At 37.2% G+C, this 144179-nt stretch overlaps 4 protein-coding genes, 4 long non-coding RNA genes and 1 pseudogene across 15 annotated transcripts; 5 read left to right on the forward strand and 4 right to left on the reverse strand.

The window, feature by feature from the left end:
* The first annotated feature begins 6090 nt into the window (after positions 1–6090).
* On the forward strand, positions 6091–23558 carry LOC110778408 (uncharacterized; annotated as a pseudogene).
* A 380-nt stretch (positions 23559–23938) lies between these two features.
* LOC110778407 (uncharacterized) lies at positions 23939–27774 on the forward strand. Of its 4 annotated transcripts, none has more exons than XR_002530801.2 (6): positions 23947–24278; positions 24370–24510; positions 25398–25496; positions 26550–26691; positions 26773–26934; positions 27368–27757. It is a non-coding gene; the product is annotated as an uncharacterized lncRNA (long non-coding RNA). The 4 variants fall into 4 exon arrangements; XR_002530800.2 differs by having other exon boundaries at positions 23948–24278; positions 24370–24507; positions 27368–27756; XR_008926274.1 differs by having other exon boundaries at positions 23939–24278; positions 25398–26691; positions 27368–27774.
* A 7888-nt stretch (positions 27775–35662) lies between these two features.
* On the forward strand, positions 35663–37202 carry LOC130465704 (uncharacterized). The gene is made up of 3 exons (XR_008925722.1): positions 35663–35810; positions 36379–36578; positions 36754–37202. It is a non-coding gene; the product is annotated as an uncharacterized lncRNA (long non-coding RNA).
* A 28836-nt stretch (positions 37203–66038) lies between these two features.
* On the reverse strand, positions 66039–70572 carry LOC130466245 (uncharacterized). 2 transcript variants are annotated; one of them, XR_008926277.1, is made up of 6 exons: positions 70107–70572; positions 69976–70035; positions 69283–69489; positions 67481–67626; positions 66447–66627; positions 66039–66305 (listed from the first exon to the last, which is right to left on the reverse strand). It is a non-coding gene; the product is annotated as an uncharacterized lncRNA (long non-coding RNA). The 2 variants fall into 2 exon arrangements; XR_008926275.1 differs by having other exon boundaries at positions 69976–70571.
* Positions 70573–74513: 3941 nt separating this feature from the next.
* Positions 74514–81161, reverse strand: LOC130466246 (uncharacterized). 2 transcript variants are annotated; one of them, XR_008926279.1, is made up of 5 exons: positions 80405–81161; positions 79648–80319; positions 75569–77802; positions 75379–75483; positions 74514–74738 (listed from the first exon to the last, which is right to left on the reverse strand). It is a non-coding gene; the product is annotated as an uncharacterized lncRNA (long non-coding RNA). The 2 variants fall into 2 exon arrangements; XR_008926278.1 differs by having other exon boundaries at positions 79648–81160.
* Positions 81162–83109: 1948 nt separating this feature from the next.
* On the forward strand, positions 83110–88169 carry LOC130466247 (uncharacterized). Of its 3 annotated transcripts, XM_056834973.1 has the most exons (7): positions 83115–83296; positions 83383–83450; positions 85917–85981; positions 86079–86173; positions 86398–86849; positions 86929–87045; positions 87492–88169. In XM_056834973.1, exons 5-7 carry the CDS (start codon positions 86682–86684, stop codon positions 87912–87914), a joined length of 708 nt encoding a protein of 235 aa, XP_056690951.1. In that variant the 5' UTR covers positions 83115–83296; positions 83383–83450; positions 85917–85981; positions 86079–86173; positions 86398–86681; the 3' UTR covers positions 87915–88169. The 3 variants fall into 3 exon arrangements, with proteins under 3 accessions (XP_056690953.1, XP_056690951.1, XP_056690952.1); XM_056834974.1 differs by lacking the exon at positions 83383–83450; XM_056834975.1 differs by lacking the exons at positions 83383–83450; positions 85917–85981; positions 86079–86173; positions 86398–86849 and having other exon boundaries at positions 83110–83296.
* Positions 88170–90677: 2508 nt separating this feature from the next.
* On the forward strand, positions 90678–100135 carry LOC110777602 (anthranilate synthase beta subunit 2, chloroplastic). The gene is made up of 7 exons (XM_021982200.2): positions 90678–91082; positions 93260–93330; positions 93488–93525; positions 94752–94862; positions 98040–98139; positions 99057–99189; positions 99798–100135. The coding sequence occupies exons 1-7, from the start codon at positions 90843–90845 to the stop codon at positions 99876–99878; spliced, it is 774 nt and encodes a 257-aa protein (XP_021837892.1). The 5' UTR covers positions 90678–90842; the 3' UTR covers positions 99879–100135.
* A 6657-nt stretch (positions 100136–106792) lies between these two features.
* Positions 106793–107722, reverse strand: LOC110777601 (protein RALF-like 24). Its single transcript, XM_021982199.2, has 2 exons — positions 107349–107722; positions 106793–106901 (listed from the first exon to the last, which is right to left on the reverse strand). Exons 1-2 carry the CDS (start codon positions 107720–107722, stop codon positions 106793–106795), a joined length of 483 nt encoding a protein of 160 aa, XP_021837891.2.
* A 1640-nt stretch (positions 107723–109362) lies between these two features.
* LOC110777600 (heat stress transcription factor A-5) lies at positions 109363–112351 on the reverse strand. The gene is made up of 2 exons (XM_021982198.2): positions 111993–112351; positions 109363–110735 (listed from the first exon to the last, which is right to left on the reverse strand). The coding sequence occupies exons 1-2, from the start codon at positions 112212–112214 to the stop codon at positions 109494–109496; spliced, it is 1464 nt and encodes a 487-aa protein (XP_021837890.2). The 5' UTR covers positions 112215–112351; the 3' UTR covers positions 109363–109493.
* Between the last annotated feature and the right edge of the window lie 31828 nt (positions 112352–144179).

Here is a 144179-nt window from a genome sequence, read left to right on the forward strand (position 1 = left end):
ACTTAATGGCTATTTTGTTCCATAATCAGCATACCTAAATTTGTGTTTTCAAACACAGAAAGACTCACATTCAAGAAAGACAAAAACAATGTTTGTTTGTTATTTGAATGAAATGGTCATTTACGAGTTGAGTCAATATGCTTGATTAAAAACAAACAACTCTTTAACAAAATGAACTTTACTAGGTTCAAATCAATCTCTTGATTTGAGTTCCACTAATCTTTGGCATTGTTACTTAGACCATGTCAACAAGTTAACATTCAAAATCTCTATTTTGATGGACTTTTGAAAGTTGATTGATTTCTAGATCATTCAAGACAAGCTAGTCTTACATGTTGAAAGTAACAAAAGATATGAACTATTGTTAGAACGCCTAGACAATAGAGTTCAAAGCTAAAGAAATATTTTATGACTTTATTATATCACCTGGATTTGAGTGAATATTGGTTTATTTACTCAATGTGATATAAGTTTGAATCTGTTTGGCTAGTTCAAAGATTCAGAAGTATAAAATCCCCTTGGAAAGAAATCATAAAGATCTAGGTTAGATCATGTCGATGTTTTCTTTAAGACCAAAAATGATCATCGATGGTTGTGTGTTGTAAATTCACGATCTAGCTCCATAAGATATGGCATATCTAAGTTGCAATGATCGAAGTCAATTAGTACTTGATTCAATCAATGATGAATCATAAAGACTTTTCCTATAATTTCTAAAACAAAAATGCTCAACTACCACTAAACTAAACCAAATTCGTCAAAGCTATTGAAAAGTAATTTCAGAATATCTTTTCAATAATATATATCTAAAGAGTTGCTAAACTCAGTGGGAGCTTAGTGTTTGTCATTCGACAAACTAAGGCCCAAGTATAGATATATGTTTCATTGTGATTTATTCAAATGAGAGACAAGGGTATTGTTTCTACCACGAATTTTTGAGAACATAATGTTTGTTTGCTCGAAATAATGTCCTGTTGGAGATTCGTTTCCAAAATGACAAGTGGGAGAAAATAGACCTCGAAAGTATTCGAGGCGAACAACAAACATAAACGGACATTCTAGAGGCTTTTCGAAGTTCTTTTGAAAATCCGAATACGTATTTTTTAAGGACTTTAGAAGTGGATTTAAAGAATAGACATCTCTTAGAAGACTTTACAAGTGCTTCAAGGAGAACAGAATATTCAAAGGACTCTCAAGGTGCCTGTTGATATTCTATTGTTTGATGTTCTATACCCAAGTAGGCATAGAGTTCAAGTCACTGAAACTATGAGATTCTTCTATTAGATAGTGAAGAAACATAGAGTTCAGGTCCATGAAACTATGAGATTCTTCTATTAGATAGTGAAGAAACCTACAACTTGCAATCAAACTATTATCACGTGGATTAATGAGTTTGTGACTTGTAAGAAAGCTATGACAAAATATAGATTCCCTAAAATGGTTATAGGCCATATAATAGACTCAAATGTTTTAGATGGTTAAAGGCCATAAAACAGAATCAATATTTTGATGACAAAATTGACATTTTGTTGATTTCACACCTATTGGTTGCAAGTTGGTTTTAAGGATAAAAACCATCAAACATGGAATTGTGTTCACACACAAAGCTAGATTAGTTGCTAAAAGGTTACAAGCAAATTCATGGCGTGGATTGTGTTGAAACCTCATGCATAATCGTAATGCTCAAGTCTATAAATCAAGCAATGATTGCATATTGGTACATATGGCAATTGGATGACAAACCGTATTCCTCAATCAAATGTTGGAAGAAACTATGTACATGGCATGTCATAGGATTTGTGGATCCAAATAAAATGCTTCAAAAGGAAAGCTAGCTTATAAAATCTAAGTACAGATTTAAGCAAGCAATTGGGAATTGGAACTGTATTTTAGTGAAGCTAATAAGTATTTTAGTTTCATAAAATGTACACGATTCTTATAGATATATAAGAAGTTTAGTGGGAGTACGTAAAACTTAATTGGTCCTATGTGTATCACACACACATATCTCTCTATTGTGAAATAACATTCAAATGCTAATGACTTAGATTTGAAATTATTCATCAATGATGGACCAAGGAGAAACTTAGTACTTATTGGGTATTATGATCTAATTACAAAGATCTTATAATATTGTTTTAGATTAAGTAATGACATTTACTAAATCAAACACGAAAGACTCCATTGGAGATATTCGGCTCATGTGAATAAATCTAAGTAATGAATGTTTGAACTATGTATAAGCATTTACTAAGTTAAACATCAAAGAGTCTAGATGAGATTCTTAACCTATATTATATGTTAAAGAATTTAGTTGGATTCAGTATCTACTAAAACTGAATGAGCTAAAGTTACATGAATAGAATTCAACTGGGAATTATTCTGCAAAAGAATTTATCATGTATGATATAATATGAGGATCGCCAAAAACGTATCGTATGACTTTAGGCATGACGAACATATACCAATCTCTATTGATCTAAGTAATGATCAACTAGATTGAGATCAAGAAAAACTTATGGTACTTGAAAAGGTACATAAGAATAGTTCTTGATTCAAGGAAATAAAGATATGCTAAAAATTGATGCTACACGCATAAACACTGGCAAAGGATCAAGCAAGATTCCTTTGGAGTTAACCATTGGCAAGAACGAGCTATACGCATCGTGTTTTGAAATGGAAACATGGATTGGAGACCATGAGTTGTTGCGTGGGAAATTAAATATTAATTTCTATATTCTGACATACAGATGGAAAGTCTTCCACATATCTATGAACTGCTTGGATAGGTAAATCCAAACAAAGCACCACTAGAAACCTTACAGTTGAAGTAAAAATACTTATTGCCTAAGAAGAAATGAAACAGGGTTGTTTACGTAAAGAGTTCTTCACTGAACTTGGGTAGATCACATGTCTGTTGACTTAATGGTTCTTCATTTCAAAATGCGTGGAACCACTATTTAAGTAAGAAAGACTAGTTCACATAATAAACAAACTCAAAAGATCTTATCATCCTATCTCGAAAGACATTCGATGAAAGGGATATTAAGATTAGCAAAGCATGATAACTAAACCTATGCAACAAGTGAGAAGCAACACTCACATTGTAGCACTGGTAGTCAAGCATAGCTTTGAAATCCATGAACTGTTTTAAAGATGGGTTTGAGGCCCATGGTTGTAAAACATTAGGGTTGAACATTTATCATATATGAAATATATTTTCATATTCCATTTAATCTTGATTTAGTATTAAATGATGAGTCCCTTCAATTTGACGATATATTCAATATAGACTGTCAGGACTAGTCCTGTGACTAAGAAATGTCTATCAAGTGAACTAGAATGCAAGAAAACGTTAGTCGACTAGAATGCAAGATGACTAGTAGTTCCGTTTCTTGAACTATGTGGACACGGCAATGTCGCAATCATTTGCATAGATACTTACTTTGGGAAGACTAGTATCGGACAGACCTATGAAACTTTACTGTAAGAGATGAAAATCTGTCATAAGTAAATTTCATTAAAATTATTAGACACTAATCCTCAATACCTGAGTGATTTGAGATTACTTGTTTGAGAACTGCTTACTTTGACGTTGTCAACCGTCGCACCGTAAAAGGAGGTTATAAAGGCAACGCTCGGGTAATCACCTATCAAACGAAGTCTAATCTCAAGATCGCAAGATTGGGATTGTCCTCCCATGAATCGGGATGAGATGCTGAAAGTTGTACAAGGCCACTCGGAGAGCTAGAAACTGTAAAATGCATGGCCGTGCTCAGATGAATCATAGGCTATGATTATCTGTTTATTTGTTCAGTTGAACTCTGAAACCGAGAAACACCTCTGGACATAATAAGGATGACAACTCTTACCTTATGTTCAAGAGCAAGCATCGAGTGACAAAGGAATTAGGAAATGCACACTTGTCCCTAACGACAAGTGGGAGACTGAAGGAAATAATGCCCTTGGTCCAAGTATGCATTTAATGGTAAGTCTAATAAATGCGGTTCAGTATTAATTATACAAGTTAATAATTCAGTGAGATCAAGTGAACTGTATGCCTAGCTAGAGGCCGCTTCAGTTCAAGTGGATTAGTGATATTAATCCACAGCTTACTCTTGACTGAACCCGTAGTGTCACACAAATAGTACGTGAGCGGATCAAGTATTTAATGGAATTAAATACTCCATCTGTGGATATTCGGAATCGACGGATCTTGGTTTCAGTGGGAGCTGAGATCGTCAAAGGCAAATAAATGAATACTCCGGAAACGATAATATTGCCGGAAACGGAAATATGGATCGTATCGGAAATATAAATATTATCCAAGTCGTAGATGTTGCCGGAAACGGAAACATGGTACGTATCGGAAAATATTATCGGAAATGGAAATATTGCCGGAATCTGAAATATTGCCGGAAACGGAAATATTGTCGGAATCGGAAATATTATCGGAATCGGAAAATAATTCCGGAAACGGAAATATTAAATATTCGTTTGAAACGGAAATTAATTCCGGAATCGGAAATATTAAATATTGTTCGTATCGGAAATGAATTCCGGAATCGGGAAATTAATCGGAAGCGCGTCGTACGAATTACCATCGGACGAGCTTGCTAGATGAAGGCCCAGCGCGAAGCCAAGCCCACGTCCAGTAAGCATAGCGCACCGCACAAACAGCCCAAGGCCACGCCAGGCCCAGCGCGCGCCTAGGCTGCGGCAGCTTCTTGGGCTTTTGCGCGGGCATGGCCTGCGCGGATGCGGGTCATGCTCGTGTGTGTTTGTGCTTACGTACGAAACCTAAACCGTGTAGGATTCGTTTAAGATTAAATTCCTATGTCTACTAGATAAATTAATTAATAGAGTTTTAATTAAATTCAAATTCATTCGTTTCCTAGTAGGATTCCAATACCTTTTCCATACCCTATAAAAAGGTGATTAATGCTCACAATTTATGACGAGTTTTCTAAGTATTCAAGAGAGTTTTAGGCATAAAATTCAGTCATCTATTTGCCTCATAATAGCCGAAAATCATAGTGCCTTTGGGGCGATTCTAGTTAATTTACCTAAGGCAGATCCGGACGTGCTGTAGACTTTCAATGGAGGGACGACACTTGGAGTCCTAAAGACTTGTTCTTGTTCGGTTCGGGCGCAGCAAGGGAGGGCAAGCTACAAAGATTATGCATCCTAAATTATGCTAATTGTTATGTGGCAATTAATTTGGCATCCTGGCTTTTATGGTTTTTTCGCATGATTTATATTCATTTATATGTATCATAACCTAACATGCATGACAACCATCGTTTGCTTACGATGAAGATATATTAGACGACATAATAAAGGCTTGTATCATCTTACACAACATGATAGTTGAGGATGAACGAGATACATATGTCCGAGCTGATGTGTTACGAATTTACTATGAAGAAGACCTTTCGAGATTAACCGCAACAGTGAATAATGGTGAACCTTTTGAGTTCCAGACAGGACAACCCTTTAGAATTAACTCGTATTTGGGGAGAAGAACAACTTTATATAGCAGTCAAACTCATCACTCTTTGAAAGATGATTTAATTGAGCATAACTGGCAAAAATATGAAGGCAATAATCATTAAACTCATGCCTTGAAGAAGAGTTGTCATTTTAGTGGTTGCGTTTGATTTATCGTATTTAAATTTTTATTCTTCATGAGTTTAACATACTTTACTTTGGCTTTATGATGCTTTAGTCCATAACATAGTGTGCTTAGTTGTTGTAATGTTCTGTTTATCCGAAACTTGTCTTGTTTTAGTCCATCTATTATGTATTTTATTCTATTATGTCATTTTATGTTATTTACATTTATAAAATATTTTCAATTAAGTTTATAGTATTAAAAATGAATAAATATCGAAATCTTACAACCTTTAAAAGCAAGGAGTTTGTTTTCACTATTCATCCAATAGTGTACAACCTAAAAAGCCCTTAAATTTCTCACATTTATCATTTTTGCCCTGCGCTGCCTTACCCATGATGGTAAATGATGCCACGTTCTCTTTCACCCATCTATTTCCTTTTTGTTTCTCTTTTATCTTTCCTCTTTTATCGACTATGGGATCTTCTTCCCCCTTCCATTTTCAACAAACCCTAGCTCTCATCTCTGCAATCTCCTCTGCCCCCTTCGCTCTCTCCTTCCAGCATCCTAGGGGTTTTGATGTTTTGGTGTTTCAGATTCGGCAGTGGAGCTTGATAGCAAACACAAGGAGAATGCTATTGTTCTTCCCCTTTTGTCGATCTTTCTAATATATTGGGTGTTTCTGTGTATCTTGGTGTTATTTGAATTTTCATAACTAGAAATGGCGAGAAATGGAAACCGAGGTGGTTAAGGTATATAAATTTCATCTTTGTCTTCCCCCCCCCCCCCTAAATTTGCCCGATTTAAACTCTTTCTATGGGTTTTAGGTTTTGTTGAATTTTTTCGATTAAAGCTAGGGTTTAATTGATGATTTCTTCTTAATTTATTTATGGTTTGTAATTTCTTATTTTAATTGATATTTTGTTGATGTTTTCGACTGAATCTAGAGATTCACATGCTCTTTTCTCGGGTTAGATATTTTTAGATGATGTTGTTTGAATATTGCTTTTTTTTTATGTGGGTTTTTCCCATTTAAGGTTTTATCCTCCATGCCACTTCTTTTCCCAGTTCGAAGTTGCTATGATTTGCAAAAGATGTTTTTTTGTTCGTTCTTAATTGGTTGTGCAATCGGTTGTTTTTTGTAGCGTTTCTGCCGCGTCCAATCATCGACAGGCCCGACCATTAGGAGGTTTGGTCGGACCTACAGCACCGGGCCCAAAATTTTGGGGGGGCCAAGTTTTTTTTACTGTTATTAAAGCTTAAAAAAATGATATTACACACCTTTTTCGCAACTTCCCTTCCCCGTGAATATGTGAGTTCCTCAAAGTCTCAAACCATCAATAACTCTTCAAATTCTTTCTCCTTCCCATTCTTTGATTTCTAAAAATCAGTCAATTAGAGAATTAATTCCCTTAATTATCTCTCCTAAACACCAAATTCTTCTCCTGCAATTATGAAAAAATTACCGTTCAGCTTTGTTTTCATATCTATCAATCCATTCAATTCAATTTCTGAGAATACCCACCTAAATTCGTGGTGTTCAACCGATAAATTTCATATGAATATATATGAATCAAGATTCAAGATTTATTAAGCATCTAAAATTTCGCATTTTTTTCAATTCAAAAGAGGGGAATTGGGGAAATTCGTGTTATTTGGAAGGCAGGAAGGCGGAAGCAAATCACTAATCAACAATCAATTTCTTATTTCTTCTCTTTCTTCGAATCCGTTCTTCGTTTGGCAAGGAATTCAGGTTGTATCTTTCTTTAATTCTTTAATTCTTTAATTCTTTCGTTCTTCGTTCTACTGTTCTTAATGATTTTAATCTTTTATATTTTTATAATTTTATTGCTATAATTTTTATGTATTTTTTAATTGTTGTTTGATTTTTCAATGATGAAATATTTAATATTGTATTTGTAATTGTAGTTATTCTATTTAAGTTTTCAATTATTGAATTATCAATTATGCCTCCTAAAATCAGGAAACATAAATCTGGTTCTGAAAAACGTAAATGGAAAAAAAGAATGGAAGAGTTAGATTTGTCTCTAGGGGATCTCTGGATAAGTTTGTTGTAAGGGAACCACCTGTATAGAATGAAAATAATACTGGTGGACCTGGTGGTATAGAGCAGCAGAATGTAGAAACTTTAAATGAAAATGATAATTGTGCTAATGGAAATGATGGTGATGATGTGCTTTTAAACGAAAACAATAGTGTTGGTGGAGATGAAATTCATGAAAATAATGAATCTGATCATAATCATCCTATTGACAATGAAATGGACCTTGAAAATGAAAATAATGATGGTGGGAATAATGTGGATGATAATGTGAGGCAAGAAAACACTACAAACCAATCTGAAATTTTTTACACAGTAGATATATTTGATCCGAGAAATCGGGATGGTCTTGATTCTAAAATGATTGATATTTCAGAAGTCAAAGGTCCTAAAAGAGATTTGTCTTTTGATAAAGGTCCCAGAGATAGATTATCTAAGCGGTTTTCTGCAACTTTATACCATAGAGTCTTATCTAATGGAGAGAAGTGTGATAGAGAGTGGCTTGTTTATTCGAAAGAGCTTGATAAAGTTTTTTGTTTTTGTTGAATTTTTTCAAAAAAAGGTTATGGAAGAAGTCAATTAACTAATGAAGGTTTTGGGGATTGGACACATGTTAGTATAAAACTAAAAGAGCATGAAACAAGTCCTGAGAATTTTAAGAACATGGGAATTTGGTATGATTTGTGTCTAAGGTTGCAAAAGAATGAGACTATTGATAAAGTCTCTCAAAAACAACTTAATAAAGAAACAGAACATTGGAAAAAAGTTATACAAAGAATCATTGCAATTACAAAATTTCTGGCAAAATATAATTTAGCATTTCGTGGTACAAATGAGCGACTATATCAAAGTAATAATGGAATTTTCATGGGCTTTGTTGAAACGTTGGCAGAATTTGATCCTGTTATCCAAGAGCATGTCCGGCGTATTACTAACGATGAAATCCATATTCATTATCTTGGCCATAACATCCAAAATGAGTTAATACGTTTGCTTGGTTCTTTAATCAAATCTGAAATTATCAAGAAAGTTAAACAAGCAAAGTATTTCTCTGTTATTCTTGATTGTACTCCTGATATTAGCCACCAAGAGAAAATGTCTTTAATAATAAGATATGTTGATGTTTCTTCAAAACCCATGATTATTGAAGAGTCTTTTTTAGGATTCCTAATTGTGAATGACAGAAGTAGTCAAGGGCTTTTTGATGTTTTACAAAAAGAGTTGAAAGATCTTGGTCTTGACATAAATAATGTGCGAGGACAAGTTTATGGTAATGGAGCAAATATGAAGGGAAAACATCAAGGAGTACAAAAGAGACTTTTAGATATAAATCCTAGATCTTTTTATACTCCTTGCGGTTGCCATAGTCTAAACCAGTTGCTATGTGATATGGCTAATACTTGTGGTAAAGCTAGGGATTTTTTTGGGATCATTTAACGAATTTATACGTTATTTGCAAATTCTACAAAAAGGTGGAAATTTTTGAAAGATAATGTTAAAGGATTGACTCCTAAGTCTTTATCATCCACTCGTTGAGAAAGTCGTGTTGACAGTGTTAAAGCCATTAGATTTCAAATGATTGATATATGTGAAGCTTTACTCCAAGTAGCAGAAGAAACCATTGATTATGATAACAAAGGATTGAGTGAAGCTAAATCTTTAGCAGAAAATGAGCTTTGTGATTTTGAGTTTTTGGTAGCAATAGTTATTTGGTATGAAATACTATATGCTGTTAACTTGGTTAGTAAAAATTTACAATCGGATGATATGCTACTTGATGTTGCTATTGAAAAAATAAAGTGCTTGGCTTCTTTTTTTGAGAAATATAGAGAAACAGGTTTTAAAGATGCCCTTTAACACTGCCAAGGAGATTTCTCTAGAGATGAATGTTCATCCTGTTTTTCCTCAAAAACGTGAAATTTGAAGAAAACTTTTTTTTGATGAGAATCCAGATGATGCACCATCTGTTTCACAATCTGCAAAGGAGTCATTTAGAGCAAATTATTTTTTATTCATTATTGATCAAGCCATTGTTTCTCTTAAGAGGATATTTGAGCAATTTCAAGAATATGAAAGTCTATTTGGCTTTCTATTTACTTCTTATAAGTTGCAGTCACTTGATGATGAAAGTTTGAAGTCATGTTGTGCTAACTTTGTAATTGCACTTGAGGATAAAGTGGGCAGTCTGATATTAATGGGGACAAACTTGAAGGAAATAATGCCCTTGGTCCAAGTATGCATTCTATGTTAAGTCTAATAAATGCGGTTCAGTATTAATTAACAAGTTAATAATTCAGTGAGATCAAGTGAGCTGAATGCCTAGCTAGAGGCCGCTTCAGTTCAAGTGGAATTAATGATATTAATCCACAGCTTACTCTTGACTGAACCCGTAGGGTCACACAAATAGTACGTAAACGGATCAAGTATTTAATGGCATTAAATACTCCATCTATGAATATTCGGAACCGACGGATCTTGGTTTCAGTGGGAGCTAAGATCGTCACAGGCAAGAAATGAATACTCCGGAAACGATGATATTGCCGGAAACGGAAATATGGATCGTATCGGAAATATGAATATTATCCGAGTCGTAGATGTTGCCGGAAACGGAAACATGGTACGTATCGGAAAATATTGTTGGAAATGGAAATATTACCAGAATCGGAAATATTGCCGGAAACGGAAATATTGTCAGAATCGGAAATATTACCGGAATCGGAAAATAATTCCGGAAACGGAAATATTAAATATTTGTTCGAAACGGAAATTAATTCCGGAATCGGAAATATTAAATATTGTTCGTATCGGAAATAGATTCCGGAAATGGAAATTTAATCGGAAGCGTATCGTACGAATTAGCATCGGACGAGGCCTGCCGGACGAAGGCCCAGCACGAAGCCAGGCCATCGCCCAGCAAGCACGCACGCCACAGCCCAGCGCGCACAAGGCCGCGCATGCGTGGGCCGCGCTGCGTGGGCTGCTGCTCGCATGCGTGGGCAGCCCTTGTGGCTGCCGTGTGTGTGTGAGTTTGAGCTCATGCGAGATTCCTGAATCTGCAAGAGTCAGTGTATGATTAAATGTCTATTCCTATTGGATAAATTGATTAAGTAGAATTCATGTAGAATTCTAATTCCAATTAATTCGCATCCTACTAGGATTACGATTCCTTTTCCATAACTCTATAAATAAAGGCCTAGGGGTCATAATTTATATACAAGTTTCAAAGTATTCAAAAGTGAGTTTTTGAGAGAAAATTCAAACACCCATCTTGCCCCAAAAGTGCCGAATTTTCTGAGTACCTTAAGGGCGATTCTAGTTGGTCAATCTTAAGGCGGATCCGGACGTGCTGTGGACTTTCTACGGAGGGACGACACTTGGAGTCCTAAAAGACTTGTTCTTGTTCGGTTCGGGCGCAGCTAGGGAAGGCACGCAACAAAGAGTATGCATCTAAACTATGCTAAATGATTATGTGTAAATAATATGTTTCCTGGGTTAATGGTTGTTTCCGCATGATTTATGTAAATGTCATATGTATCATAACCTAACAGTGGTATCACGAGCCCCTTATTATTTTCATAATCTAAATTGCATGAACATGGTTAAATATTACAAATTTTCAAGAATTAAAAGGGGTGATTAATTTTCGTAATTGTTAATTAATTGCAAATTGCGTTTATTTAATTATATGTACGCAGTTTTTCGGCAGTTTCTTCATTACTCATCCGAATTGAGTGATTTTTGTGTCAATTCCGCATGTAAAAGGCATTCTAAAATTTTGACAAAAATAGTATTTTTCTGCCGAACCCAGAATTCTCAAATTCGAAGCCTAACTATGACTTTTCGAAGGTTTTAGTTTTTCGAATGCAAAATTTCGTAAATTTAAGATGTTAAATTAAATATTTGCGATTCTTGTTGATAAATCTTGATTTTTTGATTGACCTACAGCATATGTTTAACAAGTTTGAATGCCTAGTCTTGTTAATTATGCAATCTAATTTGTAATTATGATTAATTTGTTGAAAATTAGAATAATTTAGAATTAATTTGATTTTCATAATTAATTGTAATTTAATTAGAAACCTATGATTAAAAACCACCATAAAAATTGTAAATTTACGATAAATTTTAAATTTTTATGACCTAGACTTGAATCCATATCAATCGGAAATCAATTGGATAATAAATTTTCGATTTTTCGCCCTAAAATTATGAAATTAATATTATTTATTAATTTGTCATTAATTTTAAATATAAATTTTAAATTTTATGCGATTCGTTCAAATAACTTGCACGCGCGAAGCAATGGACGCTTCGTGTTACCCTTAAGGGGTGTTGTATAATGCGGGCATGCGACGACGAGCAAGGGAGCTCGTCGCCCGTGCGGCACGAATGCAATGAGCAAGGCCGTAGTGCACGAGCACAAGGCAGCAGCCCTGCCTTGTGTCGTGTGCCACGAGCAATGAACGTATGGGCATGGGCGAGGGGCGAGCCAAGGCAGTCGCGTGTGGGCAGCAGGCGAGCTGCGCCACAGCGCGCGCTGCCTCGCACAACAGCGCGCAGCCTCGTGCGCAGCGAGCGCAAGCTCGCGTGCCACGAGCGCTGCGCCCAGCATCACTCGCGCGCACCAGCGAGCGATCTCGCGCGCCAGCGCGCGATCTCGCGCGCCAGCGAGCGATGCAGCGCGCCCAGCGAGCGATCTCGCGCGCCAGCGAGCGATGGCTCGCGCGCACCAGCGAACGATCTCGCGCGCCAGCGAGCGATCTCGCGCGCCAGCGAGCGAGCCAGCGCGCCCAGCGAGCGATCTCGCGCGCGCACTGCGAGCGATAGCTCGCGTGCGATGGGGCGCTGTGCGGAGGCTTGCGTATGGGACAGCAGCAGCTATGCAACGAGCGCATGGGCTGCGCGCACATGGCCAGCAATGGCTGTGTGCGTACAGCCCATGGGCGTGCAACGCGTAGGGTGTTTGCGTTACGATTAGATCGTTTTTGAATGTTTAATTTGAAAATTTCAGTTCACGTAATTTTAATTGATTTTAAAATTAATAATTTGAATTAATTTCTTGGATTTTAATTTTGAATATTATAATTATAATAAATGGCATTTATTCTAATTATTTTACTAAAATTAAAATCATAAATTAATTTAAATGTGACTGAAATTAAAATTAAATTTTTGGATTCAATTATAAATTTATATGAGCTTTAAATTTTAATTAAATTTGTATGTTTCCGGTTAGACTAGAAATACAATTTTATGTTTAAAATTAGTAAAGCATATGAATTTATTGGTTTGAGTGGGAGTGCTTTTAGTCATAAACTCTTGATTAGGTCTACAAATCCTTAAGGTTAAAACAACTCGATTAGAATTAATAAGGACTGAATAATTGGTAGATTATTGGTGACCTTGATTAATTGCTGCAAATGTTTACGTGATGCATAATGTGTTTTAACTAACCAGCTATGTGGGCCATTCATGATAATGAATGGGTGAATGGTATATATTGTACATGTACTGTTTTGCAGGTTATGAAGTGACTAGTATGACCCAAATAGGATAGAAAATATGGTCTGCGTACCATTAATTTGAATGTAATTGGTCTAAAGCACCAAAGTTATTTTTCAATTCAAATATGGTCTGCGTACCATCAAATAGTTGTAATTAGTTATAACTTATCCTATTTGAAGAAAATGGTGCCTCCCACGGAGATTTTCAAGACGGACTTTGAAGTCAAAGCTTCAAGATGAAGTCGGGCCATACTAGATCACAAATATCTTATGCATGTTTTAAGTTATTTATTGCTTTAAATATGTCTTAAAATGCATGAGATCAAAAGCTTGATTATGTTGCATGATTAAGGATTTTAGTTCACTTAAAATCTAACCAACATAGTAAGAGCCTTAAGTTCCAAACTTAAAAATTGAGTTAAAAGGTGCCATGCCAAAATATACACTTGCTTGGATATCCTTTACATCAATCTAGTAATAGTTTTCGCTCAGCGAGGTGTTACTTATTGGTCCTAAAGGGGCAAGGTACACAAATAATTGTGAGTACATGTTAGTTTTGGTGAAACTCAACGATATAAGTAAGGAGTCCTTTTATGTCGTGGCAAAATCGATAGGTTTACCTAATAAGTTCTTAGACGTGCCTATCAACCAAGAGTAGTTTCTAGACTATTAGCAAAAGGCTTTTGCTTACCTAAAATGTTTTAGAATTGAGTCGACAAACTGTGCTTAATTCTTCAATGGTTTTAGGATCTTGGAATCATTTTATTCACACCTGCCGGAACAATAAAATTGAATAAAATGCTAATAACTTGTTTGAATTGCATGGTTGCTTTAATTTCAAGTTATTATTCATGATAAATGTTTAGACTTTGCATGCTTCAATGTATGTTTTAATTATTGTTTATAATTAAATATCTTGCACTGCAATAAATCCTTTTAGAAAGGTAACAGTAAATTTCCTCGATTGGTAGTGAATCCAAGAACGATTCACGGAAAAGAGAGAAAGTGAGCAATTTAAAATGTACGTTTCTTATATCGACTTTTATGGTTGTTTTCGAATATCAAATTCAAATGGCAAACCAATTGGTGCTTGTGAATTCAAAATACACTGTAGTTTTGAGATCATAAAGCATTGAGCTTAAACGCTCAGCTTTACCAATGGTTAACAACCTAATATCTTTGTCCATTTAATTCTCGAATGAGTCTAGTCCCTAGACATTCGAATAGATCGATGCTTAGAGAACTTTAGAAGCTTCTGGTAAGATCATCTAGTTGAAACTTAATATTCAACATAAATTAAATGTTAAGAACCTTGTTGGGGTGACATTGGACATGTCTAACAAGTATAAAAGTCAACACTAAAGAATTCAATTCTTAAGACTATAAGAAAGGGTACAAGAAATAGGAAACAAGGAACAAATGAAAGGAATTTACGATTCCGTTTCTACCTATAAATTTATGTTTAAAGAGAAGTGACCTAGCAATCAAACTTCCTTGGTATCATATACCGCTTGAGGTTCTTACTTCGGTAAAAAACTCAAACAATGGAAGCTAGGATACACTAATGACCTACAAGTGAGAAATGAAGCATGGCAATGCTACATTAGTTGTAGGGTCATCTAGTTTGTTTTAAGTCCTTTCAAAGGCTGGAACTAAATGGCTATTTTGTTCCATAATCAACATACCTAAATTTCTGTTTTCAAACACAGAAAGACTCACATTCAAAAAAAAACAAAGACAATGTTTGTTTGTTTATTTGAATGAAATGGTCAATTACAGGTTGAGTCAATATGCTTGATTAAAACAAACAACTCTTTAAAGAACTTTACTAGGTTCAAATCAAACCCTTGATTTGAGTTCCATTAAATCTTTGGCATTGTTGCTTAGACCATATCAACAAGTTAACATTCATAAGCTCTATTTTGATGGACTTTTGAAAGTTGGTTGATTTCTAGATCAACTTAAGACAAGCTAGTCTTACTTGTTGAAAGTAACAAAGAATATGAACTATTGTTAGAACGCCTAGACGATAGAGTTCAAAGCTAAAGAAAGGTTTTATGACTTTATTATTTCACATGGATTTGAGTGAATATAGGTTTATTTACTCAAATGTGATATAAGTTGAATCTGTTTGGCTAGTTCAAAGATTCAAAAGTATAAAATCCACTTGGCAAGAAATCATAAAGATCTAGGTTAGATCATGTTGATGATTACTTGAGACCAAATATGATCATCAATGATTGTGTGTTGTAATTTCACAATCTAGGTCCATAAGATATGGCATATCTTAGTTGGAATAATCGAAGTCAATTAGTACTTGATTCGATCAATGACGGATCATAAAGACTTTTCCTATAATTTCTAAAACAAAATGCTCAACTACCACCAAACTAAACCAATTTCGTCAAAGCTATTGAAAAGTAATTTCAGAATATCTTTTCATAATATATCTAAAGAGTTCCTAAACTCAGTGGGAGCTTAGTGTTTGTTATTCAACAAACTAAGGCCCAAGTATAGATATATGTTTCATTGTGATGAGACACAAGGGTATTGTTTCTACCACAAATTTTTGAGAACATAATGTTTGTTTGCTCGAAATAATGTCCTTTTGGAGATTCGTTTCCAAAATGACAAGTGGGAGAAAATAGACCTCGAAAGTTTTCGAGGCGAACAACAAACATAAACGGACATTCCGGAGGCTTTTCGAAGTGCTTCAGAAAATCCGAACTTATTCTTTAAGGACTTTAGAAGTGGCTTTAAAGAATAGATATCTCTTAGAAGACTTTACAAGTGCTTCAAGGAGAACAGAATATTCAAAGGACTTTCAAGTGGCTATTGATATTCTATTGTTTGATGTTCTATACCCAAGAAGGCATAGAATTCAAGTCACTGAAACTATGAGATTCTTCTATTAGATAGTGAAGAAACATAGAGATCAGGTCAATGAAACTATGAGATTCTTCTATTAAATAGTGAAGAAACCTACAACTTGCAGTCAAACTATTATCATATAGATTAATGAGTTTGTGACTTGTAAGAAAGCTATGACGAAACCCAGATTCCCTAAAATGGTTAGAGGCCATATATAGACTCAAATGTTTTAAATGGTTAGAGGCCATAAAACATACTCAATGTTTTGATGACAAAATTGAAATTTTGTTGATTTGCAAGAATAGTTTCACACCTATTGGTTGCAAGTTTGTTTTAAGGATAAAAACCATCAAACATGAATTGTGTTCACACACAAAGCTAGATTAGTTGCTAAAAGTTACAAGCAAATTCACGATGTGGATTGTGTTGAAACCTCATGCAAAATCGTAATGCTTCAAGTCTATAATTCAAGCAATGATTGCATATTGGTAAATATGGCAATTGGATGACAAAAGTATTCCTCAATCAAATGTTGGAATAAACTATGTACATGGTATGTCATAGGATTTGTGGATCCAAATAAATGCTTGAAAAAGAAAGCTAGCTTATGAAATCTAAGTCCAGATTTAAGCAAGCAATTGGGAATTAGAACTGTATTTTAATGAAGCTAATAAGTATTTTAGTTTCATAAAATATACATGATTCTTATAGATATATAAGAAGTTTAGTGGGAGTACTTAAAACTTAATTGGTCCTATGTGTATTACACACATATCTCTCTATTGTGAAATAACATTCAAATGCTAATGACTTAGATTTGAAATTATTCATCAATGATGGACCATGGCGAAACTTAGTACATACTGGGTATTAAGATCTATTTACAAAGATCTTATGATATTGTTTTGGATTAAGTAATGGCATTTACTAAATCAAACACGAAAGTCTCCATTGGAGATATTCGACCCATGTGAATAAATCTAAGTAAAGGATGTTTGAACTATGTATAAGCATTTACTAAGTTAAACATCAAAGGATCTAAATAAGATTCTTAACCTATATTATATGTCAAAGAATTTAGCTGAATTTAGTATCTACTGAAACTAGATAAGCTAAAGTTACATGAATAGAATTCAATTGGGAATTATTCTGCAAAAGAATTTATCATGTATGATATAATATGAGGATCGCCAAAAACGTATCGTATGACTTTAGGCATGACGAACATATACCAGTCTCTATTGATCTAAGTGAAGATCAACTAGATTGAGATCAAGAATACTTATGGTACTTGAAAAGGTACATAGGAATAGTTCTTGATTCAAGGAAATAAAGATATGCTAAATATTGATGCTACACGCATAAACACTGGCAAAGGATCAAGCAAGACCCTTTGGAGTTAACCATTGATAAGGACGAGCTATAGAGCATCGTGTTTTGAAATGGCAACATGGGTTGGAGACCATGAGTTGTTGCGTGGGAAATTAAAATATTAATTTCTATGTTCTAAGATACAGCTGGAAAGTCTTCCACATGTCTGTGAACTGCTTGGATAAGTAAATCCAAACAAAGCATCACTAGCAACCTAAATAGTTGAAGTAAAAGTAATTATTGCCTAAGAAGCAATAAAACAGGGTTGTTTAAAGTTCTTCACTGAACTTGGGTAGATCACCTGTCTGCTGGCTCGATGGTTCTTCATTGAAAAATGCGTAGAACCACTCTTGAAGCAAGAAAAACGTCTGCTAACTTGATGGTTCTTCATTGCAAAATGAGTAATACCACCATCGAAGTAAGAAAGACTAGATCACATAATAAACAAACTCGAAAAGATCTTATCATCATATCTCGAAGAACATTCGATGAAAAGGATATTAAGATTGGCAAAGCATGATAACTAAACCTATGCAACAAGTGAGAAGCAACACTCACGTTGTAGCACTGGAAATCAAGCATAGCTTTGAATTCCATGAATTGTTTTAGAAGATGGGTTTGAGGCCCATGGTTATAAAACATTGGGGTTGAACATTTATCATATATGAAATGTATTTTCATATTCCATTTAATCTTGGTTTAGTATTAAATGATGAGTCCCTTCAAATTTGACGAAATATTCAAGATAGACTGTCAGGACCAGTCCTGTGACTAAGAAATGTCTATCAAGTGAACTTGAATGTCAAAGGTTGAAAATGGTCCCTAGTCGGAGTTTTCTATAAAATTGGACGCATAGAAAACGTTAGACGATTAGAATGCAAGATGACTAGTAGTTCTGTTTCTTGAACTATGTGGACATGGCAATGTCATAATCATTTGCATAGATACTTACTTTGGGAAGACTAGTATCGGACAAGACCTATGAAACTTTACTGTAAGAGATGAAAGTCTGTCATAAGTAAATTTCATTAAATTATTAGACACTAAATCCTCAATACCTGAGTGATTTGAGATTACTTGTTTGAGAACTGGTTGCTTTGACGTTGACCAACCGTCGCACCGTAAAAGGAGGCTATAAAGGCAACGCTCAGGTAATCACCTATCAAACGAAGTCTAATCTCAAGATCGCAAGATTGGGATTGTCCTCCCATAAATCGGGATGAGATGCTTAAAAGTTGTACAAGGCCACTCGGAGAGCTAGAAACTGTGAAATGCATGGCCGTGCTCGGATGAATCATAGGCTATGATTATCTGTTTATTTGATCAGTTGAACTCTGAAACCGAGGAACACCTCTGGACATAATAAGGATGACAACTCTTACCTTATGTTCAAGAGCAAGCATCGAGCGACAAAGGAATTAGGAAATGCACACTTGTCCCTAAGGACAAGTGGGAGACTGAAGGAAATAATGCCCTTGGTCCAAGTATGCATTCTATGTTAAGTCTAATAAATGCGGTTCAGTATTAATTAACAAGTTAATAATTCAGTGAGATCAAGTGAGCTGAATGCCTAGCTAGAGGCCGCTTCAGTTCAAGTGGAATTAATGATATTAATCCACAGCTTACTCTTGACTGAACCCGTAGGGTCACACAAATAGTACGTAAACGGATCAAGTATTTAATGGCATTAAATACTCCATCTATGAATATTCGGAACCGACGGATCTTGGTTTCAGTGGGAGCTAAGATCGTCACAGGCAAGAAATGAATACTCCGGAAACGATGATATTGCCGGAAACGGAAATATGGATCGTATCGGAAATATGAATATTATCCGAGTCGTAGATGTTGCCGGAAACGGAAACATGGTACGTATCGGAAAATATTGTTGGAAATGGAAATATTACCAGAATCGGAAATATTGCCGGAAACGGAAATATTGTCAGAATCGGAAATATTACCGGAATCGGAAAATAATTCCGGAAACGGAAATATTAAATATTTGTTCGAAACGGAAATTAATTCCGGAATCGGAAATATTAAATATTGTTCGTATCGGAAATAGATTCCGGAAATGGAAATTTAATCGGAAGCGTATCGTACGAATTAGCATCGGACGAGGCCTGCCGGACGAAGGCCCAGCACGAAGCCAGGCCATCGCCCAGCAAGCACGCACGCCACAGCCCAGCGCGCACAAGGCCGCGCATGCGTGGGCCGCGCTGCGTGGGCTGCTGCTCGCATGCGTGGGCAGCCCTTGTGGCTGCCGTGTGTGTGAGTTTGAGCTCATGCGAGATTCCTGAATCTGCAAGAGTCAGTGTATGATTAAATGTCTATTCCTATTGGATAAATTGATTAAGTAGAATTCATGTAGAATTCTAATTCCAATTAATTCGCATCCTACTAGGATTACGATTCCTTTTCCATAACTCTATAAATAAAGGCCTAGGGGTCATAATTTATATACAAGTTTCAAAGTATTCAAAAGTGAGTTTTTGAGAGAAAATTCAAACACCCATCTTGCCCCAAAAGTGCCGAATTTTCTGAGTACCTTAAGGGCGATTCTAGTTGGTCAATCTTAAGGCGGATCCGGACGTGCTGTGGACTTTCTACGGAGGGACGACACTTGGAGTCCTAAAAGACTTGTTCTTGTTCGGTTCGGGCGCAGCTAGGGAAGGCACGCAACAAAGAGTATGCATCTAAACTATGCTAAATGATTATGTGTAAATAATATGTTTCCTGGGTTAATGGTTGTTTCCGCATGATTTATGTAAATGTCATATGTATCATAACCTAACAAAACTGTATGTCGAGTTAAGGTTACTTAGAGAATTTTTGCCTCGACGAAACATGGGGCCATTAGATATCTTAATGTTCTTGAAAGGTCATGATTTTTTTCCTAACACATTTGTTACATACAAAATTTTGTTGACTGTACCTGTCACCGTTGCATCGGCTGAGAGAAGTTTTTCTAAATTGAAGTTGTTGAAGTCATATATGAGATCTACGATGACACAAGAAAGACTCAATGGATTGGCGATGATGGCAATTGAGAACGATATTTTGGAAACAATTGATTATAAAGATATAATTGATGATTTTGCTTCAAAGAATGTTAGGAGGATGTGTCTTTTTAAGTAATAAAAGATCAATGTCTTTGGTTTTGTTGAGATATTATCATTAATAATAACTTAGTTAATTAGCTTGTCTTTGGTTTTGTTGTCTTAGATTCTGGTTTAGTGGTTTGGTCTTGGTTTCTGGCATATGGCATGATTCTGGTTTTGTTTCCTTAGATTCTGGTTTGCTCAGGCCAATCTGTTGTTGTTGTGTAGGCCAGTTGTTGTGCAGGCCTCTTGTTCAGATGTGTTCCTGCTGTGCAGGCTGCCAGGCTTACTGCAGGTCTGCAGTTGTGCCTGACTGGTGTACATGATGCCTGATTGGTGCAGCTCTTGCACTGTGTCTGCTCATCTGCTACATTGTATCTTTGTTGTTGTTGTGCTCTACTGCTGCAGTGCTGCTTGCTCGTTGTGTTCTTGCTCTACTGACTGCTTGCTCGCTGCCTTTTTGCTCTGCTGACTGCTTTCTCTAATGCTCTGCTGACTGTTTGCTATGCTGATTGCTTGGTCTGCAGTGCTGCTTGCTCTAATGGCTACTACTGACTACTTGCTCTGCTTACTGATGCGTGCTCTACTGCTGTGTTCTGCTGCGTGCTCTACTGCTGTGCTCTGCTGCGTTTTCTCCTGTGTCAACTGTATTTTTTTTGAAGTAGCTGTGTCCACTGCAGTTTAGTATTTTGTGTTGATTGGATAGTGTTTTGCATTTGCTTGTGTAATAAAAAAACGGAGTATGCCTTATTTACAAAATAAATAAATAAATAATGTTTATAGTTAATAATTGCGCTAAAAAAAATTAGGGGCCTCATATGAGCTTCATTGATAAGCTTAGCACCGGGCCACCAAATTGCCGGAGTCGGCCCTGATCATCGACAACCTTTCAACCCCATCAACTTCTGGGTAATCATCTAATTTAAATTTTGGTCATTTTATTTTTCTGGATTATCATTTTATTGGTTAATATTTGATTTTTGTGGTTTCTTTATTTATTACTTTTGATATTTGGGATATGGGTGCTATCTGTTCTTGAAATGGGGTTTCTGGAAAAAAGAATCATTCTCCATAATACGGAGCATTATATTATTGATCATTTTATTTTTTATGTTGGTTGATGATAATGCTTGATTTAGGTCTGAATTATTGTTAAGAGATTTTGTCCTGTTTTGTATATTAATTTTTTTTAGTACTTTTTCTAGGGCTGATATGAAAGTGAAAACTAATTTTCATTTTTATTTTTGGGCAATAGTGGGGGTGTTGTTGCTATCATTTTAGTAAGGAATAATATAAACTACAGTGTTATTTACAAAAGGGAAGCAAGTTTGACAGAAATAATTAACTTCAAATTAATAATAAATAGAAAGTAGCTATCAATTATCAAGGTATAATGTATTTTTGTTAATTACTGGAATTTGATGCTACTACCTAATCAACTACCTTAATTTTCTATTATTTTCTTGATTTGGTTTGTACTATTTATGAATCAATGATCAATTACTTTATCTGGGCCGAGGAAATAAATTTTGTTGTAGTGCTCATTGTATTTTATCATTATTTGAGTGTTATGCCTTTGTCTAACTCTTACTCTTCCAAACATGTTGTATAAGTAGTATGATGGTGTTGATTTGAAGAACATTGTTCTGACTTTGTTGATTTTCTGCTAATTATGCAGGCATAGAGAATTTAGGTCAATTGAAAGATGGAATCTTTGATCAAGCCAAAGCACCGAGCTCTGCATTTGATGTGTCTAAGGTACCTTTGATGTTGTCCGGGAATCGAACAAAGAGACCTGATATACTTCGAAAGTTTTGGATTTATCAAGATGGATGAGACATTTCAAATAAGCGTTACTGGCGGTAAGGGACTTTTACTTATTTAATTTTCTGGTTTTGATTCAATTTAAGGGTTTCTCAGTGTTGGTCAGCTCAGATATGGTCATATTTTAATTTATTTTTGGTTGTTTGTGTGTTAGTTTGTCTTTAATTTGATCTTTTCTGAAATGTTTTTTAAGGAATGTATTTGTTATGATCTTAGATACTCTTATCACTCCTGAAGTGATGACGTCCAAGAGTGGTTTAACATCAGTATCCTAAAAATCGATGAAAAGATGAAATTTTGAATGTTGAGGCTCTGGATATCTACGTTTGCTAGAGCCCAACGCCAAATGCATATACTTTAGCCATCAACGGTAAAATACCATTTATTGTTGTCCATACAAGTCTCTTTATTGAGCTTTTGTCTTAAAAAGAGTTGCACTTATCAGTACCATATTATTCTTGCTTCTCTTACCTCGTTTCCCCTCAGTTAGTTCTTGTAGGGTAAAGGGTAGTTCTTAATCATAATAAAAGTTGAATGTTGGTTTCTTTTTAGGTTTATGATTTGATTTTTAAGTCAATTTCTGGGTAGGAATTAGTTTAATGGAAGATTATCGAAGTTGTGTTTGATGGCCCTTTGAGTTGGTTGTTTGATTGAAGTAGAAATCTCCCTCAATCATCTATGGAAATTTCTTAGTTCGTCATTGTTCTCTTCAAATTAGGTTTAGGTTGAAAGATATGATTCCGTATTTATGCAGATTTTTTGAAATTTGTCTTTGGGGTCTAACAGAAGTTCGAAAGGGACTGAGTTAGGAGAAGTAGAGCCAAAAGTCCAATGTGAATTCTTGATTCATCTTCGTGTAAGATATTTTTTTCCTGTTTCCATTTGTGGATGGAGTCAGTAGGTTCACACTTATTTTGATCAGATCACTTACCCGTTAAAACTAATTCTCTTATATATAGGAATACAATTAAAACTGATAATAAATAAAGGGATAAAATATGATCAATATGATTCATACTTTATTGAAAAAGAATTGTGTGCTATTTGCTTGCTCTTTATTTGGTAGGAAGAGTAATAACTTCTGGAATTAAAATGCAGGTAATGTCCTGACCGTCCCAAGTACATGGGCCCCTTCTCAGAGCAGACCACGTCATACCTTACTGGTGAAATCCCCATCATGGGATACTGCTGGACTATCAGTAGACCCTTGAAACCTTCGCCAGGAACCGTGAGGTGTGAGCTCAAGGTCATAAACTCTTGGTGGGATATGCTTGGTGCCCTGCGCTGTGTATTCTCCGAACTCTTATTAAAGAGCGGTGTCAGATTGGGTGAAGGCGCATGGTTTAAGGACGGATCCTATTTAGGGAACCCAATACTTGATACCAGATTTTCGCTTGTCTGCCGAAGTTTAAAAAACAACACCATTGGTTATCTGCATCAGCCATCCAATTAAACATGTTGAAGAATTAGTAAGTCTTAATTAGTAAGTCTTACTACCTCTCTACTTCTCTTGTGTTTTTTTTACAATTACACTACTAGAATAGGCTCATTTAACAAACATATATTAACGAGGAAGTCAAGATTCAATCGTTAATGCTTTAGCGCGCTGAGGTACTACGACAAAACATTAAGTTCCTCGTAATCGGTGAGCAGAAAAAGAAAAAAAATAAAAAACAAAATAATGTGTTCGTCGTTATTTCCCATTTCAGCTCGCAGATTAGAAAAGCCGCCTCAAATTTCAACCTAAAACCCAAATTTGTGATTCTCAAATCCTTTTTACTTTCTAGCCCGCTCTCTCTCTTTCCTACTTTCATTGATTTTTTTCCTTCAAAATGGTATACGAGGGCCGATTTAGTTTTTTGGTTCAATTGTTTGAGGAAGTTGAGTTCAGATGTGGCTGTCAATTCTCAATTTGAAATAATCAAACTATGGTAAATTCCCTATTTTTCATGATATATTAGTTAATTCCAAATCTATTTTATTGGGCAATGAACTAATAGTTTGATTCCTGTTGATTACCAGAAACGGTACTTCCATGTCGTCGTCTTCATCCGAAAATGAGGAACGAATCAGCAAATTACCATAATCAATCATTGTAGAAATACTGAATCTACTTCCGATAACAGATGATGTTTGAAGCAGTCTCCTATGAAAGAAATGGTTGTATGTATATTCCATATCTATTTTCAATATTGTATCTCATTTTAAATACTCCAGATCTTTTCCGTGAAATTTGTTAATCAAATTATCTTCTTCCACAATATGCCCAAAAATCGATTGCATGTACAATTGTTTACGGCTTGAACTAATAATTTGATTCCTTATAGTTATTTCTACTATTGGCCTGATATAGTTTTGTCCTTCTAATTGCAGTTTAATCTCCAAATTCATGTCTCAAAACCCTCAAATTTCTTATTTCCTCATTATATTTCATATGAGTTTGTGGTATTTCACTCATGTGAATGGTCTTAATCGAGTGGTTGGGTATCTAAATTTCACCAAAACCTCAATAAAATGGTAATTTTCTAAGATGGGTATTAAGGGAATTCAATTTAGGTTCTTTCTTTTACGGAAATTGTTTAATTGACTTGATTTTTTATTTTCTTTCTTTAGAGAATAACTCTTTGATGTTCAACAACTCTTATTTTGTGAAGTAATGTGAATATGTGATTTTTTTACCTACTAGTAGCCAGACAGGTATTCCTCTATTTTCAGTTCCTCCCCCCCTGTATTATTGAAAGTAAAGGAGTGATCCACTTGTAGGTATATCTTGTTTGCTGCATTATTTTGTTGTAAATAGTGAAATTTGTTACATTTTTGTTGTCGCTAATGTTCTAAGAGATTTTAAATTCTCCAGAAACTAGGTTTCATCAATTCAAAACCCCTAAAATGTTTTGGTTTTTTCTTTTTCTCAAATGCAAGTTATGGCAATGGTTAACGACTTAACGTAGTCAATATTCGAAAAATCCTTATACTCTCAATTAGCACGTGGTTTTAGAGTAGTCATGAAATTAACAAGATAAGCTACTTCGTATGTTGTTCTCTTGTAGGAAATTGACGACTCTGCAAGGAATGGCAAACGACTAAGCGATAGCAACACCGACACTACGGAGGCACGGACCATTAGCATTGTCTATCAGAGAACCAAGGTTTGAATTATCATATACATCGTATTGTTGAATCACGCTTCTTTGACATTGCAATTTTGAGATTTCTCATCTATATTTCATCTAATTTCTTTTTGTATGTAAGTTTGATGTATAATTCCCTAATTGGTATTACAATTCATTTACTCTTAACATGAATTGATAATTTCCTTTTCAATAATCTGTGATTATCCTTTATACATCCTTTCATATTCATGTTAATTTGGCAATTCTTAATAATTCTTTTTATGATTATGCTCAAGAATTCATAAGAAATTGGTTGAAGAAAGAATTCGCGAGGATAATAAAATGAACTTGTTTTGTAATTTTCGCAAAAGTTTTTTCTAGAATCTAAATTAAGAATGGATAAAGGATTTTTTATGTTAAAAATTGAACTTCGTATAGCAAGTTTTGGCAGGGGTAGAGGATCTATGACAATGTTTGATGAAGAGCCTAATAATCTTCTTAGTGTCTACTTATCAAGCTAATATATATCACTACTAAAATTTATGCATTTAACGACCAATCCACAACGAGAAAACAATAATTTTGTCGTTGATTGGCGATATAAACCAGTGTATTACGACAAACTTAAGTGGGGGTCGTAATTAGTTCAGGAAAAGATCTAAACGATTCAATTTTTTCAAGTTCATGTTCATATTAAGATAAATGGATTGGAATATCTTGAACTAACCCAACCCATTCAATTTAACAGGCCGAAACACTTGGAACTTATTCAACCTGTTTGATCAATCATTTTCGTCACCTGACCTGCATATCTCAACACTAAAATATACTTTATTGTGATTGGCTTTGTTGTGCCATTGTGTTTTTTCAGTTTTGGCCAACCCCTTATTTTTAAGTATTTTGATATTTAAGATGATGTTTCAAAATTGTAAAAAAATCTATAGGTTTTAAACAGGTACTCTTTATTTCTTTTTATTTTATTTGAAACTTAACTGTGGCCCAACCTATTTATTTAAAACGGTTATTTTGTTAGCTCTTTTGAAGTAACAAGTTAAAAATATCAGCATCAACCCGCTTAGTTTGTCTCAGGTTCATTTTAAGCTGTGATGTGAGATTAACTCTTGACTTCTCTAATATCACCATGAGTCCATGAGTGTACACAACCACACTCATGCCGTCTGAATGCTCCCTCGTTGTTGAAGAGCTGAAGAGAACATCATTGTGTTTTCAAGTAAGTCTCAAAACCATGGAGATCTCTAGGTTCTGTACTGCTGATTTTGCCGGAGTCTATTTTGACAGTTTCTTTATGTAGTGTGCTCATGGAAGGGCAACAACTGTGTCTATGGTGAATCTGAAGGCATTACAAAAGGGGGTCCTGTAGCTTGGATCCTGGCATGAATGCTCTAAGAATACCTGCAATGGACTCTGCAGGAAGGAGATAACTCTTGATCGTGCCAAACGTAGACTAAATATGGTAAGAGGCTGTGAATGAAAAACTAAGCTTGATATGGTGGTAAATGTATATAAGCTTCATTTTCTTTACACAATTTTGTTTTCTCTTGTAGTTCTTCGGCATTTTCATTTTGCTTTTCTTTTGTATATCGTAAAAAATAAATTGGATCTTCATTCTCTGGTTATCTTGTACTATCTAAGTGTACAAGCAATAGTAGATGTGTATATCCTTCATCCGTTCTTTCGAACCTGATAGATTTATAATATTGCTACACAAACTGACATATTTGGTGAGTGGGGAGGACGGAGGTTATGACTTATGAGCGACAGATTTATATTACTCCTACACAAACTGACATATTTCATCCACAACCTGATCCTACACAAACTAATGTTGCACTTTACTCTCTATTTTTTCTTTGTCCTACTAAATGCCATGGTTATATGTGTTACAGGAGGAAATTCAGAAAACAATGGCAGAAGAACCAATTGTATGATACGGTACAAGAAGAAAACAAAGCACTTAAGAGTCACATGAGTTCAGTTGAAAGGTTATATCACTTAAAGAAGTGTTACTACAACGGCTTAAGGCTCCAAGAGAGGAGACTTCAACTATTTAGATTTTATTTTGTTCTATTAGATTGAACATGAGTTATTTATTTATTAGTGTTTTAGAATTTAAAGACAACGAGATGTGATAGTTGAGTTCACATAACTTGAAGTTCTATTTTCAATTTTTTTTATTAATGAAATTTTCATTTGTTTTGATTGATTAATTTATAGTTTTGTATATTGTTTCATAGAGAAAATGTAGGTGTTTTGAAGAATGTAAATAATGTTGTTATGATTGCAATATTAACTACAGAATAGATCATCGTTATTGCCAAAAATTTAATTTTTTTTACCGTTGGAATGACATTTTACGATGGTTTTTTTGGTCGTTATTTCTTAATTTTTCATCGTGAATAAGTACTTAACGATGAAGTATCATGTTGTCGTTATTTTTTAACGATGAAATAATAATTAGTCGTTAACTTTTAACGATGAAACAATAGTTCGTCGTTAACTTTTAACGATGAAATCCTAAATTCGTCGTTAACAATTAACAACGAAACCATAATTCGTCGTTAATTGTTAACGACGAAACGGTATTCCGTCGTTAATGGTTAACGACGACATGATATTTCATCGTTAATTTCGTTAAATATTAACGACGAACATCGTCGTTAAAGCCAATAACGACGGAACCTGTTACAACGAACATCATGACCGTCGTTAAAGGTTTTAACGACGAAAATTGAGGCTTTTAACGACGAAATTGTTCGTCGTTAAATGTCATTTTTCTAGTAGAATGTGTTTATTGTGATGCATTAAATTATCACCTTTAATTTGTTCTCTAGGTTTGTCGTCCCTGTGTGCAAAACAGATTGTAGTGTAGCTCAATTGTTGTTATTGTTATCACTTACATCTCTTTGGAAACCTTTGTATATTGTTCGTTATAATTGTTAGATTTTGTGTATACGATCATTCAATTCAACTCAGTTTCTGGTCAACTATTTTTTGATTCAAGTTCCTATTTTGTACTGGTACTTAATTATAATCAACCTGTAAATTCTTGCACCTCCGAAAAACATTCCTCATAGCATATGTATCACGGGTTTAGATATGGCTTCCACAAGACCGAATCATTTGCATCTCTGTTGATCTAACTTTTGTTCACGCATTTAGGATATCAAGTTTGACTCTTAATTGAGACTCTTTTCTTATCTTGGGTGGGAAGGTGGTTATATTGGGAAGAGCCTCAAATGGTTAAGAAGAAAAGGACCTTGAAGGCCTTCCAACTTTGGTAATGCCAAAATCACTTGAAAGTCATCTCAGGACACAATAGAAACTGAAATTCATTGTGTATTTTCCAGAAAGTTAAACGAGCTTATTGTATTACCTATTCAGTAGGACCAATCTTACTTTCTCCAAGACTTATTACTAGGTTTCATGAATGCAGAAACTAGAAGTGCATGTAAGAAAATGAACGAGGCTCGCTTGGAAGATAAGAGAAAAAAATCAAAAGTCGAACAACTTCCATCATGAAAAATATGTGGGGGGTAATTAACTGGTCTTTCTGTCTCACTTTTGGCGTATATGTCATAGTGCATAGTAAACTTTTGACCATGCACCCAAATAGTGGTGGATTTTTCAATGTACCTTGGTGATTTATATATTTGTTTTGTGATTGAATTTTCAAATGAAGTATATTCTTCTTGTGCTCCTGAAGTTCATGGAGTACACTGCAGGAAACGTCCTTAAAACTTGTATAATCATTTATGTTCATATTCTCTTTTATTTTCTTTGTTCTTTACAAATTAGGGTGCTTAATTATTAACCTTCAATGTTTTCTTTTATGGACATGATATATGTGTCCAAGAATTCACCTTAAGAAAAGTGACTTGATGTTTGTAGATGGTAATAAACTAATAATAGTGATCTTTACAAGTTTACAGTTTGCTAGAAATTTCAAAATTATACTCGACTGTACGTAGTTGGGTATACATGGTTGGAACAATATACTTGCGTTTGTTGGACAACTATGCGGATCCAGATTGTGTCATTATTTGAGGTTATAGAGTCACTTGATATAAAATCCATCCCCACCCTATTAGGTTATGCGGATCCAGTTTATTAAAGGGATGATCACTTTATAGTTTCTAAAAAGACAAGACTATGTATCTTACTGCGTTTCCTCGTGTAGGGTCCAACTCAGTAGACTTTCATTGGCAACTTCATGGTTCAAGAACTCGATCGAACCGTGAACGAATAGGGTTGGTTCAACCAAAAGGTATCTACTGGACCTTTTTTTCATCTTACCTTCTTATGTTTAGCTGTATTATGGAGTGCAAGTAGCCAAGCGGGGCCATGTTATCTTATATATATATATATATATATATATATATATATATATATATATATATATATATATATATATATATCACTGAAATGGTTACTGGTTGTTTTCTAGCATAAGATTCTCATCTAGGTTGAAAGTTTCACAGTTTTTGGCATAGGGTGTTAAGAATTATAGGGAAAATTAAGTTGACTATACTTTATAATTATTGGGGAATAGCAAAGTGTTTATGCATTTTGGATCAAGGCTTTAAAGGAATCAACATTACAGTTGACTCATCCTAGGTAGTATCTTTAGGGCATTAGGATACCGTTGATGTTTACATTGAGACTGGTCAGAGGGAATGTCATGATTATCTTCTACATGTTTCTATATTTTAATTTTAAATTTCACGGTTTACAGGAAAATCAAGGAAGAAAAAGAAGTAGTGGAGCTTGAAGTTGACCCAGAGAGCAGTTTTTGCATACCAGGTGCTTGTCCTTCGGCTGATTCTTCAATTACTTATGCAATTGAGAGGGATGTTTACGAATTTTTCTCGAAAGATGGCAAGGTAAATGACAATTATTTTTGGTTCCCGATTCTATATTTGATGCTATGTTATATGGAGTATATGCATAACTATCTTAGTTATGCATTTTTAACATGTGCATATTATATTTATTGGGTTCTTGACTTCTTGCTACATTTTTTTAGAGCATTGGATATCAGCTGTTTTTATATTATGCTTTCACACTCAACTCAAATGTATCTAAATTGGATTAGGGGTGTTTATTTTGTTTTTCTTCATTAGTTCTTCTATTGTTGATAATTTTCATTACGTAGTTGATATTATGGAAATCAAATAATAAAATATGATATTCAAAGTAATAATTAAGTCGGGGCATTTCCCGAGTCACACTGATATTCTGTCTTTTTTTACTTGTACTATATTATGTCTTTTCCTGCAATTGCAATAACACTGATATCAGCTTTTAGAAAATTATAGAAGCATAAAGATGAAACAATATTAAGCTTCAAACTCTAGCATCGCTTCTTTCAATTTTCTAAGGCCAAATTCATGTATACTCAGTCTTCGTAGTTTTTGTGGTTTTGATTTTTCAAAGACCGATTCTACTTTAGTGAAAAACTGGAGGATGATACTGGCAGCGATGCAGAAATTTCCACGGTATGACTATTTTAGATAGGAGGTTTTTTAGGTGTCTTTGGGGGGTTGGGGGGTGCTTTTTTTTGCTTCTTCTTAGAATTTCACTCTTACATAAAGACTATTCAGATACCCACGCGCATAGCTGAAGTTGCTGCAGCGAAGGCTCGAATGTTCATTAGTACTCAGTACTTTTATAAAAGAAGGGTTTTTAGAATCCCTTAAGCAACGATTGTTTTAATTTATTTGTGTATTTCTTTAACTCTACAATTGTATTGTATTTGATTTGGAAATGTGATTGAATGTGTACAAGAACAAAATAAGGAACACTATCCTTTGGATTTGAACACGTTGAAAGGTCACGGTGCTTCAGTTGGCTGTCTGTGTTTTTATCATCAGATAGAAAGAATTTGGTCACAGGTATACTCCGTACTTGATTTAGTATTTTTTTTTCAATTTTGGCTTTATGGTTTTGATTATGATTTCCAAAAGATGAAGTGTTAGGTGTAGGGGAATACAGTTAAACATAATAACATGTGCGGAAACAATCCCCAAAGCCAGGAATCATGTATAAAGCACAAATTAAGCATACTTACGTTTGAAGCGTGTTTTCCACAAATTGTCGACGAACACGAACTTAGAACTCCACTTGTCGTTCCTCTACTTGGTTCACCGACACGATCAGATCCGTCTTGATTATCGTAGCTTAGACAATCGAACAAGAGTTTTTGCCTTTTGGGATGAAAACACTTTGGAGGCACAGAGAGAATTAGGGTTCTCTGTGACTCTAGGATTTTGTGTGTCTGAATTGTGTTGTGTTGGAAAAGGGGTTAGAAGGTTATTAACATAACCTTACTAACCGACCAAGCCATAAGGCAAGGCCGGCCAGAAAGCCCCGCGCAAGACGAGCACAGCGAGCTGGGCCATGGGCCTCGCTGTTGTGGTTGTGTCGCTGCTTCAGCCCGCGAGCACACGCGCAGCTCGCTCGGCCATGGGCCAGCGCTGTCGTGTTGCCGTGGCCTTGCTTGCTTGCCCAGCGCGCCCATGGGCCTTGAGTGCTTTGTGCACTCGGCTCGTGGGTCGCTCTTCATATTCGCGATTAATATATTTCCGATATATTATTTATCATTTCGTATACGACGAATCACCGTCGTACGATACGATTTATTCGTTTCGCCTAGCTTACGAATATTCGCGATACGATATACGATTCCGATGCAAGGTCGTATCGTATAATACGTTTTCCAACTAATTCTCGAAAAGCTATTAAATGAATTTCCGATTCATTTAATTCGGTGATCTGTTACGTGTCATTGGTGTGACCTTGTAGGTTCAGTCAAGAGTAAGCTGTGAGCTTAATATTCATTAGAACTCACTGATCGGAAGCATTGCTCCAGCTAGCTGTTCCGATCACTTGATCTCACTGAATTAATTGTTCGCAATTAATCTGAACCTTGGTATTAGACTTAATGCACCTTGGGTGAAGGACATATTTCCTTCATTAGGGGGCATGCTACTAATTAAAATATGATTAATAAGGATAACTTCAGTTAAACAAGAATCGACTTTTAGAAAATGGATGATGTTCTAAAATGTGTTTAATCTCAATGGGAAACAATTAAAATGAGGGAAGGAGGGAGAAGGAGAAAGGGACGAGGGATAGAAGGAGGTAGAGAGTGAAGAGTAGGGGGGAGGAGATTGCAAGATATACACCTTTTGGGAAAATAAAAATGTTTTCCATTGATCCAAGTACGTCTATATATATGCAGGAAAAAATATTCCTGGTGTACTTTGAGTGCTTAGTCACTATCTGGAATGGACTAAGGACATGCATGCTATGTTTGTGTATGAGCACGTGATCCATGATGAAACAACAACTCTAGATCTGTTACATGATTGAATATTAGGAATGGAATGGCTGAGACAATAAGGTAAATTTTGTGCCAAGTGTTGCAGTTTTAGATACAATTTATTAAGATGTATACTAAAATTGTGGAGAAAGGCTTTCATGCATTACTAAATATATAGCCCACTTAGTAATTGGTTCTGAAAATTGTACAAAAGTAGATGATTGTATATCCTGTATTGAGTTTCCTATAATGCGTTTCTTGTATATCCCGTATTGAGTTTCCTTTATTGCGTTTCTCTTTCTGTATATCCTGTATTTGAGTTTCTTGTATTGTGTTTCTTGTACCTATTTACAATTAGTGTTCCATTAATGGAACACTCTATGTGTGTGGTTGTCTTTGTGCCATATTTATCCTATCTAATTAGGAAAAATATCATATTACAAGTACAAGCAGCGAAATGCTTAGCTTTTGCTAATGAATTAACAGTAGTAGTGTAGACTTGTAGGTAGTTCATAGCTCATGTTACTAACTAATGAGTTAATGACTTTAAAAAAAATTGTGAATTAGATTTGTTTTTTGCAATCACAATGTTACATATTCCTAGAAAATACCCCTGACAAATTTTGTGCCTATTGCAATGTGCATCTCAGTTTTTTCTACTTACAATGTGTTGTCATCTACCATATATTTATCTACATGCATTATAAGAAGATGCACTAAATATTCAATATATTTTCTTTCTAAACTATTATGAAAATAGGCGAGCATTTGCTTTTGCTAATTAGTTTAATTTTTATAGGGTTCTCGAGAAAAAATGGTAAGGAGAAGAAGAAGAAGAAGATGAGTCCTCCTCCAGCTACTACAACTAGAAATAACGGTTCTGAAGATAAGCACATGATGGACCATATGCATACCGTCAAGCCTGAAGTTCCCACATAAAGCTAAAGAACATAATACTACTCGTAAGTAAGACGCGAAGGGTGAGGAAGAGGAAGAGAAAAAGGAAGAGGAAGAGAAAGTAGTAGTTTTTAGTTTTGCTCATCATCCTTCTATTTTAAGGATTAATTAAGTACTTTTTATTGAGTTCTAGACCTTCAACAAAAGGTCTTTGCTTCTATCCGTGAAAATATAATATGAAACATAAGTAGTGTGTTTCCCAAGATTAGCTAACTAATATGGCAGCTTATTGCGGCAAAGTTAATGACTATATATTTCTTAGAACCGATTTGTTATTTATATACCTCTTATGTTCGAATAATATTACTTTAACTTTATCATTTCGAATCCTCGTGAGTTAGAAAGTGTTGAACAAGATAGCATATGCAATCCCTTTCGACTTATTTACAAAGACAAATGTTATGTTACAAGTGTTAGTAGTCCTTAAGCTATATGTTTTTTTTTTCTACAAACAAACATTTATTAACCATAATTGAGATACTTTATCTTAATTAATTGTTAGAATTCATTTAACTTATTAATATAATTGAATAAATACAAAATGGATGGAGTATGTGGGAGATAGAAAGTGTGGTGAGGTTTAGTGAATAGTAAAAGTAAAAGTGGTGAGGAATTTTGTTTAGTTCGTTGGTGGGATGAATTTGTTTTAGAAAAATTTGTTTGTGAGGAAAATGATGTGGAAGAGTAAGAAAATGGTAGAGAGATAATGGTGAGATTTTTTTCTCATTGGTGAGAGTTAATATTTTGGGTTGAATAGGAAGGAGGAGAGAGGAGAGAGAAGTAGATGTTTTTTGTTTAAAAATTAAAAATATATGTTTAGTTTTCAATAAAAGTACATCAATTTTAAGAGACAATCATGTCATGTATTAATTTTCTTAATTCCCGTATTTTTATTCAAATGGGCATTATATGTTGGGACGGAGGGAGTAATATACATAGGGAAAATTTGAAATCCTATGATGTTTATTTCTGGAAAAGTTAGGTAAATGACATGTTTGACATAAACGTGGAAAATGAGAAATGGAAAGGAAATAAATAAGAAGGTGAAATGATGATGTTAGCTATTACAAATATTATTTGTTTGGTAGACCTTGAGAAATGAATCACTTATAACAAATTGGGGATTGAGGAGAGTAACAATGTTATTACCATAGGGTTGGGAGATGTGACAAATGGTGGTAATGGTCACCCATGGCCCATAGGAAATGGATTATGTTAACATTCCTCTCATACCAACCATTTGGTAATGACAATAGTTAATTGATTCCATTTCCATCACTTAAAAACACTACCAAATATGTTCTAAGAAGTATTTTTTTTAACTCGTAGTACACTACTCCTTGTGAAGTACTCTTTAATATTAACCTATAATTTACACCATGTTCTTAAGTTGACATGTGATGTAGATCTTTCTTATAAGCTCATAAAGAACATAAAAGATAAAAATCTTTTCAAAGGAACATTTTCCTAGACATTTGTTTTTGTACAAAAATGTCGTTCATCGATATATTGCCTTGACAATATCCAATTATCCACCTATGATACTCATAAATCATTCACAACCTACTAAGTACTCCGTATTACTGAGATAAGGAAATAAAAGGGGTCTAAGTTATCAAAATTTTCACCTTTTAGGGTCTAAGTTTTTTTTTTCACCCTTTGGGGTCTAGCTTCAATTTGCTAGCAAATTAACTCATATGCTTAACTAAACCTTAACCATACATGAATTTGAAAATATATATATATATATACTTAAATTAACTAATAATAATAATAAGTAATTTTTCCTATATTTTTTAATTACTTTCTTGAGATTATTAAATTAATTAAATACCTAGAGTCAAACTAATCAACCAAAAGGCCCAAAATAGTTAAACTGTATACGAAAGAAAAATAAAAAAAATCAAAACAAGCAAAAATCCTAATTGCTATTCACCGTAACAAATTACCACCTCCCAAACTTCTGCTTCTTCTTCTTCTTCTTCTTCTTTGAGGTGCTCTCTTCTTCCCCTCTCTGAATTTATAGCAAAATTTTACTCCAAATTCAAAAGGTATGTCTTTAAACTCTTTAATTCTTTAGTTTTTTCTTATAATTGAGTTGGTTTGTTGTTGTAGTCGTTATTCTGCTGCTATTTGGTGAGGTTTAGGGTTCTTAATTTTTTTTTAAAAAAAACACAATTGACAATAATTTAAGAACAGCTTATGGCTAGAATCATTAATAAAATTATCGGCTTGCCCTATAGAGTTAAAATTGACTACAAATGACAGAATTTGTGTGCAAAATTTCCAATGAATCCAAGCTTTGGGTAAAACAGAGGTACTTTGTAATTAACTACAAATTATGATAAAATAATGTTGTATGATTGATTTAGGCTGATTGTGAAGTTTATGTAAATTAACAAGAATTGTAATGGGTTCTAGGTACAAGCATTGTAATTGGTACTAGGTACCTTAGTGCCTATTACATTTACTTGATTCTAATTTTGTAGAGAAACGTTTTTCTCTTTTCTTGTAAGTTAAATGTTGTTTCTGCTTCATGTACGATTACGGGAACTGACTAATATTTAGTTTTTAATGTTTGTCAATTTTTCTTATAATATAAATTGTTATTTATTGCAGATGGATGATATTCCTTTGACAATTATACTCCATTATGCTGGTCAGTGGGAGTGCAAACCACACATGAAATATGTTGGTGGTACTGTTAGGATTTTCGATAACATACCTGCTGATGTTAATGGAAACTACATGAGAAGGGTTATTGAGAGCTTAGATTATGAGGACATTGTCAAGATACACTATTATGATTTATGAGACTGGTAATACTTTGATTTATCAAAATATATCTTCCTTGTTTGATAATACTTTGCATATAGTGTTTTGAAAACACTTTCTAATCCTTAGATTATTTATCTTCTCCACTTTCATCCCTAAAAAATCCCAACATTGTAACGTGCATCATTTTGATATTATTTACGTATGTGATTGATGCAGGCTTGAAGATATTATTATTTGAAGGAATGGGTGTTTTACTCTTTAAATGATATTTTGGATGAAAGATGATTTTTCCATAATTTTTTGTGAAGCCTTGTCAATTTTGTTAAGGGTTTTATGCTTTTGTATGGACTGTAATAGGGTACGTACTATGCTCAAGCCACTATTTTTTTTATTTTTTTATTTCCAGTTATGTAAGGCGTAAGATATATACATCATGCACCATTGTTATAGTTTCATCTATCAGAACTACTGTAGCTGTTGGTTCTGCCACTACTACTCTCTTGCTTCTACTTCTGGTCAGACTTATGTTATGCCATTTATTACTGGAGGCTGGCTATGTTCCACTATCTAATGTTAATATGCAGATTGCAGAGCTCATCTTATATTTCTCTATATGATGTTAATATGCAAATCTCATCTTCTGGTTTCTCTAAATTTAATGTTATTAAAATGTTACGTTTATATTATGTTAATGTATGCCACATTCTTTAATATACTACTGTTGTTCAGAGAGGTTAGTGTTTAAAGTACTTTAACTAAATGACAACGTCCTTTAATTAAATGTTATGGTTATTAGTGTTTGCTGCTATTCAGTGCTGCTATTCGTTAACTTTTATTAATTTAGATAGAGTTAGTTAATTAAATTATATATATATATATATGTTTGGGCTCCCAATTGAATGCCAATTGGGCCATTAAAGTCCAAAGCCCAAAGGCTCACCACAACAACATCAAACCCACTACAGTCCAAAAGGCTATTCAGCCACCAATCAAGGCCCAAAGCCCACTTGCAATAAATAACCTAAGGGCATTTATTGTACAAACACTATAAATAAGCCGTCATGGCTCACTTACCAAGGTACGTCCATTTCACGCCTTAAGACTACTCTTCTAGGGAATTTCTCTCTCTAGAATCCGAGCATCGTTCTTACTTAGGCATCAGAGGGGCTTTCCTCGGAAACACCCCCGAGGCTAGTAATTTGTTTACTGTGCAGGTTGATTTGGACACAACACATTTGAGCTAGCAAGATCTTCAACACACACAAAAAGGCCTTCATTCGAAGCCCATTGTTTCATCCACTTCAACACCGGAACAATATATATATTTAAATTCATGTATGGTTAAGGGTTAGTTAAGTATATGGGTTAATTTGCTAGCAAATTGAAGCTAGACCTTAAAGGGTGAAAAAAAAAACTTAGACCCTAAAAGGTGAAAATTTTGATAACTTAGACCCCTTTTGTTTCCTTATCTCCCGTATTACTATCTTTATTTGTTACTTTCTAAGCCAGGTCATAAATCATTAAGAAATGAATAATCTATACCTAGTAGTATTTAAAAAGGAAGACCATAAATTATTAGAAGCCGACCATAAATGAATAATATTTCCAGTTATGTAAGGCGTAAGATATATACATCATGCACCATTAGGGATGGCAATGGGTCCAGGACCCGACCCAGATCCGATTGGACTCGACCCATTTTTAAGGGTCTGGATCTAAAAAAAATAGACCCATTGGATCTGGGTCGGATCTGGGTTTATGAGATATGGGTGGGGTCTGGATCTGGGTCCAAAAGTTCCAGACCCAGATCCGACCCAAGACCCAAATATATTTATATACAAAAAAAAAAAAAAACAGTGGAAAACCCTAACCTAAAAACCTAAAGGACATAAGCTTAGAATCGCCATTCGCCGCTACCAATGGAAATGTGAAAAACCCGTGTTTCCTACAGAGTAACAGAGTCCTACTCCTCCTCCTCCAGAACTCGTCGTCTGTAGCTAACCAGAACCCGTCGTCGTCCAAGTAATTAAGGTATCTATTTTCTCTACTTCTCTAGTAACTAGTAAGGTATCATATTTTAACCTTAATTTTTCTGCAAATTAGGGATTACTAATTTGATATTTCAATTTCTAGGGCAATTCAACTGACAATTATGAACGTTTTTTGTGGAGAATTCAACTAACAGGGAGCCGAATTTGTCACTACTTTGAGTTTCTTCTCCGGTAAATCGTAATGCTTTAAATTGTGATAGTTTGACTTAAATATTTGTTGCTCTTCGTTCATGGTTTGTTGCGATAGTTTTGACTTAAGTGTTTGATTTTTTTTAGATATTGTTGCTTGAATATGTGTTTCTATCTGATTCATATATGATTAGTTGGCTTTTTCCATGTGATTAGTTGATTATTGATTAGTTATATGATTAGTTGGCTATTTTCGATGTGATTGTTTATCTGATTCGTATTATATGATTAGTTAGCTATATATTTGACATGTAATTAACAGTTACTTTACATATACTTGTATATAGTGACTTAGTTACAAATAAAGCTAAATAAATGGCCAATATTTGTATGCTTCGTTATTAGTTCCATTGATGATAGACCTGACTAAGGCAGTAGTAACTAGTAAGCCTACAAATTTAATCTCAGTAGTAAGCATTTCCTTAGTTGTCAGTTCCTACAATAAGCCAATAACTGTTTATAAACTATTTAAATCTGAATCTTTTATAACTGTTTGTATGCAATGGATGAGGAACAATCCCAAAATCAGCCTAGTGAGTGTATTGACTTAGATCAAGATGAAGAATTTGTGGACTTGGTAGATGATGATGATCTTACGCAAACACCTAGCATTCCAAGTACTGTACAGAAAACAAGCAAGAAGCCAACATCAGAGGCATGGGAATTCTTTGAGAAGGTATTAGTGAGAGGTGTATTAAAAGCAAGGTGTAGGTATTGCAAAGCTGAACTTACAGCTAGTAGTTGTGAGGGGGTCAAAAAAGCACGAGGCTAATGCGTGACCTTGTCCCTCGTGGGTGTGACGCTTCTTTTTGTCAAATCAAGTGTAATTGGATTTCCTGTGAGTTTACACCCAATTGACTAGTAATATAGGAGTCGCCATTCAGTTTTTAACGACAATGAGAAAAACTGACAAAACCCGGTTATCGTGACATAAAGGGAGTGCAATTATGTTTGACCACGACGGCCGTAGGTTCCCTTGTGATCCCTGGTGGTGGGGATCGCTCAACGTACACCCGCAGGGTAGAGATTGAGGGTTCGGGGGACTGTAACTACCGAGAGGAGTACTCGCTCTTCGATAACTCCTGATGATGGATATCCTTACTAACTCAGCATAAATAATTGAAGGGACATGCGTTAACTATTAAACTAATCTGAGTTGATTTTAATAATATGCAACATATAGTACTAGATCTAGCGCGATTATCTGATTTAGATTGTTTTAAGGGACCTAGCATGATAATCCAATTTCCCAAAAATATCATATTTATTAAGCGTGATCGAACAATCAGATTTAGTTAGTTTAACAGTTCATAAAAGGGCGAGGAACGCATTTAAACCATGGAAAAGGGAGACATTACGACGCACCCTTGAGAGGTGCGTCACGGTTCTCAGAAAACTAACCACTTTGACTTTGCTATTTCTCCTTTTATTTAACGAATCACAAATTATGGGACGGGATACGTTCTGTTCGATTTATGGATCGATTGCGACAGAACGCGTGATCAGTTTTGCAGCGTGAGGCTTAGGCTTAGGGGTTTAGAGTCAATACTCAGAATATAATTGTGTGTTGTGTGTTCTTTTCACGTCGAACTTAAGGGTCTATTTATGGGAAAGCGTTTCGTGGAAAGATAGAATTGCAGAACTCTAATCCACGAGGAATTAGGAAAAAACACGTACCAGGAATTTTCAGCGCCCAGGCTTGGGCACCGAAGATTTCGGCGCCCAGAGTCAGGCGTTGAAAATAGGGTCTGGGCTGTTTTTCTTAGTCAGATTCGGATTCCTAGAATCTGGAGTATTTGAGATTTAATTGAGTCCTTTAGTGCGTATTAACCTTGTGACGGGATGCGTCTGGGCCCGTTACGAACTCTAGGCTCGTTAGGATTTTAATTAATACGTGACTCTTACTTTCGAATCATATTAGGTATAGGATTCTCTCGCAATTTCTATCTCATTTAGGATTTATGTTGGAGTGCAACACCTAATTCTGACAGGATTCTATCTTTTATGACTTGCCACTTTTAACAACTACCTATTACGGCAGTTACTATTTTTAGCAGGTTTTCATAAATAGCAGGTTTCTATAAATAGCAGGTTTCGGGTGAAATGAAAAGGGGATTTGAGATTCATTATTTTATAGGAGATGCGTTGTCAAGTGAAGATTTATGTTTTCATCATCGAACCTTTCCCTTTCGGGAATGGGGAAAAAAGTAGGTGTCTGCAGTTAACCCCCACTTTGACTGAGTCTCGGGATGAGACGATGGTCAAAGTACTGGACGGAATGCGCCACACAAGCCATGGTGTATGTGACCTGTTTTGCGAGGGTCTCACGAGCCCCCGAGTGATAACATTTGACTTAAGGGTCATCACTTGAAATATCGACATATCCCTCACGTGTCATTGGGATTTGTCAACGGATAGTATAGAATACTCCCTCACTTTGTCATTGGAAGTATCTAAAGAGGCGTAGAAACTCTCTCACTTTGTCATTGGGAGTAGCTACAGATGTTTTCGAAATCAAAGCTATAAAGTGTAATTGGGCCTAGCCAAGCCCAACCACGAGGTAAAAATGTTTTTAAAGATTCTCATTTTCAAGGCTAGTTAAACGAGAAAACCCCCTTGTTTTTATGGGACGTAAAACGAAGGAAAATCCGGCACATCGCTCTTTTTTGGAAAAAACGGAAAACCAATCACATATTTGGAAAAACGGAAAACCAATCCTTTAATTTTTGGAAAAAGGGAAAACCGATACTTTAATTTTTGGAAAAAGGGAAAACCGATCCTTTAATTTTTGGAAAAAGGGAAAACCGATCTTTTAATTTTTGGAAAAGGGAAAACCGATCCTTTAATTTTTGGATAAAGGGAAAACCGATCCTTTAATTTTTGGAAAAAGGGAAAACCGATCCTTTAATTTTTGGAAAAAGGGAAAACCGAAAAAGTTATCGCTGCAGCGACTAAGGACCTACGCGGCTTGTGACGTAGACCCCGCCGGCTAAAGATGGCGAGCCTGTTCGCTAAGGGTGGACGTGAAGGAAATAATGCCCTTGGTCCAAGTATGCATTCTATGTTAAGTCTAATAAATGCGGTTTAGTATTAATTAACAAGTTAATAATTCAATGAGATCAAGTGAGCTGAATGCCTAGCTAGAGGCCGCTTCAGTTCAAGTGGAATTAATGATATTAATCCACAGCTTAATCTTGACTGAACCCGTGGGGTCACACAAATAGTACGTAAACGGATCAAGTATTTAATGACATTAAATACTCCATCTATGGATATTCGGAATCGACGGATCTTGGTTTCAGTGGGAGCTGAGATCGTCACAGGCAAGAAATGAATACTCCGGAAACGATGATATTGCCGGAAACGGAAATATGGATCGTATCGGAAATATATATATTATCCAAGTCGTAGATGTTGCCGGAAACGGAAACATGGTACGTATCGGGAAATATTATCGGAAATGGAAATATTGCCGGAATCGAAAATATTGCCGGAAACGGAAATATTGTCAGAATCGGAAATATTATCGGAATCGGAAAATAATTCCGGAAACGGAAATATTAAATATTTGTTCGAAACGGAAATTAATTCCGGAATCGAAAATATTAAATATTGTTCGTATCGGAAATATATTCCGGAATCGGGAATTTAATCGGAAGCGTATCGTACGAATAAGCATCGGACGAGGCCTGCCAGACGATGGCCCAGCACGAAGCCAGGACATTTCCCAGCAAGCCAAGCGCGCCACACGAACAGCCAAGGCCACGCCAGGCCCAGCAGGCCGTGGCAGCGCGCACAACGCGCGCAGCGCGCGCAGCTGCGAGCATTGCTGCAGCTCGCGTGGGCTTGTAGCTCGCGTGGGCCGTGCGGCCGTGTGGGCTGTGCGCGGGCATGGCCTGCACGCTTGCGGGTCATGCTCGCGTAAGTGTTTGTGTTCGCATTCGAAACCTAAAACGTGCAGAATTCGTTTAATGATTAAATTCCTAATTCTATTTGATAAATTAATTAAATAAGAGTTTTATTATAATTCTAATTTAATTAATTCGTATCCTAATAGGATTCCAATTCTCTTTCCATACCCCTATAAATATGTGGCCTGGGTTCACAATTTATAACGAGTTATTCAAGTATTCAAAGTGAGTTTTTGAGAGAAAAATTCTGTCACACATCTTGCTCAAAAGTGCCGAAAATTTATAGTACCTTAGGGCGATTCTAGTTGGTCAATCTTAAGGCGGATCCGGACGTGCTGTGGACTATCTACGGAGGGACGACACTTGGAGTCCTAAAGACTTGTTCTTGTTCGGTTCGGGCGCAACTAGGGAAGGCACGTAACAAAGAGTATGCATCTAAACTATGCTAAATGATTATGTGTAAATAATATGTATTCCTGGCTTAATGGTTGTTTCCGCATGATTTATGAATTGTCATATGTATCATAACCTAACAGTGGTATCACGAGCCTCTTATTATTTTCATAATCTAAATTGCATGAACATGGTTAAATATTACAAATTTGCAAGAATTAAAAGGGGTGATTAATTTTCGTAATTGTTAATTAATTGCAAATTGCGTTTATTTAATTATACGTACGCAGTTTTTCGGCAGTTTCTTCGTTACTCATCCAAATCGAGTGATTTTTGTGTCAATTTCGCATGTAAAAGGCATTCTAAAATTTTGACAAAAATCGTATTTTTAAGCCGAACCCAGAATTCTCAAATTCGAAGCCTAACTATGACTTTTCGAAGGTTTTAGTTTTTCGAATGCAAAATTTCGTAAATTTAAGATGTTAAATTAAATATTTGCGATTCTTGTTGATAAATCTTGAATTTTTGATTGACCTACTGTATATGTTTAACAAGTTTGAATGCCTAGCCTTGTTAATTATGCAATCTAATTTGTAATTATGATTAATTAGTTGAAAATTAGAATAATTTAGAATTAATTTGATTTTCATAATTAATTATAATTTAATTAGAAACCTATGATTAAAAACCACCATAAAAATTTTAAATTTATGATAAATTTTAAATTTTTACATAGGCTTGAATCCATGATAATCGGAAATCAATTGAATAATAAATTTTCGATTTTTCGCCCTAAAATTATGAAATTAATATTAATTTATTAATTTGTCATTAATTTTAAATATAAATTTTAAATTTTTATGCGATTCGTTCATATAACTTGCACGCACAAAGCAATGGACGCTACGTGTTACCCTTAAGGGGTGTTGTATAGTGCGGGCATGCGACGACGAGCAAGGGAGCTCGTCGCCCGTGCGGCACGAATGCAATGAGAAGGGGCATGGTGCACGAGCACAAGGCAGCAGCCCTGCCTTGTGTCGTGGGCCACGAGCTATGGACGAATGGGCATGGGCGAAGGCAAGGCACGGCAGTCGCGTGTGGGCAGCAAGCGAGCTGCGCCACAACGCGCACTGCCTCGCGCAAGCGCGCGCAGCCTCGCGCGCAGCGAGCGCAAGCTCGCGTGCCACGAGCGCTGCGCCCAGCGTCGATCGCGCACAACGAGCGATGGCTCGCGTGCATCGAGCGCTGGAGCGCGCGCAGCAAGCGCTGGCGAGCGCGCGCAGCGAGCGATGGCTCGCGTGCATCGAGCGCTGGCGCGCGCGCAGCGAGCACCAACTTGTGCGATGGCTTGCGATGGGTAGATGCAGCAGCTATGCGACGAGCGCATGGGCTGCGCGCACATGGCCAGCGATGGCTGTGTGCGTGTGGCCCATAGGCGTGCGATGCGTAGGGTGTTTGCATTATGATTAGATCGTTTTGAATGTTTAATTTGAAATTTTCAGTTTACGTAATTTTAATTAATTTTAAAATTAATAATTTAAATTATTTTCTTGGATTTTAATTTTGAATATTGTAATTATAATAAATTTTATTTATTCTAATTATTTTACTAAAATTAAAATCATGAATTAATTTAAATACGACTGAAATCAAATTAAAATTTTTGGATTCAATTATAAATTTATATGAGCTTTAAATTTTAATTAAATTTGTATGTTTCCGGTTAGACTAGAAATACATTTTTATGTTTAAAATTAGTAAAGCATATGAATTTATTGGTTTAAGTGGGAGCGCTTTTTAGTCATAAACTCTTGATTAGGTCTACGAATCCTTAAGGTTAAAACAACTTGATTAGAATTAATAAGGACTGAATAATTGGTAGATTATTGGTGCCCTTGATTAATTGCTGCAAATGTTTACGTGATGCATAATGTGTTTTACTAACCAGCTATGTGGGCCATTCATGATAATGAATGGGTGAATGGTATATATTGTATATGTACTGTTTTGCAGGTTATGAAGTGACTAGTATGGCCCAAATAGGATAGAAAATATGGTCTGCATACCATTAATTTGAATGTAATTGGTCTAAAGTACCAAAGTTGTTTTTCAATTCAAATATGGTCTGCGTACCATCAAATAGTTGTAATTAGTTTTAATTATAGCTAATCCTATTTGAAGAAAATGGTGCCTCCCACGGAGATTTTCAAGACGGACTTTGAAGTTAAAGCTTCAAGATGAAGTCGGGCCATACTAGATCACATTTATCTTATGCATGTTTTAAGTTATTTATTGCTTTTAAATATGTCTTAAAATGCATGAGATCAAAAGCTTGATTATGTTGCATGATTAAGGATTTTAGTTCACTTAAAATCTAACCAACATAGTAAGAGCCTTAAGTTCCAAACTTAAAAATTGAGTTAAAAGGTGCCATGCCAAAATATACACTTGCTTGGATATCCTTTACATCAATCTAGTAATAGTTTTCGCTCAGCGAGGTGTTACTTATTGGTCCTAAAGGGGCAAGGTACACAAATAATTGTGAGTACATGTTAGTTTTGGTGAAACTCAACGATATAAGTAAGGAGTCCTTTTATGTCGTGGCAAAATCGATAGGTTTACCTAATAAGTTCTTAGACGTACCTATCAACCAAGAATAGTTTCTAGACTATTAGCAAAAGGCTTTTGCTTACCTAAGATGTTTTAGGATTAAGTCGACAAACTGTGTTTAGTTCTTCAATGATTTTAGGATCTTGGAATCATTTTATTCACACCTGCCGGAACAATAAATTCGAATAAAATGCTAATAACTTGTTTAAATTGCATGATTGCTTTCATTTTCAAGTTATTATTCATGATAAATGTTTAGACTTTGCATGCTTCAATGTATGTTTTAATTATTGTTTATAATTAAATATCTTGCACTGCAATAAATCCTTTTAGAAAGGTAACAGTAAATTTCCTCGATTGGTAGTGAATCCAAGAACGATTCACGGAAATGAGAGAAAGTGAGCAATTTAAAATGTACGTTTCTTTTCGCGACTTTTATGGTTGTTTTCGAATATCAAAATCGAATGGCAAACCAATTGGTGCTTGTGAATTCAAAATACACTGTAGTTTTGAGATCATAAAGCATTGAGCTTAAACGCTCAGCTTTACCAATGGTTAACAATCTAATATCTTTGTCCATTTAATTCTCGAATGAGTCTAGTCCCTAGACATTCGAATAGATCGATGCTTAGAGAACTTTAGAAGCTTCTGGTAAGATCATCTAGTTGAAACAAAATATTCAACATAAATTAAAATGGTAAAGAACCTTGTTGGTGACATTGGACATGTCTAACAAAGTATAAAAGTCAACACTAAAGAATTCAATTCTTAAGACTATAAGAAAGGGTACAAGAAATAGGAAAACAAAGGAACAAATGAAAGGAATTTACAATTTCGTTTCTACCTAAAAGTTAATGTTTAAAGAAAAGTGACCTAGCAATCAAACTTCCGTTTCTACCGCTTGAGGTTCTTACTTCGGTAATAACTCAAACAATGGAAGCTAGGCTACACTAATGACCTACAAGTGGGAAATGAAGCATGGCAATGCTACATTAGTTGTAGGGACATCTAGTTTGTTTTAAGTCCTTTCAAAGGCTGGAACTTAATGGCTATTTTGTTCCATAATCAGCATACCTAAATTTCTGCTTCAAACACAGAAAGACTCACATTCAGAAGAACAAAAACAATGTTTGTTTGTTTGTTTATTTGAATAAAATGGTCATTTACGGGATGAGTCAATATGCTTGATTAAAACAAACAACTCTTTAAACAATAAAAACTTTACTAGGTTCAAATCAAACCCTTGATTTGAGTTCCATTAATCTTTGGCATTGTTGCTTAGACCATATCAACAAGTCAACATTCAAAAGCTCTATTTTGATGGACTTTTGAAAGTTGATTGATTTCTAGATCATTTTAAGACAAGCTAGTCTTACTTGTTGAAAGTAACAAAGAATATGAACTATTGTTAGAACGCCTAGACGATAGAGTTCAAAGCTAAAGAAAGGTTTTATGACTTTATTATTTCACATGGATTTGAGTGAATATAGGTTTATTTACTCAAATGCGATATAAGTTGAATCTGTTTGGCTAGTTCAAAGATTCAGAAGTATAAAATCCACTTGGCAAGAAATCATAAAGATCTAGGTTAGATCATGTTGATGATTACTTGGGACCAAATATGATCATCAATGATTGTGTGTTGTAATTTCACAATCTAGCTCCATAAGATATGACATATCTACGTTGGAATAATCGAAGTCAATTAGTACTTGATTCGATCAATGATGAATCATAAGACTTTTCCTATAATTTCTAAAACAAAATGCTCAACTACCACCAAACTAAACCAAATTCATCAAAGCTATTGAAAAGTAATTTCAGAATAACTTTTCATAAAATATATCTAAAGAGTTCCTAAACTCAGTGGGAGCTTAGTGTTTGTTGTTCAACAAACTAAGGCCCCAAGTATAGATATATGTTTCATTGTGATTTATTCAAATGAGACACAAGGGTATTGTTTCTACCACGAATTTTTGAGAACATAATGTTTGTCTGCTCGAAATGATGTCCTTTTGGAGATTCGTTTCCAAAATGACAAGTGGGAGAAAATAGACCTCGAAAGTCTTCGAGGCGAACAACAAACATAAACGGACATTCCGGAGGCTTTTCGAAGTGCTTCAGAAAACACGAACTTATTCTTTAAGGACTTTAGAAGTGGCTTTAAAGAATAGACATCTCTTAGAAGACTTTACAAGTGCTTCAAGGAGAACAGAATATTCAAAGGACTTTCAAGTGGCTATTGATATTCTATTTGTTTGATGTTCTATACCCAAAGTAGGCATAGAGTTCAAGTCACTGGAACTATGATATTCTTCTATTGGATAGTGAAGAAACATGGAGTTCAGGTCACTAAAGTTATGCGATTCTTCTATTAGATAGTGAAGAAACCTACAACTTGCAGTCAAACTATTATCATATAGATTAATAAGTTTGTGACCTGTAAGAAAGCTATAACGAAACCCAGATTCCCTAAAATGGTTAGAGGCCATATATAGACTCAAATGTTTTAGATGGTTAAAGGCCATAAAACATAACCAATGTTTTGATGACAAAATTGAAATTTTGTTGATTTGCAAGAATAGTTTCACACCTATTGGTTGCAAGTTTGTTTTAAAGATAAAAACCATCAAACATGGAATTGTGTTCACACACAAAGCTAGATTAGTTGCTAAAGGTTACAAGCAAATTCATGGCATGGATTGTGTTGAAACCTCATGCATAATCGTAATGCTCAAGTCTATAACTCAAGCAATGATTGCATATTGGTACATATGACAATTGGATGACAAAACTTATTCCTCAATCAAATGTTGGAAGAAAACTATGTACATGGCATGTCATATGATTTGTGGATCCAAATAAATGCTTGAAAAGGAATGCTAACTTATGAAATCTAAGTACAGATTTAAGCAAGCAATTGGGAATTGGAACTGTATTTTAGTGAAGCTAATAAGCATTTTAGTTTCATAAAATATACATGATTCTTATAGATATATGAGAAGTTTAGTGGGAGTACGTAAAACTTAATTGGTCCTATGTGTATCACACACATATCTCTCTATTGTAAAATAACATTCAAATGCTAAAGACTTAGATTTGAGATTATTCATCAATGATGGACCATGGCGAAACTTAGTACATTCTGGGTATTAAGATCTATTTACAAAGATCTTATGATATTGTTTTGGATTAAGTAATGGCATTTACTGAATCAAACACGAAATACTCCATTGGAGATATTCGACCCATGTGAATAAATCTAAGTAAAGAATGTTTGAACTATGTATAAGCATTTACTAAGTTAAACATCAAAGAATCTAAGTAAGATTCTTAAACCTATATTATATGTCAAAGAATTTAGCTGGATTTAGTATCTACTGAAACTAGATGAGCTAAAATTACATGAATAGAATTCAATGGGGAATTATTCTGCAAAAGAATTTATCATGTATGATATAATATGAGGATCGCCAAAAACGTATCGTATGACTTTAGCCATGACGAACATATACCAATCTCTATTGATCTAAGTAAAGATCAACTAGATTGAGATCAAGAATACTTATGGTACTTGAAAAGGTACATAGGAATAGTTTTTGATTCAAGGAAATAAAGATATGCTAAATATTGATGCTACACGCATAAACACTGGCAAAGGATCAAGCAAGACCCTTTGGAGTTAACCATTGATAAGGACGAGCTAAAGAGCATCGTGTTTTGAAATGGCAACATGGATTGGAGACCATGAGTTGTTGCGTGGGAAATTAAAATAATAATTTCTATGTTCTAAGATATAGTTGGAGAGTCTTCCACATATCTATAAACTGCTTGGATAGGTAAATCCAAACAAAGCATCACTAGCAACCTATACAGTTGAAGTAAAAGTAATTATTGCCTAAGAAGCAATAAAACAGGGTTGTTTAAAGTTCTTCACTGAACTTGGGTAGATCACCTATCTGCTGGCTTGATGGTTCTTCATTGAAAAATGCGTAGAACCACTCTTGAAGCAAGAAAAACGTCTGCTAACTTGATGGTTCTTCATTGCAAAATGAGTAAAACCACCATCGAAGTAAGAAAGACTAGATCACATAATAAACAAACTCGAAAAGATCTTATCATCATATCTCGAAGAACATTCGATGAAAAGGATATTAAGATTGGCAAAGCATGATAACTAAACCTATGCAACAAGTGAGAAGCAACACTCAGGTTGTAGCACTGGAAATCAAGCATAGCTTTGAATTCCATGAAATGTTTTAAAGATGGGTTAGAGGCCCATGGTTGTAAAACATTGGGGTTGAACATTTATCATATATGAAATGTATTTTCATATTGCATTTAATCTTGGTTTAGTATTAAATGATGAGTCCCTTCAAATTTGACGATATATTCAAGATAGACTGTCAGGACCAGTCCTGTGACTAAGAAATGTCTATCAAGTGAACTTGAATGTCAAAGGTTGAAAATGGTCCCTAGTCGGAGTTTTCTATAAAATTGGACGCATAGAAAACGTTAGACGATTAGAATGCAAGATGACTAGTAGTTCTGTTTCTTGAACTATGTGGACATGGCAATGTCATAATCATTTGCATAGATACTTACTTTGGGAAGACTAGTATCGGACAAGACCTATGAAACTTTACTGTAAGAGATGAAAATCTGTCATAAGTAAATTTCATTAAAATTATTAGACACTAAATCCTCAATACCTGAGTGATTTGAGATTACTTGTTTGAGAACTGGTTGCTTTGACGTTGACCAACCGTCGCACCGTAAAAGGAGGCTATAAAGGCAACTCTCAGGTAATCACCTATCAAACGAAGTCTAATCTCAAGATCGCAAGATTGGGATTGTCCTCCCATAAATCGGGATGAGATGCTTAAAAGTTGTACAAGGCCACTCGGAGAGCAAGAAACTGTGAAATGCATGGCCGTGCTCGGATGAATCATAGGCTATGATTATCTGTTTATTTGATCAGTTGAACTCTGAAACCGAGGAACACCTCTGGACATAATAAGGATGACAACTCTTACCTTATGTTCAAGAGCAAGCATCGAGAGATAAAGGAATTAGGAAATGCACACTTGTCCCTAAGGACAAGTGGGAGACTGAAGGAAATAATGCCCTTGGTCCAAGTATGCATTCAATGTTAAGTCTAATAAATGCGGTTCAGTATTAATTAACAAGTTAATAATTCAGTGAGATCAAGTGAGCTGAATGCCTAGCTAGAGGCCGCTTCAGTTCAAGTGGAATTAATGATATTAATCCACAGCTTACTCTTGACTGAACCCGTACGGTCACACAAATAGTACGTAAATGGATCAAGTATTTAATGGCATTAAATACTCCATCTATGGATATTCGGAATCGACGGATCTTGGTTTCAGTGGGAGCTGAGATCGTCACAGGCAAGAAATGAATACTCCGGAAACGATGATATTGCCGGAAACGGAAATATGGATCGTATCGGAAATATAAATATTATCCAAGTCGTAGATGTTGCCGGAAACGGAAACATGGTACGTATCGGGAAATATTATCGGAAATGGAAATATTGCCGGAATCGGAAATATTGCCGGAAACGGAAATATTGTCAGAATCGGAAATATTATCGGAATCGGAAAATAATTCCGGAAACGGAAATATTAAATATTTGTTCGAAACGGAAATTAATTCCGGAATCGAAAATATTAAATATTGTTCGTATCGGAAATATATTCCGGAATCGGGAATTTAATCGGAAGCGTATCGTACGAATAAGCATCGGACGAGGCCTGCCAGACGAGGGCCCAGCACGAAGCCAGGCCATCGCCCAACAAGCCAAGCGCGCCACACGAACAGCCAAGGCCACGCCAGGCCCAGCAGGTCGTGGCAGCGCGCACAGCGCGCGCAGTGGGCTGCGAGCATTGCTGCAGCTCGCGTGGGCTTGTAGCTCGCGTGGGCCGTGCGGCCGTGTGGGCTGTGCGCGGGCATGGCCTGCACGCTTGCGGGTCATGCTCGCGTAAGTGTTTGTGTTCGCATACGAAACCTAAAACGTGCAGAATTCGTTTAATGATTAAATTCCTAATTCTATTTGATAAATTAATTAAATAAGAGTTTTATTATAATTCTAATTTAATTAATTCGTATCCTAATAGGATTCCAATTCTCTTTCCATACCCCTATAAATATGTGGCCTGGGTTCACAATTTATAACGAGTTATTCAAGTATTCAAAGTGAGTTTTTGAGAGAAAAATTCAGTCACACATCTTGCTCAAAAGTGCCGAAAATTTATAGTACCTTAGGGGCGATTCTAGTTGGTCAATCTTAAGGCGGATCCGAACGTGCTGTGGACTATCTACGGAGGGACGACACTTGGAGTCCTAAAGACTTGTTCTTGTTCGGTTCGGGCGCAGCTAGGGAAGGCACGCAACAAAGAGTATGCATCTAAACTATGCTAAATGATTATGTGTAAATAATATGTATTCCTGGCTTAATGGTTGTTTCCGCATGATTTATGAATTGTCATATGTATCATAACCTAACAGGACGCCCCGTCCGAAAAAGTGGACGAATCTTGTTTTTGAAATTTGAAAATAAGGACCTACGCGGCTTGTGACGTAGACCCTGCCGGCTAAAGATGGCGAGCCTGTTTTATTTTGAACTATGAAAATTTCATTTTTGGAAAACTGAGGACCTGCGCGGCTAGTGACGCCGACCCCGCCCGCTGAAGGTGGGCGAGCCCTGTCCGCTAAGGGTGGACATCCCTGAATTCGTTTTTTTCGATTTGGGAACTCGCGTGGTTTGTGACGCGATCTTGCCAACTGAAGATGGGCAAGTTCCTTTTGTTCTTTGTGATTTCTCTTGAGAATTTCTCTTCATTCATTCTTGCAGGAGCGAATTCTTACGAGGGATGCTCGGATTTAGTTGCAACCTGAATGTGGGTTGACAACGTGCTTAGACGGACCATTGTCTTGTGGTCATCTTCTTTCATGGTTTTGAGCTAGTCTTTATGGCTCAATTTTGCCATTACCTGGGTCTTTGATTAGGGGACTATGTATAAGTATCAACGGCGACCTTTGTCTTGAGGTCGTAATCCGGTTTTATCTTTTGAGGTTATCCAAACACGGGACTTCGTACAGTGTAGTCTGGAAATACCGTTTTAACTTTGCACACTTTCTTTTGAAATATATATTTTCTTTCGAGCCCTCAAGCATTCGTGCTTGACGGTCATTTCTTGTAAAAGAGGTTCCTTGGGGATACGCATTCTGTAATGTCCTTGATCGTGTTCGGGATTGTGCTCGTAAGTGCGAGCGATCTTTGTAGTGGTGTGCTACTCTTAACAAAGTCGTGAGGTGCGACTTTCAGTAAGGAAATCGGTAATTTTCGAGTCGAATGGATGCGGCAGGGCCCAACAGAAGTTAGGGCCATTTTTGAGCCTGGGTTCATTTTCGGCGCCCAGGCCTAGGCGTTGAAATAATTCACGCCCAGGTGGGGCGTTAAAACTGTTGTTTGGGCTGGTCTTTTGATGACACAGTTGGCCTCTTGGAAGTTCTATGTATTTTCTTCTCTTTTGTTTTTTTCTTTATTTTTAGAACGTGATGATTTTCTTGAGAAGCCGTAGCCGATTGGTGGACTACGGTGCTTGTCGTTTTGGGGCGATTATTTTAAGGAACTGTTGCTCTTAAGGCGTACAGATATTGCGATAGTTGGGCGAGTCTAAATGGCCCGAGGAACATACCTTGAGGCGTAAGACTTTGACCGCTCTTGTTGTTGTATATTTTTCCTTTTGAACGCGTTCGTGAATGTTCGATACTTAGAATGATGATATGTATGTGCGAACGAGCGTTCATAGAATGGCCGTTGTGTGCGGTCCATTAATCAGTTTGCTTGAATCATTTTTTTTGAGCAATGACTAATTTTGAATAGTTTGCTTAGAAGCTTGATAGGGTTCAGGTCCATCAAGCATCGTGCCATTTGCTTCGAGATTTTTTATTTTGCTATGGTCATTACGTAGCTTGGAGCCCCCAAGTATGCATGTTGGGATGCTTCCTTTTGGCGTACGATTTCTGTAGGTTCTTTCGAAAAATATGCCTTGGGGTTCCTACTCGTGTAGGTGCGAGCTATCCCTTCCGTGGTAGGTAATATTTTGCTACCTTTAATCCTTAATGTAGAAGTCATGTGGTTTGCATTTTGAATTTGGGCGATAAGTAGTCTTCGCCTCCTGCTCTTGGCCGTGCCCGCATTAATGCAATATGCCTCACTCTTTTTTTTAGACTTGTACCGTGGGACGGTTGAACTTATGGTACGACGTAGGCTTGTGTGGCCTAACGGCGTGTCTTAGAACATTCCTTCAGGTGTTGGGATATCATTTGCATTGGAGCACTTCATCGTGCCTTGTTCAGGTGCTCGAATAAGTGTGGCACCTTCTGCGTGGGTTTGCACGGCTTATTACTTCGTTCGATGCGAGGATTCATAGGCGTTTCTTTCTTATTTTTATATATGGGCAAAACTTGGCTAGCAGAAAGATTCAGCGCCCAGGCTGGGGCGTTAAAGATATCGGCGCCCAGCTCTGGGCGTTGAAAATGATTTCTGGGTATATTTTGACAGTTCTTATCCTTGATTTTTCTTTCGCTTTTGCTTTGGAACGAGGTAGACTGTGTAACGGACGCTTGTAGGGCGAGCGTTATGTGCAATAGTTTGATCGGAGTTTTGGTGACTCGCGATTTTCAGTTACCCTTGTTAGTGGGGTGACTTTATATATTCTAAGTAGCGCTTAGAATTTGGGAGGGGTTGTAGCCATTCTAAGGTTCGTTTTACACGATCAAACCTTCGGATTATGCCCCTATGACGTATGTATAGCATTAGCGTCGAGAATTTGTGTTAAAATCGTCATTTCGAGCATTTTTAGAGTGTTTTTCTCAAGCCCCCAATTATAGCTACGGGATTGGCTTGGTGCTATAATACTTGGCATACGTTTTTACGCATTCATGGTGACATGGATCATGAATAGTTTGAACCAGACTTGTTTAGTGCGAGGTACGTTCGAGTAGTGATTTGCTACTTTTCCTGTAAATGTCGTATTGTGCGACATTGCCATGGTCAAGGTAGTCACATGTTGAAGTGTGCCTTTGACCAAAAGCTAGGTGCCTTTCTTTACCCATAATCATATTTAGAAATCTCTTGACTCAATTGCAACATTGAGATAAACGCATACTTAGCTTAAACCAACGACACTTTATTATGTTCGAAGAAGTCTTTGAAAATCATTTGAAAATTATTTAAAATCCGAGTCCTACTGTGTACAACCCGAGGTGTCCTAGGTAAGTTGACTCATAGAAAGGTTCGTACAGGATTACATGAGTGAATCAAAATACTATTACGATTTGGGAATGCTGTCTAAGGATTTGCTGGAAGCCAGGGTGCAGGTGTCAAGATATTACTTGTGCCCGTTTGGCATATGCTTTTAGGCTTTTAGGGCCGTCTTTTCCAGAATTGCGGGAACATAAACCGTTTTCAAATTGACTTAGATTTACTTGGTGTATGTATGCACAAAAGGTCAAGGTATACTTAGTTCTTTCCCTAGCTCTTTCATTTCAATTTTTAGCCCCCTAGTTGCTGTTATGTCTTCCCATTCATGATGCTTTCAGATTTCGATTTTAGATGCCCGTGTCACATGTCAGAGTAGGGTGAGCCTTGGTTAAGTGTCAAGTCCTATTGGCAATGTCTGATTTTTTTCAAAGGGGTTTTGCAAGCATTTGAATTACCATGAACGGGTGCCCTGAGTTCGAAGGAACGATGGGTCGACGCCGTAGAATAATCCTCTTTATTGCAAGCTTACTGCCTTTATTAGTTGTTGGCGATTATGACTGTGTCTTAATGGTGAAAGAAGGTATTTAAGCGAACGACTATGTCTAGTGGTGAAAGAAGGTCTTTAAGTGAGTTAGTTCGCTTTAGGTCAGGTCGAGTACTTTAGAGGTCATGGACGCTTGCGCTAGCCCCCATTCAATTGAGGCAAAGCGGTCTTTTGAGTCTTGGCTAAGTGCCTAGGAGTGTGAGTGCTCCTTCTTGGCAAGAGTATGTGCCCTTATTATTTTTCGATGTGTGCTCATTAATTTTGGCATCTTGACGACTTGGATTCTTCCTTTGACTTAAATTTTTCTTTCGACTTGGATTGCGAGTAATTAAATTTCAATAAGGGACTTCTATTTTTTATTCTTGTTTTTCTACAGGCTTTAATATTTTTGCAAATTGGTTGGACCGAATCATGGATTGCCTACGTATCCGCCTTAAATAGATTTCATTTGGAATCAGGTCTTGCGTAGTTCTTAGCCTAAAAATGGTTTCTCGGAATACCGATTTTAAACAAGTACGTTCTGAGGTGGAAACATATTATTTGAAACGGTAGAATAAGTGAAGTTTATTATTATTTTAATTCGCTGCCTTGCCGTAAGCCAAAAATTTGTTTTATATTTTTTTTTGAGTACATGTATTTTTTGGTGGTACGTATGTCTGAATACGTGTTGTACCCCTCTAAGTGTTCGTTATTTTTCCGTGTATGTGCGGATAAAATGACGAGCACTTCTGGACAAAATTTTGCGAGCAGAGAGATTCGGCGCCAAGGCTGGGGCGTTAAAGATTTCGACGCCCAGCTGTGGGCGCTGAAAATTATTTCTGGGCGGATCTTTTTTGGTGCGCTAAATGCTTCTTTTTCTTTTTAGACGAACTTTTAAAGGCGCTTTGCAAAGTTTGCTTTTTTATTATTTATTATTTTTTTTGTATTTTTCATTTGTCTTCCTTTTTTACTCGTGACTCAAGACGATTTGAAAGATGGGTTGAATGAGATAGGATAATTTGTGTAGGTATTGGTCAAGCATGAGGATTACATCAACCGAAGCCAATGAATAGCATGGGGACAGCTCAAGGGTATAGGATGTATCCACACAAGTTATGTGGTCATTATGCTAATGGTGGCGTAAGAACAAGTTTGGGCTTTGGAAATAACGGGTATGACGCACGTGTCAATGGTCGTGCGTGGTTTGCGGTTGACAACAAGTTCAAGAACAAGAGTCGAGGTAATGGTTTCTTGGGTTATGGCAATGAGAACATGGATGGGTTAAATGAGCTGAACAGGGGCCCCAGAGCGAAGGCGTCTAAGAACATAAGGATTGGAAAGGGTAGACATCGCAGAACTTTATGTAGTTTTTGTTGCATGATTTGAATTGGTTGACTCAATTCTTTTCCTTTTTTTACTTGGGTAAATTTCGCACTTTGGGAGGTACGGGCTAAGTATTTCATGGCTCGCCCTTTTCGCTCTCCCTTTTCTCTTTCTTTTTAAGTATCTCATGGCTTGCTCTTTTCGCTCTCCCCTTTCCCTTTCTTTTTTGCTTGGGATTTTTCCCCAACATAAATCCTTCAAAAATTTTTATTTGGGCTAAGAGGTAGATGGTTGTGGTCTTTGAGTCACGAGGCGAGAATGGGTGAGCCTCGTTTGGTAGGCCTATAGTGGACCTTTAATTTTAGTAGGCCTAGGATGGACCTTTAATTTTAGCAGGCCTAGGGTGGACCTTTAAATTGTCTTACTTTGCAAGCGTATTTAGTCGTTTCTTAAAATGTGCAAATAGCGTAGATTCAAAATGTTGTTTTTACTTTATTGAAATTTAACGAAAGAATTACATCGAAAATAATTTTTTTGATTCTTTTCAGATTCTAGTTTTCGGGATTTAATTGGAAGTTGTGATTTAGACTCGAACTTTCATTAATTTTTCTGATTATAACCCGTGTATGAATACAAGGAGGTGGCCTAGACTCAAAATAATGACGTGGCGTAAGCCTATAATACTTGACCAAGCGACTCTCAGACTTAGGCTAATTGGACCATAACTTTTGTTGGTTGACACTTTAGATTTTAACCCTTGGGTGTTCATTTGTCATGCGCCATTTTGCTTAATGTTGGCAAGGTAGTTAGTTGGGGAGATCGAATTTTTATTTTTGCAAGACTAGAATCATTAGTGCGGCTTCTCTCTTAGCGTGTATTGCTTTACCCCAATGGTAGCCTTATGGTATGCCGATTTGGGTATTTTCATGGTTGGTCATGTTGCATTCATGGAAAATCTTTTAGTCCGTACTTGGTAGTATTTCAAGGAGCGAGTGACTCGAGAGGACTATGATAGTCGTGACCCAATGTGATTATAAGCCTTGGGGCCATTAATTTTTTCTTTGCCAATGGTATTAACACCTTAAGTTCACTTTGGGTGTTGTGCGACTATGGGGGAATGATTTCCAGAATGTGACCGTTTCCATTTTGCAAATAATATAATATATTCTTTTTATTGAGAGAGAGTATTGAGGCCGTGGATTCCTAGCAAGGGATGACAATTACATATGGGTGCTTATTGATTTAAATGTTAGGAAGGGAGACTCAATATGGTTTAACCTTTTAACTTGCAGAACGACACCAAGCATTAGGACCGATTCTATGGATAAGACAACTAAGACTTAGGATTTAGATTGTACTTCGGCATAGCCTAGTCTAGACTCGGATTTATTTATTTTTTACTTGAACATTTATTTTTCTTGAAGACTTCATTCGAACATTATTTTTTGAATACTTTGCCCATGTGACATTCAAGGTCGTTTAATTAGCATGCTCGGTTTTGGTGCCGAGCATTGTCGTCGTAGGAGGCCTAACAACGACACAAAGAGTTATTTATTTTTATCTTTTTGTCGCTTTTAGAATCGAGTGCCTTTTCATACGCCCTTGCAGCAATTTTTACGAAAAGTTTTTTTTTTTGCTACGTGTTTTTTTTTTAACGCGGGCACCGAGGCTGCTGTGCCTGACCAAAAGGCCAGGTAGCAACTTCAGCGCCCAGCAGTGGGCGTGAGAAATTTCGGCGCCCAGCCAGGGGCGTTGAAAATGCGTCCCTGGCTGGTTCTCGTTTTCTGTTTGCGTATACTTTTGTTTTTGCGACTTTAATTTTGCGTGCTTGCCTTATAACGTCCTTTACGCGTTGTGCAGCGTTTGTGGGATTCGTTACAGGCCATCCCGAATGTCGCTTTTTTTTTGTGGCGATCGTTCGGGTTTGCGGAACACGTATTTTGGTATAACTCTTTGGCAAATTGGTTTATGAATGTTTGGACAATTTTTAAGGTCGTTGGTTTTTCTAGGACAGTTTGTTATACACAATCATATATTTCGCTACACATAACTAACATTCCATCATGAGGCAATAATAATATGTCATGTAGTTTATGATAGGCTTCTATGGGTAGTTATTTGCGCCTGGCTTGGTACCGCTTCTATCGCAGATCCAACACATGCCCCGGTCGAGGTAGTGTCTTCAACAGACGAATTTCGTCCCAGAAGGCCAACCCGCAAGTGCAAGCCAAGGGGGCATGCAGGCGAGAGGGACCTAATGGGCAAGCGATTGGGTTTGGGACGGGTGTACTACTAGCGAAAGTGCCAAGTGGACAACATTCGAAGCGTATGCACCCCCCGGTTGGCGATGGGTATCCTTAGTCCCAAATCCCGAGATGAAACACCAAGGGAGCCGAGATTCGTTATGCGGTTCTGTCCGTTCACATTAATATGCTGATTTTCAGGTCGTCCCAACTTGATTGGGAAATAAACGCGGGGTAGAATCGTTTCACCCTTCGGCTATTTTGATTACCTACAAGCACGAGTATTTCCTTCACTATCCCCAGTGGAGTCGCCACTGTGAGGGGGTCAAAAAAGCACGAGGCTAATGCGTGACCTTGTCCCTCGTGGGTGTGACGACGCTTCTTTTTGTCAAATCAAGTGTAATTGGATTTCCTGTGAGTTTACACCCAATTGACTAGTAATATAGGAGTCGCCATTCAGTTTTTAACGACAATGAGAAAAACTGACAAAACCCGGTTATCGTGACATAAAGGGAGTGCAATTATGTTTGACCACGACGGCCGTAGGTTCCCTTGTGATCCCTGGTGGTGGGGATCGCTCAACGTACACCCGCAGGGTAGAGATTGAGGGTTCGGGGGACTGTAACTAACGAGAGGAGTACTCGCTCTTCGATAACTCCAGAGGCAGGATATCCTTACTAGCTCAGCATAAATAATTGAAGGGACATGCGTTAACTATTAAACTAATCTGAGTTGATTTTAATAATATGCAACATATAGTACTAGATCGAGCGCGATTATCTGATTTAGATTGTTTTAAGGGACCTAGCATGATAATCCAATTTCCCAAAAATATCATATTTATAAAGCGTGATCGAACAATCAGATTTAGTTAGTTTAACAGTTCATAAAAGGGCAAGGAAAGCATTTAAACCATGGAAAAGGGACACATTACGACGCACCCTTGAGAGGTGCGTCACGGTTCTCAGAAAACTAACGACTTTGACTTTGCTATTTCTCCTTTTATTTAACGAATCTCAAATTATGGGACGGGATACGTTCTGTTCGATTTATGGATCGATTGCGACAGAACGCGTGATCAGTTTTGCAGCGTGAGGCTTAGGCTTAGGGGTTTAGAGTCAATACTCAGAATATAATTGTGTGTTGTGTGTTCTTTTCACGTCGAACTTAAGGGTCTATTTATAGGAAAGCGTTTCGTGGAAAGATAGAATTACAGAACTCTAATCCACGAGGAATTAGGAAAAAACACGTACCAGGTATTTTCAGCGCCCAGGCCTGGGCGCCGAAGATTTCGGCGCCCAGAGCGAGGCGTTGAAAATAGGGTCTGGGCTGTTTTTCTTAGTCAGATTCGGATTCCTAGAATCCGGAGTATTTGAGATTTAATTGAGTCCTTTAGTGCGTATTAACCTTGTGACGGGATGCGTCTGGGCCCACTACTACAAAAATGGGCAAAGAGACCCGTCCAAAATGGCATAAGAGACCTCCTCTAAGGGGGTCTCTAGATGGGGGGGTCTCTTTTGAAAAGAGACCCCCTCATAGAAAGGGGGTCTGTTTGTTAAAAACTAGAGACCCCTCACGTAAGAAAGGGGGTCTCTTATGTCAAGTTGACCGGAAATATTTTAGAAGGGAATGAGACCCCTTATTAGAGATATCGGATCTGTTAGTTAAAAAAATTCAGACCCCATATATAAGATACGGGGTCTCTTTGAATTTTTTTAATATTTTTTTTCCAATAATCTCAGACCCCGTATGTAAGATATGGGGTCTCTTTGATTTTTATAATATTTTTTTAGCTCAGACCCCATATGTAAGATATGGGGTCTCTTTGATTTTTTTAGTATTACACCTAAAGAGCCCTTTTTATACATAACGGGTCTCTTTTCATTTATGGTTTTAAAAAATAAAAAAATTCTACAATAACAGGTATTTAAACCTGTAGTTTACACGCTAAACGTGTAGTTTACATATCTAAACCTACATCTGCTGCATGCTTCACCCCTGTTGCTACAATATTTTGTAATAATTCCATAATAATCCATATTATTACCAAAAGTTATATTTCACACAAGTAATGCTCAAAGCGCAAAAGATTTACATTAATTGTAATTTCCATAAACTTAAAAGTTTGACATCGTAAAACAAAAAGTTCTAAAATCTAATCATTCACACCAATTTACCGATAATTGGAATCTGAAACTCATGGAGTTATTTCCATACATTATCTTTGTTTTCTTCGTCTGCATCTTTCTTGAGCAAATACTCGACCCACATGTCTCTAACCTCATCAAACATTTTTCGATGAATAAGTTTCTTGAGAAAACTGTAAATAAGTAAACATAATTAGTATTATTTAAGCAAATGCATAGTTAGTATTTGTTAGAAAAGAAATAACTCCTCCAAACTATAAGAAATTATTGAATTTTGATTCATATGGTTTTTCTAAGTAACCATCTCAAACAAAATTAGACATTTATGAATTCTGATCATCTCAGATTCTCCTAAACAAGAAAACAAAATTCTTATATAACAAATGGCATGTTATCTCTAACTACTACAAGAAAACCAGCAATACAAACATGCACCGCTGATCAATAACAACAAAATCGAACAAGTTATGCTCAGTCAGATTAGCAATTTTACTAAAACGAAAAATAACAAATAAATACAAGAAACTTTTTGGGTAGCAAAGGTTATAAATCCAGAACAGGCCAATATTCTTTACACTTGTTTGAACTAATTAAACTAATAGTAGAACTAATTGATGCAATCAGGGGACTGACAAATAGCTAAATATAGAAAAGATGCAAAGTTAACGATCATTCCAAGAAAAAACAGGATGTAAACTCCCAAATTAACAATCTCATCATGACCTTTCATCCTAAACCAAAGCATACTTATCATTGCTTGGGAAGCCACTCTGCTAATACAGGGATTACTAATTACTTTCACCTTCTTGAATACCTATATTTTCCTTTCATAACATAACTTAGCCAAATTTCTGGTTCAATCTCTTAGTTGTGCATAATGACGTCATTAAACTCTACCAAAAAATCAAATCTACTAAAAAATATGGTGTCCTAAAAGGTGTCAAGAGACCCATTAGAATGAAATGTAAAGTTCATTTTCTTCATAGTTAAAAAGATGCAAAGTTAACGATCATTCCAAGAAAAAACAGGATGTAAACTCCCAAATTAACAATCTCATCATGACCTTTCATCCTAAACCAAAGCATACTTATCATTGCTTGGGAAGCCACTCTGCTAATACAGGGATTACTAATTACTTTCACCTTCTTGAATACCTATATTTTCCTTTCATAACATAACTTAGCCAAATTTCTGGTTCAATCTCTTAGTTGTGCATAATGACGTCATTAAACTCTACCAAAAAATCAAATCTACTAAAAAATATGGTGTCCTAAAAGGTGTCAAGAGACCCATTAGAATGAATATGTTATCACAACTAGCAATTGATTAAGCAAGAAAGGGAAACTACTAAAAGAAATGGTGCAACTACACGTCTACAACAACAAAACCAATAGAGAATTTGAATCAAATAATGCCAACAACTCGGTTTATACACAATCCCTTATAGCACCGTTCTTTCTCCCTTTCTCTAACATAAATTTGACAATCATTAGACAAATAATTACTAAAGCTTATATATTCTTGTTGCCAAAATTCACTTATTTAGCTAATAATGTATCTCAAGTCAACCAAGTTTAGAAAATTGATAAAACCCTTTAATCAAACTACGAAGCTTGAGTTGAATCATTACCCGACTTTATGCAAATTCAACAATTCTGAAGCAAACACCTTCCTTCTGACAATCACTTCAACCCTAAGCGTTTGTATTTCCTGAAACCTTGTAGCATGTTAAGAAATTAGGCAACTCGTTTATGTGCTGCAAACCATTTCTCCTTATCTTTCTTAATTCAGAACCATAGAGTTGAAAACTCAAACAAACCCTAATTTTCATCCATGGGAAAGATATGTACAGTGAGAGACAAGAGGTATTAGGGGGAAGGCAGAGAGTAAGGACCAAAGGATACCCAAAAATATCAAAAATTATTCATTTTGGCATTTTATCAAGCACTTAGTGTGCAACTCAATAACATAACTTCACTGCTTAAAGAAAATCGAAACAATCAAAGAAATTAACAACATTCAATAAATCCCTACTCAACAAGCAATTAATAACAACCAATCTGTGATAATTTGAAAACCTAACATAAGAACTCATCCCAAAACCCTAATTTTTAAAACCCAAAGCAAAAAAACTTACCCACGTTAATGTAAGCGGTGAAATTGATCGTGTAAGCAACTAATAGGCGGTGATAGGTGGCGGAAGGTACTGGCGGTGGGGCGGAGGAGGGAGAGGAAGCAGTGGTTGGATCAATAGAGATTGCGATTCAATGTAGCTATTCACGAACTACTCTAATATTATAGTCAAATTAGAGAAAACTAAATTATGAGGAGGAGAGAGGAAGAGAGATGAAGGATGATGAATGAAGATCTACCATTGTTGCTGAAGTTTTGCGAGGAGAGAGAACGTGAGATCGATGAGTAGAGAATGAGGATTTATTTCATCAGTTTTGAGTTGTGAGGTGAGAGAAGAAAAGTTTAGAACCTTAGTGAAATTAGGACTCTAGTTTCTTTAAAATGGAGTGGGGCCAGTGAAGGAGAAGAGACCCGTGGTCTCACTTATGGGGTTTGATCACCTTCATTTTTTTCTTCATGGTGGGCCCATCGAAAATTGGAGACCCGTTGGCAAATATAAAGGGTCTCCTCCTTTTTATAATTGATGTGGTATGCGGGGCCTAGTACACCTTAGAGACCCGTTATCTCTAATATTAGATCCCTTGTATTAAAGAGACCCGTTATGTCTACCAATAGGTCTTTTCTTAAGGGTCTCTTTGCTCATTTTTGTAGTAGTGGCCCGTTACGAACTCTAGGCTCGTTAGGATTTTAATTAATACGTGACTCTTACTTTCGAATCATATTAGGAATAGGATTCTCTCGCAATTTCTATCTCATTTAGGATTTATGTTGGAGTGCAACACCTAATTCTGACAGTTTTCTATCTGTTATGACTTGCCACTTTTAACAACTACCTATTACGGCAGTTACTATTTTTAGCAGGTTTCCATAAATAGCAGGTTTCTATAAATAGCAGGTTTCGGGTGAAATAAAAAGGGGATTTGAGATTCATTATTTTATAGGAGATGTGTTGTCAAGTGGAGATTTATGTTTTCATCATCGAACCTTTCCCTTTCGGGAATGGGGACAAAATTAAGTAGGTGTCTACAGTAGTAAAAGTGGAACTTCACATTTACTCAAACATGCAAGGAACGTGTGTCCTGGGAGACATTTGAAACTTGCTCCTGGCCAAACAAAATTGAGAATCAAAACTGAGGTTAATGGGTCAAACACCTTGGACTTCAAACCGCCTAAAGACAGAAAATTCAACCAAGAGATATCAATTAAGGAAGAAGTTGGTTAATATGGTTGTGATGCATGAGTATCCTTTATCTATCGTGGATCATATGGGTTTTAGGGAGTTTGTTGATAGCTTTAACACTTCATTCAAGATGATATCGAGGAACACTTTGAAGGGTGACATTCTCAAAATGTACAGAGAAGATAAGAAATCACTCAAGTCATTGTTGGAGCATAATGGGAGTAGAATATCTATCACTACCAATATGTGGACCGCCTCTAACCAAAAGAAGGGTTACATGGTCGTGACTTCACACTTTATTGATCAACAATGGATTCTTCGAAATCGAACTTTGAGGTAAATAACTTATCACATTTCTTTGTTTATATAAATTTAAGTTAAGTGCTATTTTGCAAACATTGTTGTTTAGTTGAGAAATTTATTTTGTGTTCATATTATTTCTATTCTAGGTTTTGTTATGTGCCATGTCCACATACCAATGGGATTATTGCCAAGGTTTTGATGGATTGTTTGTCTCAATATTCTTTGGAAAATAAAATTTCTTCTGTGGTTGTGGATAATTGTAGTACTAATGATGCAATGATGAAGATTTTGTTGGAAAAGTTTGAAAAAAGGTATCTTTTGTTAGGTGGTGAATTTTTGCATATGCGTTGTAGTGCTCATATTTTGAACTTAGTTGTTCAAGATGGATTGGATGTGATTAAATCTGATATTGAGAAAGTTAGAGAGTGTGTTTCATTTTGGATGTCAACTCCTAAAAGAATTGAGAAATTTGAAGAGGCTTGTCGATTTTTGAACTTACCTAACTCTAAGAGAATGGTTCTTGATTGTAAAACAAGGTGGAACTCTATCTATTTGATGCTTCGAACTGTTTACCCATATAAGGAGGTTTTTACAAGGTTGAAGCGTTTGAATAGAAAGATGAAATCACTAGTAGAAAAAACCCTTGTTGCAGCGGGCTTTTAGACCCCTGTTGCAGCGTACATCGTATGCTGCAACTGGGGGGCCTGCAACAAGTATTGACTTGTTGCAGCGTACAATGTACGCTGCGAAAAGTACTTTTTTGCAGCGTACATTTGCATGTACGCTGCAACAAGTGTGTAAAATTAGGCAAAAATCAAGACTTGTTGCAGCGTACAAAATGATGTACGCTGCAACAGACTGGTTTGTTGCAGCGGGCTTTTATTTGTACGCTGCAACAAACCAGTCTGTTGCAGCGTACAAATAAAAGCCCGCTGCAACAAACCAGTCTGTTGCAGCGTACAAATAAAAGCCCGCTGCAACAAACCAGTCTGTTGCAGCGTACATCATTTTGTACGCTGCAACAAGTCTTGATTTTTGCCTAATTTTACACACTTGTTGCAGCGAACAAGTATATGCCCCCTGCAACAAAGCTGTGCTTTTGGCGGGAAAATTTTAGTTTTATTTATCTATACCTAGGGTGTCTTACACCAAATATAGGAACCTGTCAACAACAATAAATAAAATATCGCAACCTGTAGATCAACAAATATAAAAAATAATAACTGGTGTTTTGTATACATATATATATATCCCAAAACCAAAGTGCACGTACTACATTCAAATATACGTTCCAATTTCAATGTACGCATACATTTTAATGTAAACGATTGTTCTATAACAACTAAACCACCTCGATCAAGCGCGCTCAAGCCAATAGTAAATACTTGCGGGTAAAACACTTAGCCCGTTGCTCACGAACCACATCAATTTCCTCACTAGTATAGGCGCATTCCTCGGAGTGTAGACCTTTACAAAAACAGAAATTTCAACTAAGCATTAGATTAAATTCAAATTAAATATCACACTTTAACATTCAAGCAACTAATAACAATGTCCTAATAGCTATTACAAATAGTGCTTTGAAGTGGTATAGTTAAGAAGAAAAACCTTTATTTAGCAGTGCGTCATTTCAGAAACATAGATGATTTGTTCAACTCCGAAATAAAGCAGTACTTGAGCAGCATCACAAACAAGCTTCTCCTTGCCCCTCTTACAATCATCAAAACATCAGTTCTTCTCCAGGCACAGGAAAAGTGCTAGGCACAGAAACGAATGCTTGCCTTCCATGCTGCATAGAAGTTAATACATTTGGTGATCTACATACATGGAGCGAATATGTTATTCAAACAACCATTAAGAGGGTGATCCCTCTCTCCCTGTCACTTCTTAGGTATAAGGGATATTCATATATGTGGATCTCAACAGCTTCACAAAACATTTGACAGCAAACCTGTTTATAAGATTGAAATTTGGGTCCTATTTTCTGAACAAAATAAGTTACAGACTTACAGGTTGTTATAACTCTTTATAAATACTTAATTCTTGAATTGTCATGTTCCCACAACTCCACCCTAACTAGTGATAAATCCAAACTAATGAGCCACAGAAAACATATACAGATACCTATCACCTATACCCAAGCTAGTTAACATTGTTAAAAACTACTATAAAGTACACAATGTCTATCGAAGCTTCTAATCCTCGCAACGATCACTTGTCAACTAATGATGCAATGTTGGGAAATCAAAAGCTTTGTGGAAGAAGTGACTCAAATAAAGCAAATAGAAGTGGTTCGAGTAAGAATTGGATGATGAGTTGGACCAAATCTACATGTGTGTGTGTGTGTGTGGGAGTGGGGGGGGGGGTGGGGTGGGCGGGGAGGGGGGGGTGAGACCCTGATGGCATTATGACTGGGGTGTAGTTTTCTGGGTCAGTTTTCCCTGCCCAGCAAGAGCATACAAGTTTAGTTTACTGATACAAAACCCTTTCTTCAAACAAAATAAACATACAATGGAATACCTTTACGAAAAGTGCTTGCCTACCATACCTCTATAAAACAATTGCCTAGCTCCTAGTATTTAAAAGTGAATCCAAAAGCACAAAATAACCAAGGCCTGAAGTAAACTCAACCAAGTCCAAACCTTTCAGTAGTATCCAATTTGGATCTTAAATCAGCTATTTCAGCCTCAGCAACAGAGAGACGCCGTTGGCAAGCCGCCTCAGCTTCATTAGCAGCTTTTATCCTCAGCTTCAACTAGTTTAGTGATTTGATTCTAGAAGAGGTAGACTGTGGACAGATACAAGAAGATAGAATAGATCACATAGTAAGTAGAGGCACGGGAAGATATGTCAGACTACATTTACACAAACAAAGAGTTGGAGAAGTGAATTTATCACAACAGAACTAGAGTACAGAGGAATATCAAATCAACAGTTGTCTGATTTTTTTTAACTTTAACAGGAAAAAAAACAGTGGAACGGTTTTATCCATGAAATTCCTTTTAACATAAAAGTTTGTGGCATGAGCCTTAGATGTGCGTAAATAGATTGAAATTAGTATGTCCACCCTCCTCTCATCTCAAACAAAACCCATAAAGGCAAGAGTCCGCAAGACAAATTCTGGGCTTGGCTTGTAACTGAGTCCCTGGCCATCACTCTGGTTCTTCTCTAACTTACACTGAACACCAATTATACTTTTTCCAAAAAAGACTTGCTCCATCATCTGCATCTCTTACATAGTCAAGCGCATTTTTCAATCTCAAAACTGGACTCATTTCAGCTTTTAGTTACAGGGGATGAGGGTCTAAAACTCAAGTCTCTCAAAGGAAAAAACCCGTCAATTTATCAGAGAATATAGGAGACAGCAGCACAAGTATCTAAACCAAAAAGAAAGTGATTGCTAGATACCAGGAAACGTTGTATTCATCTGGGTCTCTACGGTACGCACAATACCAAGCTGCTCAACGTAGTTTCCTAGGACTATCAATGCTCTAGTGGAAGCAATTATAATTTTATAATTCCGGTCACCAATACACCATTGTAACATACTACTAGAAAGACCTATCCTAGAGGTAGCTTCTCGGCATATATTGCATAAGTACTACATAGGAGAGTTGGAAGTGTGGAACCACTGATCAGAGAGTGATTTGAACCCCTCTCGAACATGAAACTGCAGTTCATCTAATACAGTATATAAATAATCAATATCCAGTTTGCAGTGAATCAGTGATCACTACAAGACCTTGAAAAACTGAAAATAATAATACTAGCCAGACTATGGGACTAGTATTATGAAAGCTGAAACTTTGGAAAGGCATAAATACGACAATACCTCAAACGCTAAATCAAAGTGCAGCTAGCTGAAAGGTGGTTCAGATGTTTATGCTAAGACATGTGTTTGGGACGGATAAAAATTAGGAATTGAAAAGACTTTTCACTCAATCAACAACCCTCGATGTTGTCAGTTACGCTTAAGTTAGGAATGCATATTCACTCAAAGTTAAGAATAAAAGTTGCGTTGGATTGCTTGGCCACTATTTTCAAGCTTCGGTCTACCCCTTAACAACAATATGCTAACATCCACATCTATAACCCACTGCACGAAATCATTTGTATTCATATAATTACTTGAAAGTGGAATAGAACTATTAGATGACCATAAAGAATTCTGCAAGGAATAAAAAATGACAGATAATAGTAAGCCTGGCCTAGCTGAAACATATCAATTTTTGTTTTAACGTATCAAAGTATGGCTGATTTCAAAATATAAACTTGATCAATTGAATTCCCCCGAAGTAAAGCAGAATCCTAACATTTACCCTTATCCTTATATCAGTCAGTCCATGAACAATAACATATACTAGTATTAAAGAACACTTCAATGTGCAGGACCAAGAAGAAAATAAATGCAAACTAAAGATAACAAAGTTTTATCAAAAACTACCTTAAATTTGGCAGGTTCAACTAGTTGAAAAACAACAGTATCTCCTTCCAATTTCAGAACTATGGCAAACCTTTTCCACCCACCACTGAGTCCACGATATTGAGGCAGATAATTGGCTTCGTATTGTTCTCCAGTATCTGTCTCGAGTATTATAACAGTACGGTTTTTTACTGGTATATGCGCCCTTCAAAAGGGTGGAGGAAGTCTCTGTGACTCCACCAAATGAACCAAGTAAGAAAACACCTCAAAATAAGCATATTAATTTCATCAGAATAATATATAGTTTGTCACATTTGGCTAATGAAAAGGCCTAAAACATGAAACATGAGATTACTTAAATTGGATTGCTTTAGATTCAAAAAAGGACTGACATTCAAGAATGGAGGGAGTAGTTTTTCACATTTGCCTAATGAAAGAGCCTAAAACATGATTTGAGGTACTAACCAAGATGAAACCACCAGAAACATTCGATTTTACATCACTTTTACGGTAGTCGGATGTTCAACATTTATCTTTGAGTGAATTTTTCTAGCATGAACAGAATTATATTTCCTTAATCAGGGATTATTACAATATTTTTCTCATCAAGAAAATCAAATTAATTGATATATCTCTGTTTAAATTACATACGAAGATCAAGATTCAAGAATTTGCAAAATTTCATCATTTAAAACAAAAGAAATCATAACCCACCCGAGATAAACGTATGTATTTTCTCCTAATCTTGTCAGCCAACAATTTCTTTGGCTTTCTCTGCAAAAATGAAAAATGAACAAACCCTAATTTTGAAAACGAAAATAAAAAGGGACAGGGGAGAAAGTTACTTGCCGCAGCGAGGATTGACGGAGAACAGGGTTCGCGAACCGGCCGAGCAAAGAAGCTTAGTTTTCCGAGCAGGGAATCACTTCGCCGGTTGTTTTTTCGAGCAGGGAATACCTTTTGCGGGGGTTTTTCGAGCAGGGAACCACCGGTGAGAGGTGAGGAAATTAAATAGACTCTTGCTAGAGTACCACCGGCGACGGGCGAGACCACGCGGCGACGACCACTGGTGAGAACCACCGGCGAGACGCAGGGTAAGCCGAGAGAAGAAGAAGGGAGTAATGAGAGTGGGATATTCGCTGCGAAATTGGTCATGAGGTTTGAGGTAGAAATGTTTGGTCTGAGTTAAAGTTGCAGCGAAAAAAATTACAAATATGTTATTGCAGGGGGCTTTTACCATGTACGCTGCAAAATAAAAGGTCTATTGCAGGGGGCTTTTACTATGTACGCTGCAAAAATCTCTTTTGCAGGGGGCAATTAATTTGTACGCTGCAACAACCCTTTAAAGGGTTTGACCCGCGTTGACCGACTGGTTGTTGAAGCGTATTAATACTTGTACGCTGCAACAAGGGGGTTGCAACAGGGGTTTTTTCTACTAGTGAATTTTTTATTCCTGATGAGAATGATTGGATGTTAGCTAATCTTGTTTCCGAAAAGCTGGAAATTTTTTACAAAGCAACAAATGTGTTTTCGGGAAGGAAATTTGTTACTGTGAATTTGTTTTTCCGTATAATTTGTGCAATTAAACTAGCTTTGAGGCGTTGACTATTAAGTGATGTTGAAGTAATTAGAATGATGGGTAGTAGTATGATTGAAATGTTTGACAAGTATTGGCATGATATTAATGGACTTTTGGGTGTTGCCACCATTTTGGATCCAAGGAATAAAATGGATTGTGTGGAGTTTTACTTCAAAAAAAATTATAATGATGGAGCTCAATTGGAAATAGCAAGAATTAGGAAGATTCTTGATAATCTTGTAGTTGAATATCAAAAGAGAAGTGATACATCGAGTGATCAAGAATTTCGCTCTAGATATAGTGGAATGGGTTATCAAAATACTTGTGATGGTGAAGATGATGATGAATATGCCCAAGAAAAGAAAACAAAGAGGAGGAAGGTGAGTGTGAAATGTGAAGTTGATCATTACCTAGAGGATGAGCCATTGCCCGATAATGCTGAATTTAATATCCTTGAATGGTGGAAAATGGATACTAAGTATCCAACTTTGCGAAAGATTGCTAAAGATATACTTGTCATTCCCGTTTCCACCGTGGCATCGGAAAGTGCCTTTAGCACGGGTGGAAGAGTTGTTAGTCCACACCGTTCTAGGCTTACTTCTACAACCGTGGAAGTATTAATGTGCTTGCAAAATTGGATGATGGAGGATCTCAAAGGTAATATATATATATTCTTATTTTGTACTTTTTATGATATGTTGAACCTTTATCATTATTATTACTATTTAATTTTTTTCTATGTATTTTCTAATCTTTAATTAAGGTACACTGGAAAATACTCATTCTTGTTCCACTATAACCGATGATTCCGACATTGAAGAAGGGGAAGAAGTTATTGATATCATTGACATGGTAAATTTGTTTTTGTACTTTAAAGTAATTGTATATGATTTTTCTATAAATAATATTTTTTTTCCCCTGTGTTCTTTATTTATAGGATCTTGATGATGAAATTGATGATGATATGGAAGATTAAGAGTATATTGGAAGACGGAAAATTTGACAGCAAACTATTTGTAATTTGATACTCTGTTAATTTTCCCTTGAGTTTGTAGCTTTTGAACTAAAACTATTTTCTAATGTTTAAATTGTAATATGAATGTTGGACTAGTACATTTTTTTAAGACTATTGTAATGTATAATATAATATTTTCGAGTAGTATCATTGTAACGCCCCGACTTTTCGGCTCCTTAATTATCGGTAATAAACCGTACTTAACTGATCATTGCCAGCGCAATTAGGCTTAATTAACCCTGGGACCTGTGGGTATGGGCCCACAAATAAAATAATCCACAAATAACATTTCTTAAATAATACAAATTTTCCCAAAAATAAATATAAACAGTATTCTCATAATTAAATCTCAATAACAGGATTCCCATTATAAATACTTCTCATCTCGATATCTCCATAATAAATAACCAACTCCAGTAATAACTCTTCTTTGAGCAACTTGAGCTCCTTAATCGAACCTGTACATCATCATAAAAATAGAAAACAGGAAAAACACAGAAAAATGCCAAAAATGAGTGGAAAACTCAGTAATATTACTCCAGCCCGTCAAAACGGTTTTATTTTGAAAATCATTTGGCACATATCAATCATTAGCATTTATTGTTCGGAAATAACTAACTCAATCTCGTCATCTTGAAAACGTGTGTCGGCAAGGAATCATTTCCTTTATAGCTCATTGGCAAGTACAGGCTTTGGCGGGGCTTTTCTTACATCTTTTCAGGGGGGGGAACTGTTTCCCAAACTTTAACTTTAACTTGCCTCTACCTGTAACTTGCCCATTTACTAGTTCAGTTCACTTTTCCATGCCGACAAAAGCAACATCGTCTTTTTTCAAAATAACTTTATAAATATCGTAATTATTCCCGAATAACGTCTTTAACATCATGATCATAATCATTAACATATATCATCATAAAATAATAAAGTAATTTAACATATCATCATAAAAATACTCATAATACTTCAAATCAAACATCATATCAATTAGCACTTAAGTCACATAATTACATATTTTCACATACGGGCATATAAACTTAAATGCTAGACATAAAAATTACACATTAACATATACGGGCATATAAGATAAGATGCTAGACATAATAATTACCTTGGTCGATTTTCCTTAACCATTAGAGTGACGACATCTTTATACTCCAACAATATATCTTCCATGATCTTAATTCCCACCAAACCTATGCTTTAAGCCCAATTGCTCCAGAATTACAATAAATCCCGTAATTAGACATGATAACTCATTATAATTAAATGGACAAGCTTAATAAAATCAAAACACTTACCTAACCTTTGGCCTTGTAACCGAAACCCACAGAAAATTAGTTGACCCAATTTTCAATTATGACCCATAATAATACTTGCTCCAAAGTTACACCTCATGAGTAATGGCCCACTAACTATCCCTTTTTATTTTGGGTTATTTTCCATGAAGGTAGGAAGCAGCAACATAACAATTAACAACAAAGAACAGAGGAGCACGAAACAATGGAGTACGATAGGGGTGGCTGGGTGGCGGCACAAGCGTGGCTGGGTGCGGAAGAAAAGGCTCGCCGGAATTAGGTGGTGGCGCGGTGGCCAGGAGAGCAGCGCCGCGGTGGTGAAACAGAGGAGAGAGAAAATGGCCGAAAATTGTAAAATGATTTGGGTTTTTGGGTTCATAAATTTCTGATTAAATTGGTGTTCTTTGTGGGTATTGTTGGGCAAAATTAGAAGCTCAAATTAACTGATTATGGAAGCCATAGCTCGCCAAATAGGGAAGAAGAAAAGCTCAATCTTTTTGAATTAAAACTCATAATTTGAGTTGGGTTTTGAGCTTGAAAATGACTGATATTTTAATTGCAATTTATAGAAATTATGAGACAGGGTGAGTCATGAAAGAAGAGAGAAAAATTGGACATTTGGCAATCCAAGTGTCACGCATAAAAGAAGGAAGAAGAAAAATTTGATTAAGCTATGTACTTGGACTGAATTTGGAACAAATAAAAAGTCAAAAAATTTTGGTGAGTAAGCTCAAAGTCATACGAAGAAGAAGAGGAGAAATTGGTCTTTGGTCTTTGAAGTTGACCAAGGTTAAAAATATAATTTCCCACCTAAGAATGGAATATCAGATTTGTTTTCAATATTTGGGCTTGAATATACTGGGCTTGAAAAAGTGGCTTAAATAATTCGTATTATGTCACAATAAAAAGGTAGACATAATAAGATAATTAAAATAACATCGGAAAAATTGATGACATAATTACGTTAATAATCGTAATTACAGAAAAATAAAACATGCTTAAAAATACGGGTATTACATCCTTACCCTCTTAGAAAAAGTTTCGTCCTCGAAACTGGATATCTCAAAACTTAAGTTTAGTCTAAACCCAGATAATTTCATAATATGACATACTCTCTCAATAACCCAAGACTCTTTTACTTCTTTTAAAACTCCTTATTCTTATACCTTAACATCTAACAACCCAAATAGTTGTTAAAACCTCAAAAATTTTCTCATATCCCCAAGATCATACCCAGGCAGTGCAGAGCACTTCCGGCTGGGCTCCGCTCTGATACCATACTGTAACGCCCCGACTTTTCGGCTCCTTAATTATCGGTAATAAACCGTACTTAACTGATCATTGCCAGCGCAATTAGGCTTAATTAACCCTGGGACCTGTGGGTATGGGCCCACAAATAAAATAATCCTCAAATAACATTTCTTAAATAATACAAATTTTCCCAAAAATAAATATAAACAGTATTCTCATAATTAAATCTCAATAACAGGATTCCCATTATAAATACTTCTCATCTCGATATCTCCATAATAAATAACCAACTCCAGTAATAACTCTTCTTTGAGCAACTTGAGCTCCTTAATCGAACCTGTACATCATCATAAAAATAGAAAACAGGAAAAACACAGAAAAATGAGTGGAAAACTCAGTAATATTACTCCAGCCCGTCAAAACGGTTTTATTTTGAAAATCATTTGGCACATATCAATCATTAGCATTTATTGTTCGGAAATAACTAACTCAATCTCGTCATCTTGAAAACGTGTGTCGGCAAGGAATCATTTCCTTTATAGCTCATTGGCAAGTACAGGCTTTGGCGGGGCTTTTCTTACATCTTTTCAGGGGGGGAACTGTTTCCCAAACTTTAACTTTAACTTGCCTCTACCTGTAACTTGCCCATTTACTAGTTCAGTTCACTTTTCCATGCCGACAAAAGCAACATCGTCTTTTTTCAAAATAACTTTATAAATATCGTAATTATTCCCGAATAACGTCTTTAACATCATGATCATAATCATTAACATATATAATCATAAAATAATAAAGTAATTTAACATATCATCATAAAAATACTCATAATACTTCAAATCAAACATCATATCAATTAGCACTTAAGTCACATAATTACATATTTTCACATACGGGCATATAAACTTAAATGCTAGACATAAAAATTACACATTAACATATACGGGCATATAAGATAAGATGCTAGACATAATAATTACCTTGGTCGATTTTCCTTAACCATTAGAGTGACGACATCTTTATACTCCAACAATATATCTTCCATGATCTTAATTCCCACCAAACCTATGCTTTAAGCCCAATTGCTCCAGAATTACAATAAATCCCGTAATTAGACATGATAACTCATTATAATTAAATGGACACGCTTAATAAAATCAAAACACTTACCTAACCTTTGGCCTTGTAACCGAAACCCACAGAAAATTAGTTGACCCAATTTTCAATTATGACCCATAATAATACTTGCTCCAAAGTTACACCTCATGAGTAATGGCCCACTAACTATCCCTTTTTATTTTGGGTTATTTTCCATGAAGGTAGGAAGCAGCAACATAACAATTAACAACAAAGAACAGAGGAGCACGAAACAATGGAGTACGATAGGGGTGGCTGGGTGGCGGCACAAGCGTGGCTGGGTGCGGAAGAAAAGGCTCGCCGGAATTAGGTGGTGGCGCGGTGGCCAGGAGAGCAGCGCCGCGGTGGTGAAACAGAGGAGAGAGAAAATGGCCGAAAATTGTAAAATGATTTGGGTTTTTGGGTTCATAAATTTCTGATTAAATTGGTGTTCTTTGTGGGTATTGTTGGGCAAAATTAGAAGCTCAAATTAGCTGATTATGGAAGCCATAGCTCGCCAAATAGGGAAGAAGAAAAGCTCAATCTTTTTGAATTAAAACTCATAATTTGAGTTGGGTTTTGAGCTTGAAAATGACTGATATTTTAATTGCAATTTATAGAAATTATGAGACAGGGTGAGTCATGAAAGAAGAGAGAAAAATTGGACATTTGGCAATCCAAGTGTCACGCATAAAAGAAGGAAGAAGAAAAATTTGATTAAGTTATGTACTTGGACTGAATTTGGAACAAATAAAAAGTCAAAATTTTTTGGTGAGTAAGCTCAAAGTCATACGAAGAAGAAGAGGAGAAATTGGTCTTTGGTCTTTGAAGTTGACCAAGGTTAAAAATATAATTTCCCACCTAAGAATGGAATATCATATTTGTTTTCAATATTTGGGCTTGAATATACTGGGCTTGAAAAAGTGGCTTAAATAATTCGTATTATGTCACAATAAAAAGGTAGACATAATAAGATAATTAAAATAACATCGGAAAAATTGATGACATAATTACGTTAATAATCGTAATTACAGAAAAATAAAACAGGCTTAAAAATACGGGTATTACATCCTTACCCTCTTAGAAAAAGTTTCGTCCTCGAAACTGGATATCTCAAAACTTAAGTTTAGTCTAAACCCAGATAATTTCATAATATGACATACTCTCTCAATAACCCAAGACTCTTTTACTTCTTTTAAAACTCCTTATTCTTATACCTTAACATCTAACAACCCAAATAGTTGTTAAAACCTCAAAAATTTTCTCATATCCCCAAGATCATACCCAGGCAGTGCAGAGCACTTCCGGCTGGGCTCCGCTCTGATACCATACTGTAACACCCCGACTTTTCGGCTCCTTAATTATCGGTAATAAACCGTACTTAACTGATCATTGCCAGCGCAATTAGGCTTAATTAACCCTGGGACCTGTGGGTATGGGCCCACAAATAAAATAATCCTCAAATAACATTTCTTAAATAATACAAATTTTCCCAAAAATAAATATAAACAGTATTCTCATAATTAAATCTCAATAACAGGATTCCCATTATAAATACTTCTCATCTCGATATCTCCATAATAAATAACCAACTCCAGTAATAACTCTTCTTTGAGCAACTTGAGCTCCTTAATCGAACCTGTACATCATCATAAAAATAGAAAACAGGAAAAACACAGAAAAATGCCAAAAATGAGTGGAAAACTCAGTAATATTACTCCAGCCCGTCAAAACGGTTTTATTTTGAAAATCATTTGGCACATATCAATCATTAGCATTTATTGTTCGGAAATAACTAACTCAATCTCGTCATCTTGAAAACGTGTGTCGGCAAGGAATCATTTCCTTTATAGCTCATTGGCAAGTACAGGCTTTGGCGGGGCTTTTCTTACATCTTTTCAGGGGGGGAACTGTTTCCCAAACTTTAACTTTAACTTGCCTCTACCTGTAACTTGCCCATTTACTAGTTCAGTTCACTTTTCCATGCCGACAAAAGCAACATCGTCTTTTTTCAAAATAACTTTATAAATATCGTAATTATTCCCGAATAACGTCTTTAACATCATGATCATAATCATTAACATATATCATCATAAAATAATAAAGTAATTTAACATATCATCATAAAAATACTCATAATACTTCAAATCAAACATCATATCAATTAGCACTTAAGTCACATAATTACATATTTTCACATACGGGCATATAAACTTAAATGCTAGACATAAAAATTACACATTAACATATACGGGCATATAAGATAAGATGCTAGACATAATAATTACCTTGGTCGATTTTCCTTAACCATTAGAGTGACGACATCTTTATACTCCAACAATATATCTTCCATGATCTTAATTCCCACCAAACCTATGCTTTAAGCCCAATTGCTCCAGAATTACAATAAATCCCGTAATTAGACATGATAACTCATTATAATTAAATGGACAAGCTTAATAAAATCAAAACACTTACCTAACCTTTGGCCTTGTAACCGAAACCCACAGAAAATTAGTTGACCCAATTTTCAATTATGACCCATAATAATACTTGCTCCAAAGTTACACCTCATGAGTAATGGCCCACTAACTATCCCTTTTTATTTTGGGTTATTTTCCATGAAGGTAGGAAGCAGCAACATAACAATTAACAACAAAGAACAGAGGAGCACGAAACAATGGAGTACGATAGGGGTGGCTGGGTGGCGGCACAAGCGTGGCTGGGTGCGGAAGAAATGGCTCGCCGGAATTAGGTGGTGGCGCGGTAGCCAGGAGAGCAGCGCCGCGGTGGTGAAACAGAGGAGAGAGAAAATGGCCGAAAATTGTAAAATGATTTGGGTTTTTGGGTTCATAAATTTCTGATTAAATTGGTGTTCTTTGTGGGTATTGTTGGGCAAAATTAGAAGCTCAAATTAGCTGATTATGGAAGCCATAGCTCGCCAAATAGGGAAGAAGAAAAGCTCAATCTTTTTGAATTAAAACTCATAATTTGAGTTGGGTTTTGAGCTTGAAAATGACTGATATTTTAATTGCAATTTATAGAAATTATGAGACAGGGTGAGTCATGAAAGAAGAGAGAAAAATTGGACATTTGGCAATCCAAGTGTCACGCATAAAAGAAGGAAGAAGAAAAATTTGATTAAGTTATGTACTTGGACTGAATTTGGAACAAATAAAAAGTCAAAAATTTTGGGTGAGTAAGCTCAAAGTCATACGAAGAAGAAGAGGAGAAATTGGTCTTTGGTCTTTGAAGTTGACCAAGGTTAAAAATATAATTTCCCACCTAAGAATGGAATATCAGATTTGTTTTCAATATTTGGGCTTGAATATACTGGGCTTGAAAAAGTGGCTTAAATAATTCGTATTATGTCACAATAAAAAGGTAGACATAATAAGATAATTAAAATAACATCGGAAAAATTGAGGACATAATTACGTTAATAATCGTAATTACAGAAAAATAAAACAGGCTTAAAAATACGGGTATTACATCCTTACCCTCTTAGAAAAAGTTTCGTCCTCGAAACTGGATATCTCAAAACTTAAGTTTAGTCTAAACCCAGATAATTTCATAATATGACATACTCTCTCAATAACCCAAGACTCTTTTACTTCTTTTAAAACTCCTTATTCTTATACCTTAACATCTAACAACCCAAATAGTTGTTAAAACCTCAAAAATTTTCTCATATCCCCAAGATCATACCCAGGCAGTGCAGAGCACTTCCGGCTGGGCTCCGCTCTGATACCATACTGTAACGCCCCAACTTTTCGGCTCCTTAATTATCGGTAATAAACCGTACTTAACTGATCATTGCCAGCGCAATTAGGCTTAATTAACCCTGGGACCTGTGGGTATGGGCCCACAAATAAAATAATCCTCAAATAACATTTCTTAAATAATACAAATTTTCCCAAAAATAAATATAAACAGTATTCTCATAATTTAATCTCAATAACAGGATTCCCATTATAAATACTTCTCATCTCGATATCTCCATAATAAATAACCAACTCCAGTAATAACTCTTCTTTGAGCAACTTGAGCTCCTTAATCGAACCTGTACATCATCATAAAAATAGAAAACAGGAAAAACACAGAAAAATGAGTGGAAAACTCAGTAATATTACTCCAGCCCGTCAAAACGGTTTTATTTTGAAAATCATTTGGCACATATCAATCATTAGCATTTATTGTTCGGAAATAACTAACTCAATCTCGTCATCTTGAAAACGTGTGTCGGCAAGGAATCATTTCCTTTACAGCTCATTGGCAAGTACAGGCTTGCGGGGCTTTTCTTACATCTTTTCAGGGGGGAACTGTTTCCCAAACTTTAACTTTAACTTGCCTCTACCTGTAACTTGCCCATTTACTAGTTCAGTTCACTTTTCCATGCCGACAAAAGCAACATCGTCTTTTTTCAAAATAACTTTATAAATATCGTAATTATTCCCGAATAACGTCTTTAACATCATGATCATAATCATTAACATATATCATCATAAAATAATAAAGTAATTTAACATATCATCATAAAAATACTCATAATACTTCAAATCAAACATCATATCAATTAGCACTTAAGTCACATAATTACATATTTTCACATACGGGCATATAAACTTAAATGCTAGACATAAAAATTACACATTAACATATACGGGCATATAAGATAAGATGCTAGACATAATAATTACCTTGGTCGATTTTCCTTAACCATTAGAGTGACGACATCTTTATACTCCAACAATATATCTTCCATGATCTTAATTCCCACCAAACCTATGCTTTAAGCCCAATTGCTCCAGAATTACAATAAATCCCGTAATTAGACATGATAACTCATTATAATTAAATGGACAAGCTTAATAAAATCAAAACACTTACCTAACCTTTGGCCTTGTAACCGAAACCCACAGAAAATTAGTTGACCCAATTTTCAATTATGACCCATAATAATACTTGCTCCAAAGTTACACCTCATGAGTAATGGCCCACTAACTATCCCTTTTTATTTTGGGTTATTTTCCATGAAGGTAGGAAGCAGCAACATAACAATTAACAACAAAGAACAGAGGAGCACGAAACAATGGAGTACGATAGGGGTGGCTGGGTGGCGGCACAAGCGTGGCTGGGTGCGGAAGAAAAGGCTCGCCGGAATTAGGTGGTGGCGCGGTGGCCAGGAGAGCAGCGCCGCGGTGGTGAAACAGAGGAGAGAGAAAATGGCCGAAAATTGTAAAATGATTTGGGTTTTTGGGTTCATAAATTTCTGATTAAATTGGTGTTCTTTGTGGGTATTGTTGGGCAAAATTAGAAGCTCAAATTAGCTGATTATGGAAGCCATAGCTCGCCAAATAGGGAAGAAGAAAAGCTCAATCTTTTTGAATTAAAACTCATAATTTGAGTTGGGTTTTGAGCTTGAAAATGACTGATATTTTAATTGCAATTTATAGAAATTATGAGACAGGGTGAGTCATGAAAGAAGAGAGAAAAATTGGACATTTGGCAATCCAAGTGTCACGCATAAAAGAAGGAAGAAGAAAAATTTGATTAAGCTATGTACTTGGACTGAATTTGGAACAAATAAAAAGTCAAAAATTTTGGGTGAGTAAGCTCAAAGTCATACGAAGAAGAAGAGGAGAAATTGGTCTTTGGTCTTTGAAGTTGACCAAGGTTAAAAATATAATTTCCCACCTAAGAATGGAATATTAGATTTGTTTTCAATATTTGGGCTTGAATATACTGGGCTTGAAAAAGTGGCTTAAATAATTCGTATTATGTCACAATAAAAAGGTAGACATAATAAGATAATTAAAATAACATCGGAAAAATTGAGGACATAATTACGTTAATAATCGTAATTACAGAAAAATAAAACAGGCTTAAAAATACGGGTATTACAATCATATATTCATATATCATATATACATAAAAATACAGGGCGTTGTATATATAACATACAAAATTTGAGCGATTAAAAAAAGTAAGTAGAGACCCGTTTAAGATCCAGATCCGACCCTAGACCCGTTAGATCCAGTGGGTCTGGGTCTGGATCTAACTTTTTTAGACCCAGTGGATCTGGGTTGGATCTGGATCCACCTCCCAAAAACCGGGTCTGGATCTGGATCTTATTGGACCCGGTCCAGATCCGGCCCATTGCCATCCCTATGCACCATTGTTATAGTTTCATCTATCAGAACTACTGTAGCTGTTGGTTCTGCCACTACTACTCTCTTGCTTCTACTTCTGGTCAGACTTATGTTATGCCATTTATTACTGGAGGCTGGCTATGTTCCACTATCTAATGTTAATATGCAGATTGCAGAGCTCATCTTATATTTCTCTATATGATGTTAATATGCAAATCTCATCTTCTGGTTTCTCTAAATTTAATTTTATTAAAATGTTACGTTTATATTATGTTAATGTATGCCACATTCTTTAATATACTACTGTTGTTCAGAGAGGTTAGTGTTTAAAGTACTTTAACTAAATGACAACGTCCTTTAATTAAATGTTATGGTTATTAGTGTTTGCTGCTATTCAGTGCTGCTATTCGTTAACTTTTATTAATTTAGATAGAGTTAGTTAATTAAATTATATATATATGTTTGGGCTCCCAATTGAATGCCAATTGGGCCATTAAAGTCCAAAGCCCAAAGGCTCACCACAACAACATCAAACCCACTACAGCCCAAAAGGCTATTCAGCCACCAATCAAGGCCCAAGGCCCACTTGCAATAAATAACCTAAGGGCATTTATTGTACAAACACTATAAATAAGCCGTCATGGCTCACTTACCAAGGTACGTCCATTTCACGCCTTAAGACTACTCTTCTAGGGAATTTCTCTCTCTAGAATCCGAGCATCGTTCTTACTTAAGCATCGGAGGGGCTTTCATCGGAAACACTCCCGAGGCTAGTAATTTGTTTACTGTGCAGGTTGATTTGGACACAACACATTTGAGCTAGCAAGATCTTCAACACACACAAAAAGGGCCTTCATTCGAAGCCCATTGTTTCATCCACTTCAACACCGGAACAATATATATATATATATATATATATATATATATATATATATATATATATATATATATATATATATATATATATATATATATATATATATATATATATATATATATATATTTAAATTCATGTATGGTTAAGGGTTAGTTAAGTATATGGGTTAATTTGCTAGCAAATTGAAGCTAGACCTTAAAGGGTGAAAAAAAAAACTTAGACCCTAAAAGGTGAAAATTTTGATAACTTAGACCCCTTCACTACAAGAAAGCGCTTGATTACCAACTAAATTTACCGACCGCCTTAAAAATAGTTGGTAAAACAAAATTTACCGACCGATTTAGAAGCAGTCGTTAATTTACCGACCGATTTTAAAGCGGTCGTTATTTTTTAAATTTACCGACCGCTAAAAAAGCAGTTGATAAATTAGCGACTACTCTCCCATGTGTTCCGACTAAATAGCAGTTGGTAAAAATCCGACTATTTCCAAAATAAATTTAAAATTTTACCAACTGCCTATTTAGAATACCTGACCATTTTAGCGGTCGTTATTTTATTTTTAAAAAAAATTAATTCCAGCTTTCCTTGAGTACAACCAAATTAATGCCGACTACCTTCCTCATTCGGTCCTACCAAAAACAGAAAGTGCTTAGCAGCGTCTTCCATAGCAGCGAAGAACTAGAACCGGTAGCAGCCACCCCCACCGACGCCGCCACAACATCTTTCTCGCGAGTCCTCGACACACCGAACCAGGTAATCTTTGTTCCTTCCTTTTGCTTCATTTATTGTGTTTCAATTTTTCCAAACCCTAACTTTTTAGGTAACATTAAAACGCACAGTGAAGTGTCGCCTTCAACGCCGGCCGGCTGATCTACCCCATTTGCCCGCAGCTCTCTCACCCAACCAAGTTAACCTTGTTCCTTTCTTATGATTATTATTTACGTTGGGTTAATTCTTTCAAGTATTAGTTTAATTATCTATGGAGATGAAGAATGAAGTGGTTTGCAAGGCAGGGACTTCAAGTATTAGTTTGATTATCTATGGGTTAATTCTTTCAAGCGTTAGTCTTTGGTTTGCAAGGCATAGACTTTTAGGATTGGTGATTAATTAATTTAGGCTAGGATTGGTGATTAATTAATCCAATTTAGTAGCATATTAGTGGGTTGTTGTGTTCAGTTTCAAGTCTTTTATAATAGTTATATATGAGTATGGTCATGAAGTGATATTTATTTATACTTTTTAGTTTTAGAATCTGGTCCATTTGTAGATTTGAGGCTTCGGGTTTGTTTGTAGAATATGTTTATTAATTCAAACATAGTAGCATATTAGGGGGTTTGTAAATTTATAGGTTTGGGCTTCGGATTTGAATAATTAGTTGAATAATTACATTGGTTAATTAGTGAGGTTTTTCTTGTTTTAGCTATTAATTAGTTGGATTTGAATAATGTTTATTTAAAGGTTTAAAATGATAACTTAGGCTCATTAGTTAAAATTGGGAGCGAAAATGCCAATTTGGGCTAAATATGACCTATAACGAACAAATGAGCCTTAAATGTGCACAAATAGATTAGAATGAGTCTTAGATACCTCTAGTGTGCCATATAAAACATGTAAAAGGTTTAAAATGATAACTTAGGCTCATTAGTTAAAATTTGGGAGCTTAAATGAGCCTTAAGCTATGGTGGTGCCTCCTTTGCCTAAGGTTTGTGTTCTTATTTCGGGTTTTATTGTTTGTGTTTGTGAGATTGATCAATATTGGTTATTAACTCAGGTTTTTCTTGGGTTTATACTTAACAGGGTAATGTTTTGTTTAATTTATGTTTCTATTAGTTTGTATGTGGTGCTTTTATGAACTTTAATAGTTGGATGTGTAATTAATGAATGATCTTTTTGGTTGGTTTATTCAATTTTGGTTGTACGTTGTTTAGTTGTTGGTCTACTCTTCTTACGATAGCTGCTGCTTCTGTATTTTCTATTTCTGTAAATGTTATTATTTGAGGAATTGAAGTTGTTAGGGTAATATCCTTTAAATGGGGAGGATGCATATGCCTTCCTTTATTTGGTTATCCTTTAACCAGTAAGGATGTGTATGCCTTGACCAAATGTACTCCTGACTCCTTTTTGGTTGGCTTATAATCCGGACTCTTTATATATTGGACTGAACCTGGATTGCTTGATAGGTTTATTTGGTTTATGGGCAGATAAAGCATGTCAATTCTTTAGTGTGCTAATTATGTTAGATTTGAGTTGTGTGCTACTGTTTGTGGTATGTTTAAAAAAGAGCAGGAGTCCATTGATTATGTTGGTTGGAAACTTGGAATCTATTATTGGCAAACCCATTGCCTGATTAGCATTACATAAGGTATCTGAATGCTAGCCTAGAGATGATGTGGCATAATTTGTTTGTTTCAATTTCTCCGAAGCTAAGCTTATAATTACTAACTAGGGAATGATTATATGATAAATAAAAGTCTATAACAATCAACTCAGGCGTTCGGATCAGAGATTATTTGTTTTATTTATTCTAGTTTTAAAAGACAATTATGTGAATAATGTGGCTGTCTTTACAATTGAGGAAAATGAGCCTTAAATGTGCATAAATACATTAGAATGTGTCTTATAAATCTTGAATGTGCCACATAAAACATGTACACGGTTTAAAATGATAAGTAAGGTTACTTAGCTCAAAGTTGGGCGGGAAGATGTCATTTTAGGCAAAATAGGACCTATAACGACCCAATAAGCCATAAATGTGAATAAATACATTTGAATGTGTCTTACAATGTTAAAACTAAGCTTATAAAACATGTAATAAGTTTAAAATCAGCCCTTAGGTCCTTTAGTTCGAAAATGGGAGCGAAAATGCCTTAGTTTAGCCTAAATATGACCTATATCGACCAATTGAGCCTTAACTGTGCATAAATAGATTTGAATGAGTCTTAGAAACCTTGAATGTGCCACATAAAACATGTAAACGATTTAAAATGATAATTTTAGTTCCTTAGCTCAAAGTTGGGCGGGAAAATGCCATTTTAGGCAAAATATGACCTATAACGACCCAATAAGCCATAAATGTGAATAAGTACATTTAAATGTGTCTTACAACGTTAAAACTAAGCTTATAAAACATGTAATAAGTTTGAAATAAGCCCTTAGGTCCTTTAGTTCAAAAATGGGAGCGCAAATGCCTTAGTTTAGCCTAAATATGACCTATATCGACCAATTGAGACTTAAATGTGCATAAATAGAATAGAATGAGTCTTAGAAACCTTGAATGAGTCGTAGAAACCTTAAATGTGCATAATTTTGGTGCCTTATCCCGTTGTTGGTTACCAAATTGATTAGCGTTGTGGTGTCTTGTGTGTTTCTCCAGATTTAGATCAGAAGAAGCTTGCTGATCCGAGAGAAACTCAACTTTCATATCGTTTGTCTGATGAGGTATCCCCTTTGTGGAATTGTGTCATTGATGTTGTTTTACGGTTAAAAGAAGAAATAGTTTTTAACTTTTTTATATTGATGTATCTGTTTCTTACAGTTGGCGGCGGATATGTTTAAAGATCACACAAGAAAACTAGTAGAAGAATGCTTATCAAGAGCTGTTGACATTCTGAAGTCCCGGAATAGATCAGGGTATGCTTAATGTTGCTATCCTAATCTTCCAAAACTGAAAGATATAGTCTTTTTGCTTTTGCATTGATACTTGTTATTAGGTAATTATATATGTAGCGTAAGTTTATTAATGTTAATGCTTGGTTTGTGTTCCATTAAATAAACAGATGTCCAATCGATGAATTTTCTTTTATGATTGAAATTTGAGTTATTTAAACTTGGTTTGTGTTCTACTAAATAAACAGATGTCCAATCGAGGAGAACATTCAGCCATCCGCAGTCGTTTAGGTGCACGTGGAGGTGGTCGTGAAGGTGGTCGTGGAGGTGGCCATGGAGCTGGCCATGGAGCTGGCCGTGGAGGTACTACACGGGTGACCCAACCCTCACTGGATACCTACTTTGATGATGACGAAACTCAAGGTGAATACTCTGAAGAGGTGGTACCTGATTCACAAGTAAATGAAGAAGCTGAGGATTCTGGAGTGGTTTGGATGGCACAAGAAAGAGTAATGGAAAGAAGCCAGATTGGATGTCTGAGAAAGTGCATGCAGATATGATGAAGCACGTGGATGATGATGAATTCAAGAAAAGATCTGAGCAGGCTAAGAAAAATAGAAGAGGGGGTTCATTAACCAACAATGTTGAACCATCACATTTCCAAGGTTCCATTTCCACAACTGAGGCTGCAAAGAAAATGGTAAGTTTAATGATGTAACTAAATTTCATTTAACGTTGTTACTAATTTGATTATTTACAAAAATTACTTGTATAATTAGGCAAAGGAAAGTGGAGGTGTGATGCCTACAGCTGGTGACTTATATTTGAAGACACATACGAAGGAAGTACCGGGTAAAGGGAAAGTCCCTTGTAGTAGCAAAGCAAAGCAAATCAAGGTAACTGACTATTATTCTTATTTCTTATCAAGTTCAAACAAAGCTTATGAAACACGTTTTAAGTTTGAAATCAGCCCTTAGTTCTTTTAGTTGAAAATGGGAGCGAAAATGCCTTATTTGGTCGATATAGGTCCTATATCGACAAAATATGACTTAAATGTGCTTAAATTGATTCGAATCATTTTTAGGAAGCTTGAATATGCCACACAAAACATGTAAATGGTTTGAAATGACAAGTTTGGTTCCTTAGCTCAAAGTTGGGCGAGAAAATGACATTTTAGGCAAAATATGACCTATAACGAACAAATAGGCCTTAGATGTGATTAAACACATTTGAATGTGACTTAGCAAGTTCAAACAAAGCTTATGAAACACGTTTTAAGTTTAAATGTGCTCCATTTAATATATTTTTTATGCATGGGTGATAATCATTTTAATTCTTGTAGGAAAACTATGAAAAAAATGTTGCTGAATGTGTTGAAAAAGGCATTGCTAAAGATCCCAACCAAATCTACTTTGAGACAGTAGGTGGGAGAAAGAAGGGAAAGGTCCCCGGGCTGGGTAGTGGAGCCTCTCTATACTTTGCACCATCTAGAAGGGATGGTAGTTCTTCTAGCTCATACACCCCATCTATTTATTCTCAAATGTCATCTCGATTGGAAGAGACTCAACAACAGTTGACCCAAAAATCCATTGAGCTTGAAACAACAAAAAATCAGATGTTAAAGGCTATGGAGGACGATCTACTTTTGAGGCAAAGGGAGAGAGAAGAAAGAGAAGCAGAGCGACTAGAGCACCAAAGGGAGATGGAAAGGGAGAGACAAGAGAGAGAAAGGGAGAGACAAGAAAGAGAAGAACATGCCGCCTAGATGAAAAAGGCAATGGAGTCTTACGAGCGGATGTTCAGTCAGTGTACTGGTTTTCCTTTCTCGCAGTCGCAGGACCCTCGAGATCCAACCGGAGGCGGGACACCTTTGTGTTAGGTAGTTAGTATTCTTGTATTAGTTTGAACTAGTTACAACTTTTCGTATTAACATGTTTGAACAACATTATGTGTATTATGAATCTTTGTTGTATGACTTTGAACATGTTTAATATTATAACATCGAGCAGGTTTCATACGATTTTACAGAATTTATATAAATTCGTATTTATACAGGCATATATAATATTTACAGGTACATATATAATATTTATACAGGCATATAATACAGGTATATATGCGATTTTACAAAATTGGCTGCAAATGATATTTGCATAATTACCGACCGCAAAGGCAGTCACAAATTTAGTGACCGCCACAAAAGCAGTCACTAATTTAGTGACCGCCACCAAGGCAGTCACTAAATTAGTGACCGCCACGATGGCAGTCACTAATTTAGTGACCGCCACCAAGGCAGTCACTAAATTAGTGACCGCCACCAAAGCAGTCACTAAATTAGTGACCGCCAAAGCGGTCGCTAATTTAGTGACCGTCAAGGCGGTCACTAATTTAGTGACTGCTTTGGTGGTCACTAATTTAGTGACTGCTTAGGAGGCGGTCGCTAATCCTGTCGGTAAATTTTAGCGACCGCCTTCCAGTTGGAGTTTCCTAAATTACCGTCCAGGTGAAAACTGACCGCCTTTTTGCGACCGCTGGCGGTCGCAAAATCTTTTACCAACCGTTTTTCGCGTTTTACCAACCAATTTTGGCGGTTGGTAATTAATCAATTTCTTGTAGTGCTTTTGTTTCCTTATCTCCCGTATTACTATCTTTATTTGTTACTTTCTAAGCCAGGTCATAAATCATTAAGAAATGAATAATCTATACCTAGTAGTATTTAAAAAGGAAGACCATAAATTATTAGAAGCCATGTGGCATCTCATTATTAGAAGCCATGTAGCATCTCTCTTTCATCCATCATTTTGTTTTGTTTTTTTTCAATTTTTCTTTATTGTTTCTATGATTTACAACTTCTAATGTCTCTTCCACTCCATTTTCCTTATTCAACATCAAGTTACTAATATATATATATATATATATATATATATATATATATATATGGGTGATGATAAAGGTCGCAAGTTGCGACAACATTTAGTTGTCGCAATCTTACGTGTCGCAGTTTAATTGGTACATATAGGCGCCACGTAGGCTATGCGTCATCAGGATATTTTTACTATCAATTCAATATTTTTACTATAAAAATACATAAACATGGTAATCAATGTAAAGAAGGAAACAAATTAGAATATTAAGATTTTTCTACCTTTTTTGAAACATATATGATAGATTATATAAGTTAAATATTTTGGTTTCCAATTTAAATCATGACACATAAGCATGCCATGTCATCATTGTGACACGGCTTAAAGGTCGCATGCTGCGACCTTTATCATTTTCGTATATATATATATATATATATAAAGGAGGCATATTTGGTGAATTAGAGCGCCACGTAGGATTACTAATGGTTTCGGCCAATGAAAAATAAGATTTCCACTTTATTTTTGAATTAAAAAAATTGAGTGTCACATAGATAATTAAATAGGTGCCACATAGATATTTTAATTAATTAATTAATTACTAATACATACAACTCCTTATAAAATCAAACACTCTAATAATTAAAAATAAAATCTAAAATAAAATTCATCCAAAATCAAACACTAATCCAAAATAAAATAACATAAAATTCAATCCAAAATCAACCATTAATCAAACATTAGAGCGCCACGTACGAAATATAATGGTTTTGGCCAATGAAAAATAAGATTTAAAAATTAATTTTGAATTTAAAAAAGTCGAGTGCCACGTAGATAAATAATTAAATGCCACGTACATATTTTTATTAATTAATTCTTAATATTATGCATATACAATTTCATCCAAAATCAAACACTTTCATAATTAAAAAATAAATATAAAATGAAATACAATCCAAAATCAAAAATTAATCTAATCTAATATATAAAATTGGTATGTATAAAAGTTTTATTTTAACTTATCAATTTAATAAAATCCGTGCATCGCACGGGCTAAAATCTAGTTGTTTAAAAAACTTATCCAACTCATGACCATATTCCATAGGCCACAATCACAATTACTTCAACAAGATTCTATAACTTAAAATTATTATAAACAAATAAAATGAAAATGTTCCAATACTTAACCCATCTAAAAACTGAGAAAGTTAATAGCTTTCCCTTCACAATTCATCATTTCCCATATTCTTCCATTTTGACAACAAGACGCTATCATATATTTTATGCAGTCCATGTCTAATTATTTTTTAGACTAGTTTGTAACTTTATTTTAGAGACCGGTTAATTTATAACTTAACATACTCTGTACATTCATTCTTTGGGCTATGCCCCCTTTACCCAACAAAAAATGTTTTTTCACACCAAATACCCTCGAATTTTAACTTAATTTACCATATACCCCCGTGTTTTCATTAATTCTATCATACACCTTATATCAAGTTAAAATTTTCGATAGCAAAATTTATTATTATTATTATTATTATTATTATTATTGTTACTATTATTTTGGATAGCAATAAAAAATCATTATTTTAAATTCTCAATATTTTTTAATTATTTTGAAAGGTTATAAATCTTTTTCCCTTTTACAATAAATAAAACAACCAAAAAAAGAGGAAGGAAATCAGCAATCTCAACAGATTTTTCGCGTCATTGTCTTGCCTTCATATTCTCCGGTGCTCCCTCTATTCCCTCCATTCAAAATTCTCTCTTTCTCCAAATTCTTCTCGAAAAACCCTAAATCCCCAATTTCTCTCTCCACCAATTTCGCCATGCAAACATTGATTAATCCAGGCCACATTTCTACCTCATCTTCGATCAACACCTCCTTCAAATCCCTGATTCCCCGAAGATTTCCCGCCCAATCTTCATCATTGAAGTTTTCAGTCGACAATGGAGGTGGTGGTTTTAAGGGTGGTTTGAAGGCTGTTGCGGCGGATACTAAGGCGGTGGATTCTCGCCCTTTTGTTGTCATTGATAATTATGATAGCTTCACCTATAATCTCTGCCAGGTTTGTATTTTTGTTTTTATGTTTTTGGATTTTATTATTGATTGAGATAATTTATTGTTGCATTTTGCATGTGTTCTTTTGAATTAATTATGCTCATTTTTTGAATTAATTGTGTATTTTTGAGTGGATTTTTTTAATTCGGTTTTGTGAATTGAGTTTTGGTGAAATTGAACTTAGCGGGACAAATTGAATAATTTGATTTTAGAAGTTTGGATATATATATATATATATATATATATATTTTTAGTTATTTTTCTTGAATTTTTTTGTTGACTGAGATTATTGATTGTTGCATGTGATATTGTGAATTGATTCTGAGTTTATTAAATTGAAGATTTTTCCCCCTTTTTGGCGAATACTTTTTTTGCTTCTGACATGAAGTGATGATTGGAAGTGGAAATTAGGTGGATTGTTCAATTTGTTTTTGTGAATTGAACGTAGCTGGACAAATTGAAATTATTGAATAATTTGATTTTAGAGGTTTAATATTATCTATTTACCTCACTGCGAAAAACTGATTATTGTTTATTTTGGAGAGAAGGGTCAGGATTAATATTTTGGGTTGGAGGTGGAGGGGCGGATGAGGGTGGAAGAATAATCAATGGGGGGAGGAATTGTATATTCTAAGGGACTAATGTAGGAATTTGAGATTCAGTTATTGGACCACTTCTGATGGTCATTCAATAAGTTTAGATAATCTGAAGATATCTAGTCCGTTGTGCAATGTAGAATTTGGAAGTTGTTTGATACCAAATGGTTGTGTTTATAAATGATAACGACAAATGCGGATGTTCGTATAACTAGATTGAGTCGAGAAGCTACAGAACTCTTGGAGTTCAGTAAATAACAAACAGTTGTAGTATGTAGAACATATTGCCGCGTGGAATTTTAGAAATTGGTTGATAGGATAGGGTGGCAGGTTATAAATAGTAACAAACTAACGACAAAAGCAGTTAAATTGGTTGATACAAAATTGTGGCTTGTAATAGTTGTAACAACAATTGTGATTAAATTTCTTTGACGAGCTTCCAACTAAATATAGCCGAAAAGCAACTAAAAGTTTATGAAGCCCCTGTCATTGTCTGAAGAAGTTTTTACTGTACTCACAACATGCCACCCTCAAGTGAATTGTCGTATTCATGTTTGTGTGTCTTTTCGAGCTCGTGTATTCGATTGCTAATGGACTTTACTTCTCTGATACAGTTAGGTGATGTATGTATCCTGATTTCATGATTTTCGGGTTGGTAGAGTGTTGCTGGGAACAAGAGGGTAAGGCTTGGGGAAATGGTTATTGTCAAGAGGTGTTGTATTGAATCAACGGAATAGGACACTAGGAATCTTCTTTATAGGAAAACGGGAATTGCATGGAACTTTGGGTTTCAACTATAATTTTGATATTCACTTGAGATAACTCATCGAAAGATGACGATTGGGAAGTTTTCGACTACTAGCCTCATGCGGAGTTAAAGTGATAAATAAGCTTTTACTGATATTTTGAAAATAGATACCGAGACCAATCTAACACGTTCTTAAATGATAACGTTTTGATTTATATAATAGTGAGAATTTATGGTCAAATATTTTCATACTTAGAGATATTCTACAGCGTAAAGAACTTTATGCATGGTATTAGGCATGCAATTTTTGTTTGCTTTTTTCTTAGAGCTTTATGCTCGATATGATAGTTAGCTTTAGTTGAGGGAGCTGTTATCCCTTCATCTCCTAGCTTAACGGTCATGGATTTGGTGCTCATCCTACCCTTGTGGGGATGCCCCTCTTTTTCCCTCTTGGCGAGGGCACCTTACTTGTCCAAAATGGCTCTTCATGAATAAGGCTGCTATTTTGCGATTTTAATCAGAAGTAAGATGTGCAAACTCTAAAAATTTTCACCAAAGCAGAAGAGATCCAACATTTGAAATCTGTTATTCCAATTGCCGGATATTGTGAGACATACTCCAAGTCTTTTTCTCTGTGTTCTTATCCAAACTGGATAGGGGATTTAAGTACCCTCTGATATTGTCGCTTTATCTGAAATTATTACCGGGTTTAAGTTCGAAACTTGGATGAATATTTGTTCACTTTTGATTTAAAATTTATTTTATTAAATGTCATTTAAGTTTTGGTCTCTAGAAAGCTGTTATCTTACACTTAAACATTATGTTGTTTCCATTTTCAAGTATGTGGGAGAATTGGGCACAAACTTTGAGGTATACAGAAATGACGAGATCTCCGTGGAAGAATTGAAAAGGTAAGGCGGAAGATTAGTGGTTGTGTTTATTTTATTTATTTATTTCATGGTATTTGGTGCTTGCAAATGTGTTTGAAACTTTGACATTGTATCCATATTTTTTGGATCTTCAATCGTAGATTAATGTTAATTAATGTTTTTAAAACTGTCATACCAGGAAAAATCCAAAGGGAATCCTTATATCTCCAGGTCCAGGTGAGAGCTTTTGCTTATTTTCTTTCAGAAACTTAATGTACTATCTACTCCTTTCTTTATAGTTGCATCAATTGGGTTGTGCATAAGATTTAAGAAAGTGAGTAAAGGGCGGGAGAGAGTAAAAGGTGGAGATACCAAAAATGTCCATGTCTTAACGAACAAAGGAGATAGATAGATGCAATAGATATGAAAACTTTTGAAAGAGGAAATTGACACAATTAATAAAGATCGGAAGAAGTATAAGTATATCCTTTGATGGGAATCATAGGATCATGGGAGTCAAAGATTAATAATTCTTTGCGTTTTGACTTTAAATGGACTACTTCAAATGGCTCATAAAATTGAGTAACTCCTTATTATCATCCTCGTATCAGATCTTGAAAGAATTTCTCATGAGTCTCATCTAAGGTTACATATATTTCACCCACCCACCAAAATCTCTGCCAAGGATTGGAGCATTTTTAGAGGCGTTGGAGTAACGTTGGTGTGGACTTTATAGCGTCCTGGTAGAAGATCCGCCCTATTCATGTTTTCTAGAATGTTGAAAGTTTGGTACAATGTGCAGCTTTGCACGTTCAGCTTTGTACGTAGATCTACGAAAGAAAAAAGAAAGGGAGAAAAATAAGAAAGAGAGAAAGTGACAATAAAGCTATAGAGTTCATAAGATGAGGCATAGCCTTAAGCTTTTACTCAAATCATATATCCATATGTGGGTATCTTTTTGGCTAGCGCTCAGGATAGTATTAGGTTAGGTGAACAGCAAAATATCTTGTTCTAACGTAGCTTATGACTGATGGGTAATTGGGTTCGTTTGTTCTACTCTTGTGTAGTTCTCCTAGTATATGGCTTCAAAGTTCAGAGACATCTCCAGTTGTTGTACTACTATATTTTCCTTTTTGAATTAAGTGATACACTGATAGGGCTGATGTTTAGGACCTCAAATTTGACATTGTTTTGAGGATCCAATGATTATTAAGGAGATCCGTGTGCGTACACTGTAAAAAATATGTCCCATTTTTCTGAGTTCTGGACAACTCTTGTTTGAGGATTTGAATTGTACATGCATGTAGTATTGTAATACTTCCAACAATTTATACTTGTTTCTGTTAACTGAAACCCATAATTTCTGTATCACATACTTCGCATATGTATGTCCCTGTACAATTGCTGTTGTAATTTGATATTGCCCTTGCTAACCACACCCGCTCATGCGTTTCCGTTAAAAGGTACACCACAAGACTCGGGAATCTCTTTAGCTCTTGTGTTAGAATTGGGTGCCACTGTACCGATATTTGGTGTTTGTATGGGCCTCCAGTGCATTGGAGAGGCTTTCGGAGGTGAGAATTCACTCTGTTTCTCATTTTACCTGGGGACTCTTTTATACATCAGATTGACGTGATGCTGCTTCACATTCTGTTTTAACTTCTCTGTCTACTCATGATGCTGTTAGTATTGCTGTTTTTCCTTGGGCATATTCATATTAAGTTGTTATTTCTTTGGAGGGATTATTTTCTTAGTTTATGGCAATAAGTACCTGTTGGCCTAGCTTGTGGGCAAGCTTCTGAGCCCAAGGAGCTGAAACTTGGCCAAACGGGTGTATAAATAAAGTAACTTCTACTTTTGGAGAAGCCCACTGCACAAGCAATTACTCGAGAGAAGCAGAAGCTACAAAATCAAGCTTCTCGTTCTAGCTTCCTGGGGAGCTGTTCCTACCTTTAATGAACTTTTCACAGAGACCAATATACCCCCAGGCAGCAAAAGTCATAAAGACTAGATACCCTCAAATAAAAAAGAATCACAGAACCCTCCGTTTCTTCCATACCAGATTGCCTGCACATTTGCTGGATCTAGAAACCTGTAGGCATGTGTAGTAGCAATTGTCCTCCCTCATTTTTCTTCCAGTTTTTCTACAAAACTAATCAAGAATAGACGATGAAGGACTTTTGTGCGGTTGATGCGCTACTGGCGTCGATGCGCTGGTGGAGAGAGAAAATGACAGTTAGGGGTAATTTTGGGCTGTTAATTGGCAGCCCATCAAAGTCGATTGTAGTTTCCAGTGACAGTGAGCTTGATTATGAGATACGATATAAGGGTGGCAGCCATTGGGGAGACCTGAATCAAAGAAAAATCTAACCCTTTGATCTAGTGGTCCTCTCTTCGTGTTGGATGTTCTCTTGCATACCATTAAATGACTGTATTATAGTAAATCAAACCCTTTATTTAATCAAACGACTTTGCTCTAGTGATTTCAAAGTAAAGATTCATTGTTCAACTAATTGGGGCTTTAGGGGTGTTGGAATTGAAATAACTCAATAAGAGTGTGAGTATACAATCAAACACAAGTATATGGATTTTTTGATGCAAAGCCACAAGTAAATTCAGTCGGAATTCGGAAGCGTTAAAAAAAAACCAAGTATAAAGAAAAATATATTTTTCACTTTAAATGTTCATAATCTTCCTATGAAGTATATATTGTAATTGAAGTGTCTATCAACTTTGAAAGAAAAAACAAACAAAAAAATATGGGCTAAACAACATAAAAGTGTTTCTGCCGCTAAGAAGTGCTTCTAAATTGATTAGGCCAAACAACTCAAAATTTCTCTAGAAACAGTTTCTAAAAAACTACTTCCAAGAAACAGAAACAGTTTCCTAGAAGCTTGGCCAAACAGGCCCTAAGTATAAAATACTGGAATAGATTTTTGGTTTTGTCTAAGCTCTAAACATTAACAAGCAGGAGAAGGGTAGATGACACACCAAAATAGTTCTTGTACTTGCAAAATTGTGAGTTGCAAATCCTAAAGTATGATCATGTACTAAGGTCAAAAGGCACTACACAGGATTACAGGAGTCCTGAGCTTATAATGTGAAGTTGCGAACCATAAATGCTGTTCTACTTGCGATGTTAAAAATAGTTAACTGGAGCTGTTTCAGTGCAAGACATAGCTGTTATTGAAAGTCAGGGGGAGGGGGAGGATATCTGTAATTCTCTCCAATGTTTCAGTTATTCTATGATTCTATGAAGTATGAACTGCATAGAAAAATAACTTCTGTATTTTTACTGTAAGATTTCTTCATTCATGAGCGCATTGAAAGGAATTTAACTAAATTAGTGGGGAAAATTTACGGAGGGGGGAAATTAAATTTCTGTGGGTGAGTGGGGGATACAGGAAGAGGGAGGGAAAGAAATATATGTAAATAAATTGATTCAGCAATCACGGTTTTAATTTACTTTCTAGTCTCAAATAGAGCTATAGGAAATCTTTAGCTTTCTTACAGCTTTCATTTTATTTCAAAACTTTTAATCAATATTTCCTTGTTCAGTATAAGTACGGAGTATAATTATCAAACCTCAACAAATGAGGAATTTGTATTGTCTTTTACAACTTTTCTACAACATAGCCTGAGTTAAGTCTACCCATTGAATTGTGATCATAGCCCTCCTTTCCTAAAAAAGCCCTTATCAGGCTCACTCTTGAGGAGTTGGGGGATGATTTGGATGTCCAGAGATTTTTGTTCTTCCAAATGGGAATGGCTTAATTAATTTTTTTGAAGGACGACAGAGCGGTTAGCAGGCCCTATCAGTTAATACTCCCTCCGTATTTAATTAAAAATACACTTTAACCGGCACATAGTTTTAGGAGAGTGAGTTGAATTTATTAAATAAGATGAAAATGGGATAGTAGGTGAACCATTTATTTTAGTAAAAAGATGATGTGAGTAAGTGTTGGGACACAAGAAGGAGAGAAATATTAATATAATTAGAAGTGGGGACCATGACATGTCAAAAAAAGGAAACTGTATATTTTGATTAAATACGGCCGATTAAAGAAAGTGTATCTTTTAATTAAATACGGAGGGAGTAGATTTTTGCAATCTACTTAATCTGGAAGAATATGGAAGTCTTATTATAGTATAGCTAGCACCAGTTGCGCCTTCTTTTTTCTTAGTCGTAATTCTTGCTTGTTTTCTGCATGTGAGGCTTCTTAATTCCTTGAAGAGGATATTTCCATGGTATGGAGAAACTTGGGGAGAGATGGAGCGGGAGATGTGTTCATTTTAGATACAGAGGGTCTATAACTACTCTTATTCTGATAATCTGATGTAGAGTTTTTTCCGGTTTACTTTTGTCTTTATCAATACCCACTGTTGAAGCAATGTTATTTTTATGCCTTGCTATCATAGTGATAGCCTTGTTGAGGATTCCACCTGTGGTGATTTCTTTCATGGCCTGGAGTGCCATGTGTCACTCATGTTCTGCCATTCAAATTTCTTCAATAAACCATATTCATGGAATCAATAAAGAAGTTCCCTTGTAATTCCTAGAAATACAGAATGTCAAAATAAGCTAAACTACTTGTAAGGGCGTACGCTCCATTTTTTATTTATATTAATGCATTATGTGATTACTGCAGTTTTTTTTATTTTGCTGATGAATCCTATTCCAAGTGTGCGTTTGTCACATGTACAGGCTTTTTCTCTTCTGATATATCATGTTACCATGAATGATTTTACAGGGAAGGTTGTGCGTTCCCCATATGGGGTTATGCATGGGAAAAGCTCACCTGTATACTATGATGAGAAGGGGAGCAATGGCTTGTTTTCAGGTTTACCCAAGTAAGTGTTTTGTTGTGTATAGTGTTCATACGTTTAATGGTCTAGATCATAGAGTCATGCATCAGAACTACAAAGTGCTATAAGTGAACCAATTTTGCAAGTGTTTCATAACAAGGTTAAGAGGCAGTAAATTTGTTTAAATGGACGCTTCTTTTATTTAGATCTACAGCTATGCTTTTTAGGAAATAGCAAAAGGTGTTGGTTGTATCATTTAAACTGTTTCATTAGTTCTTACATGCAGAAGAGGACCTTGGTTCCATTCTTCGTTGAACTTAAGCTATGTTGTACTAGATTTCTGGGTTGCCTTCAATTTGAATGAATATTGTGGCACAGAAATATAGTGGTTTTTGGTAGGGCATGAGACACACAGTCTCATGATGGGACTCCCATCTATCAGGACTAAGTGCCTGATGCCTCTGTTCACAGCTGTCTTCTCTCTTTGTTAAATGTCATTGTTTTCTGAAGAAGCTAGCTTTTGCTTCTCTTAGGCTCTGTTTGGTAGGGTGTAAAACGTTTTCATGGAAAACGATTTTCTTCTTTACAACCATCTTACGTTGTTCGGTTTGGCAAGGGATGGAAAACAATTTTCCATAACTCCCTTGAAGGTGGAGAAACATTTTTCATTTGAAAGGTTGGGAAACCACCTTTCCTCCTTACCTCCCTCTCCCTTCTTCCCCTCAATCTTCATCATTTTCTCCCATTTTCTTTTAAGGAACCAAATAAAGGAAAACTAGTTTGGAATTGTGTTTTCCCTTGGAAAATGTTTTCAATGGAAAATCATTTTGCACTGAAAACGTTTTACACCAAACCAAACGGAGCCTTAATGTTTTTCCCCCTGATTTTGATGTAAACATTTCTAGATATGATGTACCTTCTATTTCCAGACTATAACAATGGTAGTTGTTCAATGTTATCAGCCCCTTCACTGCTGCAAGATATCATAGCCTCGTGGTTAGAAGGGATGGCTTTCCTGAGGAGCTTGAAATTACCGCATGGACCGAAGATGGGCTTGTCATGGCTGCTCACCATAAAAAATACAAATATTTACAGGTAAAAGCAGTTGTCTACAGCTTTATGATCTGTTTGAACCTCATGCCCCCCTCCCCCCTCGGCAAATAAAAAGAATGAGCAAAAAGGAAAAGAGAAAAGAAAAGTCTGTGCTCAACTGCCCATATAGATCTGTGACTTTCGCTTCAGTTTGAGACATGAATGTTTGAGCAAGTCCTTTCCTTGCATTTTGTAGTTTGAGGATGTTGATATCTTTCCTTTTTAAGCAATATTTTCTTGGGCTTCCCTTGTCATATTAGTTCTAAATGATCCATACGTTATCCCCTTCTGTCGCTTTGTTCATCTATTATAATTGATTATGGTATATTCTAAAGTGAGGAGACTGAAGAGCGTCGAGAGACTCGAGACAGGAGATACATGTGGAATTTATAATCACTTATGTAATGTTTTTGTTTATTTGAAAGAAACAGCAAACAGGAGTGGGTTTGTCATGTTATTCTGAAGTCTTAAATACTGCACTTTTTGTATTTTCTGTGGTATTTATAAGGGGGGCTCATTCCGTGTTGGGAGATAGTTCTTCTAATTGTGCATGCCGTCTTTCGGAAATCAGACATTGTTAACACTAATTTCATCGATGACTTGATTTGCAGGGAGTCCAGTTTCATCCTGAAAGTGTTCTCACTCCAGAAGGAAAGGGAATTATTAAGAATTTCATCAAAATGATCGAGTGATTGAAACAAAGATTTTTACCTTAGAAGCTCTTAAAATGGTAAATGTTGTTGTAGAAGCTGTTCAAGGAATTAGGTCTTTTGGCATCAAGAATCAAGATGAATGTAATCGTTATTGAAACAGTAGATCCAAATCTTGTTATAGTTGATTAAAAAAGCGGAGTTCCTAAGATAGTGTAATTATTGTAATAAGTCTATAGGGTATTCCATGAAGAAACACCTTTTAAAAGTCCTCCATTATGTGAACAAGTATCTTTTCATGCTTCGTATTTCCTACTGAGGGGAAACATCATTTCAGACTAGAAGTCTGAAAACTTCCTCTTTTCTTTTAGTCCGACTATTCGCTTAGTGGTTGATGTAACCCGAAAAAAGAAAAAAGGTCGAGGTCACCTTATCGTCCCGTCCCTATATCGCTTCAATTTGTCCCTTCCCCACCTAATCCCCTAAAAAAACTTACTACTTCCGTTTTAAAATGATTTTTACGGTTGCTATTGGTACAAATATAAAGACAAAAAAAAAAAGTGCGTAAAAAGGCGGGTGTATATAATAAAAATATAATAGATGGGTAAAAAATAGATGGGTGTAAGAAAAAAAAAATGAATAAAGTAAGAGAAAATGAATAAAAATTTGTAAATGTTGTGGGTAAGAGGGATAGGATAATAATTTTAATGTCCAAAAATATAATAAAGTAAAGTGTGAAGAATATTATGAAATAGACTAAAGCGAAAAGTGTAAATATCATTTTGAAACGGAGGTAGTATATTTTTGGGACTTGGTCTCATAAACCCCCCAAAATCCGTGTGAGGGCATTCCAGAGGTCATGTAGGGTTGGTTGGAACCATAAACACCCTATAATTGCTCATTTTAGGCTCAAAATTACTTGATTCAACAAAAACGAGTTTTGTGAGCTGAAGTGGATGGTTCTTCTGATGAGGCTTGTGGTGCTAACGTAAGGGGCCATTTGGTTGGGGGTATTCAGGAAAGGGAAAGGGAATCAGAAGGATTAATTCCCTTTGTTGTTGTTTGTATTGCTATTTCAATAATTCCCTTTACCCCCTTGATTCCCTCAAATCCCTCTATATTGATTCCCCACCCCCCTCTAGGTATTGGCTTTCCCATTCCCTGATCCACCATACACCACCAACACACCACCACATCCACCATATACCAACCCATAACACTCACCATCACCAATTGTCTGTTGGTTCAGTGGTGATTGGGGCTGAACTTGGTAGGGAGAACTCGTGTTCGATCCCCCGCAACAACAATTGGGAGGGGACTGAAACCTATCTACCCAGAACTCGCCCCGAATCCGGATTAGCCTAAGGTGAACCGGGTGCTAACACCAAAAAAAAAAAAAACACTCACCATCTGAGCCACCCTAACCGTGGACCCACCCTTGAGGGAATCATTCCGGCGTCCTTTACCCCATCTGAGTCACCCTAACGGTTTCCGGCTAGTTGTTGGCGAGTTCGCAACTTAGTTTCCGGCGAGTTGCTGGCGAGTTGTTGACGGCTTCTAGCGAGATCGGAGGTTCTGGCGAGTTGCTGGCGGTTGCTGGCGAGATTCGAAGGTTGCTGGCGAAATCGGGTTGCCGATGGGTAGGCTTTAGATCTTTCCGAGCGAGAGTGAGTCACGGTCGATGAGAGACAGGAGTCGCATATCGAGTAGGCTCCCATGTCGGAGCCCGTAGGTCGTCGGCTGGGGGTGGTGGACTGGTGGTGGATTGGTGGTGGGATTTTTAGGGTTTTCTTTCAATATGTTTAAACAAACAACACTTGAAATCTAATGGATTTGCTTTCCATTCCATTCCATACCCTTTCTTGATTCCATTCCCTTTACCCCGTGTGAACCAAACAACCCCTAAATCATTCGTGCTTCCTTTTCGGGTTCGTAAAAGTCACAATTGTCTCAAATATGAAGGCTTTAATACACCATTTTGGACAAGTTTGTAGATTTTCGAGGAGGTTGGAGAGGGGGCATGCTGTGATGTGTGAGCAAACACATCACAGGGGTATTTTCGTAAATTTACACAAACATCAAACAAATTAGGAATATGACAAAATGAATAGGACAACCGGAAAATGACAAAATTAATAAATAAAAGAGAAGAAAATGACAGAAAAATAGGAGAGAGAAAGTGACATGAAGTACCACTTCTCTTTTACAATGTACCATTCTTTAAAAAACAAGTACCATTTTCTTTTAAAATGTACCATTCTTTAAAAAACAAGTACCATTTTTTAACAAAACACCATTTGTTTTTTACAAAATGCCATTCTTATTTAAAAAATACCATTTCAGTTCATTTTTTGTACCATTACATCATTTGTTCGATCCATAATCGGTCCAAAAAAATATGACAGCAAGCAATTTTGTCTTTTCTCTATTTTGTCTCTTTGTTGGTGTTATGTTTTTGGTGATACATCACAGCATGGGATTTTTACTTCCTCGATTTTCGAGAGCCGGTATTGGAAGCTCTTAAAGTTGAGGGGAGTGCATCCATTGGCCATATAAGGTTGTTTCTGAACCATGCACCCACTAGTTGGCAGGCCCGGCCCTGGGGGTTGAATTGAGGGGCGGCCGCCCAGGGCCCCCGACGACAAAGGGCCCCAAAATATACAACAGTCTTATACGTTAAATTAATTATAAACACAAATATTAACCATAAAATGCTAGTGGCTAGTTGGTTGAATCCTATTAAGTGTCTCCCAAACAACAGGGGTTCAAAACCCAATAGCTGAAATTTTGTTAATATTTTTTGGACGTTTTGATTGTCTCTGTTTATTTTGATATTAATCCTCTTCTGATTGTCTCTGTTTATTTTGATATTAATCCTCTTCTTCTTTAAATGGACTTATTTTTATGGGTTATCTAAACAAAATATTTATGTGCAATTTTTTTAAAACATTGTGTCATTAAGAAATACGTAGTACGTGCAAATTTTTAAACATTGTGTCACTAAGAAATACGTAGTACGTAGTAAGTATTATTTGTATACTTTATTTTGCATAACTAATTGTTTTATGGCATTGTATATTCATATATGTTGTTAAATATGGTTCAAATATTTAAAGGAGAAATAAATATACTCGAAATGCCATATGTAATATGTACATACGGTGGATATTTTAAGACCTCGCACCATATATAAGGGCCCCCTTGAGACCCCCTTATCGTGATTCGCCCTGGGCCCCTAAAATGTCAGGACCGGCCCTGCTAGTTGGTCACATCAGAGGTCAAAATGACATTGATTCAACAAGTTGGTTTTTGTAAGAAAACTGACTAAAATGTCATATATGAGTCAAAGTAGATAATTCTAAATCATGGGGTACGTCCATGGAAATCATCACGACCTTTAACATTTTTGGTCCGTAAAATTCTCAATTTTCCAAATATGAAGGCGTGTATGTTCTATTCAACTTATAAAATCATCAATTATCCGAACTTAACTTAACTTATAGGATCTTTAGGACTTATAGGAACTTATAAGACTTTATAGGACCTTATAAGATGTTATTAGACCTTATTTAAATTTCGAAAAAAAATATATAAATTTGTATTAAATTAGAAGATTATTTCTAAATTTTTTGCCGTTAGAATATTTATAAATGTTAATTGCAAATATTAATAACTAAATAAAATAAAATAAAGTACTAATTATTTATTTCTTATATTAAAAAATTATGTCTTTTATGGTTATTGTTAACAATACGAGCATAAATTATTACTCCGTATTATACTTTATTTTTAAAATTTAAGTTCGAATCATACTTAAAAATCACACCTTATTCAAGGCGTTTGTAAAATATTTGTGATTAGCTCTTTTTATTAGAATTGAAAACAAGGCAGACAAGAGACAATCTTAATCATCTTTTTAGAATGGATTACGATGACCCGTGACTACGAATAAAAATTTGAGAATAAAAAGTACAATGAAAATGCAGTTATGCACCCATGTCTCAAATCACTCCAGCCCCAAATCCACATAAATTGTTGAATAGACCACAAAAATAGACGATTAATCGAACAATAAATGATACACTCTCTATTCGATCTCATGAAGAAACCGACACCAAAACCAAACCTCTAACTACCTAAACTAGATCTGGAACTAATAAAACAACTAATAATATGTACAAATTAAAGTAATCAATTTAGACCAGTTTGAAGATTTTCAGGGTTGGTCTTAAAAACTCCCAAAATTATGGAGAATGCTTCTGGGTCATATAAGGTTTTTTAGAATCATAAATACCAACTATTTGGTCATTTAATTTAGGACCGACACTTTGATTAAACAAAATGAGTTTTGAAAGAAAAAAATGGTTAAAATGTCATTTTAAAGTCGACGTACGTAGATAATTCTAACAACCAAATATGTCTCTCAAGGCCTTATAAGGTCAAATGGAAAGCAATTATTCCTTCTTTCCGAGTAGCCAAATGCCACGTCATCTAATAAGTGACGTGCATGCATGTACTAATGAGATTCCCACTTGTCCCTGTATGCTATCCAGCGAAACCACAACCAAAGGAACAAGCTTGGCATAATCAACAAACAGGGAAAGAAGATCTAGTTAAGCTTGACTATAGTCTGACTTTGTGAAATGACTTGAGAGGTGTAGCACTAGTGGGAGTTTCGACACACTTAAACTACCACAACCTTTAACTTTATTTTGCTTACTCCGCAAGTCGGAAGCGAGGCAACCCTTCTTTCTAGACCTAAATCCCCCTTTGCAGGCCTATACGAGAAGTTGACCTTGCCATATGGGGAGTTTGGTTGAGGCAACACATTTGTTAAAAGATATCGCATGTATATTAATTATGATGAGCTCAATGAGGATATAAATCTTGTGTGGAATAAAAGGTTAAGCCCGTTTGATTCTAATTTTCAGTACGAATACAAATCATGAAAGTGTAGCCTAATAATCCTTTAAGTGTTCTGAATTTAAAGCTAGATATGTCAAAAACGTTATCACATGACTTGTGATAACCAATTGTTCGTAGCGATGTTGATTTTTGACCCTTCGATGTCGACTCTTCTTATCATTGTGAAACAAAATTCACGAAGTGTTAGGAATGTTACACACTAATAGGGAGTATGAGTTGGGTTTACCTGTTGTGAGACAAGTTAGTTTTACCCTACTAATAATGTCACAATGGTAACCCAACCTAATACGAGAGGCGATGATTCACACAATTGGTCGGAATCCATAGCAAAAGCGACGCTTGCACCCACCGCCCCATTATCGTCCTACAATAGCGACTTCGACCCGCAAGGATATGTGTCGTAGGCTAAGCCAATGTGGTTGATGCGCCGTGTGAGCCGCTTTGAAGTACAATTTTTACCAAGCGGCGGGTTGAATATTTGCAAACGACTTAAATACGAGCAGAGTAGTCTTGCTGCCAGAATCTATCGAGATTCAGCCACATGTCAATTTAATTCATCCCTCCCTCACTTAAACCCCGGAACACCTAGACATTGCTAATAGAGGACCCATTTTAATTTTTCCGGTAACAAATGTTTTTTTGATGGTTCAAGCTGCAACGAAAGGAAGTAACTTTTGTAGACTTTATATGAAGCAATCTGTAGATGTTTCTGGTTAATCTACTCCCACTTGCATAAGTTAAAACAATGATCTGTTTTGGGTTGGAACAAATTAACTTCTAGTCCAAAGATACAAGGTTAAAGATAACGCATGTTTTGTCTCGACTCAAACAAATGTCATTATCATCCGATCTGTAAAACAATCTAAATTCACCTGCCTTGGATTCATTTTAGGAAATAGAAAATGACGGGATTTAACCTGCTTTTTTTTGTTGTTATTGTTGGTGTGCGAATCGGCTTATAAATTACAGATGAAAAGAGGGAATTTGAACTTGTAACCTATCATATTCTCTTAATCCTTACCACCAGACCAAAACATCATTTGGTGGTGCTTCTATATCGGAATATTTGTCATTACTACTTATTCCACATGAATGGAAATCATTGGCTTGAAAACTTTCTCATAGAGCAACTAAAAGTAAAAGGTTTACATGTTTGCCTTAACATTTACTCTATCTAGTACATAGATGATTAAACTTGAGTACTATCAAACAAGAAGTTCCCTTAACCTTTACGCATTTCAACAGTTGAGCTAGTTGATGCGAAATAGATTGGTTCATGAATCTCGAGCACAATTCGTTACATCTATAACTACTGTTAAATTTACTTGTTTGCTACAGTATGAGATATGGATTTATCATATTTACTTTACCCCTAAACCGTTAAACATGTTCCTAGCTAGCAAGCAAGTGGTATCTAGAATTCATACTGCTAAGCTTAAACTATGCTATAAGTTGGTTCTTGCTTGGCTTTTGGCAACACTTATCCTGAAATCAAACAAATGAATCTTACACCTATCGTTCCAACTAATTGCTTAATCATTTGCCATAACATGAGAAATGCCAATAGACTCAACACAGCACCAACAATTGAGTATGTTATACCGGATGCAAAGAAAGGTTAAATAACGTAAATAAAGAACACATAGATTTAAAGTGGTTCACAACAATGTGTTAGCTACGTCCACAGGCAGAGGGGAGGAAAGTTTTATTGATCTTGAGGAGTACAGATTACAAAATACGACTAGGTTATGACCTAGAGAGTTTATATAGTACTCTCTAGACAGATGCGGAAAAACCCAGAAAATAGGCCCAAAACAGATAACCCTAGTCCAGAATAACAAATATCGTAAAGTATTCGGTGGTTACAGTGACCGATTCAAGACATTATTCTAACAAGAGTCTATTGACATTTCAGAATTGCAGGATTTGAACTTTGGATATACTGTCAATGTCTTGGTATAACCATTGACCACAGACTGTAACACTGAGCTACTGAATCACTGATGCCCTCTTCATCCTATCAGTTATCCTCATACAACAATCCAATAATCCATCATCAAGGATTCAAGGGCAACACTTTTCAGCTTCTCTGAATCGAAAGCGGATAAAAGAAGATTGAACTTAAACCTTAGTTTCAATCTACCAACAGAAATTACAGCAAAGTTACCATATGTTCATCACACCTAGCATCGCCATCCAGTAATTAAAATAAAAACACAAGTAAATGTTTAATTGCGTCAATCATGAGTAAAGTAATTAGTTAGAATTTCATCATTGATATAGTGATATCCCAACTACAACAACAACAAAACCTTAGTCCAAAATGATTTGGGGTAGGGCAGACTAACATGAATCATCGTAATGATATAGTGATATATCCCCATTTCACAAATTTCAATTAGTACTCTAATCCAAGATAAAATTTACTGCAAACAGAAATAAAAATTGACTATCTAACACATTAATTTACTACTATCAATTACACAAAAGATGAGATTAGAAAAAAATCACAAAAAATTATAACAAATTTACCCTGAAAGTTTGATTCTTTTCTGGAGGGAGAAGAAACATGAAATATTTCAGTACATTCGAGCACATCTAGTGATAACACTACACCCCCTTCTGTATCTGTTAGCTGGGGTGGCCCCACAACTGTAATAAGAAGATCCTGGTGTAGAACATGGCACAACATCTCTTTTCAATGTTTCATAGCTTATATATTTCCTCTGCATACTCAGAATCCTCCTGTTTATCTCTGAATCAACCTCAAATTCTTCTGCCATGGCAGCAGCAGATAATTCAGCAGAGCAATTTCCCAGCTTTTCATCACAAACCCTTGTCAAAATTTCACCATTTGTTGAATTTAAGGTCAAATCTGAATACCCATTTGAGAATTTGAGGTGGGTTTGTAAGATCACAAGTAGTAAAACCAGGAATGGGAGTCTGATTGTTATGAGCATTGCTAAATTGGGATTTTGTTTCTGGGAGGTTTTTTTTTTGATGAGTGTGAATTGTTTTTGTTTTTATTTAAGGGGTTTTTTTGTTGTAGTTTTTGGAATTTTGGGTTCACAAGAATTGGTTTTTACCTAAGTTGAGATTGTGAGTCAATAAATATGGTAAGGGTCACGGTCTGAACTAGTGGTCCACTGATGAGAGAGATACTAATGTTTGCTTATTGTAGCGTCATAAATTGATATGGTTAGATGGGGCCAACCACCCAAGTAGCCAACCCAAAGGATATGCCATGATGACATTTCATCCCAAACCCTTTTTGGTAGACCATACTCACCATAGGACGATGAATGATAAATCTATACGGATGTTAAGCGTGCTATTAGCATTTTCTAACATTTTAAAGTGTTATTATGTGTGCTATTAGCATTTTCCAATATTTTAAAGTGTTATTATGTGTGTTATTAGCATTTTCTAACATTTTAAAGTGTTATTACGCGTACTATTAGCATTTTCTAACATTTTAAAGTGTTATTATGCGTGCTATTAGCATTTTCTAACATTTATTTTCCCCCGTACTATTTATCATTTCTTAACTAGATTAATAAGTAAAGTGTTAAGTATGCTTTTAGCATTTCTTTTAACATTTAAAGTGTTAGGAATATCGTCTTTCAATTGGAATGCTTGATGACTCGGTTCTACGAAGTATATTATTTTTGGCACTTGTTTCAATTGGATGCTTGATGACTTGGTTTAAGTGTGAATGCTATGAGATTTTGTATTTCCAATGTTGGGAATTGTTGCTTAAGATCTGTCTTGATCACTTAATGAGCGGATTGGTCCATTGACCATGATCTTAGTGTAGTAATTACAGCTCCACTAGACACTGGTCACCATAACAGGGGATGGCATAGGAAACCAAAGGTACCCATTAATAAAAAACAAGTGATCGGATATACTATTATCCATTCCAAAATAATTGTAGTTTTAACATTTACACAGTATATGGGTAAAAAAATGACAAGTTATAACTAAAATCATTAATTAAATGCATCAATTTGACGCGTACACGAGAAATGCACCCTTAAAAAGGGACAAAGGGTTGTGGTCAGCCACTCCAGGTGAGGGCAATGTTTTAGGCAATTCAAGAGTTATAAGATACATGAAATAATTTGTTGCAACTTAAATCACAATTAAGTGTGGGAACAGAGGTAATCCACTAAATGTTTTCCATATGCAAAATATTAGTGGTACAAATATCAGAATCAGATCAGAGAGATTGGTTTTAGGGAACTCCATTTGCAATAAAAGTCAACAGACAACCTAACAGGTGAGAAGATAGACAATGATGAGAGAGAAATTGCCCCTCATGTTTGACTAAACTCAGTGGCTCATTACCTGATGAACACCATCATACTCCTCCATCAGTGCCAGTACAACTTAATGACAAAATACAAAAAGGAAATACTAGAAACAGAGGGGAAAAAAAGCATTTTTTGGCAGCTACTGTATTTTGAAAATTGGCCAAAACTGTATGAAGACTAGTGTGGCTGAGGCCTTGTTACACTCGTGAGTCGTGAGCCTACTGCTTTGCTTAGGTTCCGATACAAGTTAAAATCACGCACTAAGAGAAGACAAGACGATCAGGTTTCAGCATAATATTAGATTATCATCAACAAAATAGTACAATATAGAAATGTCTTGTTAATCAAACAGCCTCGGAAAACTTGTTAAATCCTATGTACAAATCCTATTCATAATATACAGGTAAATTGCAGCTCAAAGAGTGAGCTTACCCAAGTTCTTTGCATTTCTGGACATTCCATGACTTGACCCTCTGTCTTCTTGCTCTTCGCCAGGTAGAGCCCTATAACACGAAGAAGCCTCTTCTGTATCTGAGGCTCCTGGCCTTTCAGTCAAAAACTGCTCCCAAAAAACATCATTTACTCGCGCAGGAGCAGCAGCTGGAGTATGATCCTTGTTATTACTCCGAGTCTCTGGTGATGATGACGAATTTCCAACTTTACTAATCGGATGATTGTTCTTTGAACTCGCTCCGAGTCCATCTCTATTACTACCATTGGCATCAGGTTTTGTCGTCCCTTGAGATCCACTAGCGACCACGTCCATATGGATTGCTCTATTTGAATAGGCATTTTGATTGGGTGGTTGTACAGGGGAAGATGCCAATGAAAGATTCAACTGGCAACATATCTGCCCTTCACATTCTTCTGCTGACACCAAGTTTTGCTGCAAAGATGGTAATAATCCGGGACAATCTTTTACAACTTTGTCAGACAATGAAGCATCCATCTTAAATCCTAAGCATGCTCTTGCTTCTGACAGATCTAATGTTTCCGTAGCAAATGGCAAGGTACATATACCCAATTCTGCATCTTTTGGGTCTGTCCCAGATGATCTCCTTGTTGGACTAGCCCAGTCTTCATTTGAGCTATTTGTGCTATTTGAGATCAAATTCATGTTGGAAACAGCGGTTGACAACTCCAGTTTAAGTTTATTGGCCAAATCTTGCTGATAAATGCTTGCAAACTCTGGTCTGCAATAGCTTTGGTTGTCCCCTAAATTATTCTCCACTGCTGGAAGGAAGAAATCAGATCGAGGCAATCGCCTCTTCTTGTTATACGCTGTGAGGTCCATAACTTCTATTTTTTGAGAAAGATGTTCAACAAAAGCAACATTTTGAACTGCTTTCTGCAAGTAGGTAAGTAATTTCTCTTGCCTTTTCTCCATATCACATATACGCAGTGTAACGTCTTCAAGCTGTGACTTTGCTGCACAATGGTGCATATTGAAACCTGAAACTTTTGTATCAAGCTCGTTTTTCTCACGGCTGAGCTTTTCTATCTCTTCCTCAAATGCTGCTCTCTCTGGATCTGGTGGAGGATGACTGTGGCTATGGATAGGCTTCCTGCGGTGAATATTCTTCAGGAGATGCTTCTTATCTTTAATAAATTCCTCGTTTGCAAATTCCCATCTTTCTGGGTCAATCTTCCGAAACCCCTGCCAAATAAATTCATGTTTCTTGTTCAGTCCATCTGACATGATTAAACAAGCCTCTAAGGCTCTAACCCATCAAAGATAATCGACATTATGTAATCGGAAAACACTTCCAGCATACACTAGTGGGGCTAGGCCATTTACCACATAGAATACTGAATAACAATAACCCTGAAGCAGATTCAAACTATATGAATCATGAAATTCACAATTTAACTTCGCAGACTGACATTTCAAGAGAAAAGATGAGGGGTCATTCTCAGAACAGGCTACATCTAGTTTTGATTATGAGCAGTTAAGCAGCTCCTTAGATCCAACATAAACTAGACAGACTCTAATCACTAATAACTAACCAATCTCATTGTCAAAGATCCAGAATCTGTACAAGCTATCGAATTCTCATCTATCACAACCAAGTCGACCTTATCTTACCTTAGAGTCTCAAATATACAAACTCATAGAAAGCTGTTAAACTCTCATCGTTCACAACCATACCGACCCATAGCTCAGAGTCTCAAATATTAAAAAAAAAAAAAAACACAGAAAGAATGCCTCTCAGAAGGCACGTCCGAGGATCAAGCAGAGATGCAATCTACTTAATTTAGTGCATTCGATTACACAAACACTTGTCTAGTTGTTTTGATCCAGTCTCTAACAAAACTAATCCTAATTCAGTCTCTCCACAACAACTTACCTGAAATTCCAGGAGCCGGCGTAGTTATTAAACAGAACATATCAGAAGTTGAACTAATGCGACCTAAATCTCCATTTATTCCCAAATTACAACCCCTAAATAAAAAAAACATAAAGCATGTCCGAGGATCAAACGGACGCAGTGTTAGCTCTACTATTGCAGAGATGCAATCTAATTAATTTAGTACATTCGATTACACAAACCTACTAGTATAGTAGTTTTTATCCAGTTTCTAACAAAACTAAACCTAATTCAGTCTCTTCACAACAACTCATCAGAAATTTCCGGAGCAGGCGCAATTATGATACAGAACTTATCAGAAGTCGAACTAATGCGACCTAAATCAGTCCATTTATTCCAAAATTAATCTCACAAACAAGCAAGTCCATAAATTCGCATCAATAACCTAACTTTGCAGTACAATTATATAATCAAAATTTACTATCATCAATATCATCATAAGAAACAGAACAAAAGTACTAATCACTAAAATTGAATCAAAAACCTAAAATTAAGCAAATTAATCAATACTTAGAGATGAAATGAAAGGATTAAGAGAGAATTACATAGGTATTAAGCTGACGAATGAAGCTGGAGAAGTTGTTGTGCTTGAAGAAAGTAGGAAGCAAAAGCCTAGCAAATTCGGGAGGATTCCAGACGATGAAGCTGGCGTTTGAAGAGCTCCAAGATACGATATTGTCCGTCGATGAGTCGTCCACCATATCGTAAGTCTTCAACAGAAATGGCGCCGGACCTCCTCCACCGCCGCCGGAAGTAGAGGTTTCCATGGCTGAACTTCGGAAGACTGGAAGGTCGAGGAGAGAGAGGGGGGTAAGAGAGAGAAAATGTGTGTGGGGGAGGGTGGTGGTTGAAAAGATGGTTTTTTTTTTACACTTTCCATGTTCAAACTTCAAAGCCGTCGATTTTGACTTCTGTTACAATTAAAGACAAATGGTGGATATCAATCTCAAAAATCTCGATGAGATGTCAGTTGATTTTACAAATTTATACACAGTACTTCTTGTGTTTAGTACTCCATCCCTCTGTCCCTTAATACTCGATCTGTTTTGATCGGATACGTTTGCCAATGCACAACTTTAACTACCAATTTCTTTAACTACATATTATAAAAACTTATAAAAATGTTAATATTTTGAAAATATATATTAAGATGAAGCCAACAATATATTATATATACTAACATTTGTTTTCATATACTATAAATAAAATAGGGTCAAAGTGAATTATGTGAATAGTGCAAAAAGTCAAAACAGGTCGAGTATTAAGGGACGGAGGGAGTATATATCTCAATATTTGATTTTTACGCTATTCACATTATGATTTTTGTTCATTTTGTGTGATTCATCCATAAGAAAATTATAGTCATATAGGTCATATTAGATTCATACTGATCTATATTTTGTAAATATCAATTTTATATAACTTTATTTTTATATATAAGTCAGAGTAAGCTTTACATTAACAAAAAAAGGAGCACCACATTTACAACCTAGAGCCTAAACTTCAAGGCCAAGAACCTTCTAGGAAGGACCCTAGCCAGAGAAGCCAGGCTGAAAATAGAACATGGCAAGAAACCATGAAAAACAAACTACACAAACAGCTACACAAGTAATCTCTCCTACCACCATTTTTGTACACTAATCTTTGGTATACCTATACATTGTATTCTATCTATAACACTGTGTTTAACAAATTGAATTGTGTGTTGCACTGTGGGGACTTTGTTATTCCATATAGCTTCATTTCTGGCTCTCCAAATGGCATATACTATGGCATTGACAGCAACATACACCACACTCTTCTGAAACCGAATCCCCTTGCTCTTCCACTGGATCCACCTGATCAGACCCATGTAGTGAACAATATGACCTGGAATGCCAAGCCAACTCTTGACTCCCCAAAGGTAATTCATGTTGTAGCAGCAGTAAAAAAAGAGGTGAGGATGTGTTTCCTCGTGACTGACACAAATCAAGCAGATTGTGGTATCACAAATACCCATTCTTTGTAATCTAGGGCTTGTCCACAATCTGCCCTGCAACATAAGTCAACAAATAACCCTATTCTTTGGAATAGAAGACATATTCCAGACAGCACAACACCATGGAGTTTTCTGATTAGGCACAACCATCTTTGATACACTTGTTGCACAGAATACTTAGGCAGTTGAGCAAAGCTTCTTTCATCATAATACAGTTTCAGTTGTTCCTTAACTTCACAGATCTTTCTCCAATACCACCCACTATCAACCTTAGGCTGATACCCCCACCAATTCTCACCTTTCACATAGATGGCATTAATCCATCTGACCCACAAGAGGTCTTGTTTTCTGGCTATTGCCCACATATATTTTCCCAAGGATGCAATGTTCCACACCTGCGCATTTCTAATTGAAGGAAATAATGCCCTTGGTCCAATTATGCATTCAATGCTAAGTCTAATAAATGCGGTTCAGTACTAATTAATTATGCAAGTTAAAAATTCAGTGAGATCAAGTTGAGCTGAATGCCTAACCAGAGGCCGCTTCAGTTCGAGTGAAATTAATAATATTAATCCACAGCTTATTCTTGACTGAACCCGTAGGGTCACACAAATCATACGTGAATGGATCAAGTATTTAAATGAATTAAATACTCCATTTATGAATATTCGGAATCGACGGATCTCGGTTCCAGTGGGAGCTGAAATCGTTAAAAGGAAAATTATGAATACTCCGGAAACGATGATATTGCCGGAAACAGAAATATGGATCGTAACGGAAATATAAATATTATCCAAGTCATAGATGTTGCCGGAAACGGAAACATGATACGTATCGGAAAATATTATTGGAAACGGAAATATTGCCGGAAACGGAAATATTGCCGGAATCGGAAATATTATCGGAATCGGAAATAAATTCCGGAATCGGAAATACTAAATATTTGTTTGAAACGGAAATAAATTCCGGAATCGTAAATATTAAATATTGTTCGAATCGGAAATGAATTCCGGAATCGGAAAACGAATCGGAAGCACGACGTACAAAATAATCATCGGACGAGCTTGCTAGACGCAAGGCCCAGCATTTAAATTCGCGGACCGTCTCCTTCCTTTCCCATTTCCACCATTTTCGCTCAAACTTCTTCACTTCTCTCTACTGATTTTTGCTCGTTTTCTTCACTTTCCTTCACGAATTCTACTCCAAATTACTTCCCAATCTTCCCAATGTAAGTAATTTTCAATAATTTTGAGCTTTTTTTGTCAATTTCAGTATTTTTGTCAAGTATTTTTGTGCATGAAATTGATTTGGGGGTTTTTGATTTTGTGCCCCTTTCCTTCAATTAGATAGTTGGAAATGTTCCACATAACATGTTAATTAGTTTGTGCATGTTAATTTTTGCAAGTATGTTGATTTTTGTTGAATTTGGGCATTTTCATGCTAGCCCCCAAGTATACCTACGAATCTAGTATTTTCTTATAATGTAGGTGTTCTTGGTATATTGCTTGCGTTCCTCATAATTCATGAATGACAAATTATGGGAGAATTTTGATTTTGCTGGAGTTAATTTTTACTTAGGGAATTTTGCTAAGTATGAACTTAGTATCATGTTTTTAGGGAACAAAAATTGTATGACTCCATTTCATGAGTGAAATGCACTCTTTTTAGGGATCGGTATGAGTGCCGATTTTGTCAAAGGTATAATGCCTTGTTGTATTGTTGATCAGCATGTCTGACGAGTCGTTACCCCCTCCTGGTGGCCACGAGGTGCGTGGCATGACGCGTTAGTCGACTGGCCCGGGTCCCCTATGGGTGGGCCCTGAGCTTTACGATGGTCGTGATCTGCACTACGACCTAGAGCACCATGTGACTTCCCGTCTTCACGCGAGGAGAGAGACTACGGTTCGCGGCTATGGGGCCGCGACGAGTGAGACCGTTTTTAGCTATCTGAGCTCGGACGCCCAGGCTTTGGTGAGCGCGAGCTCACTGTTCCCGGTGGTTGAGACCTTCTGGGAGATACTGCGGCTCAACATCTCCCTATCCTTTCTGCGGTCGTTCATGAGGTGGTGGTGGGATACCACCAACACCTTCCATTTTCCTTGGGGCGAGATGACGATCACTCCTGAGGACTACACAGCTTTGACGGGTTTGACCTTTACAGGGAACCCCGTTCGTCTGAGGTCGGACGGCCCATCGCCGACTGTTGCTGAGGGTACCAGGCTCCTGGGCTCGTGGATGGGTAGTAGGTTACCTTCGTACCAGCCCCGTGGGATACCTTCGCTGACCTGATGTGGGCTTTGGAGCACGGGGTAGAGGAGTCGCCTTCGAGACAGGCTCGGCTGTTCTACCTCCATTTTATTACTTCCACTTTTCTATCGGGTCCGACTGACACCTTTGACCCGAGGTGGATAGGCATGGTGGAGGACGTGTCTACACTGGGTGACTATCGCTGGGGCGATTTGGGCTATGCGACGCTTGTCGGCCAGATGAGTTTGTCGGTGCGCGTCTCGGACCCGAGTATACGTCACTTTGTGATTACATTAGCGGGAGTGCCGCGTTTGATCGAGGTATGTGCCTAGACTTTCTTTTGTTTTTCTCGCTTTTACCCGGCCTCTTTTTTTTAACGTTTTATTATCCTTTTCTTTTTGCAGCTGTGGGCCTTTGAGCACTTACCCTGGCTGGCTCCCCGAAAGGGGCAGAGGCCTTTGGAGTTCCCTGCCGGTCGCCATTGGGGTTGGAGGAAGAAGCTGACAGTGCGTCCACCGCCCGATACCGTGTGGGATCTTATCAGGGACGGGAACCCCGAGCATGTACAGAATCTTATCCTTTATCTCGTATTTTGTCATTCTTTTCATGTGTGAGATCTGACTGCGTTTTGTACGAAAACAGGTGGTTTGGACCCCATGGCTCCCTTTTAGGGGTACCCATGCTTCGGTCAGGGAGAGTTATGCCCTGAGCCAGATGCGGGTCTTGTTCGTTGGCCGCCGGGACCCTGTCTGGTACCTGGGAGAGCGGGTACGTATGCAGACGGTCGGGGTTTTTTCGGTGCCCAGGCCTCCGCCTGCGACCATGCTGTCTACTCGCTCGATAGGCGAGTCGTGGAGGGTCCACTCGAGGACTGGTGTGCCGGCGACAGAGTTGGTGATAGAGGGAGCTAGCTATTACCAGTTTATCCAGGATTCTCTTCATCTCCCGGAGCCTGGCGCTGTAAGTTGCCTCCTCTCTTTGTATTGATTTTAGTATTTTCATGTTCGTGCCCATGTGTTTATGCCTACTGTGTTTTGTGCAGGAGGGTCCCGACCCTTTGTTGGGGGGATGGGTGCTTCCCGATGCCCGGATCTCGTATACCGGAGAGAGTGGATCCGAGATTGTGGAGACCTTCCCGGAAGACCGGGTTTTCCATGCTCCGCTCCCTGAGGGAGTAGAGGCGGTATGCACCTTTCATTTGTGTACTCTTCTTTATATTTTTCTTTCTTCTTTTACTGACATTTCTTGTTTTAGGTTCCGGCCCGTACGGCCAATGCGATGGTGGGGGTGATCAACCGGTTGAAGTCCGCGTTGGTTCGAGCTCGGTCTGCACTTTCTTGCAGGAGCCCCCACTCTACTTGGGTAATGTGCCCTCTTTTTTTTTTTTGATCTGTACCTTTGGTTTGGCTTTCGGTTATTCACTCTCTTTTTTTTGTCCCTTTTTGCAGACGGCTACTGGGCGTGCTGGGGCCGACGACGCGGGTCCGTCGGGCGGGGGACACGGTCGTCGCGAGAGAGAGAGAGCACAACACTCGCCCCTACGGCATCGCCGTTCTGACGCGGGGGTGAGTTCTTCCGGGGAGAGGTCCGAGTCGGAGTGTAGGCGGCGTTCCGTGTCGGTGGCCCGAGAGCCTAGCCCCGAGTTGCAGTCGCAACCTCATTTTTGGGGTGACTCTGGTTGGGGTCCCTCATACCACGGGGAGTGGAGTGGATGGACCGGCGAGGCTTGGAGACATGGAGCCGATGACGAGTCTTAGGCTTACCTCCTGTTTTATACATATTCATTCTTGTGTTCCGCATGTATATATATATATATTTTTTTTGCGATTTTTGGTGCAAGAATGTTTTGAGCCTTCCGTGGGCTTTGTTTTAACATATTATAGCAATATTAGCTTCCTAAACCAACGACGAATTTTTAAAAGGAAAAGACTTTCGTAAAAATAATGAGTTCATATAAGAGTGCACATATATTTTTAGACTAACCGACTACTTGGGGTATTACATATGCATGTTCACTATTTTTTTTGCCGACTCGTGTCATACTCCTTTGTTGGGCTTTTTCATTTTATTTGGTCTTGCCCGTGCATGGGTTAGGGTAGAGTGCCCTTTGCGATATCTTTTCTTCTTGATGCGTTGCATGACTTTATTATTTTATAATTTTTTATTGGACCGAATCCTTGAGAAGGATTGTCTACGTATCTTGTCAGAATCAGGTCGCGCGTAGTTCTAGCTTTTTGAAAAAAAACTTTTTTTTTGAAAGGGTGTTCATTACTCATATGCTTCCCCCCCAAGTGTTCGTGGTTCTTTTGAGGGTTAGAAAAAAGGAGTACGAACACTTTGTAGAAGCGGGAGGGTAGGTGGCAAGAGAGAACAACGCCCGATTTAGGGCGAAGGAAATATCGGCGCCCAGGCCTGGGCGTTAGAAATAACAGCGCCCAGTCCTGGGCGTTGAAGTTTTGTCCTTCGCTTTTTCTACTTTATCGAGTTTTATGCTGTTTGTTTAGAGTAATGCGCAGAATGTTTGCTTATGAGTCTTAATATGTTTTATTAGATGCCTTAACTCCGGACTGAATTTTATTAAATGTAGTACTTTTTCAATTGGTCTAAGTTCGTGAGGTTAGCGAATTCCGCTCCATCTATGTCGGCTAGTTGGACTGCTCCGCCAGGTAGGATGGTCTTTACAAAATATGGTCCTGTACAGTTAGGCCGGAATTTTCCTCGAGGGTCCGTAGTAGGTGCGCGGACTTCTTTTAATACAAAATCGCCTTCTTTGATGTTTCGAGGTTTGACTCTTTTGTTGAATTGCCTTGCGATGCGCTTTTGATACACTTGCACGTGATGTAGAGCTCTCAAACTCCGTTCGTCTAAAAGGACGAGTTCGTCGTACCTAGCTTGAACCCAATCACTTTCGGGTAGCTTGCTTTCTAGGACGATACGGAGGGAGGGAATCTCCAACTTGACCGGTTGGACTGCTTCCATTCCGTATACCAAGGAGTATGGTGTTACTCCAATGGAGGTGCGGATTGAGGTTCGATAGCCCCATAATGCGAAGTGTAATTTGTTGGGCCAATCCTTATAATTTTCGGCCATTTTTTCGATTATGACTTTAATATTTTTGTTGGCCGCCTCTACCGCGCCGTTCCTTTGCGGCCTGTAGGGAGAGGATTTATGGTGTTTGACATGATATTTTTTGAGCAGGTCTTGGACTTCGGCCCTGAAGTGGGAACCTTGGTCACTTATGATTTCATGTGGAACCCCGTATCGACAGAATATGTTCTTTTCTAGGAATCGGGCGACATGTTTGGCTGTTAACTTTGCATAGGAGACTGCCTCTACCCATTTAGTGAAGTAATCAATTGCAACTAAAACGTACTCGTGTCCCCCTACGCCTGTTGGTGTTACCTTGCCGATTATATCTATACCCCAGGTGGAAAAGGGCCATGGAGAAGTGAAGGTGTATAGTTCTGAGGGAGGTAAATGGTTAAGGTTACTGAAGATTTGGCATTTTTGGCAAGTTTTTACAAAGTGATGGCAATCGGTTTCCATAGTGGTCCAATAGTACCCTGAGCGGGATATTTTTCGGGATAGCATTTTTCCGTTCATATGGGGTCCGCACACGCCGTTATGGTATTCTTCCATTAGTCTTTGGGCTTGGTTTTGATGGACACAAAGTAACTTGATTTTATTCGGCGTGTATTTGTACAGTTCTCCCAGAATTATGCTATATTGTGAAGCGAGGAAGCGCAGGGCCTTTTGTGCTCGCAGGGAAGTGTTTGGGGGGAATTCCCCACTTGTTTTGTAACGAAGGATGTCCGTGTACCATGGTTCTTCCTCGGTGTTTTCAGGTTCGGAGTCTATGGCACAACAATAAGCCGGCTCTTTCCTTCGCTCGACCCGAAGGGTCATTCCGTCCCATTCATTTGGGATGTTAAGCATTGAAGCTAGCTTCGCTAGTGCATCCGCGAATTGGTTGTCGTCTCTTGGCAAGTACGTAATCTCGATTTATTCAAATTTCTCGACTATTTGGTCCAAGTGAGCTTGATATTTTGAGAGACTAGTGCTTCGGACCTTCCATCTTTTGGATATATGGTTGATTATTAGGGAAGAATCCCCGAAGACTTGTAGGTATTTGACTCCGAGGCTAAGTGCGGCCTCTAGCCCAACTATGTAGGCCTCGTATTCGGCGGCATTGTTTGTGGCCTCGAAGTCAAGTTTGACGGAAATTGGTATATGGGCTCCTTCGGGACTGACTAGGAGAACTCCGACGCCGCATCCTTTTTGGTTGGACGCGCCATCGAAGTATAGTGTCCAATAGTCGTCTTGTATCATCAGAAGTTCCTCGTCGGGGAGGAGGTAAGCTTCCGGGGTTTCCTCATTCGTGGCATGCTCGGCCAGGAATTCGGCTACCGCTCTTCCTTTGATTGTTTTTTCCGGCATGAATTTTAGGTCGAATTCTGAGAGCATGACTAGCCACCTGGACAGGCGACCACTCAGGGCGGGCTTTTCGAACACGTATTTTAAGGGATCTAGTTGTGACACTATATGAACAGTGTGAGCCAATAGGTAATGTCTGAGTTTTTTGGATGCCCAGACGAGGGCGAGACAGGTTTTCTCAAGTTCTGTGTATCTCGTCTCGTACTGTATGAACTTCTTGCTCAAGTAGTAAATGGCTCGCTCGGATCCATGTACACACTGTGAGAGCATAGCTCCCGCTGCAGTATCCGTGACGGTTAGGTATAAGCGCAAAGGGATTCCAGGCAAAGGTGGGGAAAGGACGGGTGGCTTGCTTAGGTATTCTTTGATTTTATCGAAGGCAGTTTGGCATTGTTCATCCCATTCGGCCTTTTCCTCTTTTCTTAATTTTTTGAATATGGGCTCACAAGTCATAGTAAGCTTGGAAATGAACCTACTAATGTATTGCAGCTTTCCAAGGAAGCCCCTTATCTGTTTTTCAGTTTTTGGTGGGGGCATTTCGGTAATGGCTTTGATCTTAGATGGGTCAATCTCGATTCCTCGCGTACTAACAACATATCCTAGCAATTTTCCTGAGGTTACCCCGAACACACATTTTTGGGGATTTAGTCTCATGTTGTATTTTAAGATTCGAGTGAAGAATTTTTTAAGTGCGGGGAGGTGACCGTGCCGGTCTTTAGACTTGACGATCATGTCGTCCACGTAGACCTCGATTTCTTTATGTATCATGTCATGGAGTAACGTGGTGGCTGTTCTTTGATAGGTGGCCCCCGCGTTTTTCAAACCAAAAGGCATTACAGTGTAACAATATGTTCCCCAAGGGGTAATGAAAGTTGTGTTTTCCATGTCTTCTTCTGCCATTAGTATTTGGTTATATCCGGCGTACCCGTCCATAAAGGAGAGGAGTGCGTGTTCTGCGGTGTTGTCTACTAGTATGTCAATGTGAAGTAGGGGGAAGTCATCTTTAGGACTGGCTTTGTTGAGGTCTCGAAAGTCTACGCACATTCGCACTCGTCCATCTTTTTTAGCTACGGGGACAATATTGGCCACCCATTCTGGGTAGTTGGAGACTTTTATAAAGCCGACGTCTAATTGTTTAGTGACTTCTTCTTTTATTTTCAAGGCTATCTCTGGTTTGAGCCGCCGTAGCTTTTGTTTTACTGGTGTCATTTTGGGATCTAGCGGAATTTTATGCTCAGCGATTTCTCGATCTATTCCTGGCATGTCTTTGTAGGACCAAGCAAAGACACCCTCGAATTCCCGCAAAGTGGAGATTAGATCGGCCTTTTCAGTGGGAGTTAAGGTGAGACCAATTTTAATAATTTTAGGATTTTCTTCTGTTCCAATATTTACCGATTCTGTGTCCTCAATTATAGGAGTTTTGAGTTCTTGTTCATTTACAGCTTTTATTAGTTCGGTATATTCCTCTTCTGGCTCTTTTTCGTGCTCATTAGTGGCGAGACATTCTGCATTATTACTCTGATTTTTAAGCGGCACATACTCAAAAGTTTTGTTTATCTTATTAAAGTCATGAAGCATTACATCAAAAAGATCTCCCGGAGTAGAGATTGCCGGGTCTAAACTATTTTTGGGAGGGGTTACAATTTTGCTAGGTTCGGACTCGGAGTCAGACTCGGATTCAGACTCTAATTCTTCGTACATCGGACCCTCTCCCGCAGATATCTTGAACTTCATCCCACGAGCATTAGTCCATTTGAAAGTCTTGCGCCACCCTCGTTGGATTTGGTCATCTTTCGAGGGTGATGGAGCGATCAATTTAGTAGGATCGAACACTTCATCTTGGAGAGCTAACGCCATAATTTCTGTTTCTTTCTTTGCTCTTTTCTTTTCTAACCCAAACGATAGCCCGAAAGCATGTGAGCTGGGGAGCGTTTTTGGCATAGCATGGTTCTTTGGGGCGAGTGGCCTTTGAGAACGTAAAGGGTCGTGTCCCAGAGTATACATCTCTTGGGTTTGTGCGACCTCTAGGTACAGACGTTCGAGATATGCTTCTTCCATCGCGTTCCTTGATGGCTATCACGGGCAAGTACTCAGGGGCCCTGCATTATTGTTGTGGAGTAGGAGACACATTAGTTTGTTTCGTGAGTCGGTTTTTAGGCATTCTATGACTACCCTTAAGTCGGACTAGTATGTTTGGACTGTTATGTGTGCACTTTGAACTCTTTATGTTTTCGAAAATCTCTGCCCGTGTGACATTCATGATTATTTGCATGGTCGACTTTTAGTGTCGAGCATTGCCGTCGTAGGAGGCCTAACAACGACGCAAAGAGTTATTAATTTTTCGCGAGTCGCTTTTGAAATCGAGTGCTTTTCTTACGCCCTCGTAGGAATTCCTTTTTTATGGATATTTTTTGCTACGTATTTTCTTTTTTGCTTGGGCACCGAGGCTGCTGCGCCTGACTAGAAAGTCAAGCAGCAACTTCAGCGCCCAGCAGTGGGCGTGAGAAATTTTGGCGCCCAGCCAGGGGCGTTGAAAATGCGTCCCTGGCTGGTTCTCGTTTTCTGTTTTCTGTTTATGCGACTTCGATTTGCGTGCTTGCCTAATAACGTCCTTTACGCGTGACAGCGTTTGTGGGATTCGTTACAGGCTATCCCGAGCGTCGCTTATTTTATGGCGATCATTCGGGTTTGCGGAACACGTGTTTCGGTATAACTCTTTGGCAAATTAGTCTATGAATGTTTGGGAAATTTTTAAGGTCATTGGTTTTCTAGGATAGTTTGTCACACACAATCACATATTTCGCTTCACATAACTACATTACAAACATGGATTTGAAAATTAAATATGCCACGTAGTTTATGATAGGCTTCTATGGGTAGTATTTGCGCCTGGCTTGGTACCGCTTCTATCGTAGATCCAACACATGCCCCGGTCGAGTTAGTGTCTTCAACAAACGAATTTCGCTCAAGAGGCCAACCCGCAAGTGCAAGCCAAGGGGGCATGCAGGCGAGAGGGACCTAATGGGCGAGCGATTGGGTTTGGGATAGGTGTACTACCTGCGCAAGTACCGAGTGGGAAACATGCGCGGCGTATGCACCCCCCTATTGGCGAAAAAAGGTATCCTTAGTCCCAACTCCCGAGGGAGCCGAGATTCGTTATGATGTTCTGCCCGTTCACATTAATATGCTGATTTTTAGGTCGTCCCAACTTGATGGGGAAATAAACGTGGGGTAGGATCGTTTCACCCTTCGGCTATTTTGATTACCTACAAGCACGAGTATTTCCTTCACTATCCCCAGTGGAGTCGCCACTGTGAGGGGGTCGAAAAAGCGCGAGGCTAATGCGTGACCTGGTCCCTCGTGGGTGTGACGATTCTTTTTATTCAATCAAGTGTAATTGGATTTCCTGTGAGTATACACCCAATTGACTAGTAATATAGGAGTCGCCATTCAGTTTTTAACAACAATGAGAAAAACTGACAAAACCCGGTTATCGTGACATAAAGGGAGTGCAATTATGTTTGTTCACGACGGCCGTAGGTTCCCTTGTGATCCCTGGTGTGGGGATCTCTCAATATACACCCGCAAGGTAGAGATTGAGGGTTCGGGGGACTGTAACTACCGAAAGGAGTAATTCGCTCGTCGATAACTCCAGAGGCAGGATATCCTTACTAGCTCAGCATAAATAATTGAAGGGACATGCGTTAACTATTAAACTAATCTGAATTGATTTTAGCAATATGCAGCATATAATACTAATTCGATCGTGATTATCTGATTTAAATAGCATTAAGGGACCTAGCATGATAATCCGATTTCCTAAAAATATTATATTTATTAGGCATGATAGAACAATCATATTAGGTTAGTTTAACAGTTCATAAAAAGGGCGAGGAAAGCAGTTAAATCATCGAAAAGGGACACATTACGACGCACCCTTGAGAGGTGCGTCACGGTTCTCAGAAAACTAACCACTTTGACTTTGCTATTTCTCCTTTTTATTAACGAATCTCAATTATGGGACAGGATACGTTCTGTTCGATTTATGGATCGATTGCGACAGAACGCGTGAACAGTTTCGCAGCGAGAGGCTTAGGCTAAGGGGCTTAGAGTCAATACTCAGAATATATTATGTGTTGTTGTGTGTTGTTTCACGTCGAAACTAGGGGCCTATTTATAGGGAAGAGTTCGTGGAAAGATAGAATTGCAGAGTTCTAATCCGCAAAGAATTAGGAAAAGAAACGTACCTAGGTATTTTCAGCGCCCAGGCCTGGGCGTCGAAGATTTCGGCGCCCAGAGCCAGGCGTTGAAAATAGGGTCTGGGCAGTTTTTTGTTTAGTCAGATTCGGATTCTAAAATCCGTAGAGTTTGAGATTAATTTGAGTCTTTTAGCGCGTATCAATTTGTGAAGGAATGCGTCTGGGCCAGTTACGAACTCTAGGCTCGTTAGGATTTTAATTAATACGTAACTCTTATTTCCGAATCCTATTAGGAATAGGATTCTCGTAGTTTTCTATCTCATTTAGGATTTATGTTGGAATGCAACACCTAATTCTGTCAGGTTTCTATCTTTTATGATTTGCCACTTTTAGAAGCTACCTTTTACGGCAGTTACTATTTTTAGCAGGCTTCCATAAATAGCAGGTTTCGGGTGAAATGAAATAGGGAATCGAGATTCGTTTATTTTATAGGAGATGTGTTGTCAAGTGGAGTTTTTATGCTTTCATCATCGAACCTTTCCCTTGCGGGAATGGGGACAAAAGTAGGTGTCTACACACGTCCAGCAAGGGAAACACGCGCCACAACACGCCAGACCAAGGCTGCGCCAGGCCCACCGCAAGGCAGGCCCAGCGCGCGCCCAAGGCTGCAGCAGTCGTGGGCTCCGTGGCAATTGAGCTGCGTTGCTCGGGCTGTGCGCGCGCGCGCATGGCGCCCCTCGTGGGCTGTTGTGCGTGCGTGTGTATGTTTGTGTTCACATATGAAACCTAAAGCGTATAGGATTCGTTTAATGATTAAATTCCTAATCCTAAAAGATAAATTAATTAAATAAGAGTTTTACTAGGATTCTAATTTAATTAATTCGTATCCTAGTAGGATTCCAATTCTCTTTCCATACCCCTATAAATATGTGGCCTGGGTTCACAATTTATAACGAGTTTTCAAGTATTCAAAAGTGACATTTTTGAGAGCAAAATTCAGTCATATTATTGCCCTATAATACCCGAAAATTATAAAGGGCGATTCTAGTTGGTCAATCTTAAGGCGGATCCGGACGTGCTGTGGACTATCTACGGAGGGACGACACTTGGAGTCCTAAAGACTTGTTCTTGTTCGGTTCGGGCGCAGCTAGGGAGGGCACGCTACAAAGTGTATGCATCTAAATTATGCTATATGATTATGTGTAAATAATATGTTTCCTGGCATTATGGTTTTTCCGCATGATTTATGTTAATTCATATGTATCATAACCTAATAGTGGTATCAAGAGCCTCTTATTATTTTCATAATCTAAATTGCATGAACATGGTTAAATTTTACAAATTTGCAAAGAATTAAAGGGGTGATTAATTTTCGTAATTAATTGCAAATTGCGTTTATTTAATTATATGTACGCAGTTTTTCGGCAGTTTCTTCGTTACTCATCCAAATCGAGTGATTTATGTGTCAATTCCGCATGTAAAAGGCATTCTAAAATTTTGACAAAAATAGTCGTTTTCGGCCGAACCCAGAATTCTCAAATTCGAAGCCTAACTATGACTTTTCGGAGGTTTTAGTTTTTCGAACGCAAAAGTTTGTAAATTTAAGATGTTAAATTAAGTATTTGCGATTCTTGTTGATAAATCTTGAGTTTTTAATTGACCTACTGTATATGTTTAACAATTATGAATGCCTAGACTTGTTAATTATACAACCTAATTTGTAATTCTGATTAATTTGTTGAAATTCGAATAATTTAGAATTGATTTATTTTTCATAATTAATTAATAATTTAATTAGGTACCAATGATTAAAATCCACCATAAAAATTGTTAATTTATGTTAAATGTTTAATTTTTATGACCTAGATTTGAATCCATGTTAATCGGAAATTAATTGATTAATAAATTTTCGATTTTTCGCCTTAAAATTATGAAATTAATATGATTTATTAATTTGTCATTAATTTTAAATTAAATTTTTTTAATTTTTATGCAATTCGCTCATAAAACTTGCACGCACAAAGCAATGAGCGCTACGTGTTACCCTTAAGGGGTGTTGTATAGTGCGGGCATGCGACGACGAGCAAGGGAGCTCGTCGCCCATGCGGTACGATGCAACGAGCAAGAGCCATGGCACACGAGCACAAGGCAGCACGCTGCCCTGTGTCGAGTGCTGTGCGCATATGGGCGAGTGGGCAAGGGAGAAGGGCCAAGGCGCAAGCCATCGGGAAGACGCGTGTGGGCAGCAAGCGTGTTGCGCCACAACGCGCGCTGCCACGCCCAACAAGCAAGCAGACGCGAGGCAAGCAGGCGCGACGAGCGAGCGGGCGCGCGCAGCGTGGCCTGCACTGCTGCGTTGCGTGTGGCCTGCTTGCGTGTTGCTATACGAACAGTCAAGGGGCACTAAGCCTCGTGCACTCGATGGGGCTTGGGCGCAAGCCCAAGTGCCTCGTCGTGTTACGATTGAGTCGTTCTTAAATTTAATATTGAATTTTCAGTTCGGAAACGTTTTAATTAATTTTAAAATTAATAATTTAAATTGTTTTCTCGGGTTTTAATTTTGAATATTATAATTATTATAAATTCAATTTATACTAATTATTTTACTAAAATTAAACCTTGAATTAATTTAAATTCATTTAATTCAACTGAAAATAAATTAAATAAAATGGATTCAATTATAAATTTATATGAGTTTGCTAGACGAAGGCCCAGCACGAAGCCAGGCCCACGTCCAGCAAGGGAAACACGGGCCACAACACGCCAGCCCAAGGCTGCGCCAGGCCCACTGCAAGGCAGGCCCAGCGCGCGCCCAAGGCTGCAACAGTCGTGGGCTCCGTGGCAATTGGGCTGCGTTGCTCGGGCTGTGCGCGCGCGCGCATGGCGCCCCTTGTGGGCTGCTGTGCGTGCGTGTGTGTGTTTGTGTTCACATACGAAACCTAAGGCGTATATGATTCGTTTAATGATTAAATTCCTAATCCTAAAAGATAAATTAATTAAATAAGAGTTTTACTAGGATTCTAATTTAATTAATTCGTATCCTAGTAGGATTCCAATTCTCTTTCGATACCCCTATAAATATGTGGCCTGGGTTCACAATTTATAACGAGTTTTCAAGTATTCAAAAGTGACATTTTTGAGAGCAAAATTCAGTCATATTATTGCCCTATAATACCCGAAAATTATAGTACCTTAAGGGCGATTCTAGTTGGTCAATCTTAAGGCGGATCCGGACGTGTTGTGGACTATCTACGGAGGGACGACACTTGGAGTCCTAAAAACTTGTTCTTGTTCGGTTCAGGCGCAGCTAGGGAGGGCACGCTACAAAGTGTATGCATCTAAATTATGCTATATGATTATGTGTAAATAATATGTTTCCTGGCATTATGGTTTTTCCACATGATTTATATTTATTCATATGTATCATAACCTAACACAACCAACACTGAACACTACAACACGGTAAAACACATACAAAATATAATTATCCGGCGTGAATGCAGTGGCAAGGACCAGCTAGGAAATCATGACTTCTTGGTGTAGGAAATTGTTTAAAGCAGAAGGACATAGCTCTTAAAGTGAAATGAAGCTACAAAGAAGCAAGGAAGCTAATGGGATGAAGAAAGCAAGGAGCCAAGGAGGACATTCATACTAAACAGATTAATGGAGATTACCTCGGAATTACGGAAGATTAGGAAACAGAACTCTGTAGACGGCCACGAACAGAGGGAACTGCCAAAGTAAGAAACAATAATAATCAGGCGAGGTATAAAAGACAACCAACAATTAAAAGGCTAAGTAAAGAGCCAAGACCACATAACGAAGAGCAAAAGGACCGTAAAGAACAGAGAACATTCAAAAGCAAAGGCTGAAATTCTTCCAAGCAAAAGAAACAAAGGGATGGAAATAAAGCAGAAAAATGTTATCAGTTAATTATGGAAATGAACCCTACGAGTCAACTGTAAATTAAAAAAGAATATGTTAAAACTTAAAACTACAGTGAGTCAATTGTAAATTCCACAGAAATATGGTACAACTCCCATTAGACCAACAACCGATCTTCAAGTCAAAACAGTTTTCGTATAATCAGGGTGCAAACAACAGACAACTTATGTACTCCACGAGTCAATTGTAAATTCAAAAGAAAAGGCATGTTCAGGGATAAAGCTAAACTAAAAAAGGCAGTAGCCTTGAAATCCCTGAATCTTATGCCCACACCAGTTAACGAAATATTTTTTCTTAACCGTATCATGTCCAATATTGAAAAGATTCTTCACAAAACAAGAAAACCAGTTGTCAATCTATTTTATTAACCAAAAATCATATGCAAAGCAAACCGGAGCATGGATATTATGCGAAACGAGAAAGAGATTTAATAGAGTGAGCAACAACTTTTGGCTTGCAACAGATCTGCAGCACCAGATCAGAAGCAGCAGCAGATCAATTTTACAACTGCTGTTCTGATCTGCTGCTGCTGCTGCTGATCTGCTAGCAACAGATCTGCAGCATCATATCACAAGCCGCAGCAGAGCAGTTTCACAACTGCCGTTCTGATCTGCTGATCTGTTTGACAATTAAATTCTTATCATGAACTTAAATCTGTAGTACGGGTATATACATTCAGCAAAAAATGATCAAAATATACGACTCAACATTTATTTTGCAAACGAGCTGAATAACAACAAACTTAGAGCTATCTAATGTTGGTGACTACTATATGCATGACATAACAAGGTAAAATTTGCGCACACACCAGTTAATGAACAAGAGAGATCCATGTGTTCATTTAACACCCAAATCAAGGAACCCTCAAAACACCCACCAAAAAAAAGGCTCCATGGTATGAAAAACCAGGATCTGATCAGGAAATAAGTTCAAACTAAATAAGGCAGCAGCAAAAAAGCCACGAGCAAACGAACCAAACAAAACAAGCACCAGTTAATGTCAAAATCGGTAAGTGAGTACTTTTAGGGAATCAAAGTATGGGAGTTCTGTCCAGGGGTTAAGTAGATCATACGGTAAAGTTATTAGGGTAAATCATGTCCATGGAATTCAGGTTAGTAGGTATGTTATAATCAGATGGAGGGAAGTAAGATTCCATAAATATCAACATTAAGTGAGTGAGGAAAAACCCAGGGTACCACCTTTCTTGCTTCCTCTCTATAATGGACAGAGGGGAAAATAGAACAAGTGAAAACCTAATGAAACAAGAGTGACTAACCTACCTATATATACACCAAAGGTTAGGGCACAAACAAGGGTAAAAAACGAAGCCACACTTGGGCCTGGGCCTTTAAAACAGAAGGCTCCTAATATAGCTGGCACAAAAAAAAAAACATAAAAGAGGCATATTTTTTTGTCTAAAAGAACGAGAAAAACAGCAAGGAAAATGACAGGTCGTACAATAAACACTAGTGAGAACACTGTATTGCTCACCAAAAGAGGAGGTCTACTCCATAGCCCTAAAACTGACTGTACTACCAGTCTACCCTCCAATCGGAACCACAGGACCAACTTTGTTTAAAGGCCACATAAATCCTAACACAATAAAGGCAAGGGAAGCAGGAGTCATTGAAATAATAGGAAAAAATTAAAATTTAAATAAAGATTCTCATAAACACAATTAATAAAATAACAAGGTTATTGGCAATTTGAAGAACACAGTGAAGAACACTAACTGGGAAAATAACAAACACAAAAGAGAAAATAAATCAAGAAAATTAAAATTAAAATTTAAATTTAAATAAAGATTCTCGTAAACACCTTATTAAGGCTAACCACAATTAATAAAATAACAAGGTTATTGGCAATTTGAAGAACACAGTGAAGAACACTAAATCGAAAGAATTGCGGGAAAACAAAGGTGTTTGGCAACATTGGAGAACAATAAACAATAACGCTTAAATCAAAACAGCAAAATAAGGATTGATATCAAACAATAACGCTTAAATCAAAACAGGGATATCAGATAATTGAAAAAACAAGAGACTCATCGAGCAACTGGAGACGGCCGAATCCAAAGAACAAGACGACATATTTCAATCAAGCTCCCTATAATACCTTCGATGCTTCTAAGCAAAACCCCCAAAAGTGGATTTCGCTTTAGAAACATCAAAGGTATTCTTGAAAGACCTTGCAACGAAGATGGACGAAAGTTAAAGAAATGACATGGGAGATAAGAGGAGAGGAGAAAGGATTAAGGAACCATAGAAAAGAAGAAGCAGCACCATGGGAGAGTTGAGGAAAGTGGGGCGAAGAAACCAGAGAAGGTTGAAGGAGGAAGAAGGGCGATGGATCTGAGAGAATCCGAGGAAATGAGGGCGTTTAATTTGTGATGAGATCAATGACGTGGAAATATTTGGAGGGGGTGAATGCAGGGACGTGACAATATCTGAAGGGGGCATGTTTCGTAAAATGAAGAAGAAATAAGGGTAATATGGGTAATTCACTGTTACATGAATAGTATTTCATGTTCAAACCTTTATATGTGTTAGGATATATACTTTTTTCACCATTTTTTTTCTATTTGCTTATTGCTTCCCATTTGCTTTATTATTTATATTACATTCAACTCTCCTTTCTTAATAATTGTGCCGGTCAACATATAACTCCTAAAAAATATGGAGAGAGTACCAAATAAAATTACACACAAAATAACATTACAACATAAAGATTATTCATAATTGTTACTGGTGGCAATACCTACAACATATGCTTAGCCCATTCATGGAACGGGCCAAAAACTAGTTATTGTGAGGGGGTCGAAAAAGCACGAGGCTAATGCGTGACCTCGTCCCTCGTGGGTGTGACGTTTCTTTTTGTCAAATCAAGTGTAATTAGATTTCCTGTGAGTTTACACCCAATTGACTAGTAATATAGGAGTCGCCATTCAGTTTTTAACGACAATGAGAAAAACTGACAAAACCCGGTTATCGTGACATTAAGGGAGTGCAATTATGTTTGAACACGACGACCATAGGATCCCTTGTGATCCCTGGTGTGGGGATCTCTCAACGTACACCCGCAAGGTAGAGATTGAGGGTTCGGGGGACTGTAACTACCGAGAGGAGTACTCGCTCTTCGATAACTCCAGAGGCAGGATATCCTTACTAGCTCAGCATAAATAATTGAAGGGACATGCGTTAACTATTAAATTAATCTGAATTGATTTTAACAATATGCAACACATAATACTAGATCGATCGCGATAATCTGATTTAGATTGTTGTAAGGGACCTAGCATGATAGTTCAATTTCCCAAAATATTATCTTTATTAGGCGTGATAGAATAATCAGATTTAATAGTTTAACAATTTATAAAAGGGCGAGGAAAGCAATTAAATCATGCGGAGGGACACATTACGACGCACCCTTGAGAGGTGCGTCACGGTTCTCAGAAAACTAACCACTTTGGCTTTGCTATTTCTCCTTATATTTAACGAATCTCAAGTTTCCGGGCTTAATTCTTTAATTCGTTAAAGATTTCGGCGCCCAGCACTGGGCGTTGAAAATGGGATCCAGGCAATTTCAGCGCCTAGGGCTGGGCGTTGAAAATGATGTTTGGGCCGAGTTCTTTGTCAGATTTGGACTCTTAGAATCCGGAGTGTTTGAGACTTATTCGAGTCTTTTAGTGCGTATTAACTTTATGACGGAATGCGTCTGGGCCCGTTACGAACTCTAGGCTCGTTAGGATTTTAATTAATACGCAACTCTTATTTTCGAATTATACTAGGAATAGGATTCTTCTTGCAAATTCTATCTCTTTTAGGATTTATGTGGGAGTGCAACACCTAATTCTGACAGGTTTCTATCTTTTATTTCTTGCCACTTTTAGCAACTACCCGTTACGGCGGTTACTATTTTATAGCAGTTTTGGTTGAAATGAAAAGGGTGATTGAGATTCGTTACTTTATAGGAGATGCGTTGCCAAGTGGAGATTTATGTTCTCATCATCGAACCTTCCCTTTCGGGAATGGGGATAAAAGTAGGTGTCTACAGTTAGCCCCCACTTTGACTGAGTCTCGGGATGAGACGATGGTCAAAGTACTGGACGGAGTGCGTCACACAAGCCATAGTGTATGTGACTTGTTTTGCGAGGGTCTCACGAGCCCCCGAGTGATAACATTTGATTTAAGGGTCATCACTTGAAGTGTCGACATATCCCTCACGTGTCATTGGGATTTGTCAACGGATAGTATAGAAACTCCCTCACTTTGTCATTGGAAGTATCTAAAGATGTGTGGAAACTCCCTCACTTTGTCATTGGAAGTAGCTACAGATGTTTTCGAAATCAAAGCTATAAAGTGTAACTGGGCCTGGCCAAGCCCAATCACGAGGTAAAATGTTTTTAAAGATTCTCATTTTCAGGGTTAGCTAAACGAGAAAACCCCCTTGTTTTTATGGGACGTAAAACGAAGGAAAATCCGGCACATCGTTCTTTTATGAAAAAACGGAAAACCAATCCTTTAATTTTTGGAAAAAGGGAAAACTGATCCTTTAACTTTTTGGAAAAAGGGAAAACCGAAAAAGTTATCGTTGCAGCGACTAAGGACCTGCGCGGTTAGTGGCGCAGACCCCGCCGGCTAAAGATGGCGAACCTGTCCGCTAAGGGTGGAAACCCCGTCCGATAGAAGTGGACGAATCTATTTTGAAATTTGTTTGTGTGTTTTTTTTTGAAAATAAGGACCTACGCGGTTTGTGACGTAGACCCCGCCGGCTAAAGATGGCGAGCCTGTCCGCTAAGGGTGGACACCCCGTCCGATAGAAGTCGACGAATCTGTTTTGAAGTTTTGAAAATAAGGATCTATGCGGTTAGTGACGTAGACCCCGCCGGCTGAAGATGGCGAGCCTGTTTTTTGCTTTGTTCTGAAGATTCTATTTTCTTTTCATTTTCGAAGACTGAGGACCTGCACGGTTAGTGACGCAGACCCCGCCCGCTGAGGGTGGACGTCCCTGAATTCGTTTTTTCGATTTGGAACTCGCGTGCCGCGATCTTGCCCGATTGAGGTGGGCAAGTCCCTATTTCATTTTTTTCTTGTGATTTCTTTTGAGAATTTCTTTTTATTCATTCTTGTAGGAGCAAATTCTTCCGAGGGATGCTCGGATTTAGTTGCCACCTGAATGTGGGTTGACAATGTGTTTAGATGGACCATAGTCTCGTGGTCATCACCTTTTCATGGTTTTGAGCTAGTCTTTTCGGCTCAATTTTGCCACTACCTGGGTCCTTGATTAGGGGACTATGTATAAGTATCAACGGCGACCTTTGTCTTGAGGTCGTAAACATGTTTTAGTTTTTGAGACCTCCAAACACGGGACTTCGTACAGCGTAGTCTGGGAATATTGTTTTAACTTTGCATAATATATATTTTCCTTCGAGCCCCCAAGCACTCATGCTTGACGGTCATTTCTTGTCAAAGAGGTTCCTTGGGGATACGCATTCTGTAATGTCCTTGATCGTGTTTAGGATTGTGCTCGTAAGTGCGAGCGACCTTTGTAGTGGTGTGCTACTCTTAACAAAGCCGTGAGGTATGATTTTCAGAAATCGGCAATTTTCAAGTCGAACGGATACGGCAGGGGCCTATAGAAGTCAGGGGCCCTTTTTTTTTGGGTCTGGGATCATTTTCGGCGCCCATGCCTGGGCGTTAAAGATTTCGGCGCCCGGCGCTGGGCGCTGAAAATGATTTCTGGCGAGGTTTCTTGATGACACTGTTGGCCTCTTGTTCGTTCGTTTTCTTTTTTTTTGCTTTTCGTCTAGAGATTCTTTTTTGGAACGAACCGTTCATTTGAGATCACCGTTGATTGGTGAATAACTATTTCTCGAGAAACCGTAGCCTAATAGTGGACCAACGGTGTATATTATTTCCTTATTCGTTCCCTATTTCTTAGCTTAGAACGATTGTGGGATTAATCTTCAACGCCCAAAGTCAGGCGTGGGATTTGGCGTCGGAGTTGATTATTGGGCAGATCTGCCTCTTTTCCATTCGCTTATTTCACTTGGAGATTCTACGTATTCTCTTCTCTTTTGTTTGTCTTTATTTTTAAAACATAGAATTTTAATAGAGATCACAATGAGCTGAGTGATCGTGATGATTTCTCGAGAAGCCGTAGCCGATTGGTGGACTACGGTGTTTTGTCGCTTTGGGGCGCTTATTTAAAGGAACTGTCGCTCTTAAGGCGTGCAGTTATTGCAATAGTTGGGCGAGTCTATATGGCCCGAGGAACAAACCTTGAGGCGTATATTTTTGATCGCTCGTATATATTTTTTCTTTTGAACGTGTTCGTGAATGCTCGATTCTTAGAATGATGATATGAATGTGCGAATGAGCGTTCATAGAATGGCCGTTGCGTGCGGTCCATTAATCAGTTTGCTTGAATCATTTTTTTTATTTTTTATTTTTTTGGAGCAATGACTGATGTTGAATAGTTTCTTAGAAGCTTGATAGGGTTCGGGCCCATTCATGAAGTGGGCTCAAGCATCGTGCCTTTTTCGATCGTTTAAACATTTGCTTCGAGATTTTTATTTTGCTATGGTCGTTTCGTAGCTTGGAGCCCCCAAGTATGCATGTTGGGATGCTTCTTTTTAGCGTACGATTCTTGTAGGTTCTTTTGAGAAAGATGCCTTGGGGTTCCGCTCGTGTAGGTGCGAGCTATCCCTTTCGTGGTAGAAGTCGTGTGGTTTGTATTTTGAATTGGGGCGATACGTAGTCTTTGCCTCCTGCTCTTGGTCGTGCCCGCATTAGTGCAATATGCCTTACTCCTTTTTTTTAGACTTTTACTTTTTATGGTGCAACGTAGGCTTGTGTGGCCTAACAGCGTGTCTTATAACATTCCTCCAGGTGTTGGGATATAATTTATTTTTTGCATTGGCGTACTTCATTACGCCTCGTTCAGGTGTTCGAACAAGTGTGGCACCTTCTGCGTGGGTGTGCACGGCTTATTATTTCGTTCGATGCGAGGATTCATAGATGTTTCTTTCTTGTTTTTATCCTTGATTTTTTTTTCGCTTTTGCTTTGGAACGACGTAGACTGTGTAACGGGCGCTTGTAGGGCGAGCGTTATGTGCAGTAGTTTGATCGGAGTTTTGGTGACTCGCGATTTTCAATTACCCTTGTTAGTGGGGTGACTTTGTATATTCTAACTAGTGCTTAGAATTTGGGAGGGGTTGTATCCATTCTAAGGTTCGTTTTACATGATTAATACCCTAGGATTGTGCCCCTATCACGTATGTATAGCATTAGCGTCGAGAATTTACGACAAAATCGTCATTTCAAGCATTTTTAGAGTGTCTTTCTCAAGCCCCCAATTGTAGCTACGGGATTGGCTTGGTGCTATAATGCTTGGCATACGTTTTTATGCATTCATGGTGACATGGATCATGAATAGTTTGAACCGGACTCGTTTAGTGCGAGGTACGTTCGAGTAGTGATTTGCTACTTCTCTTGTAAATGTCGTATTGTGCGACATTGCCATGGTCAAGGTAGTCACACGTTGAAATGTGCCTTGACCAAAAGCTAGGAGCCTTTTTTTTCCCATAATCAAATTTAGAAATCTTTTTGACTCACTTGCAACATCGAGATAAACGCATACTTAGCTTAAACCAATGACACTTTATTATGTTCGAAGAAGTCTTTGAAAATTATTTGAAATCAGAGTCCTACTGTGTACAATCCGAGGTGTCCTAAGTAAGTTGACTTATAGAAGGGTTCGTACAGGATAACATGAGTGAATCAAAATACTGTTACGATTTTTGGAATGTTGTCTAAGGATTTGATGGAAGCCAGGGTGCAGGCGTCAAGATATTACTTGTGCCCGTGTGGCACATGCTTTAGGATTTTAGGGCCATCTTTTCCAGAATTGCGGGAATATAAACCGCTTTCAAATTGACTTAGATTTACTTGGTGTATGTCTGTATAAAAGGTAAAGGTATACTTAGTTCTTTCTCTAGCTCTTTCATTTCAATTTTTAGCCCCCAGTTGCTATTATGTCTTCTCATTAGTGATGCTTTTAGATTTTGATTTTAGATGCCCGTGTCATATGTCTGAGTAGGGTGAGCCTTGGTTAAGTGCCAAGTCCTATCGGCAATGTCTGATTTTTTTTTTCAAAGGGGATTCTCAAGCATTTGAATTACCGTGAACGGGTGCCCTGAGTTCAAAGGAACGATGGGGCGACGCCGTAGAAAAATCCTCTTTATTGCAAGCTTAATGCCTTTACTACTTGTTAGCGATTATGACTGTGTCTAATGGTGAAAGAAGGTCTTTAAGCGAACGACTATGTCTAGTGGTGAAAGAAGGTCTTTAAGTGAGTTAGTTCGCTTTAGGGAGGGTCAAGTGGAGTACTTTAGAGGTCATGGAAGCTTGCGCTAGCCCCCATTCAATTTAGGCAAAGCGATCTTTTGAGTCTTGGCTAAGTGCCTAGTAGTGTGAGTGCTCCTTCTGGCAAGGGTACGTGCCCTTATTATTTTTCGATGTGTGCTCGTTTTGGCATCTTGATGACTTGGATTCTTCTTTTGACTTAAATTTTTCTTTCGACTTAGATTGCAAGTAATTAAATTTCAATAAAGGACTTTATTCTTTATTCTTGTTATTCTACAGGCTTTAATATTTTTGCAAATTGGTTGGACCGAATCATGGATTGCCTACGTATCCGCCTTAAATAGATTTAATTTGGAATCTGGTCTTGCGTAGTTCTTAGCCAGAAAATGGTTTCTTAGAATGCCGATTTCAAACAAGTACGTTCGAGTGGACTCGTAATGTTTGAAAAAGGGTGAAATTTATTTTAATCTGCTGCTTTGCCCTAAGCCGTAAATTTGTTTTATATATTTTTTGAGTACATAATTTTTGAGTACATGTATTTTTTGGTACGTATATCTGAATACGTGTTGTACCCCTCCAAGTGTTCGTTATTTTTCCGTGCATGTGCGGATAAAATGACGAGCACTTCTGGACAAAATTTGGCGAGCAGAGAGATTCAGCGCCTAGGCTAGGGCGTTAAAGATTTCGGCGCCCAGCTGTGGGCGCTGAAAATGATTTCCGGGCGGATCTTTTTTTGGTGCGCTAAATGCTTCTTTTTCTTTTTAGACGAACTTTTAAAGGCGCTTTGCAAAGTTTGCTTTTTTATTATATTTTTTTTTTGTACTTTTCATTTGTCTTCCTTTTTTATTCGTGACTCGAGACGGTTTGAAAGATGGGTTGAATGAGATAGGATAATTTGTATAGGTATTGGTCAAGCATGAGGATTACATCTGCTAGGACTCACAATTTGCAGCCTCAAGCTAGTGTCATGAGTTTACATCAACCAAGGCCAATGAGTAGCATGGGGAAGGCTCAAGGGTATATCAACAGGATGTAATCAAAAAAGTTATATGGTCATTATACTAATGGTGATGTAAGAGCAGGTTTTGGAAATAATGGGTATGAGGCACGTGTCAATGGCCGTACGTGGTTTGCAGTTGATAACAAGTTCAAGAACAAGGGTCGAGGTAATGGTTTCTTAGGTTATGGCAATGAGAAAATGGATGGGTTAAATGAGCTGAACAGGGGCCCCAGAGCGGAGGCGTCTAAGAACATAAAGACTGGAAAGGGTAGACATCGTAGAACTTTATGTAGTTTTTGTGGCATGATTTGGATTGGTTGACTCAATTCTTTTCCTTCGTCTGCTTGGGTAAATTCCGCACTTTGGGAGGTACGGGCTAACTCAATTCTTTCCCTTCGTTTACTTGGGTAAATTTTGCACTTTGGGAGGTACGGGCTAAGTACTTCATGGCTCGCTCTTTTCGCTCTCCCTTTTCTCTTTCTCTTTTTTCTCTATTTTGCTTGGGATTTCTCCCCCTTTTTATTTGGGCTAAAAGGTGGATGGTTGTGGTCTTTGAGTCACGAGGCGAGACTGAGTGAGCCTCGTTTGGTAGGCCTATAGTGGACCTTTAATTTTAGTAGGCCTAGGGTGGACCTTTAAATTGTCTTACTTTGCAAGCGTATTTAGTTGTTTCTTAAAATGTGCAAATAGCGTAGATTCAAAATGTTGTTTTTACTTTATTGAAATTTAACGAAAGAATTACATCGAAAATTGTGAGGGGGTCGAAAAAGCACGAGGCTAATGCGTGACCTCGTCCCTCGTGGGTGTGACGTTTCTTTTTGTCAAATCAAGTGTAATTGGATTTCCTGTGAGTTTACACCCAATTGACTAGTAATATAGGAGTCGCCATTAAGTTTTTAACGACAATGAGAAAAACTGACAAAACCCGGTTATCGTGACATAAAGGGAGTGCAATTATGTTTGACCACGACGGCCATAGGTTCCCTTGTGATCCCTGGTGTGGGGATCTCTCAACGTACACCCGCAAGGTAGAGATTGAGGGTTCGGGGACTGTAACTACCGAGAGGAGTACTCTCTCTTCGATAAATCCAGAGGCAAGATATCCTTACTAGCTCATCATAAATAATTGAAGGGACATGCGTTAACTATTAAACTAATCTGAGTTGATTTTAACAATATGCAACATATAATATTAGATCGATCGCGATTATCTGATTTAGATTGTTTTAAGGGACCTAGCATGATAATCCAATTTCCCAACATATTATCTTTATTAGGTGTGATAGAACAATCAGATTTGATTAGTTTAACAGTTCATAAAAGGGCGAGGAAAGCAATTAAATCACGCGAAGGGGCACATTACGACGCACCTTTGAGAGGTGCGTCACGGTTCTCAGAAAACTAACCACTTTGGCTTTGCTATTTCTCCTTTTATTTAACGAATCTCAAACTACGGGACAGGATACATTCTATTCGATTTTTGGATCGATTGCGACAGAACGCGTGATCAATTTCGCAGCGTTAGGCTTAGGCTTAGGGGTTAGAGTCAATACTCAGAATATGAATTGTGTGTATTCTTTTCACGTCGAACTTGGGGCTATATTTATAGAAAAGAGTTCGTGGAAAGATAGAATTTTAGAGCTCTAATCCACGAAGAGTTAGGAAAGAACACGTCCCCAGGTAATTTCAGCGCCCAGGGCTAGGCGCCGAAGATTTCGGCGCCCAGAGCCAGGCGTTGAAAATAGGGAATGGGCTGTTTTCTTCGTCAGATTTGGACTCTTAGAATCCGGAGTGTTTGAGACTTATTCGAGTCTTTTAGTGCGTATTAACTTTATGACGGAATGCGTCTGGGCCCGTTACGAACTCTAGGCTCGTTAGGATTTTAATTAATACGTAACTCCTATTTTCGAATCATATTAGGAATAGGATTCCTCTTGTAATTTCTATCTCATTTAGGATTTCTGTTGGAGTGCAACACCTAATTCTGACAGGTTTCTATCTTTTATGACTTGCCACTTTTAACAACTACCTATTATGGCAGTTACTATTTTTAACAGGTTTCTATAAATAGCAGGTTCGGGTGAAATGAAAAGGGTGATCGAGATTCTTTATTTTATAGGAGATGTGCTGCCAAGTGGAGATTTATGTTCTCATCATCGAACCTTCCCTTTCGGGAATGGGGACAAAAGTAGGTGTCTACAGTTAGCCCCCACTTTGACTGAGTCTCGGGATGAGACGATGGTCAAAGTACTGGACGGAGTGCGTCACACAAGCCATGGTGTATGTGACCTGTTTTGCGAGGGTCTCACGAGCCCCCGAGTGATAACATTTGACTTAAGGGTCATCACTTGAAGTGTCGACATATCCCTCACGTGTCATTGGGGTTTGTCAACTGATAGTATAGAAACTCCCTCACTTTGTCATTGGAAGTATCTAAAGATGTGTAGGAACTCCCTCACTTTGTCATTGGAAGTAGCTACAGATGTTTTCGAAATCAAAGCTATAAAGTGTAATTGGGCCTGGCCAAGCCCAATCACGAGGTAAAAATGTTTTTAAAGATTCTTATTTTCAGGGTTAGCTAAACGAGAAAACCCCTTTGTTTTTATGGGACGTAAAACGAAGGAAAATCCAGCACATCGTTCTTTTTTGGAAAAACGGAAAACCAATCCTTTAATTTTTGGAAAAAAGGAAAACTACTCACATCGTTCTTTTTTGGAAAAACGGAAAACTAATCCTTTAAAAAAAAGGGAAAACTACTCACATCGTTCTTTTTTGGAAAAACGGAAAACCAATCCTTTAAAAAAAAGGAAAACTACTCACATCGTTCTTTTTTGGAAAAACAGAAAACCAATCCTTTAAAAAAGGGAAAACTACTCATATCGTTCTTTTTTTGGAAAAACGGAAAACCAATACTTTAAAAAAAGGAAAACTACTCACATCGTTCTTTTTTGGAAAAACGGAAAACCAATTCTTTAAAAAAAGGGAAAACTACTCACATCGTTCTTTTTTGGAAAAACGGAAAACCAATCCTTTAAAAAAGGGAAAACTACTCACATCATTCTTTTTTTTTTTTGGAAAAACGGAAAACCAATCCTTTAAAAAAAAGGGAAAACCAGAAAAAATTTATTGCTGCAGCAACTAAGGACCTGCGCAGTTAATGAAGCAGACCCCGCCGGCTAAAGATGGCGAGCCTATTTTTTGGTTCATCGTGATTTCTTTTGAGAATTTCTTTTATTCATTCTTGCAAGAGCGAATTCTTTCGAGGGATGCTCGGACTTAGTTGTAACCTGAATGTGGGTTGACAACGGCTTAGACGGACTATTATCTTGTGGTCATCATCTTTCATGGTTTTGAGCTAGTATTTTACGGCTCAATTTTGCCACTACCAGGGTCCTTGATTAGGGGACTATGTGTAAGTATCAACGGCGACCGATGTCTCTGAGGTCGTAATCCGGTTTTATTTTTTTGAGTTTATCCAAACACGGGACTTCGTACGGCGTAGTCTGGGAATATTGTTTTAACTTTTCATACTCTCTTTTGAAATATATATTTCCTTTCGAGCCCCCAAGCATTCGTGCTTGACGGTCATTTCTTGTCAAAGAGGTTCCTTGGGGATACGCATTTTGTAATTTCCTTGATCGTGTTTGGGGATCGTGCTCGTAAGTGCGAGCGATCTTTGAAGTGGTGTGCTACTAAAGCCGTGAGGTGCGACTTTCAGTAAAGAAATCGGCAATTTTCGAGTCAAATGGATACGGCAGGGCCCTATAGAAGTTAGGGCCTTTTTTGAGCCTGGGTTCATTTTCGGCGCCCATGCCTGGGCGTTAAAGATTTCGGCGCCCAGCGCTGGGCGCTGAAAATGATTTCTGGCGAGGTTCGTTCGTTTTCTTTTTTTTTCTTTTCGTCTAGAGATTCTTTTTTGGAACGAACCGTTCATTTGAGATCACCGTTGATTGGTGAATAATTATTTCTCGAGAAACCGTAGCCTAATAGTGGACCAACGGTGTTTATTATTTCCTTATTCGTTCGCCATTTTTTAGCTTAGAACGATTGTGGGATTAATCTTCAACGCCCAAAGTCAGGCGTGGGATTTGGCGTCGGAGTTGATTATTGGGCAGATTTGCCTCTTTTCCATTCGCTTATTTCTCTTGGAAATTCTACGTATTCTCTTCTCTTTTCTTTATTTTTGGAACGTAGAATTTTATTAGAGATCACAATGAGCTGAGTGATCGTGATGATTTCTCGAGAAGCTGTAGCCGATTGGTGGACTACGGTGTTTGTCGCTTTGGGGCGCTTATTTAAAGGAATTGTCGCTCTTAAGGCGTGCAGTTATTGCAATAGTTGGGCGAGTCTATATGGCCGAGGAACATACCTTGAGGCGTATATTTTTGATCGCTCGTATATATTTTTTCTTTTGAACGCGTTCGTGAATGTTCGATACTCAGAATGATGATATGTACGTGCGAACAAGCGTTTCATAGAATGGCCGTTGCGTGCGGTCCATTAATCAGTTTGCTTGAATCATTTTATTTTTTTTGAGCAATGACTGATTTTGAATAGTTTGCTTAGAAGCTTGATAGGGTTCAGGCCCATTCATGAAGTGGACTCAAACATCGTGCCCTTTCGATTGTTCAAACATTTGCTTCGAGATTTTTTTATTTTGCTATGGTTGTTTCATAGCTTGGAGCCCCTAAGTATGCATGTTGGGATGCTTCCTTTTGGCGTACGATTTTTGTAGGTTGAAAAAGATGCCTTGGGGTTCCGCTCGTGTAGGTGCGAGCAATCCCTTCCGTGGCAGGTAATGTTTTTCTACCTTTAATCCTTAATGTAGAAGTCGTGTGGCTTGCATGTTGGATTTGGGCGATAAGTAGTCTTTGCCTCTTTTACACATGCTCTTGGTCGTGCCCGCATTAGTGCGATATGCCTTACTCTTTTTTTTTTTTAGATTTGTACCGTGGGACGGTTGAACTTATGGTGCGACGTAGGCTTGTGTGGCCTAACGGCGTGTCTTAGAACATTCCTCCAGGTGTTGGGATATCATTATTATTTTTTGCATTGGAGTACTTCATCATGCCTCGTTCAGGTCCTCAAACAAGCGTAGCACCTTCTGCGTGGGTGTGCACGGCTTATTACTTCGTTCGATGCGAGGATTCATAGATGTTCCGTTTTTTATTTATCCTTGATTTTTCTTTCGCTTTTGCTTTGGAACGGCGTAGACTGTGTAATGGGCGCTTGTAGGGCGAGCGTTATGTGCAGTAGTTTGATCGGAGTTTTGGTGACTCGCGGTTTTCAGTTACCCTAGGTAGTGGGGTGACTTTGTATATCCTAAGTAGTGCTTAGAATTTGGGAGGGGTTGTATCCATTCTAAAGTTCGTTTTACACGATTGACCTTAGGATTGTGCCCCTATGACGTGTGTATAGCATTAGCGTCGAGAATTTGCGATAAAATCGTCATTTCGAGCATTTTTATAGTGTTTTTCTCAAGCCTCCAACTGTAGCTACGGGATTGGCTTGGTGCTATAATGCTTTGCATACGTTTTTATGCATTCATGGTGACATGGATCATGAATAGTTTGAACCAGACTCGTTTAGTGCGAGGTACGTTCGAGTAGTGATTTGCTACTTCTCTTGTAAATGTCGTATTGTGCGACATTGCCATGGTCAAGGTAGTCACATGTTGAAGTGTGCCTTGGCCAAAAGCTAGGTGCCTTTCTTTACCCATAATCATATTTAGAAATCTTTTTGACTCACTTGCAACGTCGAGATAAACGCATACTTAGATTAAACCAACGACTCTTTATTATGTTCGAAGAAGTCTTTGAAAATTATTTGAAATCCGAGTCCTACTGTGTACAATCCGAGGTGTACTGAGTAGGTTGACTTATAGAAGGGTTCGTACAGGATTATATGAGTGAATCAAAATACTGTTACGATTTTTGGAATGCTGTCTAAGGATTTGCTGGAAGCCAGTGTGCAGGCGTCAAGATATTACTTGTGCCCGTGTGGCACATGCTTTGGGCTTTTAGGGCCATCTTTTCCAGAATTGCGGGAATATAAACCGTTTTCAAATTGACATAGATTTACTTGGTGTATGTCTGTACAAAAGGTCAAGGTATACTTAGTTCTTTTCCCTAGCTCTTTCATTTCAATTTTTTTAGCCCCCGGTTGCTATTATGTCTTCCCATTAATGATGCTTTTAGATTTCAATTTTAGATGCCCGTGTCATATGTCTGAATAGGGTGAGCCTTGGTTAAGTGCCAAGTCCTATTGACAATGTCTGATTTTTTTTCCAAAGGGGATTCGCAAGCATTTGAATTACCATGAACGGGTGCCCTGAGTTCGAAGGAACGATGGGGCGACGCCGTAGAACAATCCTCTTTATTGCAAGCTTACTGCCTTTACTACTTGTTGGCGATTATGACTGTGTCTAGTGGTGAAAGAAGGTCTTTAAGCGAACGACTATGTCTAGTGGTGAAAGAAGGTCTTTAAGTGAGTTAGTTCGCTTTAGGGGGGGTCAAGTCGAGTACTTTAGAGGTCATGGACGCTTGCGCTAGCCCCCATTCAAT

Source organism: Spinacia oleracea, chromosome 1, assembly GCF_020520425.1.
Source record: "Spinacia oleracea cultivar Varoflay chromosome 1, BTI_SOV_V1, whole genome shotgun sequence".
Taxonomy (NCBI): Eukaryota; Viridiplantae; Streptophyta; class Magnoliopsida; order Caryophyllales; family Amaranthaceae; genus Spinacia; species Spinacia oleracea.

Coding starts and splice junctions, on each gene's coding strand:
- LOC130466247 (XM_056834973.1), top strand. CDS start 86,682: ATGTCTGAGAAAGTGCATGCAGATATGATGAAGCACGTGGATGATGAT. Junction 86,850..86,928: donor CTGAGGCTGCAAAGAAAATG/GTAAGTTTAATG, acceptor TTGTATAATTAG/GCAAAGGAAAGTGGAGGTGT. Junction 87,046..87,491: donor GCAAAGCAAAGCAAATCAAG/GTAACTGACTAT, acceptor TAATTCTTGTAG/GAAAACTATGAAAAAAATGT.
- LOC110777602 (XM_021982200.2), top strand. CDS start 90,843: ATGCAAACATTGATTAATCCAGGCCACATTTCTACCTCATCTTCGATC. Junction 93,331..93,487: donor TCCGTGGAAGAATTGAAAAG/GTAAGGCGGAAG, acceptor CTGTCATACCAG/GAAAAATCCAAAGGGAATCC. Junction 98,140..99,056: donor TTGTTTTCAGGTTTACCCAA/GTAAGTGTTTTG, acceptor CAATGTTATCAG/CCCCTTCACTGCTGCAAGAT.
- LOC110777601 (XM_021982199.2), bottom strand. CDS start 107,722: ATGCTCATAACAATCAGACTCCCATTCCTGGTTTTACTACTTGTGATC. Junction 106,902..107,348: donor ATCACTAGATGTGCTCGAAT/GTACTGAAATAT, acceptor TTCTGTTGGTAG/ATTGAAACTAAGGTTTAAGT.
- LOC110777600 (XM_021982198.2), bottom strand. CDS start 112,214: ATGGAAACCTCTACTTCCGGCGGCGGTGGAGGAGGTCCGGCGCCATTT. Junction 110,736..111,992: donor TTCGTCAGCTTAATACCTAT/GTAATTCTCTCT, acceptor TTTATTTGGCAG/GGGTTTCGGAAGATTGACCC.